At 37.3% G+C, this 130,928-nt stretch overlaps 2 protein-coding genes and 1 pseudogene across 2 annotated transcripts in view; 1 reads left to right on the plus strand and 2 right to left on the minus strand.

Moving 5' to 3' along the window:
* Positions 1-12,757: 12,757 nt before the first annotated feature.
* PTAR1 (protein prenyltransferase alpha subunit repeat containing 1) lies at positions 12,758-70,628 on the minus strand. Its single transcript, XM_028515098.2, has 7 exons — positions 70,445-70,628; positions 62,466-62,635; positions 42,920-42,986; positions 34,099-34,203; positions 32,049-32,262; positions 22,361-22,662; positions 12,758-20,196 (listed from the first exon to the last, which is right to left on the minus strand). Exons 1-7 carry the CDS (start codon positions 70,528-70,530, stop codon positions 19,854-19,856), a joined length of 1,287 nt encoding a protein of 428 aa, XP_028370899.1. The 5' UTR covers positions 70,531-70,628; the 3' UTR covers positions 12,758-19,853.
* A 27,323-nt stretch (positions 70,629-97,951) lies between these two features.
* LOC114490616 lies at positions 97,952-98,455 on the minus strand (annotated as a pseudogene).
* An 8,752-nt stretch (positions 98,456-107,207) lies between these two features.
* Positions 107,208-130,928, plus strand: part of C3H9orf135 (chromosome 3 C9orf135 homolog) — a 70,914-nt gene continuing 47,193 nt past the window's right edge. Inside the window, exon 1 of the mRNA XM_036021736.1 lies at positions 107,208-107,325. The gene's annotated coding sequence lies outside the window, so the exon portion shown is untranslated. The remainder of the gene's footprint in view (positions 107,326-130,928) is intronic.

Genomic DNA, 130,928 nt, shown 5'->3' on the forward strand with positions numbered 1-130,928 from the left:
TAAAGTCAGAATCCTAAAATCTACAATGAGCACACACTAGGAGATTTCTTTGCTACTCCAAATATAACGGTAATTGTTTATGAGTCATATTATATATTATACAAATATAAACTAATATATTCTTTTTTTTAAGATTTTATTTATTTATTTTTAGAGAGGGGAGGGAGATAGAGAGAGAGGGAAGGAAGGGAGGCACAAACAGCAATGTGCGGTTGCTGGGGGTCATGGCCTGCAACCCAGGCATGTGCCCTGTCTGGGAATTGAACCTGCGACACTTTGGTTCGCAGCCCGCTCTCAATCCACTGAGCTACACCAGCCAGGGAATATATTCTTCTTATAGAAAATTGGACAAATATTAACAAGTTGAAAGAACAAAATTACAGCTCCTCCACTCAGAGAAACTACAATTGGCATGTACTTTAAAAACTTCTTTTTCCCCTACTTTTCACTTTTACAAATGTGTGATCATATTCTATAAACAATTTTGCATTTAGTTTTCCTCACTTAGCAAATTTTATCACATTATTTTAAAAATTCACTTACAAACACAATTTTTAGTAGCTGTATATTATGTTATAATTTACCTAACAATCATCTGTATGGCTGAACATTTAAGTTGCTTCCAAATTTTCATTAATATAAATAATGCTACTGAACATCTTTATACATGGTCCTTTTTTTTTTTCAGGATTATCCCATTAGTGATTCCTTTTCTTAAAAATATATTTTATTGATTATGCTATTATAGGTGTCCCATTTTTTTCTCCCCTGTATTCCCCCCCTACCCTGTACACCCCTCTCACCATCATCCCCCCACCTTAGTTCACGTCCATGGGTTGTACATATAAGTTCTTTGGCTTCTCCACTTCCCATACTATTCTTAACCTCCCTCTGTCTATTTTGTACCTACAGTTTAGGCTTCTTATTCCCTGTATCTCTTCCCCCATTCTTCCCCTTCCATCTCCCAACTGATAACCCTCCATTTGATCTCCATTTCTGTGATCCTGTTCCTGTTCTAGTTGTTTGCTTAGTTTGTTTTTGTTTTTGTTTTTGTTTTTAGGTTCGGTTGTTGATAGGTGTGAGCTGGTTGTCATTTTACTGTTTGTATTTTTGATCGTCTTCTTTTTCTTAAATAAGTCCCTTTAACATTTCATATAATAAGGACTTGGTGATGATGAACTCCTTTAACTTTACCTTATCTGGGAATCTCTTTTTCTGCCCTTCCATTCTAAATGATAGCTTTGCTGGGTAGAGTAATCTTGGATGTAGGTCCTTGCCTTTCATGACTTTGCATACTTCCTTCCAGCCCCTTCTTGCCTGTAAGGTTTCTTTTGAGAAATCAGCTGAGAGCCTTATGGGAACTCCTTTGTAGGTAACTGTCTCCTTAGCTCTTGTTGCTTTTAAGATTTTCTCCTTATCTTTAATCTTAATGTAATTATGATGTAAGATTCTCTCCTTATCTTTAATTTTGGTGTAATTATGATGTGCTTTGGTGTGTGCTTCCTTGAGTCCAACTTCTTTGGGACTCTCTGAGCTTCCTGGACTTCCTGGAAGTCTATTTCCTTTGCCAGATTGGGGAAGATCTCCTTCATTGTGTTTTCAAATAATTTTTCAACTTCTTGCTCTTCCTCTTCCCTTCTGGTTATCCCTATGATTTGGATGCTGGAACATTTAAAGTTGTCCTGGAGTTTCCGAAGCCTCTCCTCACTTTTTGGAATTCTTGTTTCTTCATTCTGTTGTCATTGAATGTTTCTTTCTTCCTTCTACTCCAAACCATTGATTTGAGTCCCAGTTTCCTTCCCTTCACTGTTAGTTCCCTGAACATTTTCCTTTATTTCACTTTTCATACCCTTCACTTTTCCCCCATTTTTGCGACCATACTCAATTATTTCATAGGCATCCTGATAACCAGTGTTTTGAACTCTGCATCTGATGGGTTGGCTATCTCTTCACCACTTAGTTGTATTTTTTCCAGTGCTTTGACCTGTTCTTTCATTTGGGCCATATATATTTTTTTATTGTCTTGGTACACCTGATATGCAGTAAGGGGTGGAGACTTAGGTATTAGCCAGGGTGGCGCTGTATGTAGGGGAGGAGTCTGAGAGGGAACAATGACACTTGCTCAGCTGTCACAGGCTTTCAGTCACTTTCCCTGCTACCCCCAAGCAAACTGGGCCCTTCTGGGCCTGATTGCCAGGTGGGTGGGTTTGTGTATGTTCTAGGTCCCTGTGGGTCTCTCCAGTGAACTCTCCCGTGAGGCTGGGAATTTCTTCTGCTGCCTCACAGGTTTTTATAGTCAGAGTCTTTGAGGCTTTATTTCCTTGCACTGGAACCCAGGGTTTCATGGTCTGTCTTGCTCCCCAGTAGTTCCTCTAGGTTTATCCACATGCAAATGTGGGACCATCTGTTCTTCCAGCTGCTGCCTTGCCCGGTCCACCAGTCACTCTCGAGTACTCTCCACCCCAGCTGCCTGTCTCCATCCCTCCCACCGGTCTGGGTGAGTGTTTCTTCTTTAACTCCTTGGTTGTCGGACTTCCATACAGTTCGATTTTCTGACAGTTCTGGTTATTTTTTGTTTTTAAATTTGTTGCTTTCCTTCTTTGGTTGTGCAAAGAGACAAAGTGTATCTACCTGTGCCTCCACCTTGGCTGAAAGTAAGATGCCATTAGTGATTCCTAGAAGTGGGATTACCATAGCCAAAGGTGTCAAGACTCTTTATTAAAAAAACTAACTTGCTTATCCTTTTTTTAAAGACTGCATTTACTTATTTTTAGAGACAGGGGAAGCGAGAAAGGGAGAGAAACATCGTCATGCCAGGGAAACATCCATCTGTTGCCTTTTGCACAAAATCAACTAGGAACCTAGCCTGCAACCCAGGCATGTGCCCTGAGTGGGAATCTAACCAGCTACCTTTCAGTTCGCAGGCTGGCGCTCAGTCCAGAGCCACACCCACCAGGGCTAAATTGCTTATTCTTATTTACATTCCCACCAGAAATAAGAAAAGGTGCCTCTTTTGTTATGTTCTTGCAAATATATGCTATTATTAAAAACAAACAAAACAAAAAACATTTGCTATTTTGATAGGCATAACTGAGGTCTTATTTTCACTTGCATTTCTTCACTACTAAGACGGAATATTTTCCTGCTGTGTCTGTTAATCACCTTTCATCGTTGTGTGTGTGCGTGTGGTGCATACTCTGTTATGTCCTTTTCCCATTCATCGACTGGGTCTTAGTCTTTTTCTTACCAAGCTGCAGTCATTCTTCATATATCAAAGGTATTCATAAATAATTTTTAATTCTAAATAAACATAAACTTACAGAATATTTGCAAATATAGTGTAAAGAACAACATTAACTTAAAAAATCTGTGGCATTCCTACAAATGTTGCCTCCAGTTTGTAGTTTATCTTTTCATTAAGATTTAGTTTTTAATTTTAGATTTAAAATTTGAGTTTACTGGGAATTTTTTATCTGAATTATTTAATTCTGTCTAAGGTAGTTTTCCCTGCTCAAGAAATTCAATATATACTCTATTTTTGTCAAGATCTCTGTAAATGATTTAACTTATTTTACTTTTATCCTTTCAGTCCATCCAAAAGAATGAGATGAATATCTGAACTGATTTTCCTCAAAATACTTAGTGTTTTCCAAACAATTTATTGAATAATCTTTCCTTTTGTTATTGGGCTTGCAATACCCCATCAACACATATTAAATTCTATATACAGTAGGATCTGTTTTGTGCACGTGTCTGCCTACTCCCATGTCTCTATGATGTCTTAAGTTATTATAGCTTTAGAGTACTCTATTCCCTACTAATATAGTCATTTATTTTTCCAAACTGTATTTTGTGAAGAAAATGGTGACTTTAATTGGCATTGAGTAATATCTATAAAATATGATAGACTAACAAGTTTACAAAATTTGGTCTCTCCATCGAAGAACATCTCTCTCCTTGTATATCTTTCAGTAGTTTTGTCGTTTTCTTTATATAGTCTCTTACATTTCTTAGGATATTAGAATAGAATCTTTTTCCATTGTATTTTATTGTTTTGTAACTTATTACTGCTGCCGTATTAAGAATAAGCAAAGATGTCATGTAATAACAAGGAACCAATTGCATTTTTATCTCTAGTACCTTACTGAGCTTTAAATAATTCCAGAAATTTCATTTTATTATCATGGTTTTTCTCGTGTATATCATTATCATTCATAAGTAATGATTATTGCTTTCTCTTTTCCAAAATTTAGATCTCATTTCTGTGCCCTGTATTGTTTGCACTGGCCAGAATTGTAATTCAATGTTAACTAATAATGGTGAAAGTTATATCCTGGTTTTGTTTCTAATTTAAATGAATATATTTCCATGAAGTATTATGTGGCTATTGGTTTCAGATAGATTTTTAAAATAAGATGATAGTCTTTTAAGTTAAGAGCTTTTTAAAAATTTATAGTTCAGACTTTATGTCTTTTTAGTAAGAACTTAAATGATTTAGGGTTTTTTTCTTCCTTACTTGAGTTACTGATTTGATATATTAATATAATTAAAAATATTAAACCATCTATATATTCCTAAAATACATTAACATTCCCTTCTACATTATGATGTATTATCAATTAAATTATGCATTGATTTACTTATCTGTAGAAATAATTTTCCCCACTTTATCACAATGGATTGAAGTCTCCTTGTAAGGATAAATTAAATACAGGGTGGGGCAAAAGTAGGCTTACAGTTGTGATTACATGAAACACAGTTTATTCTTATATTATTATTTATTTATTATTGCATTATTTTCCATATGAACAACTATAAACCTACTTTTGCTACACCCTGCATAATAGAATAGCCAAATTCAAACAGGAAATGATTCATAGGCTATGCCAGAGGAAGGTTAAGAAGCTTGCCAAGTTCACACAGCTAGTTAAGTGATAAAGTCAATTTCAAACTTAGAGCATGTGCTCTCTACTGCTACAGTTGCTCTCAGAGTACTGGGCTTTCTGATACTTTTCTAGCTTGACCCTGGCATAGAGTTTTATTTGGAAAAAAATGGGTGGATCTTTGTATCCTCCTGAAATTCTCCACCAATACTGTGTTTCTCAACCAAGATGTTATTACAGTTGGGCAACTGCGAATTTGCATTCTGTAACGAGTACCCATTTTACGTGGCCAGGTAAACAGAAACACGTCTGCCTTAACAGACAAATCAAATGAGGATATACAATCTCTTACAGAAATGGAGGTGCTGCAAAAGGTCTGGTGCTTTAAACAAAATGCACTGATAGAAATGAGCAAGGGAGGGTTCCTGGACGTAGGGACAGATTTTTCCTTACAAAGAGCTTTGGATCCCTTTAACACAGATAAAAGGGTGACCTTTCGTCCCAGGTTTTGTTGTTTATCTCATGGCTACAATATCTTTAGTCCGAATATTTATTGCATCTGGTAGTAAAATTAGATGCCTGCTTTAGTCATGAAACAATTATACAAAAATATAGAATTGATCCTTTAAATCACAGGCGGCAAACACAAGGCCCAAAGGCCAAATCCAACCTTCCACCTTGTTTTATCCGGCCTGGAACCTTGTTTCTACCCGGTGGCAGTGCCCAACTCTCACTTAACTGTTAAGGAGTCATTACATTTATATAGTCCTAAAATTACATTCAGCCCTTTGAAGGCAACCACAAGGCTGATGTGGCCCCTGGTGAAAATGAGTTTGACACCCCTGCCTTAAATAACAGAGAACACCTAGTTTTAAGCTATGTTCCTTTTGGGTGCTCTATTCAAGGTAAAACATGTATAATGAACCTCTAGGTAACCAAATGTTAACTTTTCAGGATTATTTTATGTTAACTTTTGCAGGATTATTTTAAAGTTGGTACATGTTGGAAAAGACTTCCACAATTATTAACTTTGTTCCATAATAACCCATCTATAGTACTGCAGTTGTGGCAAAAATTAGGGACTAGGGTCAGTTGTCTTTACAGTCACTTTTGGTTTGAGCTAAAATCACAGACATGGTATCTGGAAAGCATGCTTGTCTTTCTTTTATCTATTACATTCAACACTTCCCCAAATGGGAGACACTAACGAGAAGTTAAAAAGCAACCACGTTTTATCCCGTGGAAAACTCTAGCCACCTGTGAAGGGGCCATTTCTTCTGAGCGCGACTCCTGTAGCACTCAACACAGGGTACATTCCTTCACGGGGCCATGCTGTGGGAGTGTGGCCAGCCCAGAGCCAGTTCCTGTCTGTGGAATCACCAGCCAGGGCATGGAAATTAACAGCACGGTCTAACATCATCTCTAGAGACTTCTCCTCATGATAGTAAAGAGTATGACAAAGATTTGGGGTGAAATAAAGCCATCTGCACCCTGGGAGGTCCATCGTACAGCACCTGGGAAAGTCAGATTTACAGGTTTGAAGGGTGGCCTGTGGAAGAAAAAGTAAAGTTTTGATTTCAAATATTTGCCAGTGTTAAAATCCGGGCGAAATGAAGTTTGTTAAGAAATAAATTCACTGGAAAAAATTTTAAGTTATTGACATTGATGAAAGAAATGTATTAACTCTTCGATCTTTTTGTCCTATGAGATGTAACTATCAAATGTATTTGCAAATTCAATGTTTTTTTTTTAAAGTTCTATTTCCCAGAGAGCCATTTCCTTTTTTTTTTTAAGATTTTATTTATTTATTTTTAGAGAGGGAAGGGAGGGAGATAGAGAGAGAGAGAGAGAAACATCAATGTGCGGTTGCTGGGGGTTATGGCCTGCAACCCATGCATGTACCCTGGCTGGGAATCGAACCTGGGACACTTTGGTTCCCAGCCCGCGCTCAATCCACTGAGCTACGCCAGCCAGGGCTCAAATTCAATGTTTAGAAATGTTAAAAACATTCTAATCAAATTTCCAAATTAAAATGTTTGTAGTCCTGATTTTGTAAGATTGTAAGGTTTTAAAAAATATTTTAAACTTCTCTAATGGGTTTCCAAGTTTTCCACATTCTACACATAAGATGCAACATTTTCCAATATTTATGCAAATTATATAATATGGATAAATTAGTGTGATGAAATATTGATGAAAAAAGCAGGATCCACATTTTGTTTTTATTCTCATTTTTACATTCAAAACGTATACTAATTGATTTTAGTATTGCAACTTTAGTATTTTCTGTTTTTCAAACTTTTGAATGTTATATTACTTCTATAATTAAATGTGACATTTACATATCTTACCACTGATTTAATTTAAAAGCTAGCATTCTAGATAAAATAATATCCTCATAATCTTCCACTGTATTGTATATTCCACATAGTTTAAATTAAGGCAATGGGATTGAATAAACAGAGCAAGAAGCCACATTCAAATACTTTTGGTTTTATTAATATTGCAATATTGCCAGTTATAACTTGTTCTGTTCAGCAAAGATGATAAATCCTTAAATTTAACATGATGTAACAATTTCAGTTCACTATATAATCACACCCATACCTGCCAAATGTCCACTAAAATAATAAGGCAAATTATGTGGCCTCTATTTTTAACCTTTGGAGGGTTGGCTCCCCCATGAAGACACCATACTCTTATTGAACAGGCGTTTCAAATAGGCAGGAATAGGCTGTGAATATGAGGCTAGGGAGACTGCTGGTTGTTTTGTAAGTTGTCCAGAGTGTTTTAAAAGGCAATGTGACTGAGTAAAACTATGAGGAGCTCAGCATGTGGTTTTACACCCAGGCAGCTTTATACATTTACTTTAACTGTACACTTTTGTAGTTATTTGAGATTATGACATTGCTCAAGGTTAGGGCAATACACAAGCCAGAAATGTGGTTTCAGGTTTTTTATTCTTTATCCTCACCCAACATTTTTTCCCCCATAGCTGTTTAGAGAAAATGGAAGGGAGAGAGAAACATCAATGTTAGAAACATCAAGTGGTTGCCTTGTGTGTGCTCCAACCAGGGATCAAACCTGCAACCTGAGTACGTGTCGTGACTGGGAATCAAACCTGCAACCTTTTGGTCTATGGGATGACACTTGAACCAATTGAGCCACCCCAGCTGGGGCTGGTTTCAGTATCTTTACATTTTTTTTCCCTTCTGGTCTTTTATTTCAGCTTTGATATATATTTATTTATACTCTATCTTCTCAACAGGGATAAGCAAGTCAACAAATCCCAAAGCATATTTATTCCTATTTAGTTGTGTTTTCAATTTGGAATGTTTCCCAGGCCTAGCCATCATTCTCCCTGACACCTAATTTGGATACATGATAGCTACTCAAATACCTTATTGAAAGAAATAACTCTATGTGCTTTTTCAGGTGGCACACCATACCAGTGTTTAATTGGCTAGCAGTAATAATCTGCTTGACTGTGAGTCTTCTCTCTCATCCAACCACAAAAATAGGAGTATTTAAAAAACTATTGAAGTACATATTCATCTAAAAACATAGCCTCATAAGGAAATTAAAATAAAATTAAGTGTCTCTTGGAATTCCATTTTTTTTATTATAGCCATCCATGAAAATATGAAGTTGTATCTCAGTGTGGCTTTGATTTCCATTTTCTAATGAATAATCATGTTAAACATTTTTCAATGTGCTTACTGAACATTTGTATTCTTCCATGAAGAAATGTTCAAACTTTTGCCCATTAACTTAGTTGGGTCATTTGATTTTTACTATTGAGTTGTAAGGGCTTTTTGAAAATATATTTTGGAGAGTAATCTCTTATCAGATCTATTACTTGCAAATAGTCTCTTCTGTTTTGTGGCTTTCCTTTCCACTCTCTTGATAGTGTCCTTTGAAGTACTAAAGTTCTTACTTTAGGAGTCCAATTTATTTTTCTTCTGTCACTTGTGCTTATGATGTTACAACTGAAAAATGCCTAATAAAAGGCCACAAAGATTTATGCCTGTCTTTTTTTATTTATAGTTTTAGCTCTTACATTTAAATCTTTAACCATTTTTGAGTTAATTTTTGTGTATGGTGTGAGGTAGGAATTCAAATTAATTCTTTAGCACGCATGTTGGTGCTCAGTTGTCCCAAGATTATTTTTTGGAAAAATTGTTTTCCCCCTACTGAATGCTCACAGCACCCTTGTCAAAACACAGTCGACCACACATGTACTGTTTTTCCTCTGGACTTGCAATTCTATTCCATTGATCCCTGTTATCAGTCCTTGTCAGTACCGCACTGTCTTGATTACTATAGCTTTGGAGTCTTTTCTGAAATTAGAAACTGAGTCCTTCTAGTTTGAAAGGGTTGTATTAGCTACTTTTGGTCCATTGCAATTCCACATAAATTTCACAACCGGCTCATTGATTTCTGAAAAGTCAGGTGGGATTCTAACAGGGATTGTGCAGAATCTATAGATCAGTTTGCAGAGGACTGCCATCTTAATGTTGTGTTTTGACCCATAAACATAGGATAGATTTCCACTTATTTAGATTTTATTTCAACACTTTTATAATTTTCAGAACATTTTGCACTTGTTAAATTTATTCCTATGAATTTTATTTTTGATGCCATTGTTAAATGTAATAATTTCCCTAATTTTTTATACTTTTCATTGCAAGTATAAAAGAACTGATTTGTATCCTGCAACCTTGCTAAATTCTTTTAAGTTTTTTTTTTAAAGTAGATCCTTAGGATTTTTTACACACAAAATCTTGCCATCTGTGAAGAGTGATAGTTTTAATTCTTCCTTTCCAATTTGGATGCCTTTTCCTTTCTGAATTGTTGAAATTCTAATAGAGTGTTAAATAAAAGTGGCAAGGGCAGACACCACATCTTGCTCCTGCTCTGGGGGATGCAGTCTTCCATTATCATGTTAGCTGTGTATTTTTCATAGAGTTCCTTCATCAGCTTAAGAAAGTTTCTTTCCAGTTTTAGTTTGCTTATTTTTTTTAATTAAAAAAAGGATTTGGGGTTTTGTCAAACAATTTTTCTGCATTTATTAATTGTGTACTTTTCCATCTGTTCTTCACCTTAAAAAGAACAGAGCATCAAAAGCAAAAACTTGAGCTTCCAACATGAGAAAAGTGGTACTGCCAACTGTAGACAAATAATAAAAGGTTTATCACATTTAAAAAATATAACTGGCCAGTGCATCATCCTGCCTCTGTTATTACTGTCAATCTTTCATTTCAAGATGTATCTTACTAAGGAAAGAAATTTTCCAGAGAAGCTTTGGCTAAGATTAATTGTTGTCAAACTTCTTACATAATCTGATTACTATCAAAACTGTTTTAGTAAGCTAGTTCCCTTTCCCAGCATATAAAGGCAAAACAATACAGTAGTTTTAAACATTGTTTGGGGTACTTAGACATGATGCAAAATAAATTCAATACCCTGCTTCCTACCAGAAATAGACATAGATAATAGTAGTGCATTATCTTCAGCATAATCCTAAATAGTTATGGGACAAAGTAATAAAAGGCCTTTCCCACAAAATGTCCTTTTAAAATATTTAACATCTGACTATAAAATGTGTCCACTTCAATAAATACTTTCCAGAGTCCACTTATGTATTATACCACTTAAGTGACTCTGAACACTGTATATCTACCTGGCTTATATCATACAGAAATGAGACTCAAAATTAAGAATACATGGGGTATAACGCTGAAATAAATGACTCATTCCCAGCTAGGTAACTCCATCTGAAATATGGAGAAAGCATATGCAGTCACAATGACTTTCATAAGTCAATTAGTCATTGTTAATGTATTCTAGAAACAATTGTGACAATGTCTCTAATTTGCTTTTGACATTTCTTTTATATCCTAGGCATGTGACAATTTTATTCTTTCTATAAATATAGATAATCAAATCATTGGTCACTTACAAACAACTCAGACCTCTACCCTACTACCACCATCAGAATGGTTAAACAGGATAGGTTGGCAGGCTGGAGTTGTGTTTAAAACATCATTGGAAAAATAAAATTAAATCACACTTAACACTCATTTCAGGAGATGAGAAGTTTACTTAGAAATTGCAAACATTTAGCAAAGATAAGACGTGAACATTATTTTCCATATTCTACAGAAATACAATTATTTATAGCTGGCTTGGTACATGGTCACATAATAAAAACAAATCTAATGGAAAAAAGAATGGTTCATTCTATTTTTCTGCCACTTATCACAACTTAATAAGCATACCAGTAAGTACTGGAAGACAGCCGCATGGGAAGATTAGACTTCTAGGGCTGTTTGTTAATACACATGATCATATTGTAAGAATACTATAAAAACAAAATTGGTACAGATATACAATTAACATGCAATTTAAGCTATTATTTTGAAGAAACAGGACAGAGTTTAGCGAACACAAAAAATGTGTTGTTGATAATGTACTGCTATAACTAGCACATCATGGTATTTTACATGGCATGGAATTTCTTCCTCCTTATATAATACTTGGCAAATTGAAACAGGTTAAACCTACTTCTAGACAAATTTAAAATGGAGACGAAGGGAAACGAGTGGATAGTTCTATTAGATACTTTTCTGAGTATACTAAATAATTTTTAAAGTACCATAATTTCATGCTTACCTCATTGACCATCTCCCAATTTAAAATAAAGTCATACTTTGTACTCTGTAAGTCTGCACTGTCCAATATAGCAGCTCTTAGCCACGTGTGGCCCTTTGAGCCTTGAAATGTAGCTAGTCAGAATTGAGATGCACTGTGAGTGCAAAATACACACTGAATTTTGAAGGAAATGAAGGTAAGATATGTCAATAATCTTGTATATTGATTACATACTGAAATAATATTTAATATACTGGACTAAATAAAATATATTATTATTATTAAAGTTAGTTTCACCTTTTTAAAAAATGTGGCTACCAGAAAATTAAAAATTATATATGTGGATCATGGTTATTTTTATTGGACAGAGCTGATATAGGTAATCTCTAATCATGGCATTAGCCTTAGAATCTAGCATCATGCTTCAAGCACAGCGCAGTACTAACTCCCAGGACACCATAGCACCCTCCGCACACACCTTACTGCAGAATCTATTTTTATTCTTCTGTAAGATATGCACTCCCTGCAGGGGTGTCCAACCCGCAGCATGTGGACCGCATGTGGCCCAGGATGGCTATGAATGCGGCCCAACACAAAATCATAAATTTACTTTACTTAAAACCTTTTTTTTTTTTTTTGCTCATCAGTTTTCGTTAGTGTTTGTGTATTTAATGTGTGGCCCAAGACAACTCTTCTTCCAGTGTGGCCCAGAGACACCAAGAGGCTGGACACCCCTGGATACAGTTTAAGTGTAAAAAGAATTCATAAAATATTTAACACTTAAAAATGTCAATTGGTATAGAGCTAAAGGAACTTCAAGGCAGACTGGTATGTGTGGGAAAATAGTTTTTCTTAAACAGCAGTGCAATCAGAGTGAATAGAATTAGTATCTTCAGTAAAATAAATTAGCCAAATGTACCTTGTGCCATAGATCTTATATATAACTTGTCCATTTAACCATGACCTGTAACAGGTCTTAAAACAATATTGAGTGCAACTTACTTAAATACGTTATTTAAGAAAATCTTTAAGCAATGTAAAATTAATGTGCATGGTGAATTCTAACAGCAGAATATTGCATTTGAGAACTTCCTTTAAAGTTTCTCAGTGTTAAAGTAACCAACTGCCTAGTGTTCAAGAGACTTGTATTTTAAAACATTCAGAAGCTACTGAAAAAAAATCATTGACCTTTTATTATTTTCTTCCCCTTTCTTTTTTTATAAATTAGTTTTTACAAGAGTGTATAAACATTTGGCTTACTTATAATACCTCAACTTTTATTCTGTCCAACTCAAAACCAAGTTGATCTAGTGCACATTCCATTATTCTGGGAACAACACACACCAAAATACAGCACTGACAGTGTCGCCTCAGTCAGAAGCCAGCATCACAGTCACACATTGGGAGCCTCTTTAGGAGCCAACACTGGATTACAATTGCACTCCACACTTTTCTCACAGCTCAGCTGGAATGTTTCATTGTTTAAAATCTGTTTCCAATTTCCACTGGAGCTTCAGAACATTCTAAAAATGCTCTGAAGGCCACAAATTCATAGATTCCGAATCTACCATATCATTCATTAAAAAAATTTCCCTTAAAGATGTTCTTTAAAAACGTTTAAGACATTGGAAACCAACCAAGATTCAGGGGGAAATAAATAGAACCTACCAGGTAAGAGTGGACATACCCACACAGAAACCGATCGCAGAAGACGACGGGAGTTCTCTCCCGAGTTCAGCAGCCTACTGAGACCCTTAGTTGCATCGACTAATGTGTCTTGCACAAAAAGACACTAAACTTTTCACATCTCCTATCTTCAGATCATGTTCTACATGAATAATATTTTTATTACATGTTACTAACTCCCACCTAAATAAGCCTGAAAATTCATGTCAAGTGATATCATTTTTCAACATACATTACTCTAAAAATAAACTCCTCGGGGAAGGATAACAGTCTCCTTTCTGAAAGCTCACTGTTATTCTGATGGTAGGTTAATAAATGACTATTACTGAGCACCTACTATGACTGTACTGAAGTCTACTCTCATTCTGTAACCAACATGAAAAAAATACCTGTTCCAAAGGCAAGATGACATCTGTGAGGGAGGATAGCATATGAGCACTTTTACTACAATGCTGTATGAGTCAACATCTGGACACGTAATATTGCTCATCCCTATGACATTAAAAATGACATTAAAAACCTCAGATTTATTATTGATAACTTTATAAAGATAAATAAACATCTGAAGAATGCTGCATAGTAGTTTGAGGAAAGTGACTGCCATACATAAAAACTTAAGGCTGCTTCCCTAAAGATATGGAAGAAAAGCCACTGATTTGTGCACAACAAAAGACTTAATATAGTTCACACAAATGTCTGATTAATTCAGGCATATGGGCACTTGTGTTAGGGTTCTAACTTTGCTTGAGGGGGTTGTTCTAATAAAAATTCCTTTAAGTAGGAGCACTTTAAGCAAACATGAAAATAAAATTCCTCAGATAAAATTATTTGTAAAACCACGCTATAAATTCAAGTTCCAAATCTCATTTAAGGTATAAACATATGGATGTATACACACACATATGCTTTAAAAGTATCTAAATTTCACTTACAATCTTTGCCTTTAATGTTTGTACCTGATTATGTACCTCATGCACTTTATTTCTCCTAAAACTAAGAATATGGGCAATGGTAAGAAGAAAGAGACAAGCTAGTTTTAATGTTCTAACCTTTAACAATTCTGAACTGTTGAATTCCTACAAGGTACGAAGCATCATGCAATACACTGAACACATACAGGGTCTGAACATAAAACACCCTCTTCAGGGAAACTGAAGTTTTAAGAAGCAAAATCATTGTCAGTTTGAAAACAGTAGTCATTTCCTCAACGGGATTTCCAAAAACTGAGAATGTCAACTGGAACACCCCCACCTCTGCCAAGTATGAAAAATAAGACGATACGGAAATTGAAGATGCGTGGAAGGGAACACTCACGACAAAGCCGTGGGGACTGAAGCAGCAGGATGAGCAACGAGGCAGTCACAAAGCATCTCCATGCTACTGCGCTGGTAGTGGTTTATAAAAAATACTATCTACACTAAAATTTTAAGAACTAGCAATATATTTAGTATATTTTTGCCTTTTTTTGCCACTGAATATAAAATTTTGTCCTAAATTGACTAAGTCTTCTACACCCTGAGGAATAATAACAAGACTAATTAAAGTAATGCCAGGGTTAGCTTTGTAGACCATATTATTGCCCCAAAGTACAAACTATTTATATACACATAAATAAATATTATATATACACATGTATATGTATATAATATTTATTCTTGGAAGCACAAGGTTTCTTGAGCAGACTAAGCTACTGCTCTCCCTTCTTCCCTCTCTTCTTGTTTTTAAAGCAAAGAGTTTGGTTTTACAGTGTTAACAGGACCTGCTGAGAATACAGAAGTCAAAGCTGGGAGCCCACGGCTCTCCCCCACCATAGATCCACAAGTGACACAACAGTTTGTGTCTCAACTATGAATATGACATATATTATTGGAATATATTATTCAACAGTCATCTGAGAAGCACTTTGGAATCCTTAGCTATTTTTATGAAATTACAATAAAAAATTACTTGCTATGTTGAAATATGGAACTCCCATCCTTCCCCCTTCCATACCCTAGTACATGAAATGCCAGATTTAAAATTTCATCTCAGTATTTGCTTCTTTCCCTCCAATATCTGAAAGGATAAAGGTCCCATTTGTTTTCCTTTTCAACTATTTTATGTAGCCTGGGCTTGGGAGGGAATTCTTAGAAGTCCTTCAAGTGAGGCAAAGGATTCATTCAGGACAACTGTATGACATTTTTTTTTAGGGCCGAGAGCCACGGTTTCCCTTTGAACACAGGCTGATGCTTAATTGTTCACATGCCATCCTTTAACTGTGATGCCTCCGACCCCCTAAAAGAACCAGTTCTCGGTAGAGTGCTTAAACATAACTAATGAAATGCAAACCAAACCATCCCACCTGCTCGTATTGTATCAGTATCTCATTAAAGGATAGAATACTCCACAGGAACCATGCCTGGTAATTGGAATAAATGAGTCACAATCGACTGTTTGATAACACTTCTGTCCTCTGTTTTCTACCTAAATATTAGACTTAAATATAATCTTGCTCCCCCCAAAAGTAAGAAAGGCACTCAAATTAACACAGTATGTATAGTTTTTTTTTTTTTTAAAGACACTGTGTGACATTAAGTACAATCCTCAGGGCTGATTTTTCTGGCTTACTGCCTTCATCACACTGAATTTGCCTAAGCTTTCCTGCACTGAGCACGTTACAGAGTACACTCAAGCACAGGGAGGCGGCAGCAAGCAAAGTGCCAGCTTTTGCAACAGTTCTATTTGAGAAATTTATTCAGAAGAACAAAAGGTTCAGTTGTTACAATGCTGTTCAAATTTTCTAGCATACTTTAAATGTTTAAAAGTTTTAAAACAGAATTTTCTAGTAACAAAAAACTATAAGCTTACAAAAGCTCTATGCAAAAAAGATCCTGTTACTTCCTTTGATAATTGAATCTTCAGCATCTTCTGTAATTCAAGGGAACTAAAGTTGAGAAAGATTATTGTACAAATGGGAGCTGCACTCCCAAACTGTATTTAGTCCTTGTGTCAGATACCACCTTGTACTATAATCACTAGACTGATAATTTGTTCTCAACAATATTAAAAGTTCTCGTTACACACACACACACGTGTGTCTCAACAAGCATGAATTGATATGACCTGAATATTTCTAAATGATACAAGAGTTACCAGCATATACACTTTCCTACCAAATGCCACGTAAAAATCCAAGAACTTTTGTTTCTACATCTTGTTACATAAGCCCTTATCTGAAGATTTAAGTGGCCTTTAGTGATAATGTGTATACATTTAATCTTATTAATAATGAAGCCTTTGATTTAAACTAGAACCGTATAATAGGAATAAGAAATATGACTGAAAGTCTACCAAAGTTTCCAAAAAGGTAGTAAAATGCTAAAACCTAGAAAAGAAAAAGGGGGACGCTAATAGGTATCAAATCCTTAAGTTTAAAACAAATGACTAACACAGGTTTAAGAGATATCTACAAGGTCCACAGTTCAAGTTTGGGAGGGGAAAAGGAGAAGTGCAAACTAACTATCCATCCACAGGTACAGATCAAATCTTTAAAATCAAAGAAGTTCTTCAGATGCCTCTAAGTGGCTCTGTCTATGTTGGTAAGATCTGTTCTTCAACATCGGAACAGAAAGTAGTGTTCTTAATGCCAGTGGGCTTCCTTAGTTCTATGAATTTTTTGTACATATTACAGTTAATTGATAATTACAGAGGTGTACTTATTAGGTGGAATTTAACAAGCTTAAACAAGGCAGTTACATACATGTAACAATTAGCTGATTCTATGTGCAGCAGGTCCACTGAAGTATCATGAGGCTACAACACATCATTCATTCACAATCCACTGCTCTAATCCATCAATTTCTCCATCATAGCTCACTCAATCCATCACTCATGATCAATCTTTCCCCTCTTCAGCCAATCATTTGTTAATTTAATATTGAACAAATCTTCACAAATGTGCAAAGTAGAATCTGGAAATACCATTATTACCAAAATAGTCACTAAAAAAAAGGTGGTGGGGCAGCGGCGGCGGGGAAGATACTGACAATCTTACTGCTTTTCTGCATGTCAGTGGTATTCACGATCCACAGGATGGTACTACGGCCTACCATCTTCCAGTGGAAGTGTGATGAAATGCGTGCAGCCTACAGCATCTTTTCTTTTAACAACAACATATCTATACAAAGTGAGAAGACTAACAAGTCCCTGAATGTAGACACATCCTTTCCACTCCATAAGCTCATTCAGTCAGTTATCGTGCTTTAGCTAGTAAGTTTAGGTGTAAAATATTTAGGAAAAAAGTATGGCCATATAGAGCAATACTAGGTTTTCTATGAATGAACACTTAAAAAATAAAAATGTTAGAAATAAAGTATTACAGAAAAGTCACATACAAACAGTACCCTTTGGATGTTTGTATTTTCTCTCCCTACTTAAAACTTCATTAGGAAGACAAGAGACCAAGATATTCAAGGACTGCATGGCTTCAGAAAGGGATGGGTTAGGAGCCTTAAAACAGACAAGACGGTTCACAAGATGAGTAAGATACTCTGTGGAAGGCATAAAAAGATGTGGAGCACTATCAAGTTGAGCCGATGATCCACAGGGTTTTGTCTATACTCATGTCCTGAACACTCGACCATCAAAAGCATAGGAAGCCCTAACACTTGGGATACTTAAAATGATGCTTGGAAAAAAGGTTAATACTGAGTGAGGCCAGAATTTGGCAACATGTGTTAGTGGGATGGGAAGAACATCCCATGTCTTCTCTGTGTAACTGCCCCCCAACCCCAGTAGGTGCTGAAGATCAAAAGCTAATGGTTATACCCATAGAGGTCTAGGTGGACCTTGAGGTATTTATCTGATTCGAAATATGCCTTGTACAAAAAGGGCCACGGAATTGTATCAATAATGGCAATTATTTTCTCACTAAAATACTGTAAAAGCCACAAAAGGGTACTTTTGCCCTTAAGAGATAAGAACAGCTTCTGTCTACAGAAGGCAAGCTGGACAATTTTTCTGGTGTTCTTAAGTCTCAACATTTTGCCACTCAACAAAATCATGATTCAGAAGTAAAGGACTTCCTCTTTTCCCTTATGGCAATGTGCCTCATTCAAGTCCAGGGTTTCCATAATGTTAAGACAGGAGAGGTCTGCCTGTCTCTTCACACTGTTAAGTGATCTAGCAAGTAAAAAGGAGAACAGGCAAAGCATGGTGGTCACACTTGTTTCTGCCACTATTACTCACTTTATAGACACAGGGCAAAAGACAGTTTCCATCATCGGGGGACTTTTAGAGGAGTTCACATTCACATTGTGTGTGCGTGTATGTATAATGAAGTGTGGAATTCATTAGAAATAGGGAGGAGAATGTCTTCAGAATATGTCCCTGAAATAAGACAGATAAAAAAAAAACAGACAAAAGTGAAAGTGACAAAAAATATGGAACCGATTGGAAAATTAAAAAGATGCAGAAATAAGAAATGCAGACCATTTATGAAGGGGGAAATATAATAGAAAATAGACATTACCGGACCTTTCCCCACCCCTGCCGCACCAACCTGAAAAAAACCAGCCCTTATGATTGAAAAGATACAGCTATAGGTGGATACTTTGGTATCTCATCCCTGATAAGTTTAGTAGCAAAGTTTTTAAATTGTTTTATTTTTTTAAATAAAGATCAAAGAACTAACCTTCAAAACTATTCTGTCTCCCTGGCTTTTGCCAGTAAACTCTTCATAAAAATTTTGTAGTTTATCCAGTGTATCCTCAATAACTTAAATTTTTTAAAAAGGAAAATTTTTATGGATACATTTCTATGCATATTTCTCCCATTTTTCATGGTAAAATGGAAGGAACATAAGTACTAATAACTAAAAATGGCATTCCAGGTTTCTTTAAAAAATTGATTTTTGTAAGCGCTGACTTGAATGTTTTTGGCATATACCAAATTTGAGGTAAAAACAATCTATCAAAACTAGTAATAAAAATAATTTCCCAGTACTGCAATTACATAAACTCTTAAAATCATTATTATTATTTTAAAATAACCATTTAAAAAATGGGTTACATTGGAAGCATTATTTTTATATAAATTTCAATACTTCTGCCTTTGGTTATCTTGGTCTGTAGCTTGAATAGAATATGCAAGAGAAAGAAATGGTTTATATTTTCACATACCCATCCATCTGGCCATTTGATTCTCAAAACAATCCGACTGAGTAATTTTGCATTTGTATTGTTTTTAAGCTCAACTACAACATAAATTCTAGTTTTAAAAAATTAATCTATCCAGCAATTGAACTGAGGTGGGTGGAGGTGTGTGTGAACCAACTAGGAGAACCAAATTGGGAGAAGCCTAGAAACAGCTCCCTTTGAAATTACAGAAGTGTAGAAGTGTAAAGGATGAGAAGTTACAAAGAAAAAAATTAAGACTCACTGTTTAGCAGGAAGAAACTACACAATTATTTTATCCCCAAAGGAATGCCAGTTCTTAACAAAATAAATACAATGAAAGTGTTTTTTTAGGGCTTTTAACCTAAAGATGAAGACTATATGGTTAGCTAACAACAGCAAACAATTCATGCACCTATGTAAATAAGAAAGGAAAGCAATATTGCACTAAAAGGGGAGCAGGAACAGTCCACCTCTTTCATTGACTCAATGTATCCAGCCATTTCCTATAGGCATTGGCAAACCTGGCCTGCTCTACGTTCCGGCAGGTGGACAACACTTGATCGATGAACCTATGTTCCATTTCCAGGCCTAGGGAATCTGGAGCTGGGGTCCGCTTCAGGCGCTTTGTTTCCTGGGAATAACCTTGTTTGCTAGAGTCACTCAATCCATCCACTTCCATTGCCTGAGCCGTGTGAGGGCCTGCTGGGTTGTGGTGCAAGTCACTAGAAGTGCCCCCAGGGCTGTCTGCAGGTGACAACTGGGCCACGTTGTGAGGAAACCTACCACTTAAGTGGTGCTGAAGGTAGAAAACATGCCGCCTGTGAAATAGGAGGGACAGTATAGAGAAAAGAAAGATCACATCACAAAGTCAAGCTTTTCAAGAAAAACAAAAAAAAGTTGGTTATTTTAAAACACACAGTACTCAGCTCACTGCTCCATGTGTAACCCAGTCATCTGGGAGAAGGAGGAAGAGTAGTTATGATAACATCTCTGGGTGTTTTGACAGCCTTACGAGCCCAGATTACTGGTTTGTTTATGAGAAAGGTTTTTAAATAGCATTGCCTGAGATGATGACAATCATTTGAAGTTCTTATTCTTTGTAAACTATAATATGAAACCAAAAATAGGTCTTGGCCACTCTCTGCTATAAATTAAAATACAAAACCAAAGCTCAACCTTGTTGATAATCCAAAAGACAAGTGATTCTGGGGGGAAAAAAAAGGGATTAACTAGTTTCTCTAGAAGCTTAGTCCATGACCTCTATCCAGTACTTTCTTTAATAAAAACAATCTCCTCCAGTTGGTCTTATTATCTGGAAACCATGAGAACTTCCCCCTAGATCAATCACTACATGCATTGGGAATGTGCCGGGCTCTTGGAGAAGTAGGAGCTACAGGATGCAGTTCCTATTCTTCTTCTACTGCCCTGAGAATCCTGTGGAGTTATTTGTTAAAAATGAAGATCCATGTGCCTAATCTACAAAAATTTGACTCAGCGGGGTGTACACCTACTATACACAATAAACTACACAGGTCCTAGGTTGTTATATCTCTTCATTCATATCAGTACCTCTAATCTCTTTAAAATGTAATATTATCCATTTTCCCACCATCTCCTGGTACACCCAGGGGTGTCCAACTCTCGGCCCAGGATGGCTAGTGATGTGGCCCAACACAAAATCATAAATTTACTTAAAACCTTGTTTTGGTTCATCAGTTTTCCTTAGTGTTTGTGCATTTAATTTGTGGCCCAAGACAACCCTTCTAGTGTGGCACAAATATGCCAAAAAGGGGGACACCCCTGGATAGAGAACATAACTTAAAGGACAGATAAACTCCCTAAGAGCCATGAGTCTGTAGTGGAAACTGGCATGTATAATACATAGGCCACTCCAACTATCTCTTCTCCCCACTCTCCCCCTAACTCCAATTATTTTTTAATGTTTCTGCTCCACTAATTTAGCTCTCTCTCAAACTCAAAAATATTTTTAATTCTTGGAGTCTACTAACAAGCTTAAATATGTAACAGCAACAAAAATTTGTAACACCAAAATGGCATATAAGTCAAGATATATCTTCTCTCTTGAAAATGGGAGTGTCTTGTTTTTAAGAGAAAAAAAATGCTGCATTTATGAAGGTGCCAAAGAGGGGAGATAGTCTTTTATCTTCTAACTATATGCAGACTGGAAAATGGGGGCAAATCTCAATTAACTTTAAAAATAATACAAATATTTTAAAAACCTACCTCCTACCTAGCATAGGCAAGTCTTTTGTCTACAAATAGAATCCCATGACCTGAATTAGAAACTGCATTTATAAAGATGAAGATGCTTCAAACTAGAATATGATCCAAAATAAACCAGAGGTTCCCATACCTGGACTTCATTTCAACATGAAAGTTACTTTACTCTCAAATGTGCTCCAAACTCAAGTTATGAGGTCATTACCCCTCTCTCAGAACTCCTTCCTAAAACCCCGTTACACTCCCAAAGTACACTTCACTTTAAAAAAATGTGTCAAGAGACTATATGTAATAAGTACTTGAAGAATAATAAAGCTTAACTATTCTCAGGTTCTAATGAATGGTCTGACTGTGCATCCAATATACCTGGTAGGACTTTTTCTTTGTTTTTAAAAAAGCAGGTGGCAGTGGTCCATTTCACATATGCTACATATCAGTATTTCCAAGGAAGGAGTCCAGAAACTTTTTTTTAGTTTGGAAGTAACATATTATTCTGTTGTGCACTCAAGGTTGAACATCACCACTCTAAGCTGTAAGCAAACATCTGTGTGAGAAACCTCTTACTGACAATGGTCATGAGAAGGATATGGTAGTTCGAACACCTCCATGTCACTGGGGCAAAGCTCCACAAGCAGATTACTGCATTTGCCCAAGCAGGCAGGAGTCAGATGCGAGCCCTTCTGTAGCGCTCACAAAGGCAGGCACAGTTTCATGCAGGAAATGAATTTTCCTTTCTCTTACCTATGACACCAAAGGGTTTCATGTCCTGGGTAGGAATCAATAAGATCAGTGCTGAATTCAACTTCTTCTTCTAGAAGATGGGGAATCTTTATCCTTGGTTCCTCTGCTGAAGCTGCTGCTTCTTCATCTTTTGGAAGGAGGGCTGGCTCACTTTTCAAAGGGTTTTGTTCCAATACAGAACTGTCTTTCACAGTTTGGTTAATCAAAGACTTTAGCAAAAACTGGCGGTAGTGAAATCCACTGTGGTCTGAAACATGCATGGATGCCCAGTGTTTAGTGGAAGACAGTTCATCAAGAAGAACCTTGTGGGAAGAAAAAACGGAGGTGAAAAGAAATTGCCAAAGGTTTTGCTTTCCCTATTAATGACTTGAATTTCTCCTTCATTTCCTTTTTTTTTTTTGACAACACCATTCCTAACATATTTTGTATACACTGCCTAACACAGTGGTGTCGCTTAGTAGAAGCTCAGTAAATGCTAGTTTCCCCATTCCTTTATAAGGTACAGATTTTTAAACACACACACACACACACACACACACATGCGTGCGTGCGCGCATGCCACACAATTTAAGTACTTCCCTGGATCTTGAGCAATCACATTCTGATGGGCACACACCAATAAAAAAGCCATTTTTTAAAAAATAATAATGAACATTAAAGTGTTCATTTACAAGTAATACTGATATTGAAAGGAAGATATAAATTAGGAGGTTGCTGTGATGTAAACTTTCTTTTACATTTAATGGACCTGTACTATACCTAACTTAATTATAACAATAGATTCAATGTAATGATTTGTTCTTCACTACAAGCACCAGGAGTGCAGAGACCATATCTGTTCTGTTCAATACTTAATTCTAACGGCTTAGTGCAGAAACATGATTCTTGAGTAATGGGAATTTTCTAGAGCACATGATTTTTACTATTCATTTCAACTCACTCAACATCAATGACAAACAGGTTTTTTGAAGGTAGATGAGACAAATTTCAGTAGTGAATTGTTTAAATCTTTGTAGTATCAATTCTGCAAACTAAACAATTTCAAATGGAATGATAAAAAGAAAAGCAGCATTTATGAAAAATTAAACTATTTAACAGTGTCTTGGACAGGTAGCAAACTCAAACTGTCATAGTGAAGGGTGTATTGAAGGCTTCCCACTTCTGTCAGGGGATTTTTAGACCAGCTAAGGAAAAAAAGACATACTTTTCAACAGTGAATACAGACCACACAATGCCAAAAGGTTCCTTTACCTGTCTTTCAAGACCCCAGAAAAATGACTTCTCCTGACCAAGATTCCCTCTCTACTCCTTTTTTCCTCCCTAGAAGGAATCTTTCCCTCTTTGAAACCTCCATACTTCTTGTGTGTTTCACCATATATAATATATTTTAGAATCTTCTGTGCATCTTTTCATCCCCACTGTACAAGTTCTTTAAGATATTGATTTGTTCCTAATTATGTGTCCATTACACTATACCCACTGCCATCAGAGTGGATGTGTAAGTGTTCTGTGACTGACTGAAATGTTTTATCTAGCCACGAAATGTTTTAAACATCTCCTTTAAATTCTTTATAAAGAGTTTACTCATAGCCACATAAATCTATTCTAGAGGCAACCTCTGGTGAGTCACAGAGAAATGAAAAACAGGACTGTTTATTTGATTTAAAAGGTGAGCAATAGCACCAGATAAACTTCTAGTTTAAAAAACCCTAAAACTAATTTTAAGGTTTTCTACATTTATGAAGAATTAAGTTGCGTGATATGTAAGCTATAATACAACAGATTTTAACTTTTGGTACAGTTTCTTTGAAAAGAATACATTTGTTTAAAAAGGAATTTATGCAACAAAAAACATTTAAATCATTTTACTGCATATTTCTACATATAAAAATTGTAATTTTGAAGCAATAAGAAGAGCAAATATATAAAAGGTTTCCAACAAAATCAATTTAATTCCTTTAAAAAACTTCTCTGACTTTTATAGGGCATTTTCTTACTAGAATAAAAAGGAATATAAATAGGGAATGACTAAAAAAAGACAATTACTTTTAAATGACCTTAAAGGCACAGTATGAAAGTAAGCTTACATGTAAGGTACTGACACAGTGAATGACCTCTGTATGATATACCTTAAACATCATTATTCTTTTCCAATGTTACAGATTTTTTAAAAAATTAGCGAATAAATAAATGACAAGAAAACTATAGAAGCATGGCTTCAAAACAGAAGGATAACAGGTTTAAAATGAAAGACTAATGAAAATGTTTGTTCTTATACACATATTACATCAGTCTTATAAACTTTTAAAAACATTTGGTTTTTAGAACATTGAGATACCACTTCACACTGGTCAGAATGGCCATCATAAACAAATCAACAAACAAGTGCTGGCAAGGTTGTGGAGAAAAGGGAACCCTAGTACATTGTTGGTGGGAATGCAGATTGATGCAGACACTGTGGAAAACAGTATGGAATTTCCTTAAAAAATAAAAATGGAACTGCCTTTGGACCCAGCAATTCCACAGCTGGGTTTATACCCTAAGAACCCTGAAACACCAATCCAAAAGAACCGATGCACCCCAATGTTCATAGCAGTGTTATTTATAACAGCCAAGTGCTGGAACCAACCTATGTGCCCAACAGCAAATGAGTGGATCAAAAAACTATGGTACATTTACACAATGGAATAATACTATGAAGCAGAAAGAAGGAAGGAACTCCTACCATTTGTGACAGTGTGGATGCTAAGTAAAGTGAGCCAGGTGGTAAAAGACAAATACCATATGATCTTGCCTATAAGTGGAACCTAATCAACAAAACAAACAAGTGAGCAAAATATAACCAGAGACATGGACACAAAGAACAAATGGACAGTGACCAGAGGGGAGGGAAGAGGGGAATAATGGGGGAAAGAAGGGGAACAGTTAAGGCAAGGAACAAGTATAAAGGACCTATGGACAAGGACAACCGGGGAGGGGAAAGAGGACTGAAAGTGGGAGTGGGTGTGGGAGCAGGAGAGAGTAACAAGAAAAATGGGCACAACTGTAGTTGAACAGTGATACAAAAAATTAAAACAAAATTTGGTTTTTTGAAAAAAAAAAAAAACAAAAAACAATAAAAATGAACTATTAAAAACAAAAATAAATAACATAGTTTCCAACAGTCAAAAAATCTGTTTTTTTCTTCTGACTATAAAAGTAATACAAAATAATTATTACAGAAAATTTAAAAAATATATAGAATTCCAGGCCCAGCCTGGGCAGGCACAGGGAGGGCAGACAGCATACTGAGCCTCCTCATCTTCCAGCCAAGATGCAGGCATAGGTAGACACACTGTGCCTCCTCACACAACCAAAAGAAGGACAACAAATTTAAAAACAAAAAACAACCAGAGCTGACAATAATCAAACTGTATGTAAGTACAACAACCAAGGAGTTAAAGAAACATTCATCCAGACTGGTAGGAGGAACAGAGACTGGCAGCCACCACTGACAGGAGGACTGGGCGGGTGAGGTGGCGGCTGGTGGAGCAGGCAGTCCCACATTTGGGTGCAGATAAACCGGGAGAAACAATTGGGGAGTGAAACAGACCCGCAACCCAGGGTTCCAGCTCGGAGAAATAAAGCTTCAAATCTCTGATTGAAAACACCTGTGAGGGCTGAAGCGGCAGCGGGAGAGACTCCCAGCCTCATGGGAGAGTTCGTTGGAGAGACCCACAGGGTCCTAGAACATACAAAAGCCCACCCACCTGGGAAATCAGCACCAGAAGGGCCCAATTTGCTGGTGGATAGTGGGAGAAGTGACTGAAAAACGGCAGAAAGTGGAGCAAGCAGCACTCTTGGACCCCACCCCCACAAACAGCATCACAATGCACATGGGTTGCCCCACCCTTCTGAACACCTAAGGTTCTACCCCTCACTATGTAACAGGTGCACCAAGACAAAAAAAAAATGGCCAAAGTGAAAGAACAGATCAAAGCTCCAGAAAAAATACAACTAAGTGACGAAGAGATAGCCAACCTATCAGATGCACAGTTTGAAACAGTGGTGATCAGGATGCTGACAGAATTGGTTGAATATGGTTGCAAATCAGATGAAAAAATGAAGGCTACGCTAAGTGAAATAAAGGAAAATGCACAGGGAACCAACAATGATGGGAAGTAAACTGGGATCCAAGTCAATGGTGTGGGCCAGAAGAAAGAAAAACAATCAATGAGAACAGAACGAAGAAACAGGAATTCCAAAAAGTGAGGAGAGGCTTAAGAACCTCAGGATGTCCAGGACATCCTTAAACATTCCAATATCCGAATCATAGGGGTGCCAGAAGGAGAAAAAGAAGAGCAAGAAATTGAAAACTTATTTGAACAAAGAATGAAAGAGAATTTCCCCAGTCTGGCAAAGGAAATAAGTCTATTCCAGGAAGTCCAGAAAGCTCAGAGAGTCCCCAATAAGTTGGACCCAAGGAGGAAAATACCAAGGTACATCATCATTACATTACCCAAGATTAAAATTAAGGAGAGAATCCTAGAAGCAGCAAGAGATAAGGAGACAGTAACCTACAAAGGAGTGCCCATCAGACTGTCAGCTGATTTCTCAAAAAGAGATCTTAACGGCAAGAAGGGCCTGGAAAGAAGTATTCCAAGTCATGAAAGACAAGGACCTACATCCAAGATTGCTCTATCCAGCAAAGCTTTCATTTAGAATGGAAGGGCTGATAAAGTGCTTCTCACATAAGGTCAGGTTAAAGGAGTTCATCATCGCCAAGCTCTTATTATATGAAATGTTAAAGGGACTTACCTAAGAAAAAGAAGATAAAAAATATGAACAGTAAAATGACAACTCACAGTTATTAACAACCAAACCTAAAACAAAGACAAAAACAAACTAAGCAAACAACCAGAACAGAAACAGAATCACAGAAATGGAGATCACATGGAGGGTTATCAGTGGGCAAGTGGGTAGGGAGAGGGGGGAAAAGGTACAGAAAGTGAGTAGCATAAATTGTAGGTAGAAGATAGACAGGGGGAGGTTAAGAATAGTATAGGAAATGTAGACGCCAAAGGACTTATATATATGACCCATGGACATGAACTAAAGGGGGGAATGTAGGTGGGAGGAGGGGTACACAGGGCAGGGGTAGTAAAGGGGAGAAAATGGGACAACTGTAACAGCATAATCAATAAAATATATTTAAAACATATACAGACATAAACAAGTAAAAAAATATTGCCCATGATAACCACTTTTAACATTCTAGCATATAAACAGTTTCTCAGCTGTTTTTTTAAGCATGCATGTGTACAGTTTACTTTTAACATAAATTGCCTGTTAGGCCTAATATTCTTTTATAAATTGCCTAATTTACTAGTTGTGATAGTGATTATTTTTCCTATGGGTTTTTAAGAGATCTTTATATATTAAGAGTATTATCTACCTTAAAAATACTTTTCTTACTGTATTACTGCATTTTTTTAAATTCCTTTTTTCTTTAGATGTTTTTATTCCATTTGGAGTTCATTTGGGTGTATCAGATTAAAATCTAATAATTATATTCTAAAGAGTCAATCAATCTTATCAGCATTACAAATTGAACGAAGAATGCTTTCTTCAATTATGTGAAATGTAGTATTTATCACTGATGAAATTTGCATATTTTATATATTAGGATTTGTTTTTTGGCTTTATATTCTCTTCCATTACTGTGTCCATTTTTTGAGCCAGTATCACAGTTTTAATTACTCTATAAACATTTGAATATATAGTGGTATTCAGATTTCCTTTCTTTCTTTTCAACAATTTCTTAGCTACTCTTGAATCTTTATTTTAAACACTTTTTTAAAAATCCTCTCATGTTCCAAAGAACATGTCCCACTGATTTTAGAGAGAGAGGAAGTGGGGTTGGGGAGGAGGAGGGAAGAGAGAGAGACAAACGTCCATCAGTTGCCTCCCGTACACACCCTGACGGGAGACTCAAACTTGCAAACCTTTTTGTGTACAGGACGACATTCCAACCAACTGAGCCACCCAGCCAGGGCTATTCTTTCTAATGAAACTTAAAATCAATTTTTGAAGTTGAACACAAACTGGTAGTTTTTACTGTCTTTGCAGAGTTGTGCAGCCATCACTACTATCTAATTTCAGAACATCTTCACCACTTCTATTCCTATTAGGAGTGCCCTAATTTCCCTTCCCCTGCCCCTTCCCCCCAGCATCTGGCATCCAATATTCTGCTTTGCCTCTTCTGAATATATCATATAAATGGAATTGTATGATACGTGGTCTTTTGAAAGTTTCATCCATGTTATAGGATGTATCGGGACTCCATCCCTTGTTGATGGCTAAATAATATTCCATTTATGGCTGCATCACATTTTGTTTATCCATTTCTCAGAGATTGGACATCTGGATTGTTACTTTTGGTTATTATGAATAATGAATGCTATGGACATTTCTTGTACATGTTTTGGTTATAAAAATGTTTCCAATTATTCTGGGTATATGCCTAGGAGTAGAATTGCAGGGCCATATACGATAATTCTATTTAATTTTTTGAGGAAACTCCAAATTGTTTTCCACATTGGCTACACCATTTCACATTCCTACCAGCAGATTATAAAGGTTTCATTTTCTCTATATCCTTGCTAACACTTGTTATTGTCTTTTTTTTTTCTTCCTGTTTTCTATATTCTATCCATCCTAGTTGTTTGTGAAGTAGTATCACACTGTGGTTTTGGTTTGTCTTTCTTTAATGGTTGATGATGTTGAACATCTTTTCATGTCTTTACTGTACATTTGTATATCAACTTTTAAATGGCTAGTAATAATCATCTCTGCTCATCTGTGAGTCTTCCCTTTCAACCCACCCTAAAAACCGAGACTATTTTAAAATTTACTTAATTATATGTTTACTTAAACACACAAACATCACAGGGAATATACAACAGAAAATCAAAACCTCTCATAACTCCACTTTATAGACTGACAAACATTTAGTCTCCAACCATTTTTTTTTTGAGCAGGAAACTAACACATGCCTATTACAGACAACAGAAGAAAATATATCCATAACGGCATTGTGTGTATCTACAGTGTCTGTTGAACACTTACAATATGCCAGGTACTGTTCTAAACACTTTAAAACCACATTCAATCCTAATAAATATATTAAGAAAATATATATTATTTTATATCCTTATCGTATAATGAACTTTTTTCTTTAAATAATCTTCCAAAGTATGATTTATCTTAAAAAACAAAATATTCCCATATACGTGTGTGTATGTATGTGTATATCTATATATTTTGTTGCTATTGTTTTTGAGCTGCTCTAGGCTACTGGTACTTTTATGACGACTACTTTCTCTAATAGACAAAACATAGCAGGACATGATCTCCTAGCCTGGCTCAATGGCTTACAAAAGCAGAAAGGTGATTTTGCAAATCCAGCACTCTTCATTGAGTGAGACACTACTACAGCAGTGAGAACAGGAAAAGCACAGAGTCTCCATAAAGGCAGGGCAAGCTGACAACACATGAGCCTAGGACTGACAGCTGAGGAGTGGACCCAGGCAGCTGAGTTAACACACCACTAACGAATTCTCATCTTCAATATCAGATGGTTTCAAGTAACTAATAAGTTCACCTTGGCCCCAAGTTCCTGATTTTGTGGGAATGCCACTGGAAAAGGTTCATATCAATGCAGGAAAGCTTCCAAAAACTAACTACTCAGCTCACGTGGACTTGGCCTTCCTCTTTATCCTCAATTGTCCTCAACCCCCACATACTACAAGCTGTGGAGCTGAGATGACTGGCTCTAAGCACTCAACAGCCCACCTCAACCCATTGGATAACTTGTATTCATTCCTCTAGACTCCCAACAGTAGCATTCCTCCCTGTGACAGCTGCTCCAATGAGCCCAGCCTGGATGAGGAGCAATTTCTGTGCTACCACTGTACCTTGGGCTTCCCTCAGTGTCTGTAAATGTCACACTGCTTTGTAACTGTTGGGGTATCTGCTTCCTCCACTAGATTTTCAATTTGTTTAGAGCAAGCTCTTTGTCTTTATGTCACACTCAACGTACAGGACAGTATCTGGAAATGTCAGGGTTTTGTACATTTTCATGAGCAAACTGCAGTGAGTGGACTTAGCAAACTGGTAGCCACTTTCACCTAAATTTCTATCTATGGGGGGAAACAAAGAAAGAAACTAAAATTTAGTGAGCCTCTGCTATTAGGTGTCCAGTACTTTATACACATTAAGTAATTCTCATAATAATCCACTGAGGCATAAAGTAGAGCCCCCATTTTAGAGATGAAAACATTAAAGCCTTATTTCCACAAATAGCTAGGAGGGTCAAAATCTGAACCCAGGTCAATGTACGGTACATAATTCTGTCTTAGCTCTTTATAGTTCAATAGGTGCCCTCCCTCCTGAAACACAGAGCCGTGTACACTGGAAGGGAAGCACTACTCTCCTAGAATTGCTGGCTTAAAATCTTCTTGAAGGGAAAACTCTCCTATTTCTCTTGGAGCGATCCCTGGCTAGGAAAAGAGAGAGGAGAGGGAACCTACGACAAGAGATGCATAAAAAAGGGGATAGAGAGCAAAAATTAAAGAGTAGTTTCTCCATTAATCAAAGCATTTTGACCCCTCTGAATAGTTTCAGGTCTAGGAAACTTTTAGGAAAGTACCCTAATGGCACTGATACCGTAAAAAGGGGAGAAAAAAATAGAAAAGCTATAGTATGTAAGAAAGAGCATGAAGATTCCTGGTTCTCATTCTATGAATACTAAGTGATGCCAACTGTGGCTAAGTCTAAGCCATTAAAATTCCCTAGTAACTTCAATTTCTTCATTTCTAAATTGAAAGGATTAGATTGTAACAGTTTCCAACCTGGTTTTACATCCAAATAATACTCTTAGCTTGTGAAAATTACTGATCTCCAAATCCTACCCTAATCCCAATTTAGTAAGCGTAGGGAGGGTCTTAGGAATCCTCAGGATTTTTATAGACTCAGCCAAGTTTGGGAATACCTGGGTGAAATCTTATTCCCTCCCCAAGAGAGACTGTGGAAAGGCAGCCAACTGATTCAGTACAGTTAAGTCACATAACCAAAGACTACCAAGAAAAAGCAGTTTCAGTCCTGCCTGGTGTGGCTCAGTGGACTGAATGCTGGCCAGCAAACCAAAGGGTCGCTGGTTCGATTCCCAGTCCCAGTCAGGGCACATGCCTGCTTGCGGGCCAGGTCCCCAGCAGGGGGCACACAAGAGGCAACCACACATTGATATTTCTCTCCCTCTCCTCCTTCCCTTCCCCTCTCTCCAAAAATAAATGAACAGAATCTTTTTTTTTTTTAAGAAAACAGTTTCAATTCTGTAATGCTTCATAACCTTTCCTGTTTCAGGACAAAATGGGTTACACTCAGTCTTCCTTATTACTTATACCTGCCTTTGTTCTACCAATGCATTAGTCTTAAGAGTGACAAGATATGCTGGTGAGGAACACACCTTTTTTAATTGCCAGGTACTCTCAGGAAGTATCAGCTGTCATGAGCCTGTCTAGGCTGCTGGGCTGCCATTAGTTCCTCTACTTTCCTCCTTTAAAGTTCCTCTGAGGAAGAACTACTACCATTAGATTTAACTACTCCATTAGACATGGAGGTTGCTAGGGAGATGGAGTAACAGCCCCACCTTGACATCCAGCTTGGCCAGGTGCTGTAAAACCCAGATGCGATGAGACCAGGCATTATAGTTGCTTGGGTATCTCCCTGCTGCTTCACCACAGACCTCCATCTCTTCTTGTATTAGTCGCTGTGTCCTTTCTGTAGGAACTGATCCCAAGTTTCCTTTGGTCACAAAGGAAGGCAAGCAGGTTTCCTGAATGAGCTGTTGTAGCACCCATCGTCTGTTAAGGTAGCATGTGGGAATGAGAATGAGGAAATAACATAAACCAGAGAGAAAAAGCAGAGTGTTTTTTTGTTCCTAATTTAACTTCCGTTCACAGATACAGCAAAATAATACTCGTCTATAAGCCCTTGTTTTTGAGGGGAGGGGATTGTTGATTTTGTTTTTGAAGATATATAACTTTAGCAGCATGGATTGGGGTGGGGGGAGGAAAAACCGAAAAGAAACCCTAAAAACACTACAATTTGTCAAAAAAAGAGAAGAATGCCATCAGTTCCCAAATGGCAACTCCAAAACTCCACTGGGCCAAGAAATGTAAAGGCAACTGGCGTGTGCGTGCATGTGCATGCGTGTGTGCATGCGTGTGTGCAGGTGCGCTTTAGTGGTGGTGATGGGGGTGCAGAGAGTATAATTAATGGCTAGTAAATACTAGTAGAAGGATCATGGTTCATGTCGTTAATTATATTCTAATGCCTCACCCTATGTGTATTTGTTTGCAAACTAGAAGCTGCATTATGACAGCTTTCATTAAGCAAAATTTCCATATTATTGTATAGTATCTGGAAGGAAACAAATACAATATCATTAGTAATACTATCAAGATTTTAAAATGTCTATCCATACATTTTCCCCTTGTCTAAGACTTTCATTAGCATACATTTAAATGAAGTTCAGTGAAGTGTCTCTAACCACTTAATGTCTTTAGTTTTAAACATTTTCTCATAAGAAAGTATTCTTTTTGATTAAAAATTTCCAATCTAAAAGTACAAGAAATTTAGTAGGAAAACCCATTTTGTCATTTGCAGATAACAGAAGTATTTCACTCAAAAAAAGCTTGCACTATAAAATATTAGATAAGCCAACAGACTGACAGATGCATGTTTAAAAATTCCCTTTCCCTGCCCCCACCTATTTCTAGACCTCTCCATACACAATCAACTACCTCTCTGAAGTTGGGTATCACAGTTTCTACCAAGAAAGAAAATACAACTGATTAGATTGTTTGGAGGTAGCTGATTTGCAATGCTAGCCAAAGGCAAGATTACAGCTAAGATACCTTGATACTTTAAGATCCTAAAAGTGCTCAGGATTTAAGTAAAGTTTTAAATGGCTTAACAATTGAGAACAGACTTCTTCAGAGGATTTCCCCACTGACCCCACACACCGTTATCATTTCAGTCAATACAGTGGTTATGCAGAGTCTAAAGAGAAAGACCGCAGATAGCCAGCATGTTGAGAAGAGTTCTTCTGTGCACTTTGGCTATCTGCCTCAGGCTTTTAACCTAAAAATATTCTTTGTGTTTATGGTCTTAGCAATTTTATCTCACTCTATACACAATTAATTTCAGCTGCACTTATTTTCCTTATTTGGTTATCTTTCCTTATAACCACAATCACCACCACCACCATTTTTTACCAAGAGCACAACTGAATGAATTATAAAACTCAAGTTGCTCATGATATTTGAATATCTAAATGCAATCTCCATGACTCCATCAGATAGTTAATAACAGTGGCTAAAATTTATTCCATATTTAACATGTGCCAGGCACTGTGGTAGTGTTTACATGTATCATCTTATATAAATTCAGGTATTAACTCTGAGATAGGTGTAATTACTATTTATTTCCATTTCACAAATAAGAAACCTGAGGCTTGAAGAGGTTAAATCATTTCCGAAGACCACAGAGGTAGCAAGTGATGGTATCAAGATTTAAATGCAACCTGACATTAAAATTCATACGCTGATGAAATATGTGACCTGGCTTCAAGTGAATTCTGTGTTTTCTCCAGCCATTCTAAGTCCTAAGAAGCCTATGGTGTAAATTAACCACACCTGTGAATCCATGTTTCTGGACTCTTTGGAAACTTAGTTAAGGCCAATTTTCCCAGATGTAAATCCTTAATTGGATTTAAAGTGCCAGAAAGGATCAGCTCTTTTCTGTAAAATAAAAATAAAAAGAACCATTACTTTATCTTTCCATCAAAATGTATTGCATGGGTATTAATATAACCTCATTGAGAAGTAAATTTACAAGAATTAAAAAACAAAGAAAAAACCAATCTATCGTAAATTTCACACATAGTAATCAAGAATGTATTCTCATAATCTTAAATAACAAATAAAAGCCTTAAATCAATGGTGGAACTTGAGTTACCTGTTTGGCAAAGGGGTTTTCAAAAACTTACAAAGCCTGACATCAGTATCTGCAGGGCAGCTCCAAAATGAGGCAAGAACTGCTATAGCTTTGTAAGTAAGGCTTTATGGTCGAGTTTATCAGCAAAAATGTATACATACAACACACACAGTATGATTGAAATGTAAGGAAAAAAATAATTCATTCAATCACTACCCTAACAAAATTACTATTTTTATTTTTGAATTTTCCTTTTTCCCTTTCCTCATATGCACCTACCTTTTTAACATAATTTTATATTCTGCTCTTTTATCTTTGCTCCTATATGAACATCTTAAGTGTTCAAATACTTCTCATTTAGTAGCTACGTTGTTAATAACGCAGTTCTTTCCTATGGTTAGACATTCAGGTTGCTTTCAAGTTTTTGCTATTGTAAAATAATTCTGAAACAGAGCTTTGTGCTTATGACTTTTTTCATTTGTACTATCACATAGAGTAAGTGTCCAAAAGGTGTATTGCCAGGTGAAATACCTACATGGCTCTTAATATACTAGACCACTTTGGAAATACAAAGAGAAATAAGAGCTATGTGAAATTTCTGTTGTTTTAAAACTGTTCAAAGCTTTAATGCAGTTATAAAGAAAGTCATGTGAAAGCACTCCAACTACTTCTCAGGTAACTTTTTGATAATTTCTGCTATTATTTTTCAAAGTATTATTATTTTATAATGTAATTAGATCATTTGCTAGTTTCATTAATTCCGTGGTAGGCCCGATTATTTGTTTATTCCAGAGAAGTGTAATCCCAACAAACTAGAGCCCAGCTTGTGTACCTCACCTGCTTTGGTGGATTAGTTCCTCAACACCACAGTAAAGTTTCTTTCCAACAGCAATGTAATTTTCACTTGGAAAGAAAAATAACTTCCTTTCTAATGAGAACACTAAGTGATAATAAATACTTGCATTTTATAATCATTTTTAGGTCAGTAATTTCACTTTATAAAATAATTTGAAGGGATACCAAGGTTTATGGCTGCTTTAGCAGAGGGATTTATTGATTATTTTTCTTTCGATGCACAAAAATGTATGTGTCATTAAAAGAATATTTAATGCAACAGTCAATTATGCAATCCTAGATCCTTTTTTTCTGGTTAGGGTTAGGGTTAGAGTTAGGTAAGGGTATTCACAATGTTTGGTTCATAGAATAAGTCAGAATCTAGAATAAAAGGAGGCAAAATATTGCCCTGTGTAATTTTAAGTACTTTGTAGAGCATTGTTTATTAAACTATTGTCCTTAACTACATCATCTTGTATACCTCACTTGGGATATCATCATTTCGGACTGGTGTGAAATGAGTCTCAGGCCTCATCCCAGACCCACTGAGTCAAAAACTCCAGTGGGGCAAAGTAATATGTTTTAGTGAGCCCTGTGGGTGATGCACACTAAAGTTGAAGAGCCACTGCTGTAGCCCTGGTGGGGCAGCTCATCTGGTTAGGGCATCGCCCCCATACACCAATGTTACTGGTTTGAACCCTGGTCAGGGCGCATGACAAGAATCAACCAGTGAATGCATAACTAAGTGAGCAACAAATCCTTCTACCTTTGTCTCTCTCTCAAAACTGATTAAAAACCACTGCTGTAGATAACTTATTGTATTAAGTGTAATTTCCATTTACTAAATTCAAAACCTCTCATATTTACAGCTGCCTAACTATATTATTCTCACATATGTCTATACACAAGGGGGAACATAATTTTCTTCAGAAAAGAGGAAGTCACCTTATAACTAAATCTTTACAAAACTTCTTAAATTAGGGGTACTCTCTTAATTTTAAACAACAAAGTAGCACTTGGGAAGACATCTTAGCCTAAAACCACCTCAATACATAGTGGTACATATGGATGCTTAAAGAGACTGCCTAATAGAATCATAAAAAAGGATGCAAACTTTTAATATCAATTTAATAAACATTCCTTGGAGCCAGGATTGAACACTTTGAGTGTTGGGTCTTGTCACAGATAGGTTTAAGTTTTTAAAGATCGCCTGAAAATGAAGTATGGTAAATGGTTCAGTCATGGCTATCACATAACCTGGAGATGCAATAAAAAAAAAAATCAACTGCTCTATTGTATTCAAGCAGGAATCTAGCTTGAGATAAAATTTCTAGTCACACGTGGATTCAGAAAATGCTGTACCTCAAATAACTTAGATACAAGTAAATATGATGTGCTCTGGAAAACTGGAAGATAACTAAAAAAATTAGCTCTTGTGATGACAAAGTCACCGATGTCAATAGCCACGTGAGGAGTATGAATAAAATTGTTTAATGAAATGTGAGTAGGAAAATGAAAAATTTGTAAGTTAAAATACTTCACATTTTATTTTATAGTTGTGTAACTAAACTGAAAAATTAAATATCAATATATATGATCCAGCATGAATAATACCCCTTTTTTATTACAAAATCTTTTATTAAAAAATCATAAGCATGTGATTCTGTAACATAACAATATCACACTCAAGCACACCATATGACATTTTAGGTGAAATGTTCATATTAAAACTATAAATATATACACATATTGTTACCCTGCCAACCACACTCAAGCAGGAGTTACTTCTGCTGGACCCTGTAATTTGCCTATTATTTCACATACAGATTGGTATTAGCCTGAAACAATTTTCTTGGACTTTTTAATTGAGGAAATGGAGTGCTGCCTTAAGGGGGCCCTACTTTTAGGGTGATGAATAAGCTGTGCTTCTATGTTCATCCCACAAGCATTAGTGGCCAACTGCTAAATGGGAAAGAAGGAATGAAGTGAGTGTCATAAATAATTGTTGAGGAAACTAAGTACAAAAGAAAAAACATCTGTATTGTTTTGGGAGAAGCAAGGATGGATGGTAGGAAACAGTGCTTTTAGTAGACTAAGGAATTTTAAGAAAATTAAACAAGTAGAATTATAAAAGGAATGAGGTTTTTCACACAGATTTTTCAAGCAATAAAAGTTACTTCTTTAAAATTTTTTGCTATGAAAAAGATTTTTTTTGCTATATATTTTACTTACTGATTAAATAGTACATGGAAAGTCTCATCATTTTCCCATGAAACCTCCAGTTCATTACTATGAAAACAAGCTAGTGCTAAAGCTAAAAATCAAAAAAATAAACAAAAGAAGTCCCACACCCATAGGAGCCTCCAGGGGTTACTAAGGTGAATAGTGTGTTTTATTCTTCTATATAAGTTACTGCATTTTTCCATTCCTGCTAATTTTCTTTTTACATTTTCCTCTCCATCTCAAACTACTAGCTACTGCTTCTCTCTGCTGCCATTCTATCCAAGATTTGTAGGAGACCAGGGACCATGCGTATGCTGTCTATGACTAAATCTCCACCAGTTAACTCAGTGTTTGGCACTGAGAACACTGAATGAACACATGCCACCTTTCCCCTCAGTCTTCAGTTATTCAGTCTGAAATAACAGTAATGATAATAAGAAAAATCACTCTCATAAAAACTATCATTTAATGAACACTTCTCCTGAGTCGGCCACTATGTTGTGATTTGCATATATTATCTAATTTAATTTTCACAGCAATCCTATAAGTATTATGTTGAATCACTTGAAATTGCCAACATTCAATTGTTTTTTAAAATAAACTTTTTATTTTAGAATTGTTATAAACTGACCAAAAAGTTATCGGATAGCACAGTGCATTCCTGTATGCCACGTACCCACCCAGTTCCCTTTATTACTAACATTATGGTGCATTTATCATAATTGATGAACCAACTGGAAGTCTGTAGTTTTTTCAGAATTCCTTAGCTTTTACCAAATGTCCCTTTTTTTATTCTAAGGTCCCATCCAGGATGTATTACATTTGGCTATTATGTCTCCTTAGGCTCCTCTTGGCCCTCAGGTATACCTGATTTTTGACAGCCTTGACATGGTACTGACCAGGTCTTTTGGATGATGTTTTTCTCAAGGTTAGATAGACCAGTGCTATATGTTTTGAAGAGGAAGAGGCCACAGAGGCAAAGTACCATTTTCATCACATCCTATCAGGGACACACATTAGCCTGACTTGTCATTGTTGATGTGGGCCTTGATTACCTGCCTGAGGTGGTATATGTCAGGTTTTCCCCACTGTGCTTTTTGGAAGGAAGTCTCACTTAAGGAGTAGGGAGTTATGCTCCACTCCTTGAGGGGGTTATCTAGATAAATTGTTTGGAATTCTTCTACATGGCATATTTGTCTATTGTATCCTATTTGTTTTTGTTTGTTTATTGATTCAATCATTTATTGATGTCAGTATGAACTTATGGATACCCATTTTATACTCTGGGGTATAATACAACACTATTTTATTACTCAAGTTGTTCTAGCCTTGGCTGCTGAAAGCCCTTTTACATAGCCCCATCACAGTGTTTTTGAGCACCTCCTTACTTTCTGGCCCTCTAAGATATTCCAGGCTCATCTTGTATGTTCCCTGCTTGGTCTTAGAATCAGGCATTTCCACAAAAGGTCCAGTACCTTTTATTAGAGAATGGTGTTAGAAACCAGGGTATAGATGCTTGGATTTCATCATCTTTGATCTACAAAGACAATCTAACATTAACTTGATTTTAGAGATGAGGAAACTAAATTTGGGAGTGATTCAGTAACATGCTCAAGGTCTTCAAGCTCAAAGTGTCAGAACCAAAAATCAGAGTCACATAGAGTTACCAGTTTAAAACAACAGGTCCTGAGTAAAGGACATGAATCACTGGAACTTGTCAGCTACTCTAGTTGCTCAAAGATGTTCTGTTTACTCTATGTTCATAGGCTGTTGGAAAAATAGAACATTATTATGAAATCACCTCTTCATCAAGTAAATCACCAATTTTCAAAGCAAATTTAAAAACTACCTATTATTTTTTTCTATAACCAGCTGAATTTTTTAACTATGTGCATCTCTCTCTAACCTAAGGAGATAGGCTCAAAAACTTATTCTTGCCTATATTTTTTCCCTAAGACAGCAACACCTATAAATTGAACTACTATTGTGTTATTCCAGCTTTTAGCAGTTTATAAAATGCTGTCAAAATCACTCAGTGCTTCCCAGAGTTACTGCAGAAGACATACAGCAACAATTAAACATAAAATGTTGAGTCTTTGGTTTGCAAAAGACGTGACAGAGTTATTATCAGTTTACTTACAATGATGGTTGTTTTTTCCTCACTATGTATTCAGGATTCTATGTCTTCATATGTCAATCAATTTTCCCAATACAAACTAAAAGTTACTAGATCACATATCCACAATGTTTTTTTTTAATCAAGATTTCCTTTCTATTCATCTAACAAAATACTTGCCCAGTCTTTCTATAATAAGTTCAAGATTAACTCCTATTATCATTGAAATTAGATTTACAGAGCAATTCCCCTTCTTAAGACCAAACCACACATAATAAAAAAAGTCCATTTCAAAAGACTCATAAGAGTTGTCACCTATTCAAATCTTTTATTTACAGATATGGAAACTAAAACTCTTGAGAAGTTAACAGTTTTGTCCAAAGTCACCTGCTAGTTAATTGATGAAATAGGACTAAGATCCATATATCTTAAGACTAGGTTCTTTCTCCTTCCTGAATTCCCCAATAAAATATACAATGAATTATACCTATATCTCCAATAAGAATTTTCCTTTGTTTAAGGATTTTCAATTGCTTTCTAATGAGGAGGAATATGAGAACATGAATGAATGGTACTCCTACTTCTCCATTATCCTCATTTCTTTTTCACTGCATTTCATGATTTTCAGTGCCCTACCTACAACTTGAGTATCTATTTTGTGCCAGGCACTGGAGTATTAGATGCTAGGGAAACAAAGGAAAAAAAAAACATGACAAGATATGGTCCCTACCCTTATGAAAGTGCTCAGTTTTAAGTTTATAGTACCTTCCTAAAAATCTCCTTTGCTGATTCTTCCTTGTCTTGTAAAACTCTAGAACAGCACTGTCCAATAGACATGTAATGTGAGTCACAAACATGAGCTATATATATATATGTAATTTCAAATTTTCTAACAGCTACATTAAAAGCAAGTATAAAGTAACATGTCATTTAACTCAATACATCCAAAACATTATAATTTCAACATGTAATCAATATAAAATTAGCAATAAGATATTTTACTTTGGGGGTACTAAGTCTTCAAAATCTGCTCTAGTTTGCACTTACAGCACATCTCAACTGAGAACTAGTCACATTTCCAAGACTCAGTAGCCACATGTGGCTAGTGGCTAAGCAGTGTCCTAGTGCTCAGTCTTTGGACTAGTTCTTTATCTACACCCACTTCCTTGGGTATCTCAAACAATCTCATGGCTTTAAATGCCACCTATTTTCTAGTGGTTCCCAGATTTACCATCTGGTCTGGAACTCTCACCTGAACTTTAGATTCATACACAGCTAACTAGACACAAACATAACATCCCAAAATGGACTCTTGACTTCCAACCAGCATCCCCCACTTAAATCTGCTCCTCTTTTAGATGTCACCATTTCAATAAATGGCAACTCTGTCCCTTGAGTTGCTCATGTCAAAAACCTGGGACAAGCTTCAACCTCTTGGTTCTTTCACATCCAAATTATCATCTGTGTCTTTAAAATGAGGTTATTAAATACAGTCAAAGCTTATACAGTTTATAAAATATGTTGAGAATCTTATGACTTCTCACCTCTTCTACTGCCAAGCTGTACTTCAAGTTACCAGTATCTATCACCTAAATTACTGCAACCACTTCTTAACTCCCTAATCACTCCTTGTACCTCTACAGTCTACTTTCCACACAGGAGCCATTGTTTCAAAACCTAAGTTAAGATATGGTCCCTCTTCAACTTGAAAACCTTCAATGAATTTGTCTCATCCCAGAGTAAGAGTCAATGTTCCTGAAGATCTACAAAACTCTATCAAATCGGCCCATTACTCTCTGGCACCATTTCCTACAACTCTTTCCCGTATTGATGCCATTCCAGCTACAATGGCCTCCCTGCCATCTCAGAACACCCAGGGATACTTTAGGCATGACTGGGGGCTTTTCCACTTGTGGGTCAGTCCACACTGAATCCTTTTACCTCAATATCCACAGAGATTGATCCCTGATTTCATGTCAGTCTTTGCTCAAATGTCCCGCATTTAAAATTGCAAAACCACCCTTCCCATCCTTTGGCCTTCCCTACCTTCTTTTCCTACCTTTCCCCCATAGGATTTGTCAACATTATTATATATTCTACTTGTGAATGTCCTTATTGCCTTTCTTTCTCTATTAGAATAAAAATTCCACAAGGACAGGGATTTTTGTTTGTTTTATTCTTGGCTCTATTCCCAATGGCTAGAATGTAGCACACACTAGTTAATAAGTATTTGAAGATGAACATATGTTGTCAAGAATTGTGTGGATTAAATAAGATAACATATAAAGTTGTAATATGGTTTTTGGAATATAGTAGCTACTCATAGACATTAGTTTGTCCCTGCTACTGTAGTGCTTGCTCTCCCTAAAAGAAAATAAGAATTCTGAAATTATGTGAATTTTTAAAGCCATATAACACACTATATATGTGATCATTAATTATTCAAGACAATTAAAAAAAGACAGAGAAGTTACCTAAATTTTTAAAAATCAATTAAACACAAATTCAGTAGATATTAAAAAATACTAACTCTGAATGTAACATTCCTTCAAATTCACAGAATATTCCTTAAAGTATTATTTAAGTCACCTTTAAAGATAAAGAGCTATAATCTATGACTTTTCCTTATAGGAAAATTTAAAATGTATTCATAATGTTCAAAGGGACTTCACTTTTATTTACCTGTAGTTTGTATCCTGCATTCCTCTAAGAGAATTTGTGTTAGTCTAAAGAACCACCAGATTTTAAAACCATACATACTGTTAAACTGAAACAATGAAAAAAATGAACCTAGTCTGAATTTTACTAGTTATATAAAGTATTTTGTGTTCAAAGCTATAATAACCAGAAATAAAGACATCAATAAAATTTGATATCTCTCCAAAATGCCCAGTGCCAGAGACTTCCAGTGACTTGCCCACAGAGGTCACAATGTTGGTCAATTAACTGAGAGTGAAAGTCCGTGGCCTTGAATGCTCACCCTACACACTGCAGTTTCTCAAATGTATTAACCAGGGCCTTATGAGCCAACCAGTTATAATTGTTCCTACCTCTTTAAAAAAAGGAAAATAAAAGCATGTATATCAAATGGTATACTATAATGCAGCATGACAAGTTATATTTCAGGAAAGAAGTTTACGGAGAACAGACATAAACATGCAAAAAGTGGCAAAGTGTATATTAGAGTTGTCATGGAGATATTATAAAGAATGTGTAGAAGAAATAAGTGTAAGATGCCTTGAATATATGGTTTACATTTCATTTCTCAAAAAGCTAACAACTCATGGGGCTTGTATGTCTTCAGAAATTTGGACAATTTCATTTTACCACTGATGAAAAGGACGTACCTCACGTTCCACGCAGTGGTGAAGTCTGGGTTTAAGAGCAGCAGGGTGCGTGTGACATCTAGCAACTCTAAGATAAAGAGAAGGCACGTTAAAAACAAACAGTCCTAACTTTAAAGGTTGGCTTCTCTTTAAGGTCCTTATTTTACTTTATATATATACAGCTCACATATATATCTCATGTCATAGTAATTTTAATGATAAATATACCTTGCTCTAAGCTGTCAGGGATAAGATTATCCTCAAGATTTTCTTCTACTTATAATAAGTATAACTGTTTCTTAAAAGTTAACACTGAAATAACTTTATAATACACTATACCTATAAAGAATAATCAAATCAACATTTTCATTCTTTTAGTAGTTTTGGGCACTACTTTAATACCTACTAAGGAAAAGAAACATAATTTCTATACCACTATTCATTTAATTCCACAAATATTTCAAGAATTGACTGTGCAAATTTTCACAAAAGGAAAAAAAATCACTCATATTTGGACTTAATATAATTCATTTCTGTTCCTCTGCAAAGATTATTCTTTCTTACCTTTTTAAATACAATTTTGTTATATATTTTTCATTCAACATAAATGCATCCCTATTGTAATTTTAAAATATTCTAGTAAAAATGTTATTTCATTCTCAACCACCTTAATAAATAAAAGAGATTAACATTTATTGTGAGCCTATGATTTCATTACTAATGAGTATATTACAACATCTGATAAATAAGCAACAAAAGGTAGGATGGGCACACATTTTCTACCATTATCTATCTTCATTACAAGCATTACATGCATAAAAACAATACATCTATAAAGAATCATTCAATGAACCTTTTCCTTCTTTTACTTTTAGTAGTTTTGGGCACTAATTTAATATTTACCAGGGAAAATAAACAGAATTTTCTACACCCTGATTCACTTAATTCCACAAATATTTGAAGAATTGACTATGTACAAAGATTCAACTGGACTCTCAGGTCTGAGAGAATAGTTATAATAAGATCTGATCTTGCCCTCTAGATGATTATTCTTTAGCTGGAGAGAACATGAAAACAATTATGTAAGGCAAAATGAAATAGCTGTGAAGTAGAAATATATGTTACATTTTGGGGACCACCAAAACAGCTGCAATTAATTCTTACTGGAGTTCCCAGGGATGACTATAAATGAGTAAGGTGATAAATGGCATTGCAGACTGTGGAAAACATTTGAGCAAAGTTTGTAAAGAAGCAGACAACTTCATATACAGTGCTCTCAAAAGATTATGGGTACCAGAGCATGGCCAGAACACTGGGTGCTAGAGAAATGTACCAGGAAACTAGAACCTCATCCCAAAATCTGCTTGTCAGCCTGGCCTTCCACTACCTGCCCCTCAAGTGCTGCACTCCACCTGGAGCGAACCCTACCATTCACCAAACATCTCCTGTCTGCCTACCTTTTCTTCTCTCACCATAGGTGAGAAAAATATGGCCTCTGCCTGGGTTCAAATCCCAGTTTCTCCACTTACTGTCTACATAACCTCCTTGAACTTTATTTCCTTATCTGTGAAACGGTGATAACACCAACCTCAGTGTTGAGAGCAGTGAGATTCATTCCATATCACCTACCACAGCTGTTTGACGGAGTATTCAATAACTGTTCAACTAAACACCATTGCCCCTAATCAAAAAATTAAAATTTTCAACATCAATTAATCAAAGAAATAATAATGAGGCAGTTGTTCCTAGAGTGAAACTGCTTAAATGTCTAAACTTGTAAAATAAACAACAACAAAAAATAGATTGTTAAGCAGCTATATATTGGGTTGGCCAAAAAGTTCGTTTAGTTTTTCCCATAAGATGGCTCTAATACTGCTTAACTGTCTTTAACTTCATTGGAAACAATTTTGTTAGATGGTATTGTGACAGCTGTCATATCAGTGTACATTTTTTTTTTTTTAGATTTTATTTATTTTTTTTTAGGGGGGGGAGGGAGGGAGGGGGGGGGGAGAGAGAGAGAGAGAGAGAGAGAGAGAGAGAGAGAGAGAAACATCAATGTGCGGTTGCTGGGGGTTATGGCCTGCAACCCAGGAATGTACCCTGGCTGGGAATCGAACCTGGGACACTTTGGTTCCCAGCCCGTGCTCAATCCACTTAGCTACGCCAGCCAGGGCTCAGTGTACATTTTTTAAAAACTTACTAAAATTGATGAATTTTTAGGCAGCCATTTTAAAAAGATGGAAGAAATATGCAACGTTTTTGGTGTATTATGTGCTTTATTATTTTAAGAAAGATAAAAATGCAACTGAAACACACAAAAAAAGATTTGTGCAGTGTATGGAGAAGGTGCTGTGACTGATTGAACATGTCAAAAAGTGGTTTGCTATGTTTCTTAGCACTACTGACATTTTGACTAAATAATTCTTCACTGTAGGGCTGTCTTATGCACTGGGAGATGTTTGGAAACATCTCTGGCCTTTACCCACTAGAAGCCAATAGTGGGTAAAGAAGCCAATAGCTGATATACATATATTATCCAAATCAATAAAGTTATTGGTGAAAATTAAAAATGTGTTTTTTATTTTACAGAAAAAACTAAACGGACTTTTTGGCCCATCCAATAAAAATGTATGAGCATTTTGGGAAGGCCTCTAGTGTTTCTTTTGAGGTCTACAATTTTTCAATACATTATACTACCTAGATAAACTGGTGTTTTGTTCCTTGGACTCTCCCTTTCTGCACTAAAAAAAAAAAAGTGTGTAACTATCAGTTGTTGCTATTTGTGTGTACTTTTAATGCAAATCTCCTACCCCACCCATAAATGAAGACACATTCATCTTCCATGAGAGAGATACTCTGCACAACAGCACAAGGCAAAACCACAGAAAATGCCTAAGTCACTATTTTTCATTTTGTGGTGTGTGAAGAGAGAGGAAGGCTAATCACAGTAATGCTTCCTTTAATACAGGGTCTTCCCCTAGCTGGGCAACGGCAGCTGTTGGGTTCAGAGCTCAGCTCTACCACTAATTGGGAAGTTCCTGGACATACCACTTTATCTTTCTCGCCTAGTGTCCTCCTCATATGTAAAACAGAACTAACAATAGTACTACATCATGGGGTAGTAAATGATTTAAACCCACAAAGTATCAGGACAACACCTGACAGAACCCAGTGATAACTCCTGTTACAAAGTTTGTATTTCCTAGTCCAGTTCCACTAATGACACAGGGACTGGGTGCCACCAGAGGGAGGAAAAGGATCTCTGGAGCATTCTGAGCAGTGACTGCTGCACAGAGGGCATACTTTTAAACTAATAAGAATCTCAATTTTTAAAACATATCAACAGCCAACAGCCTCCATCAACCACCAGTGTAACGCATACAGCCACAGGCACTTCTCCTCTCCTCTTTGATAAACTGCTAACTCTTTCTGATTCAGGATTCAAGTTCAGAAGGACTTCCTTCAGGAAGCATTCCAGTCTGATCCAAGAGGTGCCCATAAAGTAAACTATCGGAAAGGAGAAAAGGCCAACGTAGAAAAAGTTAACTGGATGAGAAATATTGGACATTATTTAAAGACTCATTCCTGAATTACATGTATTTTTTGCTCTTCCCCACTGGCTCTGGTTAAATGAGAGAAAGGTGTTTCTTGAGAACCTACTACATGCAGGCACTGTGCCGAGTGCTTTACACACACAATTCAGATGAATCCTCACAACAACCCCTCTGAGACCTATTAGTGTGAAAACAGAAAGGGGTTAAATAAAGTGACTTCAGTGTACTGATGAACTGAATCTAAATCCAGGTCTGTTTTCCTGGAACACAGGTGCTATTTCCACCCTAGCACACCGTCTCTACAATTACCCTGCTCTCTTTGAGTGAGAACTGAACCAAAGATCTAAAGATAAACATGTATCTTTAGTGGTCTGTAACATTTCACTCTTTACATTTTGTCAACTATATACTATTTTCCTTTGCAGTTTTAACCAGAAGATGTGAGCTACTGAAATCCCTACCATCTCTTGATATTAAACAGATCTCTCTTCAAACAGTAGAAATAACTCATCATCACAGCACAAGGAGAAAATGAATCAGGGTACATTATACACAAGAAGGTAGCTAAATTCCAGCTGAAACAAGGAGGGGACACAAGGATGCTGCAGAAAAGTCAGTGAAAAATGCAGTGCTTTCTTTGCTGCATTGCATTCTAGAAATGGGCCAAGGCCAGCAGTTATGTGGCATGGTCACTAGGTTTGACAACTGTCTCTGACAGAGCTGTTTTCATGCATTTAGAAATAAATCCAAGGTCAACCTGGACTGGTTAATCTCTTCCTCCAAATACATTTAGGTTACCATGACAGACTTGAGGTAAAGCTATATGGTAAACACCAAAAGGTCATTTATTACAGAACAGAGCCACTGAATCAATAGTCAGACTAAGTTAAAACCTTTTGCTTATGAAGGTCTTGTTACTTTTTGATAAACATCTATTGAACATACAAGGTGCTGAGTAAAGAAAGACAAACTATATCCCTTTTACTAATAAACTCATAATCAAACTGGGGAAAATGTTATATAAACAATCAACTATAGGCAATCCAAGATGGCAGAGGAGTAAGTGGAGCTACTCTAACCTCCTCCCAGGACCAAACTGGAATTACAACTAAATTGTAATCATCCTGAATAACCAACTGGACAGTAGCTGGAGAGAAGCCTTATAACCACAGACAGACAGAAGAAACCACTTCACCAGAACATGACTGGTATGGAGTGTGGAGGGGAAGTGAGAGGGCTGGCTGGGCTCTCATGGGCAGCAGCTGAAGTGTCAGAGGAATATTTCAGTGGCTAGAGGTTTCCCCTGAAGTGTGGGGTCTAAACCCTAGGCTGGGCTCCCCAGCTCACAGCACTGGAACCAGAAAGGAACCCAGAAAGCATCCAGCTGTGAAAAGCAGTAAGGTTTCTGTCTACCAGGGAGAAATGGTTGGAGACACAGAGAGCCTTTTAAATGGCCAATGCACAAAATTTCATTTGCAGCCACCCCCCCCCCCCCCGAGCTAGAGCAAAGAGGGGACAGAGTGGACTAGAGCCAAGTGAGGAGTTTGGGGATGGTGGCTTTGGGGAGAGAAATGAGGGAGCAGCTGCCAAAATCCTGGTGCTGAATCATCCCCCATACTGCAGACGCCATCTTGCTCAGGCAGACCATTCCCTTCCGGGTGGCATCAGTCTGAGGGGAAGCAATAGCCCCACCAGCAGGAATTATTCTGCCCCACCCTGTGGTGCTTAAGCCTGACTGCTGAGTGTGGAGTGACTAGACTAACAACTGAAGGAGTCAGCCACACATAGTAGATCCCTGGTATTCTTGAACAGGCTGCCTAAGGTCACACTGGAACATCACCTAACATCACCAGAAACATCAGAAAGAAAAAAACGTAATCGAGCAACACAAAATAAAAAAATAAAGCTAAAAAACAAAGAAGAAAAAGAAAAAGAAAAAAACAGTGCTACATACTAGATGCTACTGAGACGAAATCCACTGTGGTCTTCTGCATGATTTGCAGTATTTTCTCTCCTGCATAGTTTTTTAACATTCATTTCTAGTCCTTCGAATTTGTATGTATTGTCACTAGTTTTTATGTTGTAGTCTATTTCAAATGTTATATTTTGCTCCTCCTTTCTCTTAATCCATTTTACCTTCTTGTTTCCTCTTCTTATTTTTGTTTTAAATTCTATTTTCTCTCTTGCTACAATTTGTTTCCATTCTGCACTCTTACTATATCTCCCCATCCACCCTCTCAAAATGATTTTTCTTGCCACTAGCCATCTCACATTCTTTTTCCCATTCATAAAATACCCTTATTCTCTCTCAGCTTCTATCAATCTTTGATGTTGGTTGTGGATATAGTGGCTGTTTTTGCATTTCTTCAATTTTATATCTAGATTTTCAGTAATTTTGTATGTCAAATCTCAAATTTTACCATTCCCCTCTCCTACTCCATTTGGTCTTCCTCCTGTCCTTTCTTTTTTTTTTGTTTTTAAATTTTAATTTTTCCCTGTCTTATCCTGCTTTTCATTCCTCACTCTTAGTATTCCTTCTCCCTCTATCCTCTCAAAGTCACTACTCTTTACTTTAGACATCTCTTAACCTTTTCTTTCTTTCTTGTTTCCCTCTTATTCCCATCCCACCTATATTAATCTTTGCTTATTTGTTGTTAATACTGCTGTGGTGGATCATTTTCTCCAATTTGGATCCCATCTTTTTTCTCTATGTATTTTTTTTCAGTTTCTGTTTAAACCTAATACTCTATGCTTTCCTTCTCTTATTCCATTCCTCCTTCTTCCCTCCCTTTTTTGCTTGTGATGTAAATTCACTTTCTTTCTCTGCTTGTCTTGTCTCTATTCCCTGCTCTTATTATTGTTCCTCCCTCTACTCCTCAAAATCACTTTTCTTTCAGTTAGTCATCTCATATTCATTTCTCCTTTCTTATAATAGTCTTAATCATTTTACCACTTTATTAATATTTGCTCATTTGCTGTAGATAGTATAATTGTGAGAGGGGGTTATACTTCTGGGTGTGGGCTTGTTTCCTGAGTTGTTTGGTTTTGTTCTGGCAAAACCTGTATAACAGCTTATAAGACATGGTGGGCAGAGTGACTCTCAGTCAGCCAGATAGAGGGAAGGACCCACCAAAGAACGACCCAACAACACTCAAAACCCAGACTTCCAGCCAAGATGGAGGCATTAGTAGATACACTTTTCCTCCTCGCACAACCAAAAGAAGGACAACAATAAATTTAAAAACAAAAAACAACCAGAATTAAATTCCATGGAAGTCCAACAGTCAAAGAGTTAAAGAAGAAACATTCATCCAGACTGGTAGGAGGGGAGGAAACAGGCAGCCAGGGCAGTCCCACACTCATGAGTGGAATAAACCAGGAGAAACAACTAGGGAGTGAGACAGACTATGCAACTCAGGGTTCCAGTGTGGGGAAATAAAGCCTCAAAACCTCTGGCTGTAAAAACTTGTGGGAATGTGGCAGCTGGAGAAAATCTCAGCCTCCCAGTAAGGTTCATTGGAGGGACCCACAGGGTCCTTGCATGTACACAAACCCACCCACCTGGGAATCAGCATCAGAATGGCCCAATTTGCTTGTGGGTAGTGGGGGAAGTAACTGAAAGCCAGGAAAAGATAAGCAAACAGCATTGTCCCCTCTTGGACACCTCCCACACATACAGCACCACAGTGCAGTGACATGGGTTGCCCCACCCTGGCCAATATCTAAGGCTTTGCCCCTTAGAATTGAACAGGTGTGTGGAGACAAAAACATATCACCAAAATGAAAGAACAGATCAGAACTCCAAATTTAGAACTAAGCAATGAAGAAACAGCCAACCTATTAGATGTAGAGCTCAAAACACTGGTAATCAGGATGCTTACAGAAATGGTTGAGTATGGTTGCAAAATTGAGGGAACAGTGAAGGCTATGCAATGTGAAAATAAATGAAAATATACACGGAACCAACAGTGAAGGGAAGGAAACCAGGACCCAAATCAATGATTTGGAGCAGAAGGAAGAAATGAACAGTCAAGCAGAACAGAATGAAGAAACAATGAAAAAAATCAGGAACCTCTAGTACAACTTAAACGTTCTAATATCTGACTCATAGGGGTGCCAGAAGGAGAAGGAGAAGAGGAAGAGCAACAAATTAAAAACTTATTTGAAAACACAATGAAGGAGAACTTCCCCAGTCTGGCAAAAGAAATAGACTTCCAAGAAGTCCAGAAAGCTCAGAGAGTCCCAAAGAAGTTGGACCCAAGGAAGCACACACCAAGGCTCATCATAATTACATTAGCCAAGATTAAAATTAAGGAGAGAATCTTAAAAGCAGCAAGAGAAAAGGAGACAGTCACCTACAAGAGTTCCCAAAAGACTGTCAGCTGATTTCTCAAAAGAAACCTTACAGGCAAGAAGGGGCTGGAAAGAAGTATTCCAAGTCATGAAAGGCAAGGACCTACATCCAAGACTACTGTACCCAGCAAAGCTACATTTAGAATGGAAAGGCAGATAAAGTGCGCTTCCAAGATAAGGTTGAGATACAGGAATTCATCATCACCAAGTCCTTATTATATGAAATGTTAAAGGGACTTATCTAAGAAAAAGAAGATGATCAAAAATATGGCAACCAACTCACACCTATCAACAACCAAACCTGAAAAACAAAACAAAAACTAAGCAAATGACTAGAACAGGAACAGAATCACAGAAATGGAGAACACATGGAGGATTATCAGCAGGGAGGGGCATGGGGGAGAATGAGGGAAAAGGTACAGGGAATAAGAAGCATAAATGGTAGATGCCAAATAGACAAGGGGAGGTTAAGGATAGTACAGGAAACGGAGAAGCCAAAGAACTTATATATACGACCCATGGACATGAACTAAGGAGGGTGAAATGCTGGTGGCAGGGGGGTGCGGGATGGAGGGGAATAAAAGGGAGAAAAAAATGGGGTAACAGTAATAGCACAATCAATAAAGTATATTTTAAAAAATCAAACCCAATTACAACCAGAGCCCACATAAATGGCATAAAGGCCATCCCAAGAGCCTCAAGTTCAAGAGATCAGGAGACTACACCACTGAATCCCACAGGTCTCCCTACCACAGAAGGTAACACCATAAAGACAAGGAGTCTAAGTAGATCAATCTAACAAGCAGAAACAAACAAGAAGAGTAACCTAAAATGGGGAGACAAAGAAACAATCTCCAAATGAAAGGTAAGGAGAAATCCCTGGAAAGAGTGCTAAATGAAATAGAGGGAAGCAAATTATCAGTCACTGAGTTCAAAATATTGGTTATAAGGATGCTCAAGGAGCTCAATGAGAACCGCAAAGAACTCCAGGGAAGCTACAAAGAACGTAGTGCAAACTGCACCAGCATGAAAAAGGATAGAAACTATTTTTTGATAGAAACTATCAAAAAGAGACAAGAGGAAATAAAGAATACAATACTGAAATGAAGAACACAGTACACAGGATTAAAAGCAGGCTAGATGAGGCAGATGACTGAATCAGCAAGCTGGGGGACAAGGTAGGAAAAAATTCCCAGACAGAGAAACAAAAGGAAAGAAAACTCAAAAAGAATGAAGAGGGGTTAAGGGAACTGCAGGACAACATGAAACGTAATAACATCCATATAATAGGGATACCAGAAGGAGAAGAATAGGAGCAAGGGATAGAAAACCTGTTTGAAAAAGTAATGACAGAAAACTTCCCTAACTTGATAAGAGAAAAAGTCACGTAAGTTCAGGAAGGATGGGGGTTCTCAATCAAGATGAACCCAAAGAGGCTCACTCCAAGATTCATCATAATTAAAATGGCAAAATTTGGAAACAAAGAGAGACTCTTAAATGCAGCAAGGCAGAAACTGCTAGTAACGTACAAGGGAGCTCTGATAAGGCTATTAGCTGATTTCTCAACAGAAGCACTACAAAGCAGAAGGGAATGGCAAGAAATACTCCAAGTATTGAAAAACAAAGGCCTGCAACCAAGATTACTATACACAGCAAGGCTCTCATTTACAATGGAAGGTGAAATAAGACAAAAAAGATCCTAGACAAAAAAAAAATGCTAAAAGAATATACCTCCACAAAACCAGCACTGCAACAGATGTTAAAGAGACTGCTTTAAGAAGATGAACAGAAAAAGAACACAGGTACAAAGGGAAATAAATGGCAATGAACAAGTTCCTATCAATAATAACTTTAAATGTATATGGATTAAATGGTCCAATCAAAAGACAAAGAGTAATTGCATGGATAAGAAAACATCACCCACACATATGCTGCCTATAAGAGACCCTCCTCAGGACAGACCTACACTGTCTGAAAATGAAGGAATGGAAAAAAATATTCCAAGCAAATGGACATGGAAAAAAAAAAAAAAGCTGGGGTAATGCTTGTATTAGACAAAATAGATTTCAAAACAAAGACTATAAAAACAGACAAAGAAGGACATTACATAATACTTAAGGGAATAATCCATTAAGAAGTGTAAATATATATGCAACCAAAATAGAAGCACCCAAATATACAAGGAAAATCTCGAAGCACTTCAAGAAAGATGTCAACATGAACACATTCACTGTAGGAGATTTTAACACTCATTGTCAAAAATGAATAGATCTTCCAAGCAAAGAATCAACAAGGATATTGTGGCATTGAACGACACTCTACATCAAATGCACTTAATTGATATATATAGAACCTTCCACCCCCAAAACCCAAAATAATATTCTTTTCAAATGCACACAGAACATTTTCAAAGACAGACCACATAGTAGGACACAAAATAAGCCTTAACAAATTCAGAAAACTGAAATCATATCAAGCATCTTCTCAGATTACAATGGCTTGAAACTAGAAACCAATCTCAAGGAAAAAACTCAAAAATATTCAAATTCATGCAGACTGAATAACATGCTATTAAATAATGAATGAGTTAACAATGAAATCGAGGATGAAAAAATTTCTGGAAACAAACGAAAACATACACAAGACAGCCCAAAAACTATGGGACACAGTGAAGGCAGTCCTGAGAGGGAAGTTCATAGCTATATAGACATACAAAAAAAGAGAAAAACCTCAGATAAACAACTTAACCCTACATCTCCAAGAACTAGAGTAACAACAAGAAACAAAGCTCACAGTGAGCAGAAAGAAGGAAATAATCAAGATCAGAGCAGAATTAAATGAAAAAGAACAATTCAAAGGATCAATACAAGAAGGAGCAGGTTCTTTGAAATGATAAACAAAATCAACAAGCCTTTAACCAGACTCATGATGAAAAAAAGAAAGGACCTGAATAAATGAAGTCAGAAATGAAAGAGCAGAAATTACAAAGGATTTTAAGAAATACAAAGAATGGCAAAAAATTATTACAAGCTATGACAAGAAATTGGACAATACGGATAAAATGGACAAATTTCTAGAAACATAATCTTCCAAAACGGAATCAAAAAGAAACAGAAAGCCTGAACAGACGAATAACAACTAGTGAAATTGAAGCAGTAATCAAAAAACTCCCAGCACACAAAAGCCCTGGACGGGATGGCTTCACAGGAGAATTTTACCAAACATTTAGGGAAGAGCTAACCCCTATATTACTCAGACCATTCCAAAACATCCAAGAAGAGGGAAGACTCCCCATCTCTTTTCATGAGGCCAGTATCGTCCTAATCCCAAAACCAGATGACAACACAACAAAGAAAGAAAACTACAGGCCAATATCGCTGATGAACATAGATACTAAAATCCTCAACAAAATATTGGCAAACCATACCCATTAATACATTAAAAAGATCATACACCATGATCAAGTGGGATTCATCCCAGGGATGCAAGGATGGTACAATATTCTCAAATCAATAAGCATAATACATCACGCAAACAAAAGGAAAGACAAAAATCACATGATCATATCAATAGATGCGGAAAAAGCATTTGATAAAGTACAGCACCCATTTACGATAAAAACACTCAGCAAAGTGGGAATAGAGGCAGCATACCTCAACATAATAAAGTCATATACTAAAAACCTACAGCCAACATCATATTCAATAGGCAAAAGCTGAAAGCTTTCCCCCTAGGATCAGGAACAAGACAAGGGTGTCTACTTTCACCACTTTTATTCAACATAGTATTACAAGTCATAGCCACAATGATCAGACAAGGAAAAGAAATAAAAAGCATCCAAATTGGAAAGGAGGAAGTAAAACTGTCATTGTCTGCAGATGACATAATAGTGTACATAGAAAACCCTATTGGCTCCACCAAAAAAACTACGTGACCTGATAAGTGAATTTGGAAAATAGTGGATACAAAGTCAATATTCAGAAATTGAAAGCATTTTTATATACCAACAATGAAATATCAGAAACAGAAATCAGGAAAAAAATCTCATTTACTGTAGCAACAAGAAAAACTAAGTACCTAGGAATAAATTTAGCCAAGGACATAAAAGACCTGTACTCGGAAAACTACAGAATGCTGACGAAATTAAGATACAAAGAAATGGAAGCATATACCATGTTCATGGACAGGAAGAATTAACATCATTAAAAATGTCCATACTACCCAAATCAATCTATAGATTTAATTCAATCCTTATCAAAATAGCAATGACATATTTCACAGATTTAGAACAAATATTTCAAAAATCTATATGGAACCCAAAACAAACCCAACTAGCCTCAGCAATCTTGAGAAAAAAGAACAAAGTAGCAGGGATCACAAATACCTGATATCAAGTGTATAACAGGCCACTGTAATCAAAACAGTCTGGTACTGACATAAGAGCAGACACACAGACCAATGGAACAGAACAGAGAGCCAGAAATAAACTCATGTCTCTATGGCCAATTAATAGTTAACAAAGTGGGTAGGAGCATAAAATGGAGTAAAAATAGCCTCTTCAAGTGGTGCTGGGAAAACTGGAATAGTGATACAGGGTGCAGCCAAGAGGAAGGCCCCAAATAGGGATTTGGAATGGGGTCCAGAACTTGAGGTGTCCAGGAAATATTAGGATGTCCTCACCCCCTCCCCCTACAGGTGTGAGTTGGGGGAAGGAAGGGACACATGGAGCAGGGCCATTGACTTGTTTTGCATAGGAATAGCTTTGCTAACCTCTGGCATGGTCATTTAACATATCTATAACCTTTAACTGGTTTCATAGATATGTAAATAGCTGTGGCCATGCTTTGAGCCAGGGGGATGGAAGTGACTTCTACCCAAGACCTAACTGGAAGGCAACTCCCCATGGTTACAGCACCTGCGTGAGAGCTTGGAAATTGTTGGCTCCATGCCATGGGGCCATGCCTGCCCAGACTCACTATGGCACCCCAGTAAAGCTGGAAGGATATGAGAGTGCTGGCAGTGTAGCCAATTGTGGGAGGAGTCAGAAATGGGGCTGCAGAGGAGGACTGCATCGAGGATTTAAATGGAGATGTGGCAGCCATTGGAGGGAGAGAACCAAGCAGCTGTGGCAACAGAAAGGAGAACCACGAGGTTTTGCCAGGGTGGGGATCCCTGCAGCCATGTGAGGGAGAACCACGCAGTCTTGGCAGAGTGGAGACCCCCCTCACAGCTTTGTCAGGGAGAGCCATGTGGTCTTGGTAGAGTGGAAACCCCCACAGCTTTGCAGAGAACCACAAGGCTTGATCCTGGCCAACCGCACAGCTGATGGTATCGGGAGCGTGAATCTACTTCTTTTTCTGAGATAAAGTACCCCAAATTAGGGCAGAGGGGGAAGGAAGCACTGTGTACGGCTGTGGGTATCCTAAAGGACTTTGATATTTTAATGAAGACATTAGGTCACTACTTTAAGTCTGTAAAACTTTAAACATTTCCTTTCCTTTTCACAAATCTCTGGCATTGAGAGATGTCTTTCCTCTGGTGACAGACAATGAGAACCTACTGGGGGGTCCTTTTGGTAATAGTACATTATACCCCCCTTGGCCCTGTTCTGTAACAATAGTACATGCAAAAAAATGAAACTAGCCCACCAACTTACACCATATACCAGAATAAACACAAAATGGATAAAAGATTTAAACATAAGCCGTGACACCATAGAAGTCCTAGAGGAAAACATAGGCAGTAAAATTTCAGATGTCCCACGCAGCAATATTTTTGCCAATATATCCTCTAGGGCAAAGAAAATAAAGAATAAAAAAACTGAGTTTTAAATTAAAAAGCTTCTGCAAGGCCAAAGAAAACATCAAAATGAAAAGGGAATCAACCATATGGGAAAACATATTTGCCAATGATACCTTGGACAAGGGCTTGATTTCCAAAATATATAAAGAACTCATACAACTCAACACCAGGAAGACAAACAACCCAATTAAAAAAATGGGTAAAGAACCTGAACAGCCACTTTTCCAAGGAGGACACACAGAGGGCCTAGAGACATACGAAAGGATGCTCATATCACTAGCCATCAGAAAGATGCAAATTAAAATAATAAAAAGATACCACCTAACACCGGTCAGAATGGCCATCATTAACAAATCAACAAACAAGAGCTGGTGAGTATGTGGAGAAAAGGGAACCCTAGTGGACTGTTGGTGGGAATGCAGACTGGTGGAGCCACTGTGGAAAACAGTATGGAATTTCCTCAAAAAAACTAAAGATGGAACTGCCTTTTAACCTAGCTATTCCACTGCTGGGTTTATACCCTAAGAATCCTGAAACACCAACTCAAAAGAACCTAGCACCGTAATGTTCATAGTAGCATATTTACAACAGCCAAGTGCTGGAAACAGCCTAAGTGCTCACCAGTAAATGAATGGATAAAAAAACTGGGGTACATTTACACAATGGAATACTACACAGTAGAAAGAAAGAATTCCTAACTTTCACTATAGCAGGAATGGAACTTGAGAGTATTATGCTAAGTGAAATAAGCCAGGTGGTAAAAGACAAATAGCACATGATCTCACCTGTAAGAGGAACCTAATGAACAAAACAGACATAGGAGAACAATAGAACCAGAGTCATAGAAATAAGGGACAGATTGACAATGACTAGATGGGAGGGGGAAAGGGATAAGGGGGGCAAGAAGGGGAAGGGTCTAGTCAAAGAACATGTATAAGTGACCCATGGACATGGACAACAGGGTGGGGACTGACTGTGGGAGCAGGGGAGTGGGCAGGGTAGGGGAGAGCAATGGGGGAAAATTGGGGCAACTGTAATAGAATAATAATAAACAAACAATCAACTTCAATAAAGTGTGGTAACTTACTATGCAAGCAGTCTGAATAAAGGACTCTGCACACTCTCATAGGCATGCAGACATTTACTGTTTCCTGGAGCAAAGGGCTTTATGGGTGTGTTGGTGTGTTTGTGCTGGCATGGCAGCAATAGTGACAACTTAAGACATGAACTTGGCCTCAGCAAAGCCATGGAAATAAGGCAGTAAATACACAGCAAAGTCCAAGAATGTAACAGAGTATGTTGTAGCTGAATGGTATATCAAATGGCTGCAAAACTCAAATGATTTCAGGATGCAAATAAATGTCAAAATGTATCAAAGCAAACCTGGTAACCAGCAACTGACACTGCTTCAGTGTCGGACAGACATGAGGAGGCTGTAATAAACTGGAACGAGCTTGCCTCATCAAGAAAAGCAGAGGCTGTGAGCCGCAGCCAATTGGTGCTCTGCACCCAAAGCTTCTAATTTTTCAAGTGGAGACAGAATCCAGATTTCCATGCTAATTTTAAAAGTTAATCCTGCTTTTAAATGTTTACCCAACTAATTTAAAAAGCAGTATACAAGCCCAAACAAAATATATCTGTGTGTTAGCTTTAATCTGAGGACTGAGAATCTACAACCTCTGATACTGAATTTGAATAGAGGAAAAGACTGGTAATGCAGGCTGGGGACAGATTGTGAAGGCCTTTGAACACCATGACAACTCTACTGACAATGTGGGCATCATGAAATATAATGAGTAGATATCTATTTCAGAAAAAGCATCTCTCAAACTATGTTAAGGGAAGTGTCATTTGAGACTACTGGCTAGTGGCATGATGGACATGGAACACAGAAAAGACTGAAAATGAGGTAGACCAGCTATGAGGTAATGACATTTATCCAGATGCAAAGAATTGGAGAGCTGAAGATGGCTTTTAAAGAAACAGAGCAATTATGGAATAGAGGTTGTGAGAAAGAGGGAGGAGCAAAAGATGACAACAGAATGGCACACTTGGAGACAAAGTATGGGACAGAGCTGTGCTCAGTCAGGACTCGAATGCTGTGCACTTCTCTCGTGCTTTTTGTTTTTGTCATGGATTTCTCACAAATCAGAATTATAGTATTCCTCTCCCAAACCAAATATGGCTATTACCACATTGGACTTAAAAAAAAAAGTCTCTAAGCAATTAAACAGAGATGCTGTGATGGTTAATTTTAGTTTAACCATGGTTCAACTTGACTGGCTGCAGGTACCCAGTTCAATGTTACTGAACGTTACTTCTGAGCATGTCTGTGAGGGTGTTTCCAGATGACATTAGCATTGATAGACTCAGTAGACTGTCTCCCCCAACTTGGGTAAGCATCACCCAATCTGTCAAGGGCCTAAATAGGACACAAGGAGGAAGAAGGAGGAATTCAACCCCCCTTTTTTGCTCCCTGCTGCATGCTTGCGTTGGGACATCTCATCTTCTCCAGCCTCTGGAGTGGAACTTAAATCACTGGCTCCCTGGTTCTTAGGCCTTCAGACTCAAGCTACATTACATCATCAGTTTTCCTGAGTTCCCAGCTTGCAGAAAGCAGACTGTGGGACTCCTTAGTCTCCATAATCATGCAACCCAATTTGTCATAATAAATCTCCTTTTATACATGTAATTTTCTGCTGGTTATTTCTCTGGAGAACCCTAATACAGATGCTTTCCAAACATCTAAGGAATCCAGCACACTAATGAGAGCATGAACTCAGTTTGACTAAAAAGAAAAAAAAATAATCTGAAGAATAAAGGACACTTCCAGTTTCAGGATATGCTCTTAGGGGAAGCCTAGGGTTTGGACATGATCAATCACACACTGGTATTCCTGAAATTGTTTTTAAATTGTTAGGTTTCTTCACTTGTCTCTTCTTATACATATATTTTCTACAAAAACAGTTTTAAAGGTATAGCATTTTCATAAAAAACTGCTTTTTCCAAAAATTTTTGACTTTTTTTCTTAAGAAGATACACCTGTCTGTTCTAATTGCTTCCGTTCCCAGGTTTGGAAGAATACTCTCATGTTAGTCAGGATTTTCAGGTGTCTTTTTCTTTCAAATCAGAAATTCACTTCCATATTTCTATGGATAATACAATATACAGCATGAGTTGTATGTGACACCACACTGAACTGCGCTGTCCCCATGCACCAAAAAAGTGAAACTGAAAACTGCTTCCATGAGGATGTTGGTTAGAATGGAATCAAGTTGCTTCTGTACACACGTACAGTTGCATCAGAATTCTGAGTGTAGAGGCTAGGCATGCCTGTGAGCACATTTACACATGTTATCTTTTGCCCAGGGTCCTTCTGGGCCTATCCAAACTAAAACTATGCACACAACAAGTAGATTTAGCAAAGCCAACTGTGCAGTGTCCAGAAATACAAGAAACAGCGAAATAAAGAGGACTTGGAAGGCTCTAATAAGGTGGGTTGAACTAGCATACACAAAGAGGCAAAAAACAATGATCTGAAACAAAAATAGCCCTTGACGTTTTAAAATTTAGTTTCTTTTCTACAAAAAACATCATTCTATCACCTCCACCCCCCATTGAGTTAGTTATGTATTGACTCTATACATTTCTGTGTGCCAGAATACACTTTCAGCTTTGTTTTGGAAAAAAAACAAAAACAAAAAATCACTTACAGATTCATAGAGTGTTTCTTTGTATCTTAGTGCTACTTAAACCTACTATAGAGTGATGGGATGAAGGAAAGAGGGTCTAACGATACACAAATACGCTTACCTTTAAGTTGATGCCATAAACTTAGCATAGCCTTTTAATAAGATTACATAAATATGTATGTCAGAGGACTACACAAGGCAGACTCCCCAAACTCAGGAATTTATTTATTAAAAATTGTGTAGTTATTCTTACATGTTTAAACTTCATTCACCTTCAAAGTACTCTCCAATGCAATACACCAGGGGTGTCAAACTCATTTTCACCAGGGACCACATCAGCCTCATGATTGCCTTCAAAGAGCCAAATGTATTTTAGGACTGTATAAATGTACCTACTCCTTAACAGTTAAGCAAGAGCTCGGCACTGCCACTGGGTAAACAAGGTTCAGGGCCAGATAAAATAAGGTGGAGGGCCGGATTCAGTCCGTGGGCCTTGTGTTTGCCACCTGTGCAATATATACCTATTGAGATATTTTTTCCACTGCTCAAAACAGTTTTTTGGAACTTGTTGATTTTGATGCTTTGTAGTGCTTCTGTTGTTTTTGTTTCACCTCTTCCATATTGGCAAAATGTTTCCCTTTAAGAACTTTCTTCGCCCAAGGTAACAAAACAAAGTTGCTCGGGTTGAGATTGGATGAATAGGGAATGTGGGGTATGGGGGTCATGCCATTTTCCTCAAAAACTGCTGAACACTCAGCTCAGGGTGGGCATGTGTACTCATAGCTCACCCATCATGAAATGGGTAAACACTTTGAAAGAGTCTTCAAAAAAAATTCACTGAAGCTAAACACAGCCTCTCACAACAATGCCAGCTGGTACACTGATACAGATGGGTGCATAGAACACTCACCTAGTGAGGGAAGCCTATTCTACAAGGGGCCCACCCTCCAGAAGATAATTCCAGTTTTTGGGGGGGTCCCCTCTCATATGAGTGAAAACACACAAATAGAAACTATTTCACACAGTAAATCTTCAAATGAGATTCCTTTTCTACTGGTCTAAATGGAAGAGTGCTATTAATCTATTATGACAGTATCTTAAGGACAAGGCTGAAAGGAATATAAGGAAATTGCTGTCATGCCTTTGGTTAACACTCCACAAAGACATTGTTTTTCACTCACCTGTAAGCTTCTTGAGTAAAGAGAACATGTGTTATTCTTTTCATCCCCTATAGTACTTAGAACAGCTTCTGAGCAGGCCCTTGGTAATAGCTATCAAACTGCTAATTAAAATTCCCTAGGACACAAAGTTCTCATTCAAAATTAGCCACCAGGCATGGTGAGCACTTTTAAAGGTACTGCTATCTGTGGGAAGGGGCAGGAGCTTTACAAAAACATTTGAGAACATTGTCTTAGATGAGTACTCTCCAAAAAAGTGAGATCTCAAATGTCACTTTTACTGAAAAATAAACAGAATTTGTGTGTATGGAGGCTTAATATCACCTATAGCGTGGAAAGTAATTAAAGAGACCAGGTGGAATGAGTAGGGATTGTTTGCTGCAGTGAAGAGGAGGGGAAGAAGTGAATGCTGGGATGGTTTTCTTCTGCTCATATCTGCAAAGGAATAGGACAGAGGGCCAGAGCTCAACCAGGTTTCATAGTGTGACAGCACCTTCATAAATCACTGAGTCAGTTCACAATACAACTACCACCATCATGCCTCCATTACCTCATGAGGACGGCTACTAACATGAACTCTGCTGCTTATAAAGTATTAAAGGATTAGCAACCAGAGAATCTGAGATTGTAGCAACTACAGTCCTCTTCAATAATTTTCAAACTTTTTTGGCCATATCTTCTTCAAATAAAATTTTATAAATGACCCCTATATAAAAAAGATAAAATCAGAAATGCTCTGATTCATTGCTGAGTTTGCAGTTGGTAGCCTGGCACCCTGCTTGAGGCACCTTCCACAGAACCACTGTGGATGGAAAATCTAAAAACTACTGATGAGTCCAAACTCCTCACCTGGCGAGGTTAAGCACCTGCCCGGGCAATGAAAGAGCAGGAACTAGAATGCAGGAGTGCCCACACCCAGAGAGGGCTCTTCCCATTATATTCCATGCAGCTTCCAAAGACAAAGGAGGAAGACAGAGGTCACACTTACCATCTTTGTTCAGCCATTGCTTTCTTGTTCTGTACAAAATGAGCTTGTTGTGGACATACGGTAAAAGGAACTTGACACACCAGCTCTCCACACCAAGTTTGTTTTCAACCAGGACTATGGGACTCCGGTTATACCTAGCTTCAGGACATGGGATCAGGCCAATTTCATCTCTTAATATGTAAAACATGAAAAACAAAGATAAGAATACTACCTTTTCACAATTTTCAATCCTACAGAATATTTTTTAAAATCCACATAGTTCCCTTTCTTAAAATTATCTAGCTCACCTATTGGGTTGACAGAAATTTTAAAAACCCAGCAATTTTTTAATACTGACAACACTACTGTACTCCCTGTTGAAGGGACTGAAAATTGGTGTAATCTTTTGATGGAAATTTAAAAATGTCATTTAAAATTCTGAATACACAGCCTTTGACCCAGTGATTCCACCACTCAAAAATTATCCTATGCTAAAATATATAAATAGAATGTTTACTGCAATACTGCAATGAAACTGAAGTGAATCTAAATATGTATCAATATAAGAGTGGTGAAATATAATGGCTAATCCATGTGATATGAGGTATAAAAAAATAAGGCGATCTGTGCATGCTGGGATGGAAAGGGAGCTAGAATCTATGAAACAAACAAACAAACAAAAGCAAAATGACAAATACAGTGTACACTGCAAAGCCTTTGGTGCAATTTTTTTTAAAAGATATAAAGATGCATTAACATTTTTCTTCAAAGGACAACAAGAAGCTTTTGCAGTGCTAAAGGATTTTATTATTATAGTTTAAATTTTCTAATCATTTGTAGGTATTATTTCTATTTTTTAAAAATGTTAACAAATATATTTGTCTGCTAATAAATGTATGTGAAACAGAAACAAATTATCAATAAAAGTTATCTTGTCATTGAGATTGTGGACCATTTTTTCCTTTCTTCTTTATAACCCTTTAAACCTTTTTAAATTTTTAAATTTTTTATCTTCACGAGAGGACTATACCTGACTAATATACGAGGTATGTTGGAATCTCTGGTAGTTCCTGGTGTTGGGGTTTCACTACACAAAGTAGAAGATTTAAGAAAATAACTAGAATTACAGTTAAAAACAAAAATCCCCCAATGCAGTTATTTCAACAAAGTGATCTAAAAACCACTTACAACACTGCAAAGAACTGCAGAAGTCAACAATATGAATGTTGGAGTAACAAAAATAAAAGTATCCTAGCTTCTGGGTATAGCCTGTTTTTTTGTTGTTGGGGGGGCAGAATAGATATTTCAACTTAAATTCACAATGTAAAAACCTGGCTCACTCCACATTTATGCCCAAAATAAAATGTCCAGCTAAGTGTACCTAAATGACAGAGCAGTCATCTGCACACATGCACACACATACACCCCCCATCCTACTTTAGTTGGGTACTACTGTTCTTCTAATCAATAATTGAAAAACCAAAAATGCCTTGGATATGATACGGTAGGTACTCAATAACAACTATGGAAAGGCTGATTACCCTTACACTTTGGTGATAATATTCAAATAAATAATTTTCAAAGATCATTGCTTCTTGATTCTGCAAAAGACTACCTCTGTTTTCCTTCTGATGCAGTGGGTCCGAGCCCTAGCCCTGTTAATGTGGTATAATAGATCATGTCACCTGGCCTCTGCAGGTCTCATTTTCCTCATTTCTAAAATGTGGACTGCATCAGATCTCTAAATAGAGGCAATGGGCTGCTAGGTCTCATCCAACTTTCAAATTTTAAGACTGAGAACCCTGGCAGCTATTCTCATGAAAGAATGCAAGCAGCTTTATCAGGGAATGAAAAGCACTAGGAAATTTAAAAAAACAAAAATTAAAAGGCAATAAGATGTAGAGACAAAAGCACGTGATCTTCCGAGGTCCAGGGTTCCAGCTAGTCTCCATTCTACCACTGACAGTCAATGTGAATTGGGCAAGTCACTTGTCATCAGCGTCCTCATTTGAAACACAGGAGTAATAATGCCTTCCCTGTCTATTATGAAAAACAAATACTACATTGTAAAACAATGTGGTAAGCTATGAAGTGCCAGGCAAAGATGAAGTATATTACCATTAATTCAGTTAAGAGCCTGAGGTCAAACTGAAAAGTCCCTTGCTTAACAGATACTGCGAAAACGAGGCAAAGAATGCTAAGCTAAGCTTTTATCAAGTTATTTGACCCTAAAGATATAATGCTTCGCTGCTTCCTAAAAATATAACAAGTGCTTCAGACAGATAGGTAGGTCAGTAAGCTTCTGAATAACAGCATGCTTGACTTCAGACTTCTATGTCTGGTCCCTTAGGTCATAGTCCACTTTTTTCAGACAAGTTAGGATTCCAGAATCATTTTAAAATTGGAAGGGACCTCATTCCTTCAGTTTCTCATTTTATTATATGAGAAAACAAAGGTCCAATAAGGTCAATAGGATTACCCAAGGTCATTTTGCCAGTGGTTAAATTAAAAATTGGGATTTTCTAATACTTAGCCTCAAACCCATGAAGCCACAGTGAAGATAAAGATGTCAGCGAAGACAAGCAGGATTTAGATTAATTCCTTCTAGATTTCTGGTATTTAAATTCTAATTTCATACTCAAGAAAAGTTGGAAAACTCGGAAAAAAACAAACTAAAAGTCATCTGTCATCCCTCTACCGCTGTTCTATTTGGGTATGCATCCTTTTTTTCTAAGTACTTTATAAAAGTGGGATTATATTGGACATACTCCTCTATAATCCTTTTAAGAACATAATTCACAGTAACCATTTTCCAACTAATTAATTTATGTATTTTTCATAGTTGCAATGAATGTGCTATGAATATCGAATACATCTCCAATTATTTCCTTATGAAATAGTCCTAGAAATTTCTGGTTTTTGCCTTGGTCCGGGGGCTCAGTTGGTTGGAGTATTGTCCCAGTTGGTTGGAGCATCATCCTGTGCACCAAAAGGTGGTGGGTTCAATCCCCAGTTAGGGCACATACCTAGGTTGCAGATTCAATCCCCAGTCGGGGCGTATATGCGAGGTAACCAACTGATGTTTCTCTCTCACATCGATCTCTCCCTCTCTCTCATATCAATAAACATATCCTCAAGTGAGGATTAAAGAAAAAGGAAAAAGAAGAGAAATTTCAGAGTTTTTCACTACCATCAAATTTCACTTTATATTTTTAGGTTTCTGGAAATTGAGATCCCTGGTATTTACAAGGATATACAAGTAAATGTTTGCATTAATTACCGAGGTCATAGGATTTTTAAAGTCATGAAGACCTTGGACAATAATCAAGTTCTAATCTTTTCTGAGATACCACGATGCTCAGTTTTTAGGTTACCTTTGAAGGATGCTCCAAAGGAACAGCAACATGGAATGACCTGACACATTTATTTTAAAAGATCGTATACAGCAGAGTACATCTCGAGTGCTTCACTTCACAATGGGGTTTCACTGGCTTCCAGAAGAAGTTCAAGGTCTACCTAACACTGATACTGACTTAGTTCCTCTTGTTTAGACAGTTTCTCCTCTGTGCTTTTCAGAAACATCATCAGTCAACTAGAGTAGGCCCACTTATTATTCACAAAATACAGGTTCTGGCAGAAGTAATGCCTGCTTGAGTGTGGTTGACAGGGTACATGATATCTCACTCCAGACGAACAGCAATTTGAACATCTCACCTAAAAGGTCATATGGTGTGCTTGAGTGTGATATTGTTTTGTTACAGAATTACATGCTTACGACTTTGTATTAAGAAAGGAGTGTTATTTATGCCGGACCCTGTATTAACCAGCTTCCCTTTGGGAGGGAACGATAGTCCCTAAAAACTAAAACCAAATCCTGAAAGGTGGAGTGACTAAAGAGGAAACAGCCCAAGGATTCAGGACAAATCTTTTAAATCTGATACTTATTTTATTTTTGTTTCTCCTCAATCTGGCATTTTTTTCCAGAATGACCAGAAAGGAAAGTTAGCAAATCTTCTAAAGAAACTGACTTTGTATATCATTGAAATTATATCACTGACCTTATGTAGAAAACATCTATACAAATTACTACTGTTTATTGTTTGTTGTACACGATATTTTATGTTAGCTTTTAAAGACACTATTTCATTTATTCTGCACGATAATCTTAAAAAGTAGGAATTTTAACCCCATTTTAAAAATGAGGAAAGTTTCTTGTCTAAGTCTACCCAGGCAGTAAATGACAAGCCAAGATTCAAACCCAGGACTGTCAGACTCCAAACTCAAACTTTTACAACTAACTATACAATTGTTAGATAAGAATCAGGTGTAAGAAGACAAGACTCTGGTTTCTGATTTTCAGTTTGAGTTGCAGGCCATCTAAAACCACCTTTCATTACTACACCCTTACTCAAAAATTTTTATTGGGCCCTACCTACTACCTAAGAAGTGTGCATTTCCCTGAGGCAACTCTTATCCATCCCTCATGGCTGCATTTGTTATTTTCTCAGAAAGAATGATCTTGACCATCTAATCTAGGTTAGGCTTTTCTGTTATTATTCTTTCAAAGAATCCTTTTAAGACTCTTGGGCTCTTTTCAAAACCTGTGTGTTGATGCATTTAAAGTTCCACTAGAGCCGGGACTGTGTGTAGTGTTTTCACCAATCTACACCCTGCTCCTTGGCCTGTATATCTGGAGACTAGCATTGTAAATAGAAGTGCTATTTTGCTGAACGAATGCATGGAATGACAGAAATTAAACCAGGCAGTCAAGGGACTCCTGTAATCTTGCCCTACTGTACCTTTTCAATCACATTTTGCTATTTGGGGTTAATTTACTGTTCCCTGTGGAGGTCTTTGGCTCCCTCTGAGAATAAATCCTACCTAGCCTTCAAAATTCAGCTCAAAACCCACTTACTCTAAGAGCCTTGGCCAAGACACACCCAGCCTCCCTTCTACCTCTAAGACTCACAAAGCACTTCCTCACCAGACTGCTAGTCCAGCTGGCCTTTCTCATTAACCACTTTGCAGGTTTTAATACATTGTTCCTGCAGGTAGGTCTCAAGTCTCTATCTAGACCTGCACTGTCCAATACAGTGGTCATAGGCATATGTGACCACTACGTATAAATCAATTAAAGTTAAATAAAATTTATAAGTCAGTTCCTCATTTGCATTAACTACATTTTAAGCACTCAACTATATGTGGCTAGTAGCTACCATACTGGACAGAGTAGGTATAGAACATTTCCATAGTCATAGACATTTATGTGAATGCCTTGAGTATAAATGTATTTTATACTTCTTCCTATTCTATACTGTGAAGATAGTACCAACAGCATCCTGTAAACAGTACAAGTAAATATTTAAAAATAACAAAAAATAACTTGCTGGAGATGTTTGACACGACCCTAATTCCATTGCAAACAGTTGTCCTTCACTTTGGCACAGGGTCTATACTTTAATCTAATGCCAGCCCCTGGGTCAAGCTTTCAGTTATTTTTCCAATAGGAGTCTCTATGAGTCAACCACACAAACATTTCTACGGTATTTTTCAGTTCATGAAGTGTTTCATACCCATCATTCACATAGTTCCTGAGAAACACAGGAATTCAGGTTAAGCCTGATATTTACCTACGGGCAACTAAGTGCCAGATACCATGTAAGGAGATTTTCCTGTATTCTCAACAGCCTCACTAGATCAAGAGGAAACTGAGGCTGAGAGAAGGTATCCTATCCATACCTACCACTGACAAAATCCACACCTCAACCACTGCATCTTTGATTCCTCCTGGCTAGATCGCTCTACAAAGTCAGTATGTTTAATAGAATAGATGTTGGCAAATAAAATTGCTATCTAACTTGTGTTCGGAGAAAAAAGGGAAACAAAGAGTAAAGAATGAAAACCTTTTTTTAATACTGAAAACTGAAATTACTCACTAACTTTCAAGGTAAATAATATTTTTCCCTTTTTATCTAAAAGTATAGCCTCTTTATCTTTGAAAAAAGAGCTAGATTGGGGAAGAAGAATGGGCAATTTTGAAAATTCCAAACTATAAAAGGTGCATAGCAATATTATTGAAGATATCATTATTGTAGGGAATATGTAAATGTAGCTGAAGACTATTATGAAACAATGAGTTAAGCTATTTAATTTTTCAGACTTAAATATCATTATTTCAAATGCCCATCTTATTTCATACTTCTAAATCCTGAATGACCCAAATGATTATTAATTATAAATTTTACATTGATAGAGTATATTAATGAGATTTCACCATAAAAAATATGATTAAGGAAGGTATTAAAGTCCTTTGAGTTTCAATAAATGTGATCCAGAAGAACTGGGATGCATTCCAAACAGCAGCACTGTGTCAATCTGCCAAGACAATGAACACTCAATCTGTTTCTTAAAATATAAAATACTGATGCTTTTCTCATCTACCTTAAAGGAGAGAAACTAAGATGATTACTGTACTTACTAGACTTCTTTCTAACCTCTGCTATAATTTCTTCAAGAAAAATAACACGAATGATGAGGAATTAGTCCCTTCATTTGTATGACTTTTTTCCTGAGGATGTCTCTTATTCACACTAAAGCTCTTTCTGAAAAAGGGACAGAAAGAGTGATAAACAAGGCATCAAAGCATTCTTTAGAAGGCTCAGTACCCACTATGGTTACTGCCAGGAAATCATTCCAAACACTCTTTTTGAAAAAGGCAGCAGTCACAAGGGGAAAGGAAGTGGATGTTGTCAGAGGTGGCAGGTGTGTTTTGAGGCCAGCAGTGTTTTGTTTTTAATGAGGCACAGTTGCAGGTCTCCAATTGTGTGCCACAAGGGAGCATGGCATCTGAGGGCTTCTTAATTCTTCTATATGCACCACCTTGAAGGAAAAGAACATTTATACATAGGCTTGGCATCTCTTTTAGGCAGCAAAGCTTAAGGGGTTAGAACACTTACAAAGAGTAATTCATGTGTTCTAGTTTAAAAAGAATAAAAAATATTAAACTCCATTAACAAGAGATAAAGTGAAAATAATATAAAATTAGATTCCATGTTTCTTTGGTGGGGGGAGGGATGAGGGATGGGAAAACAGCTACACTCTTTCTTCTCTCTTTTGTAAAATGTAGCTATATCTCTCTTTAATAACTTCCTTTTCACTTGCTACATACAAGAAGTGCCAGAAAGAATAGTTTCTCCTGGTATCTTCCCAGAGTAATCCAAGTAAAAGGGAAAGGAAGGAGGGAAGATACAGTGTATCAGCACTGTGTGGCTCTACTTAAAGAGGGAAGCAGCGTTTGGATTACGGAAAAAAAAAGTTAATGTGCTCGCTCCCTGTTACTATGAATCAGCTAATGCTAAAAAGTGTTGAGGTTTCATCTATTTTACATCAGACCCATCCTATGCCTACAAAAGCTTCACTCTTGAGAATCCTCTCTTCACCTTCAAAATAACATGTGTCACAGGAGTCCCTCTACAATCTTGGGACAAGCGAGGCGAAAGTCAAAAGCAGCCTCAAACTACCTTCGTTAGTAAACTGGAGGGATTTATGGCCCAATGAAGATAAGATGATCAGTAACCCCCTTTTACTAGCGACTGGGATGAACCCGGAGTGAGCTGTGTTTACAAAGCTTACGGACCCACACCGTGTGTGTGCCGTGTACCTTAAACGGATGTAGGGTGTGGACACTCAGATCGTCTTTCGAGTTTCCTGAACTCCTGGGAAAGGAGGGTGCGTGGGGTAAGGGCGAAACAGACTCGCTCTTTTTTGATTTCTCGAGGTCACTTCTAGGGACTCGCCTGCGTGCGCGTTCCGATAGCGGAAAGCGGGCTCCGGGCCTCGCGGCGATCCACGGTAATCTGGCCGCGACCTCCTTCTGTCCCCTCCACCCAGGGGCGCGCAGACTAGGACCCGCCGTCCTCCAGCGGCTGGAGGTCGACTCCAAGCTTGGCCCCGCCCCGATCGACCCCCAGAGACGGCGGCAACGCCTGCGCGCAACTCACATGTGCGGGTTCCTCCTGAAGGCGTTGGTGATGTCCTTTACCACCCGCTGCACCAGGACCGCCACCTCTTCGCTGGTCTCAGCCATGTTGGCTGCGGCCGCCGCGGCTCGGGCGCGCCTCTGGGACAGCGCCGCGCGGCCGGCGGGAGTTCCGCGGGGAGCGCGCGCGTGTGCGCCGGTTTGGCGGAGAATCCCGCCTCCGCCCCCGCCGCCGAGAACTTCCGGGTCAATCCTCCGGTGGCCCGAGCGTGGGGCTCGCCAGAGCTTCGGTGGCCTGGTTGGTCCCCGACTTCCTCTAGCTTCTTGGCATCCCAGAAGATGCTGCAGATCTTTTATTGCGAAGTTATCTCAGGTCTCTGCCTTACACATTTCAATTTCTAGTCCATTGGGGGCTGAGGGCTAAGTGGTCCTGAAGTCACTCCTTCCTGAGCTAGAGATCGGCCTCACACCGGCACCCCACCCCACCCCAACTTCTTTCTTTGTCTTTCAGCGTCACCGGCCAGGTCCCGGGGAGTCGGGAGGAAGGTTTGATTGCGAGTGCAAGTTCTCTAGAGCAGTCACCTCTGAGAGCTTGTTGGCTTTTTTTTCCAGCGGTAGGGAGTAGGTGGTCTGAGACGCTCCTGGCAGAATGACTCCCCATTCCACCTTGTTGGTAACTTCCTTTTCGTGGGTAATAAATTTCAGCCTCTGAGAAGCTGTTTTCAAAATACCAATTTAAAAAATTTGACTAATGCATTACAGGAAGAAATAGGGGAAAAAAGGAAAAGTAATTTGTCACCAGTACATAGGAAGTAGAAGTACAGCACTAAAATATTTTTTTGGACTTTGTATGTAGGGTGTATGGTGGGCCCTTCTATTTGCCATAGATTCAATCAACCTTGGATAGAAAATATGTGGAATAAATAGTTACTGTTGTCGCTGAGAGTACTATGTAATTAGGCCTAGAATTGTTCTAGTATGTTGAACATATACGAGGGGAGGCCCCCCAAATCCAGAATTTATTTATAAAAAATTGCATATTCTTGCACGTTTAAACTTTAGTCACTTTCAAAGTATTCTCCATCTGATGCAATACACCTATAGAGACATTTTTTCCACTGGTAAAAACAGTTTTTGAACTTGTCAATTTTGATGCCTTTTAGTGCTTCTGCCAGTTTTTTGTTTGTTTCACTCCTTCCAATATCGGCAAAGTATTTCCTTTTGAGGACTTCTTTTTCATCCAGAAAAACAAACAAAGTTACACAGGGTGAGATTGGGTAAATAGGGAGGGTGGGGCACAGGGGTCATGCTGTTTTTGGTTAAAAACTGCTGAGCACTCAGCTAAGGGTGGACAGGTGCCCTGTAAATCACTCACCATGAAATGGGCAAACTGATTCTTCAAAAAACAATTCACTGAAGCCGAATGCAGCCTCTTACAACAATGCCAGCTGGTACCTGATACAGATGGGTTCCTAGAACACTCACCTCCCAGAAGAAGCCTATAGTACAAGGCGTCCACCCTCCAGAAGATAATTCTGGGTTTTTTGTATCCCTCCTTGTATAAATTGTCATACTCCCTAAACAATACAGTGTAACAACTATTTACATAGTACTTACACTGTATCAGGTAGTGTAAGTAATCAATAGATGATTTAAAGTATATGGGAAGATGTGTATAAGTTATATGCAAATACTATGCCATCTTTTAAAGAGGAGCATCTGCAGATTTTGGTATCCCTGGAGGTGGTGGAACAGATCCCCTGCCCACACCAAGAGACAACTATACTATACTTCATTTTGCACAAGGTTTGGTGTCCTTTCAACAGTGTGTCACTTTTGGAGTGAAAAAAATTAAGGCCCTGACAGAGTTTGCTTTTATAGGTATTTACCTTGCTATAAATCTTTTTTTTTTTTTTTTTTGGTAAGAAAAAGGATTTTTAGTTCATTCAGATTTTAAGATGCCGTGATTCAAATTTTTATATAACAGATTTTCCTTCACTCTTCTGTAATAGAAAAAATCTGGGTGTCTTCAGATTTTTTACTTAATCCTTGAAATCTGCATTTTTATAAAACTTTTTTAAAAGCAAGCTTATGGTCTGTTTAATGTAAAGATATGTTGAGCATTTAAGGTAGGGTAGATTATGAAAATCGAAAGCAACCATTGGATGTTAAATTTAAAATATTGAATAAGAAATATAAATTAACTGTGCAATTATTTATACTCCCTGTGGCCATATTTATAAAGGATAGACATGCTGTATGAACATTGGCCATATGAGGCAGCATAGTGAGCGAATGTGTGTTTAAATTTCAAGGCCAAGGACAACTTCAAATACCTTACTCTAAGAATGTGATACCAATTCTTAAATGGTTTAAGTTAACTGACGTCTTCTTTCTCTTCACTTAATGAAACCCTTGTATCCATTCCTAATAAAAGTGAAAAATAAATCCTGACTTCTCGGGGGGCAAAGCTCAAAGCAGCATGCTCAGAAATACAATTTTTTTCAAAGACTTTATTTTTATCTTAAAAATTGATAATGAAAAAACCCAAACTCTGTCCCTAAATTGTGAAGTAAAATTGATATTCCAGAAAGATAATTCCTCATTTGAAAAGCATGAATTGTATCTCATGTTTTCTTCTAGTTCACAAATTGTTTTACCCAGTTATTAAGGATCTACTACATTTATAGCTCAAATTTTTTAGAATTGAAACTTATTAGCTTAACAATAAACCACAGCCTTCAGACCAACTTAGAATAGGAGCTTATTAGAACTCTGATCCACCCCACAATTTTGAGGTAAGGAAACTGAGGTTCAAAGAAATAAAGAATTAAAATTCAGGAGACTATATATCAGAATAGGATATGATAAATTTACCATGATTTTGTTGAAGGACTAAAACATTTATGTTCAAAGATCTGCAAAATACATTTACTGATAATAATGAAACATTGTAAATAGCTTAAATGCCCCATAGTGGAGTTTGATTAAATTATACTAAATATATTTGATGAAATATTTACTTATTCAAAAGCACAATAGAACTAGAAGAATATATTACCAAGCTTTTAGGGGAGGTATAGGAGAATTTTACTAAGTAATGCAAAGAACAAAAGTACAACTTTTGTAAATTAAGTTTTAAAAAGTATAGGTTAATAAAGACATGGATATATTTATTTGTTAATTAGCTGACTAGAATACTCATTGCTTAATTTTCTTAGAGATTTATTGATTTTTAAGTTGACCATGCCTCTTAATTATTTTCCACATGGCTGCGAATGTATTTTGACAATCTTCCCACACCTCCCCAAATCACATTTTTCATATTTTAGAGGACTGTTTGATGATAGAGGAAAAAGTAGATATGTAATGACAAAAACAAGTACCAAAACAGCATACAAAAGAACTCTAAACTTACAAATACAAAAGGAATTGTACCTAATATAAATATCATATGCAAAATAAATTGGGAGGATATACACTAAAATATTAACAATGGTTCTTTCTGTAGGATGGAATTAATTACTGGAGATAATTAAAATCTATAAATATACATTATTTATACTCTCCTAGATGTTCCAAACTTTCTGCAATAAAAAATAATGTATGTGTTGAGGGCCCCAGTGAGAAGGAAGATACCAAGGTGGTTTTAATGACAGGATGCGTGATTGCTCTGTGAACAGCTGGGCATGACCTTGTAATCTGTTTCCATCTTTGTTCTGTAGTATTCTACTTATATGACTATATTGTGTTGTTTATTTACTCCATTTATTTGGATTGAAGTCCATTTTCTCACAGTAATACAGATGAGGCAAAAGTAGGTTTACAGTTTTGAACACAAAACAGAGTTTATTCATGTATTATTGTTTATTAATTATTATATTCTATAAGAACAACAGTGAACCTACTTTTGCCCTACCTGTATTACGTATGGTAAAGTGTAAATAGTATTAAACATGTGTTTATTGTGTACTGACTATTGCAAGGGAAAAAACACACAGCTTATTTTCCCATTAAAAAAATGATGTGCTCAATTTTAAATGTTTCATTATTATATTGGCATTGTGGTTAACTATATACTTTATAGTATGCCAAGTGTCAATCTGATCACTGTCCTAAAACTTAAAACCCAAGAACTTACTAATAAAGAAATATGAGAAGGGAAACATAGTACTCCAAAAGTTACAATATCAATGTCTTTTAACGAAATCTTAAGAAAAGTCAACAGGAGCAATGTCATATTTAAGGTTTTGATTAAAGACCATTTCAAGAAAATGAATAGAAATTAATACCTGGTTTTCAATGAGAACATTAAACTCATGAGAGTTTCAGTATAACCCTTGCCTCAGTGTGTAGGTTTATTTTCCCAAATGGAAAACTTCATATGTAATAGAGCACTATTTTTTAAATGTCACAAAACCACCCATGAATGCAAATGTTATCTATTAGTATTATACTTCATTGATATTTCTATCACTTCATTATTCTAATTGTTGAGGTAAAAATAGGAAAATGGGTGTGATTGCATCTTTAAACTGTGCAGCACTAATCAATCATTACTGATTTCTGTGACTAAAGAAAGCATGATGACTAAATCAGCACTATAACAATAGTAAACTAAGACTGAGTTAAATACTAACTTCCAATGTGAAACTCTTTAAAATATTTCTAAAGAAAACTATTATACTGCAATCACAATTAATCTCCTAGTTAAAACATGAACTTTTTTTTAAACTGACAAAATTGGCAAACATTATCAAGATGCTAATCACGAAGATGACTTTAAATGAGCAATTAGCGCTGATGTTAGAATCCATGTGGATACAGTAGGGAGAATACCAAGTTTTCTGTTGCGTGATAGGGGATTTGTTGCTGAGTAAATTATTTTTTAGTCTTCTTAACAGTTGACAGTTCTGAAATGTCACCCTTTTCCTTTGCCCTCTTCTTCCTTCCTACTACAGAGGCTCAGGAGACCCGTGATGTGATCTTCAAAAAGGAACAGGAGCAAATGTCTGGAGACATAAAGTGCCATTCCGGAACCTGCGTATGGAAATACCTGGGGAGATGGGTATGTCTCTGTAATGCAATGAATGTTCCTCGTGTACTGAAGATGTCACATTGGTGTAGGAAATTTCTTAGTAGTACACCTTTAAATGGATGACTAACTGAAAGAAGTATTCAAGTAGTAGCACATTCTTAATGTTTTACTTACTCTTCTGTGTAAATATGGTTTTTGTATGGTATAACAAAAACCATACACTCTTTTTTACAGGCTTCAAGTGTACATTTCTGTGATACATATTCTGTATATTGCATTGTGTACCCACCACCCAAAGTCAAATCGTCTTATGTCACCATATATTTGGCCCTTTACTATAGGCTTAGGTTAAAAAATCATAACTGAAAATTTACAAAGGTAGTTAAAGCTTAATTTCTACTTCTTCAATAACTTCCTAAATGTAAGGCAAGACTATATTTCCCCTTCATTTATCTCAGTTAATTCAGAAATTTTGTAATAAAACTATACATTTTTATTTCTCAATTTCTTCCTGTTTCCATGTTTTAAGACACCTCTACTACTCATCAAAATTAACATCAGGCCCAAATCACACATAGGAAATGATGAACATTCTTTGTTAATTGTTAAATTATGCTCAGGCTTTCCTTATAGCATTTATAGAGGCTGTTAGTCTAAATCAGGGGTGTCTGACCTGTGGCCCCGCAGGCTGCATGTGGCCCAGGATGGCTATGAATGTGGGCCGACACAAAATCATTAATTTACTTAAAACATTATAAGATATTTTTGTGATTATGTGTTACAATGTGTTTCATGTGTGGCCCACAACAACTCTTCTTCTCCCAGTGTGGCCTAGACACCAAAAATTTGGACACCCCTGGTAAATTTCAGGAAGGAATACCAAAGAGTAATGTCTTCCTACTTTAGACACTTTAATTTCTACGGTGAGTCTCTCAAATTATCATCAGTGTGAAAAAGGACAGTGTAAAAATAATGTATTGAGTTAATAGGAGGAGATACCTAAATACCACCCTTGAGAGGATGAGACTCCAAGTAATTGTACTTATTTATTCCACAAATTTTAGTGTTACTGTGTATAAGACATTGTGTTAGCTGCAGAGTATACAATTCTGAGGAAAACAGACATTTTATTGCCTTCTTATGGGACCTATAGACTGATGGAAGAAATATACATATTGAAATAAATAGATAATATATTAAGGGAAAATTGTAATATATGAGACAGTGCCAACTCAATACCACCAACATCAGGAAAGGATTGTCCCTATTACTGGTTCTAACAGAGCTGACAACTTTTCAACAAGAAAAGTGTAATTTCATAGATGTGCTTTTTCTTTCAAGAAAAAATGTGTGAAGCCATTTGAGAAATTAATTTTATACCCTTTAAACTGAAAAAATAATTAGTTATCTAGGGAGGGTCATTCTGATTAGTGATAAACCTAAATTGTAGAATTAATTTTTAATGCTATTATATATCTTTCAAATATTCTATATTCAATAGCTAGAACTATTAATTAGGTAAACATATTTAGCTTCATGCAATAAAAAGATGAGGTTCTTTTCTGGTTAGTAGCATCCATCTTTATACAAACTATTTGATGAAATATTTCAATTGAGCAAATATTTTTGAGTACCTGCTATGTATGTGATATGTCCAAAGAGGTGAAAAATATAACCATAACACAGACCTGCTTCCAAGAAACTTGTTTTCTAAAATAGATTAACCTTATTTACACACAGTCTTACTTAGAGACAAATCTAAGTTGCATATCAAGACATTCTATTGAAATAGAGCAAATGAAGACTTTTGCTATCCACTGTTTGAAAGATCAAAAATTCTTAATCAGTACAATCATAGTGAAGGAGATATAACTTGTTTAAACAAAATATATTTCAGGTTTTATTTCAGAAATTGTATTTGGAAAAAAATCTAAACTGCCCCTGCTACCTTTTAGGCTATGTAAATGTTACTTTTCCATTTTAAATTACAAACCAGAGCTAGAACTCAGTGCCATGCCATTGAATTTATTTGTTTTAATGGGGGAATTAATTGTGTATTATTAGCAGCCAAATATAGATTTTTAATTAAGATGGTTTTTAAAAAATCTAGGGCTGCACAAGCAAGCTCTCAGGCCGTTCCTGTATGTGACTTGAAGACAAGAACTTGCGTCAACAGGATATGTAATTTTCTCCCCTGGAATATTTTAATCTTTCAAGAACTGATAAGGAGAAAGTTTCCAAAAAAATTACATTATTCTAGATAACTATTTTCTGGTAGATGTGACATTGGAACCCCATGAATTATCCATATAAGGAAAACTGGTGGTTGTTTTTTTTTAATTCCTAGATTTTTTCTCTTTTCTACTGGCATTTGGATGGACTCTGCTGCAAGAAAAAGACGGGAACTACCAAGCTTTATGTAGTATTTTTTAAATCCTCATCCAATGATATGTTTATTGATTTTAGAGAGAGAGGAAGGCAAAGAAGCAGGGAGAGAGGGAGGGAGGGAGGGAAGGAAGGAGAGAGAGAGAGAAACATCAATGTGAGAGAGAAACATGGATAGGTTGCCTCCTGTATGTACCCCGACAGGGGATTAAGCCCACAGCCTTTTGGTATATGGGACAATGCTCCCATCAACTGAGCCGCCCAGCCAGGACTTGAGTAGTATTTTGAGTCATCATTTACATGGGAAAAATGTCTATTTTTCATGCCTCTGGCCTTCACTCTTCCATACTGAATATGGAGAGAGAATGAAAAAGGAGATTAGAGTTGAAAAGGGTTTTTTTCTACATTCTGTTTCTCTAATTTCTCTTTGTTCCTAAAGGTTCCGTACAAGACAGGCTATGCAAACATGAAACTGTGAAGAAAATGCAAAGCAAAGGCAGCGGAACATTCAATGGACTGTTTGGTTGATTTGATGGTGGTTGTTGGAACATCACATACATTAGATTCCTGACTATCTTTTGCATTTTCAAATTCATGTGTTAATTCAACAAATATTTTTTGAGCACCTGCTAGGTTCCAGTCACCATCGTAGGGATTTGGGAAATACTTAAGGGTCATAAAACAGAGCACTGGGGACAGAGTTCTTGGAAGTTTTCTTACTTAAGAAGTTTCTTCATTATTATATACTCTCTACCTCCTCCCTCATTATTTCAGTTCACTTGTACCCATTTTCCCATAGTAGGATCCAATATAATTTTGTAGATGACATATTGTTGGGTCTTGGTTTTTAATCTACTTTCATAGCTCTGCCTTTGGTGTTTTTAGACCATTGACCTTTAAATTGATTATTGATATAGTTAGATTAATATATACCCCATTTGTTATTATTTTATATTCATTGTTCTTGTTCTCTGCTTCTTTTTGGGGGGTCTGTTTTCTGCCTTCTCTGGTTTTAATGGAACATTTTATATAATTCCATTTTTTGTCCTCTTTTAGCATATTTTGCTAGGCCTGTCATAACAAACTGCCTTGGGATGCTTAAAGAACAGAAATTTATCTTCTCACAGTCTGGAGGCTGGAAGTCCAAAATCAAGGTGTTAGCAGGTTTGGTTTTGTCTGAGGCCTTTCTCCTTGGCTTACAAATGACCGTCTTCTTACAGTATCTTCACATGGCCTTTTCTCTGTGCATGCACATCCCTGGTGTCTCTGGTTTTTTATTTATTTTTTGTTTATTTTTGTTTTCCAAGATGGTGTCTTATATGTCCAGATTTTCTCTTCTTAAAAGGACAACAGTTAGATTAAATAAGGGCCTACCCTTGCAGCCTCGTTTTAACTTCATCATCTTTATGATGGTCCTATTTCCAAATGTAGTCACATTCTGAAGTACTAGTGGTTAGGGCTTAAACATATAAATTGGGGGGTGGGCAAGACATAATCCAGCCCATCACACATATCAATTTTACCTTTTAAAGCTTTTTAAAATGGTTGTATTAAAGTCTGCAATATTCATTTACAAGTAATCCATGCCCTAAGAATGGCTTCCTATGTGGCCAGAAAAGATAGGTTACCTTTCTAGTTTACCTTGCAAAAGGACAGCTGCACAAATTAAGGGTCTATCTTGCTCTATATAAGAAAATATCTCTGAAAAGTCAGTTGCATATAACTCAGGCTTTCCATATTAAAAAAATTTTAAATGTACTGTGGGAGAGCTAAAAAACCCTGTAATGAGTTCTTTTGCAGTCTATGGGATCACTAATAATTTCTCTCCCTGTGGGCTTTCATATTTAAAGTTATTGATACTATATGCAAAGCACAGTTTTCTATTGAAATAGAAGTTACTCCACACAACTAGAACTGTGTTTGTATGATTTAGGCTTGTATTCCTGTTGTAATATTTTTAAACAGTGCTAAATCATCTATATTTACTGTTCTAAACAATACACACTATGGAGGCAGAGTGCTCAGTTTTAAAATCTATGATCTACAACTTACTATCTCTGTGACCTCTTCTGTTAAGTGCCTCAGTTGTGTTTTCTATAAAACAAGTGCAATACTTGAAAGATTTATTGTGCATGTTCAGTAAGACAGTACATGAAATACTTAGCACAACACCTGGCTTAAAATATGTTAATTACTCTCATTTACCACATAGTTTGAAGTGAAATATACAGATTATAAAAAGTATTATTCTATTGGTATTTAACGATATGCATGAAATACACTTTTCTACTCTTAAATTTTTAGAAAAGCAACAACTGCCAATGGTACTACAAAATCAATTTATTAGTACAGAAAAGTTTAAATTAAAAGTAAACTCTTACCCTGGCTAGGCAGCTCAGTTGATTGGAACATCATCCTGTAGACCAAAAAAAGGTTGCAGGTTCGATTTCCTGTCAGGGCACATACCTAGGTTGTGGGTTCAATCCTCTGTTAGCGCATATATGGGAGGAAACCAACTGATGTTCCCACTGTCATCCATGTCTTTCTCTCCCCGCCCCCACACACAGACACACAAACATAGCTACTTCTCTCTCTAAAATCAATAAAAAACATATCCTCAGGTGAGGATTTTTTAAAAAAGTAAATCTCATGCTACAACATGGATAAATCTTGAACACATTTTGCTAAGTGAAAGAAGCCAACTACAAAGGACCACATATTGTATGATTTCATTTATATGAAATATGTCCAGTCTATGGCCATACCACCCTGAACACACCCAATCGCATCTGAAATACGTGCAGAGTACAGAAATCTGTATAGACGGAAAGTAGGTCAGTGGGTGCCCAGAACTGGGGAGGAGATAAGGGGAATTACAAGGTGATGGCTAACAGGTGCAGGATTTCTTTTTAGGGCAATGAAATGTTCTAAAATTGTGATGCTGCAGAAGTCTGTGGATATACCAAATGTCATTGATTTATAGACTTTAAAAGGATGGATTGTATGGCATGTGAATTGTATCTCAATAAAGGTACTTTTTTTTAAGTTGCATTTCTTTGCACTAAAAATGAGATAAGAAATAAACAATCCCACATATAATAGCATAAAATAGAATAAAATACTTCATAATTAATTTAACCAATGAGGTGAAAGATCTGTACACTGAAAACTATGACATTGATGAAAGATATTAAAGAAGATGCATATAAATGGAAAGCTATCCCATGCTCATGGACTAGAAGGATTAATATTGTCAAAATGCCCATTTTGACAATATTAATCCTTCTTTAAGAATGGGCTACTTATGAAAGTAGCCCATTCTACCCACATTAATCTACAGATTCAGTGTAATTCAAGGTTATAATAGTACTTTTTACAGAAGTATAAAAAAAGTCTTAAATTTTGTGTGGAACTACAAAGGACATCGGCTGGTCAAAGGAGTGCTGAGCAAGAACAAAACCAGAGACATCACGCTTCCCGATTTCAAGCTACGTTAGAAAGCTACTGTGATACTGCATACAAACAGACACATAAAACAATGGAGCAGAATTAAGCACTCAGAAATAAAACCATGTATATATGGTCAAATAATGTTTGACAAAGCAGTCAAGAATACTCAATGGAGAAAAGATAGTCTATTCAGTGAACAGTGCTGGGAAAACTGGATGTTTACATGCAAAAGAATGAAACAGGACCCCAGTCTTATACCGGTCACAAAAATTAACTGGAAATGGATGAAAGACAAATCTAAAATCTGAAATCATTAAACTCCTAGAAGAAAACATGGGAAAAAACTTTTTGATATTGGTTTTGGCAATGCTATTCTGGATATAAAAAATAAAGCAACAAAAAGCAAAATTAAACAAGTAAGACTGCATCAGCAAAAGAAAGGGTGAGCAAAATGAACAGGCTACCTATGAAAAGGGAAAAAAATTTGCAAACCACTTACCTGATAGGGAGCCCAAAATACAGGGACTGGCAGAAATAATGCCTGCTTGAGTGTGGTTGGTAGGGTAATAATATAGGTGCAATAATTTATAGTTTTAATTTTAACATTTTACCTAAAATGTCATATAGTGTGCTTGAATGTGATATTGTTACAAAATTACATGCTTATCATTTTGTAATTAAAGATTTTGAAATAAAAAGGGGCTTTATTTGTGCTAGGCCCTATATATAGGGAACTCATATAATTTAATAGCAAAAACAAAAACTCGAAGCAATTCAATTTAAAAATAAACAAAGGGCCTGAATAGACATTTTTACAAAAGAAGATATTTAACAGATACATGAAAAGGTGGACAAGATCACTAATTATCAGGAAAATGCAAATCAAAACCACAATGAGATGTCTCTCACCTGTTATAATGGTTGTTATTAAAAAGACAAGAGATAAATACTGATAAGAATATGGAGAAAAGGGAACCCTTGTGTACTATGGGTGGACATGTAAATTGGGCAGCTGCTATAGAAAACAATAGTGATGTTCCTCAAAAAATTAAAAATAGAATCACTATATGATCCCGCACTTCTACTTCTAGGTATACATCCAAAGGAAATGAAATTACTGTCTTGAAGAGATATATGCACCACTGTTTTTTGTTGCAGCATTATCTATGATAGCCAAAATAAGGAAAAAACTTAAGTATCCATCAATGGATAAATAGAGAAAATGTTTTATGTATACACAATGGAATATTATTCAGCCATAAAAAGAAAGAAATCCTGCCATTAGTGACAACATGAGGCATTATGCTAAGTGAGATGAGGCAGGCACAAAAAGACAAATAATGTATCATCACACCTCTGGATTCTACAAAAAAAAAAACAGACTCATAGAACAGGTTGGTGGTTGACAAGAGGAGAGAAATGTGTGAAGGTGATAAAAGGGTACAAACTTCAGTTATCAGATGAATAAGTTCTGGGAAGGGAATGAACAGCATAGTGAGTATAATTAACAATAGCATGTTTTATGTTTGAAAGTAGCTAAGAAAGTAGATTTTAAAGGTTCTCACTATATACAAAAAACTATTTTAACTGTGTGAGGTGATGGATGTGTTAATCTTATTGTGGTACTCATTTTTTAGTATATAAATATAAAAAATCATTATACTACACATCCTAAACCTATATAATATATGTCAGTTTTATCTTAATGTAACTGGAAAAACTAAAAACACATAAAACACAAACAAAAATCTGCCATTCCCTATTCCAAATTCTATTCCCAGCTTCCGGAAGTATTCATTTTTAGTACTTTTGGGCTTTTTGATATTTTAACTTTAGGTGTATCTGTTGACTTCATGAAAATCCTTCCTTTAAACTATTTCCACCCCTGGACTCTTCTTCACAATATTTTTTAGTGTTTCTCTTTCTTTTAATTGAATTTTGGGGGTTATGTTGGTCAATAAAATTGTATAGATTTCAAGTGAACAATTCTACAATACATCATCTGCTCATTGCATTGTGAACTCACCATCCAAAGTCTAGCCTGCTCTCATCACAATTTACCCCCTGCTTACCCTCTTCTACCAACACCTACCCCACTTTCCCTCTAGTAATTCCCGTACTGTGCCCATGAGGGTTGTTTTCTTTCTTAAATCCTTCACCTGTTTCACCCAACTACCCCCCACCCCCTTCCCCTCTGATAGCTCTTGATACCTGTCAGTTTCTTCTCTGGGTATATGAGTCTGTTTCCAATTCATTTGTTTGTTTTGTTCATTAGATTCCAATTTAAGTTAAACCATATCATATTTGTCTTTTTGACTGGCTTATTTCAGTTTGCATAATAACCTCTAGGTCCATCCATGCTGACATGAAAAGTAAAATTTCCTTCATGTTAATGGCTGAGCAGTATTCCATTGTGTAAATGTACCACAGCTTCTTTAACCACTCATCTACTGGTCGATACTTGGGCTACTTCCAAATCTTGGCTATTGTAAATAATGCTGCTATGAACAAAGCAGTGCAAATATTATTTCAAATCAGTATTTTAGGTTTCTTCAGATATATTCCCAGAAATGGAATTTCTGGCTCATAAGGCAGTTCCAGTTTTAATTTTTTTAGGAAACTCTGTACTGCTTCCACAGTGGCTACACCAATCTGCATTCCCACCAACAGTGCACAAGGTTTTCCCTTATTTCCACATCCTCACCAACAGTTCTTATTTGTTGATTTATTCATGATAACCATTCCAACAGGACCACACTGATAGGTGTGAGGTGATATTGTGGTTTTAATTTGCATTTCTCTGGTGATTAGTGACAGTGAGCATCTTTTCATATGTCTATTGGCCATCCCTATGTCCTCTTTGGAGAAGTGTCTATTCATGTCCTTTGCCCATTTTTAATTGGATTATTTGCTTTTTTAGCGTTGAGTTCTTTATAAATTTAAAATATTAACCTCTTTTTTTAGTGAGTTGTCTTTTCATTTTATTGATGGTTTCCTTTGCTGTGCAAAGCCTTTTTAGTTTGATGTAGTCCTGTTTGCTTATTTTTTTTCTTTCCCTTGCCTGAGGGAAAAAATATTGCTATGGGAAATGTTCATGATTTTACTGCCTGTGCTTTCTTCTAAGATTTTTTATGATTTCAAGTCTTATCACTTAAGTGTTTAATCCATTTTGAGTTTATTCTTGTGTAGAGTGTAAGGAGGTGGTCTAGCTTCATTTTTTTGCACATATCTGTCCAACTTTCCCATTGTCATTTTAAATAGACTGTTTACCCCATAGTAGGTTCTTGCCTCCTTTGTCAAATGCTAATTGACCATATAGGTGTGGGATTATTTCTGCATTCTCTATTCTGTTCCACTGATCTATATGAGGTGTATCTAGAAGGTATCCAGCCATGTAATGGAGAAAAATAGAGACATTTGTTGAAGATACAAGATACAAGAAATATTGTACATAGGACAATGATGCCTCAGTTTCCTTCAAAATAAGCACTTCACATAGTTCTCCCAATCACCATGTAATATGCCCCATCATATTTTCTTGAATCTCATCAATGGTACAAAATCTCTTTCCTTTCAAAGGTGATTTAGTTTTGGGAAAAGCCAGAAGTCACAGAGTGCCAAATCTGGGCTGCAGTGGGGCTGAGTCAGCTGAGTGATTTGATGTTTTGCCAAAAGAACTCTGCACAAGACATGATGCATGAGAGGGTATGTTGTTGTAGTAAAGCTGCCAATCACCAGTCACCCATAGCTGTGACCTTCTGAATCATCTGAGTAGTTTCCACAGAGAAATGTTCAAGCTTAATGCAAAATTTGATGCAGATTCATTGCTCTACTTGCTCTGTCATTTTGAATGCGATGGCCACACAGTAGACATGCTCACTCAACTGTGTCTACTGCCCCCACTGACTAGAACAGTGAAATCATCATTGTTTACATATGTGCACTCCAGTCCACTCTCCTTGGCTGCCTGGTTACATTGATGTCATGCAAACCATTCTTGTTATTATTAACATTCTTGTTATACTAATAATTGTTGTTTTTTTTCTAAACAGACCTAGTGTGTCTGTTTTTATGCTAGTACCATGCTGTTTTGATTTTATGGCCTTGTACAGTAGTATAGTTTGATATCAGGTGACATAACTTCAACTTTGTTCTTCTTTCTCGAGATTTCTGTGACTCTTCATGGTCTTTTGTGGCTCCATATGATACTTGTTCTGTGAAATACGTCATTGATATTTTGATAGGAATTGCATTGAATCTATAGATTGCTTTGGGGAGTGTGGACATTTTTGTGATGTCAATTCTTCCTATTCATGAAATTGGTATATGCTTCCATTTATTTGTATCTTCCTCAACTTCTTTCTCCAATATCTTGTACTTTTCTAAGTACAGGTCTGTTACCTCCTTGATTAAATTTATTTTTAGGTATTTTTTAGTGTAATTGTAGATGGGATCATTTTCTTAGTTTCCCTTTCTGAGAGTTAATTATTGGTGTATAAAAATGTCACCAATTTTTGAATACTAATTTTTATCCTGCTACTTTACTGAATTCATTTATTACTCTAGTAGTTTTTGTTCATGTCTTTAGGGTTTTTAATGTACAGTATCATATCATCTTATAGCACATATAAACTAATTTGTGACACACCAAAAATATATTTTTCTTGATCTGACAAAAAATAGATATAATGTTGATTTATTCACACCAGATGGATATTGTTGTGTTGGCTGTTGTCATTTTTCAACTTGATAATCTAAGAGAAAACAGGTCAGTGCCCCTGACTAAATATTCAGGTATTGCATGTTTTAAAAATTCTTGATGCACAACAGTGTGCCATGGCACACGGGCTAAAAATCGCTGTTATAGTGCTGCAATATTCAAGCATTTCTAATTGTGTAAAATCAGCTTATTACTTAACTTAATATAAAATGCTAGAAAATAAGTAAAAGGAACAATAAAATAAAAAGAATACCAAAAGTAGAATCTGAAAACCCAATTTCCAGTCCAGATTCTGCCCTTCTCTTGATCAAGTCTTTTCAGTTCTTAAAGGTATCTTTAAAAATTAAGATTAATTTTAATTATTAATTTTGTTAACTTTAAATTGTCAATAAGAGTTTCCTCTGTGCCTCCCTTCACAGAATACATAGAAAATTAAATTGATCGGTTTAGTCTGTAATTCAATAAAAACAAAGCAAAACAACCCCAAACATTGGTATCCCGAATTCTCTCACTTTGAAATCAATGTCAAAGAAAACCTTCAGAGTACTATGTAACAATATTTTAAGGACTTCACTGATTTGTCTTTGGTAAATTAAGCCCCACTGATCTATTTTTGACTTGCAAGTTGTGATTTGGAATAGAGCAACCATTTTCAACTGGTGTGACACAAGAATTTGTACAACATGCAAAACCTGACCATTTAGTCAGGGGTACTGACCTCTTTTTTTTTAGATTATCAGGTTGAAAACTGACAACAGCCAACACAACAGTAGCCATTGGTGTGAATATATAAAAATTATACCTATTTTTATCAGATCAGCAAAAAATATAGTGTATTTTTTGGTGTGCTGCAGAATTGTAGTAATTAGTTTATGTGTGCTATGAGTTGAAAAAGATTGAAAATCATCAGAATAGAGGGTAGTTTTTCTTTAAATAGTGGCAAGTGTACCAATCTATTTATGTTAAAAGTAGATATTTAGGACACACTCAGAGGGAAATGACTCTTGAATACCTTTACCCTCCCTTTCAGTTTATGAATTGTAATTATAAGAGTTAAGCAGATGAATATTTTCTAGTTGTTTTGAGAGCCCTGATTGGTGATTTCCCCAGCAATGCACATCTTGAGAAGCCATGAATATTTTCCTTCCTCAGTCTTTCCCACAGTCCCTTATTTTCTAGTTCTAAAGAGTATACATGTTTGTTGCACCAGCAGATTATAGCTGGAATCACCTTGACCTTGGCCAGAACAAACAGAGATTAATGATATAGAGCTGACCCCAGGCTTCTGAATGCCAGAGCCAGCAAACATGCACCTTTCCCCTTCAGTCCTTTTGCCCCTGAGTCTCAGTTCTTTCCTCCTGACTTTGACTTTCTCCTATTTTTTTATAGGCTAGGAGATTCCACTACATGTTGGCCTGGAAATCTAGATTTGGTGGTCACTGGTGTGGATGCAGTAGCTGTGAGCGATGATGATGTCATCAGGGGGAACGAGTAAGTGTAGAAGAGGCGAGTGCCATCAATAGAGCCATGCCCTGTATAAAAGACCTTATTTGTCATGTCAACTTTAGTGTGTTGCCCCAGTTAATTTCCTTGTTAGTATTTGAAATGTTTTCCTTAGCTAAATACATAACTATACACATAAATAAAGCCTGACATTTACCGTAAAATCCGAAGGTTTAAGACTCTTGAAAAGAATGAGTAGATACGCCTGATCTCAGAGTGGGAGGGGTGTTCCTAAACATGTCACCCAAGGCAGAAAATGTGAAGAAAACAGATACACACACATCAATTTTGAAAGACAAATAAAAAGTAAAAGAAAAGGAAAAGACTTGGTAATCCATATGACACAATCAATATTCTTAATATATAAATAGATGATATATCAATAAGCAAATGATAAACAATTCAATAACTATCCAAGGAACATGTTGATTTTTATTGTTCAAAACAATTTTTTTTTCCAAAAAGAGGAACATGTATTATTGTTTAGTATTTTAATTAAAATATATTTAATTGGATGAAATAAAATGTTGGATGAAAACACATAAATGTAAGGAGAGATTGCAGTGTTTATTGTTGGAGTTCAAATGAATGGAGCTGATAGTCCTACTACACTAAATTGTGTGGACTCCTTTATCTGTGGCATTGGTTATTCCACAAGTTAATGATATTGTACAATAATAAAAAATCCACAAGCAAACAAGGCAAAGAGTAATTAAAGCTGAAGCAATGTGTAATTCAACTAATATGTTATACCTTAAGAAAAGCATGGGGACAAGTTTGGGAGATGCCTGGGAAATAGAGTATAATATCAAATTATAAGAAATGGTCTTAGGTTGTCAATAAAATTTAAGAAACTTCTTGGGAGCTGCTGTCCTGTTAATTTATTCATCTAACATTGTTTTAAGTGTCAACAATGTGCTAGGCATTCTACTAGATGCTGTAGACCCAGTGAGTCAAAAGTAAGTCACTGGACTTACAGAGATTATATTGTGGAGAGGAAGAAAATAACCAAGTATTCAAAGAAATACATTAGGTAGCTTTGGTTTTCCAGCAAAGAAAAAAAAATAGGTTTGTGTGATGGAGAGTAAATGGGTTGGTTGTTGAGAGTAACCTTAGGGTAGTTAAGGTGGGACAATGTGGATGAGAAGAGCTACCCATGCAAAAGGTGAGAAGAGTTGGTGCAGACTGTTAGAAGAGGAGAGTGGTACCAAATGGAGGTGATCGGTAAACAGGATCCCATTCATGTGTAAATGCTTATAAGATACATAAGGAGTTGTGATTCTATTCCAAGAGCCATGAAAGCCATTGAATTATTTTAAGCTGGTATATGACCTAATGCCACTATTACTTCCTGGTGGCTGTGTGTGTAGAATGGATTGTAGTAGAAGCAGGAAGAACTATTATTAATCTATTGTCAGAGGAGATAGAGAAATAGTCACAGTAATTTAGAGAAAAGTAAACCCAATGAAGATATATTTTGGAGGTAGAATGAATAAGTTTTTCTAATGTTTGCTGGTGGTCGTATTTGTCTGGAGCTCAGGGATAAAGTCTAAGCTTGACATTGTATCCAGAAAATAGAGATTGATTTATTTTTCCCATTTAGTCACCTACCACTCTACTTAGAGTCTTTCTTAGATGCATATACAAGGATCAATTTTTGTTTTTCTTCTTGTCCTCCAACAAGGCCTTTTTCTATTACTCTGCTTTTCCCCCAAAGGTCTTGGATCTAAGTTCTGGAGAGACTAAGTTGCTTCCTTCAGGTTCTGTGTATCAGTGGTCCTTGGGATGCTTTATGATGAAATGTTTATAAGACAGCCTTTCCTTTTAGCAAAATTCTAGTGCATTACTCTGTTAATAGCAAGAGGTGGAAAAGAAAGGAGTGCCAAAGATGGGGGAAGCAACCTCCTTAAGTACAGTACTCATACAAATAAGATATGGGGAAATGAACATAGTCATGCACTGCTAGAGGAAATATAAATTTTCACAACTTTTCTGGAGGTCTTTTGGTACAGAGAACAAAAGTCATGAAAATGTACTTAGCTTTTGATCCATAAATTCAATTTCTAATTTTTTTATGTGGAAATCATCATGTAGGCATGAAAAGATTTAATTACATAGTGTTAATGGCAGAATTCCTTTTAACAATGAAAAATAAGAAGTAGTAGATATTTAACAGTAGGGTACATTTTGCAGATAACTTTCAATTATAGAATGTTAACATATTAATATTAACATATTATTGAGTAAAGGAAGTTACAAAGTGGCATGTAAATTGTATTATGTTAGAACAACAAAAAGATGGGGAAATTTTGAAGTATGTTTTATTGATTATGCTATTATAGTTGTCCCAATTTTTCCCCCTTACCCCTTCCACCCAGTACTCCCTTCCCTCCAGCAGTCCCCTCCTTAGTTCATGTCCATGGGTCATGCATGTAAGTTCTTCAGCCTCTCCATTTCCTGTACTGTTCTAAACATCCCCCTGTCTATTTTATACCTACCAATTATGCTTTTTAATTCCTGCACCGTTACCCCTTTCCCCCTATCCTCTTCCAGCTGATATCCCTCCAAATGATCTCCATACCTATGATTCTGTTCCTGTTCTGGCTGTTTACTTTGTTTTTTAATTTGTTTGTTTGTTTGTTTGTTTTAAGATTTGGGTGTTGATAGTTGCAAGTTTGTTGCCTTTTTAATGTTCTTAGTTGTGATCTTTTTCTTAAATAAGTCCTTTTAACATGTCATGCCATAATGGCTTGGTGATGATGAACTCCTTTAGCTTTACTTTGTCTTGGAAGTGCTCTAAGTGTCCTTCCATTTTAAATGATAGCTTTGCTGGCTGGAGTAATCTAGGCTGTAGGTCTTTGCTTTTTATGACTTTCCAGCCTTTCTTTTCAAGGCTTCTTTCCAGCCTCTTCTGGCCTACAAGGTTTCTTTTGAGAAATCAGCTAATAGTCTTCTGGGTACTTCTTTGTAGGTAACTCTCTGTTTTTCTTTTGCTTCTTTTAAAATTCTCTCTTTATCTTTAACATTTGGCATTTTAATTATAATGTGTCTTGGTGTGGTCCCCCTTGGGTCCAGCTTATTTGGGACTCAGGTTCCTGGACTTGTCTGCCTATTTCCTTTACCAAATTAGTGAAGTTTTCTTTCATTATTTTTCAAATAAGTTTTCAATTTCTTGCTCTTCCTCTCCTCCTTCTGGCATGCCTATGATTTGGATATTGGCACACTCGGAGCTGTCCCAGAGTCTTCTTATACTATTCTTGCTTTTTTGAATTCTTATTTCTTCTTTCCGTTCCAGCTGAATGTTTATTTCATCCTTATATTCCAAATTGTTGATTTGAATCCCAGCTTCCTTCCCTTCACTGTTGGTTCCCTGTAGATTTTTCTTTACTTCACTTAGAGTAAACTTCATTTCTTCCTTTATGTTGTTGCCTTACTCAGTGAGTTCTTTGATCATCCTGATCATCAGTGTTTTGAGCTCTGCATCTGATAGGTTGGCTATCTCTGCTTCATTTAGTTCTTTTTCAGGGCTTTTTTCCTGCCCTTTCATTTGGGCCATATTTCTTTGTCTCCTCAATTTGGCAGCCTCCCTATGTTTGTTTCTGTGTATTAGATAGAGCTGCTTTGACTTCCTATCTTAGTAGCATGGCCTATTATAGAAAAAGCACCTGTAAATTGTGTGGGGTGGATCCTCAGGTTATGTCCAGGGTGGGGCAACCTACCTCACCACTTTGTGGCTCTGTGTGGGAGAAGGCTTGGAGAGGGGACTGTGCCAGTGCCTGGCCTCTGGAGCTTCCCCTAGTACTTGCCCCTTTTCCAGGCACTTCACCCACTTCCTGTATGTGACTGGTACCCTTCTGGCTGTTGCCCTGGTGTTGAATCCCAGAGTGGGTGGGTTTGCATATGTTTTAAGAGTGTGTGGGCCCTTTGAGCAAAGTTTCCTGAAAATCCAGAAGTTCATTCCACTTCCCCAGCCCTCACTAGCTTTTATAGCCAGAAGTTATGGGGATTTATCTTCCTGGAGCTGGAACCCTGATCTGTGCAGTTGGGCCTGGGGCCAGGATTGTTTACTCCCAAAGTATCCCTCCTGCTTTTATCCACCACATGTGAATGTGGGACCACCCTTGCCCATCTTCTACCACTGCTGCTTCTCTGTGCCATACCATACCACATCTCCTCACTTCTCCATCCCATCTCTGTGTCTCTGTCCTTCCTACCCATCTGGATGAATGTGGCTTCTTTTAAATCCTTGGTTGTTGGACTTCCATACAGTTGGATTTTTTTTACCATTCTGGGTGTCATTTGTTTTGACATTTAGTTATAATTCTTTCTGTGGTTGTGTGAGGAGGTGAATCATGTCTACCTAGGCCTCCATCTTGACTGGAAGTCCAAGATTAGAAAGCTTTATAGTAAAATATTAACAGTTCTGTTGACATTGTGATCCTTCTTTTCCTCCCTTTATCCATTCCTCCCTCCCTTCCTTCACTATTTTTCTTTCTTTATTATTTTCTACACTGCATAAAAGATTTTTTAAAATCTTAAGAAAAAATTGCTGGTACCTGAATGATATAGTGCTAATTGACAGCACTGGGAGCTCTATTACAGTTGATGACATGAATATTAGCAATTGTGATTAATACCAGATAGGGAACTGGCAGTGCAAAGAGAGAAGTATAGCCCTGGCTGGGTTGTTCATTTGGTTGGAGCATCACCCCATGTAACAAAAGGTGGCTGGTTGGTGCATGTACAGGAGGCAACTGATCAATCTTACATCCATGTTTCTCAATCTCTCACTCTAAAATCAATGAAAGAAAAACTTGTATTCTTGGGTGAGGATTTAACAAAGAGAGAAGCAGACATTCTATTTAACAAATAATTATTTGGCCTAATGTTTCCTCTGAAAGTGTTTGTTGGCATATTAAGTTCTCAAGTGACTGAAAATGGACATCTGGACTGAGTCAAGGTCCGACTTAGAGTTCAGTGTGGTTGTGATCCTTGTGCAGAGGGAATGAAGGAGAACAGCAGTCAGATGGGGATGTCCTGGGAGCTCAGTGGAGCCTGTATAGATGTTTATCCTCTTTAATGCAAGAGAACCCAGAAATCAGTGGTCTTACGAGGCCTTCTAAGGGCAACAGTGCTTCAGAGTCTTTTCTGCCACTTGAAGTTGGATGTAAACCATATGGCATATTTTGGAGGCCTGAGATTCACAACATTTTTCTATGTGTTTCTCCCTCCTCGCCTTTCTTAATGCTGCTCTTTCTGTCTGTATTGCCCTTTTCCCCCTAAATGGTACTGAGACCCAGGTTAAAAAACACTAAATCCCATATACAGTCATCTGTTTATAAATTCTAGCCTTGGACAGAAGTCAAAAGTCTTTATATTCATCTACACAATATGTAATTCCTACCTGTTCAATCTGAGAAGTGGGAGGTGTATGACCATTTTAGTGTCGGTGCCAGTTGTAAGCTCAGGCTGATGGAAAGACCAGACACATGCTCCTGGGGTAGATCCAGTGGGGTTTAATTATCTGAGTGATAGAAAAGGAAACGAGCACACTTGTGACACTCATGACAGAGGTCAGTAACCTCAGGACAGATGGAGTTTCTGGCTCCAAAATCCTCACCACAGGGTGCACAGTTATAGATAATGACATCCAAGTGAGGGTCATGTTAGTTCTGCAGATTTAATGGTCTTTCTCTTTGTACCTAGGTTTAAATACATGAGACTGGACCAGTTCTCTAAGTGGACTAGCCTGGATGTGTGCTGGGTCCACTTCTTTAGAGACAGGAACACCTCCTTAAAGTCAGCTTTTATGCTGTGAAAATCAATGAGGACCCACCAAATGAGAACAAGCAAACAGTATTTTGTCAGATCTTGGTATAGCAAGCGAGTCAACTATCATCACCTGAGTTTTTGGCAGAGACTGAAGGCAGGCAGAAGCGTGAAAAAAAGATAAAATTTCAGGTATGCCATGATTGGGCACTGTTGGCATGGGGAAGTGGTAGGCAGGCTGGAGACAAAAATTAGTAATGCTGTCATTTATTAATCAAGTCTTGGTCATTTGAGGTTGATTGTTGCAGAGGTTATTGTTTGGCTGTCTTGACCATCACTAGAGATAGCAAATTGACTTCCTGCAAGTCTGACACAGGAGGCTAGCTTTTTGGGCTGGTTCATTTCCTGGGAAAGTAGTGGCAGGTTATGGGTCAGACTCCTATGGTCTCTAGTCAGTGTTATTTGTATATTCAGTTGCTTAGTATAATACACAATATGGTTATAGTAGGGAGCACAATACACTAGAGTAAACCTGAGCATGAATAGTCCCCACTCATCACTCTTGATCTAGGCAGACTGCTGCATCCTGATCCAAGTGTACTGTATTCTTACACAGCATAGCAGAAGCAGAATAGAGGTTACTTTTCCAGTAGCCTCTGGGAGTCATACTAAAACCTGGTAGATTAGTTCCAAAACATACCCTGCAGTTGGAAAAGTAATATGAGCAGGAAATGGAAGGCAAACAGAAGTGATGACTGGTTTTTCTCCCAAACCACTGTCATGGCCCTCATATTTTATCCATAAACCTTAATGTAACCCCTGAGTGAGTCATGGAAACTGTTTCCACCACTCTTTCTTGGATTTAGGCAATTTAGGGCTGTGCATCCAGACAGAGCTTTTCACATAGAATTGTAGTGATAAGATGGACAACTTGTTAAAGGACTTGATGATATATCCTGATAGCCAAATTGCCCTTGGACAGGATACTACATGCAGATGCTCACAGACTCATTCTGGGAATTGTGGAGGTACTGCTTCACCCCCAGCATGGGAATTTAGAAGGAAGCAAAAACAAACAAACAAACAAACAAAAAACACTGAAAAGTATATCAACTTATCTCTCTCTCTTGGGTTTTATTTCAACAGGAAGAGCACTTGACTGTCAACTACTGAACTGATTTTTACTTAAAATGTAGCACTTGGATGGTAGCAATGCTTTCTTGCCGTTCATTTAGAAATATTTCTGCTTGTACTACCAGAGGCCATAATGCTTACATCTCTGCCCCCCATTGTCTGAGATGTATGAATCCCATGTCTTAAATAATTTCAAATTAGATTGAAGAACAAACTAATTTAAACTGAGTCCAATCAAATAAGCATTTGTTGATGGCATGCCTTATATGTAAACACTGTTATCTTACATAATGTCAAAAGGTGATATTTCATTCTTGATCTTGAACAATAGAGGAAGTACAGGTTAAAGAATATGTTGGAAAAGCTCCATAAGAACTACTAGTACAATTAAAAATACAATGTATACTCTTTGAAATCAATGTAAAATATAATATAACAAATAAAATGTAGCCCATAGAGTACAGAGAAATGAAAGAAAGCAAGAAAACATTGAAAAGAAGGAAAACATAATATAACTAGATAAAAAAATAAGTTACAACAAGAAAATGGTTTAAATTCCCTTTTGAAAAGCAAAGTTTAACTGTATTCTGACCATAAATGAACTCCATCCTAAATGTTGCTACATGGCTAAGAATAAAAAGACAAGCAAAATGCACTTGGAAAAATACAAATAACCAGATTAGATGTTGCAATATTAATATCCAATAACTATAATTGAAAGTCAAAAGAATTAAAATGGAATGAAGAACATAGTTTTATATTGCTGAAAAGAGCCAAGATTGTAAGAACTAGTCTCACTGGAGTGTATGAACTGGCAGGCTCTTTTCAGCTCTCCTCTTCTATCAGTCATAAGGAGGCATCCTGATAACATCCATCTCACCTGCCTGTTACGGAGGGGTATTTCTATACCTCAAGATGTGCTTCATCATCTTCAAGAATTTCTTTAAAATAGTACTTTCTGTAATAACACTTATTTTACTTTTCTATTGCTATATAACAAGTTAGCACAGATTTAATGGCTTCAAACAACACTTGTTGATCATGCTTTTAAAGGTCAGAGGTCTGAGCAGGCTTCCCTGATTTCACTGATTAGGGTCTCACAATGCCAAGTGGCTGGACTGGGCTTTCTCTTATCTGGAGTTCCTGGGAAATAAATCACTTCCAAGATCATTCCAATCATTGGCAGAATTCATCTCCTTGCAGTGTAGGACTGAGGTCTCCATTTCCCTGCTAGCTGGCAGCTGTGATTCACTCTTACAGCTCCTAGAGACCACTCTCGCACCCCTCAAGGGAACTTCCATCCTCAAAGGTCACAATAACATCTTGAATCCTTCTGTTTCAGATCTCTCTGTCCTTCATATCTTCCACCAGCTATAGAAAACTCTGCTTTCAAAGGGCTCATATCCAATTAGGTCCTCTGGATAATTTTCCTCTTTTTTTTAAAGATTTTATTTATTTGTTTTTAGACAGGGAAGGGAGGGAGAAAGAGAGAAAGAGAAACATCAATGTGCAGTTGCTGGGGGTCATGGCCTGCAACCCAGGCATGTACCCTGACTGGGAATCAAACCTGCGACACTTTGGTTCACAGCCCGCCCTCAATCCACTGAGCTATGCCAGCCAGGGCTTGATAATCTCCCTCTTGATTGAGTCAAAGTCAACTGCTTAGTACTCTTAATTGCATCTGCAAAATCTCATTTGTCATGTAATATAATATAATAATAGGTGAGATATTGCATTCATAATATTTATACTTCCTGATTAGGGCCATAAACCTTGGTAGGGGGCATGGATTTTAGTGTTCTGCTTATCACATCATTCTTAGCTTCTTTCCACTTATGCCATACGAATCCTGAAGGCTCAGCAGCCTTTACAAATATTTTGGGGTGTCTCTTAATTTTACCAAAATTTGAATTTTTGTTTTCCACACTTCTTACGTATTTCAGAAGTCTTCTATGATCACAGAGGAAAATTGCTGATTAACGTATCCATGTGTACATTGAAAGTTTTTCTGACCATTTTTGGTAGTGACTTATCCCTTGTTCAGGTTGTTTTAGGATTTGAAGACTTTTTTCTTTAGAATTTCCATTTAAAATTCCCTTACACGCTACATATAATAATTTCAACATCTGAGTTGGGTGGTCAGGTGTGGGGGAGAACCTAAATCTGTTCTTTGTTGTTTTTGCTCCCCATAGCATATTTCCTTCTATGTTTGCCAGTAGTTTCTTTGTGAGATCACATTTGTCGAATTTAATCTGGGGGAATCCTGGGAGTCTAAACTGGGGATATTTTGCTTCAGAGAGGATTTGTATTTTCAAAGGCCTCTGGCTTAATGCAGGAGGCTTGATATAAGCTCTCCAACCTTGACAGAAGTCCAAAGCTTAGTCTCCAGGTGGTAGTTCTGATCCTAGTACTAGCATCAGGGCATATATTTTGAATTCGTTTATTTCTCCCTGATCTGATTTCAGTTCATCTCTATTCCACATCTCCCTCCTGTTCACTTCCTACCTTTCTTCCTTCCTTTCTCCTCTCCTTTCTTACTTCCTTCCCCCCGCTTAGGCTGTGCTAATAAATGTATGGGACATAGTAGCCCCACTGTACTGGGCGTCAGTCAGAGGGAAACTCTGAGTCTGCTCAGAGTCTGCTCTCTTCTGAGAAGCCTTTTTTAAAGGGGATCACGATCAAAACGATGCCCACCCAGAGGTGTCAGCCATAATTAGATAAAGAACAGATAGTTTTTTTACTTTGTTTACCTGAGAAAAGAGAAGGCATGTCAACTCTCTTCAAACATCTGAAAGGATCTTACGAGAAAGAGCAATAAAACATTTCATTTATCTTCCAGAAACAGAAACAACAGGAGCATCTAGCAAGAAAGTTCACATTAGCTCAACATAGAATGGAACTTATGACTATGCTTGTACAAAATGGAAAGGCCACCTTTGTGAAATGTTAGCTGCCTCCTTTGACCTCATGGGAGGTAGGAGAAGTATCCGCAGCAGTATCCTCAGTGTTTTAGAGGCTAAGAATATGTTTCTGTTTTGGCTAAAATGCTGTATGAACTAACATTCACTATTTCTTCCATTGAGCTCAGATTCTAGGCCTGTTTATTCCATGACTCTAACAAATTTAGATAGAAAATGAGAAAGCATAGCCATCTGGAAAAAACATATATCCCACTTCTGACTATAATGAAAAGAAATTTTGTGCTACAGTATTGAAGAAACCTTTCAAATTGGTGAATCATAGTCATCATTAATATTTTACTTTCAAAATAGTCCTCCTTGTAATGTGCCAAAAAAAAAGAGGCAATTAATTTTTATATAAAATATTCTCAAACATATCCATACTGGGAGAAAAGATGATGCATTTTTCAATACTAACAAGGTTCAGTCAGAAATAGAAATTTAGTTTATCTTAAACTAAATAGAATAGACTCTGGTAAATGAGAAGCAATGACACAGCATGAGCTAATAATTAAATTTAAAATATATTTCATAGCAGTTTTTTTAAATAATAGGACTAATTCTTTCTTTTTAGTATAGCATTTTTAGATTTAGAATTAGCCAGCTGGATGCAGTTTCGATGTTCCTAATTTTATCGGCAACGTCCGAAGCACCACGGTCTGGAGCCAGTTGAACACGTGCCTTCTTCTCCCCATCAGGCCTGATCAGGTGTCAACCTTGGCCACGTCAGTGTCATACAGCTTCTTCACAGCCTGTTTCGTCTGGTGCTGGTTGGCCTTGACGTCCACAGTGAACACACGTGCATTGTTGTCTTCCGTCTTCTTGTCTGACTCAGTAGTCGGGGGAACTTGACGATGGCGTAGTGGTAAAGCTTGTGTCTCCTGGGGGCGCTCTTCCGAAGATACTTAGGGTGTCTTCGGATCCACAGTGTCTTAGTCCTCCAGAGGGTGGGTGACGTGCGGATCTTCTTTCTTTGTGGCTCTAGATGCCTTTCAGCACTGCTTTCTTTGCCTTCAAAGCCTTGGCTTCAGCTTTGGGAGGGGGAGGGGCTGCCTTCTTCTCTTTGGGTGCCATGTTTGTGAAGAGCTAATAAGACTAATTCTTGATAGATAGGCTTTTTGAATATTTTTGTAGAGGATTTTGAGATCTTGGTTTTTTTTCTTAGAATTTTATATAAAAATAAAACCATATTTGTTCTGAAATCATAACTTTGGGGAAAACAAAACATTTAACCTTCCACTATGGAATAAAATTTATGTTGAAATGTTTTAGAAATCCAGATACTTTTTTTCATCTCTGGATTCTAGAGTGATGAGAATTCTGAAGAAAGATCCAAGTCCTCTAATCCTGTTAAGAACAATGGACACACCAAAGCGGGGTGAGGCTACTATAGAAAAAGAAAAATCAACCTAGACACAGAGGGGATGAGAGCAAGAGAAAGGCAAAGTGTGAGCCAGAAGTTCTTTAGGACAAAAATAAAAGTTGATCCCAAGTGACAAGGCATAGGGACAAAGCACTCACATAAATTGACCATATTTTATATAATCCCTGGGGTATTGAATTATATAATTTCAGAGAAAATTAACAAGGGAGGAATTTTGGAAACTTACTACTAATCTAACAAACAGCTGCCTAATGTCTTAGGTAGAAAAGTCATATGTATCTAGAGAAGGAAAAGTTAGAGAGGTAAAGGCTAAGCCGAAGAAATAGTCCTATATTCCTTGAGACCAGACTCCTCTCTTGCAAACAAAAGAATGAACAAAATATATATTTATGTATTTTCAGAATCTATACACATATATTCTGAAGTAGAATGGCAATGAGAATATTCCTTGGAATCTAAAGATAAGAATGTAAGACTTGCTCTTCAGGCTTTGTCTCTTACTAAATATATGATTCAATTTACTCATTTTAAATATAGAAATGACAATATACAGGATTTGGCACAAATAATGCCCCTTTTTATTACAAAATCGTAAGCATGTAATTCTGTAACATAACAACATCACACTCAGACACAGCAGATGACATTTTAGGTGAAATGTTCAAATTAAAACTATAAATTACTACAACCATATTATTACCCTACCAACCACACTCAAGCAGGCATTACTTCTGCCAGACCCTGTATATGATGTCTGTCCAGAAGGTATCCAGCCAATTAATAAGAAAAATAGAGACATTTACTGAAGAAGATACAAGAAACGTTGTACTTAGGACAATGACACCTCAGTCCCCTTCAAAGTAGGCACCTGGTGGCCTCACACAGTTCTCCCAATCACCATCAGCTGCTCTGTCATACTTTTCTGAATCTCATCAATGAAATTTCATTGGTATGAAAGCTCTTTCATTTCAAAGGTGGTTTTACTTTTGGGAAAAGCCAGAAGTCGCAGGGTGCCAAATCTGGGCTGTAGTGGGGCTGAGTCACCTGGGTGATTTGATGTCTTGCCCCAAAACTCTGCACAAGATGTAAAGCAATTATATGTGCTTAAAAAATATATTGCATTAATTAAGAAGGTCCAGAATGGATCTAGTAACTACCAGAATTTTAAAGTAGTATGAGAATAAATGCTATTTTGTGGTGTTTGCAGCAGCAATAACATAATAAAAAGATATCTGTGATTTCTCTCTATGGCAAAGTCACAAGCATTACTAATACCATGTGGTCTGTTGCCTACATTTGTAATTTAAGGAAAAATAAGTTTCAATTAAAGGTTAGTGAAAATAAAGCTATTCTAAATATTTTCATGTGAATGATACATGTTGAATAAATTATGCAAAGTGAAACTTGGAATAAAATTTTTCATCAAATGATTTTTAGTTAGAGAAAATTTTATATTTATTTTAAATCAATTTTTAAAAAATAATTTTAATTAATTAGAAAATAAGCCACCACTTTAACTATAATTAATTAGTGTTTTATTATACTGGTAGACAATATTGAGTAAAGATTGTGTTAGGAGTCCAGCTGTCTGCATTTAAATCTTGTCTTCATTATTTAGCAGTTGCGTAATTTTGGAAAGTCACCTAAATTAAGTAAGCCCTATTTTTTCACCTTAAAATAGATCTAAAATCGTTCCAACTTCATAAGGCTGCTGTGATGATGAAATTAGATAATATGTGTTGAAATGCCTAGTATTGTGCATAGCAACTAGAAAGTGCTACATGAGTGCCAGCTTCTCTTTTTCTTGATAAACATCCAGGTTCCATGTATTCTGCTACACAATGGGGATGTTAAAATGATGGTGTCCTCAAGTCACTCTAGCAGGGAAAATAGACATTTAAATAATTAACCTTTGTACTATGTGATGGGTGACATAAAACTTGTTCAAGATGTTGCAGGAACACAGAGAAGGTGGTGATCAGTTCTAACTGGAGACTGTGGGGTGGGTATTGGGGAGGAAGAGACACACTTTCAATGGAGAAGCTGATACTTGTGCTGACTGTTGAAGTGAGGTGCCAGACAAGCTTGCTTGGTTTTCCTAAGTATCCGCCATCACTCACCCTCAGTACATACACATGGGAAGGTCACACTGATGGAGGAGAGGGAGAACACTAATGAGAATTTCTTTGTAGAGAGCTGGCACAATGTCATAGTCTCCTCTTCTCTTCTTCCCTTCATTTAAGGCAAGTGGGGGGGTGTAAATTCTCTCAGAGAACTTGACTTGTACCCCAGGGATTGGGAGCACTTGGTGAGTGGTGCACATTTGTAGTCTAGGAATGTCTAAAGGTCAGATGCCTCCTGGAGCTGTGTGTGATGGCACAGTGTGGAGAGAAGCAGCCTCTGCTTCCAGGTTTTGGAGGGTACCAAAAATGCTGAGTGTTTCTCCATGAACAAGAATAGACATTGGACAGATTAGCTGAGCGTGAGCCAATTTCAAAGGACTCTGCCAAAGAAATATGCCTGCTAGGGTGAGGAGACCTCACCAATGAGGAAAATGCATAGTTTGCTCCTAACGATGATGCAGTCTTCTCAGGGGCCCTTGAGGAACCCACAGAAGCTCCCCAGGAGCAACATTTGGGCATAATCACCCAGAAAGCCTTGACATGATTCCAAGTTCAACAATTAAACAAGACCTTCCCCCCTCTTACTTCTCTTTTCTTCCCCAGTCCTAGCAGGGCTAAGTGCTATTATATATAGTGAGCCCAGGAGGAAGATAGGAGTAGTTAAGGTGGGGCAGTAATAAAGCAGCTGATCTTGCCTTCAATTACCTCAGAGGGTGGGCTTCACCATGGACTCACCTTTATAGCCGCCACAGCAAACACCCTCCCTTTCTGGAAAACACTATTTGTGGTAACTCCAGCTTCCTATGAAAAGAACCATTTCAACTCCTTTCTCCATCTTGAATCGTGTTCCAAATTGTAAGGAATATACTAATTACTCACAGAATGGGCAACAAGAAACTAAGTGAACCCTTGGTGTTGAGTATCCTTACTATGTCTTGGTCTTTATTTCCTTTATTTTAAAAGATTACATGAGAGGGAAACCCCCCAAAAAGAATTATCTTCTGGTAGGCAGGCGCCTTGTAGTACAGGCTTCCTCCACTAGGTGGATGTTCCAGGAACCCATCAGTGTCAGTGTACTAGCTGGTGTTGTTGTGAGAGGCTGCACTTGGCTTCAGTGAATTTTGTTTCAAGGCCCATTTCAGGACAGGTGATTTACAAGCACACCTGCCCACACTGCATTGGGTGTTCAACAGTTTTTGACCAAAAATGGCATGACCCCCATGCCCACACTCCTATTTACCCAATCTCACCTTGAAATTTTGTTTTCATTTCCCTGTTTGAAAAAAGTCCTCAAAGGGGAATGTTTTGCCAATGTGGAAGAGGTGAAACTAAAAAAAGGCAAAACTAAAAGGCATCAAAATCGACAAGTTCAAAAACTGTTTTGAGCAGTGGAGAAAAAAATGTCTTGCTAGGTGTATTGCATCAGATGGAGAGTACTTTGAAGGTAACTGAAGTTTAAATGTGTAAGAATAAATACACAACTTTTTATAAATAAATTCTGGGTTTATTTGGGTCCTCCCTCATCCTTGAGTTACTTTTAGTCACCTCCCGGCTATTCAGATCCCTCTGAAATAGTTCAAACCTTTCTAGTTTAAAGCAACCTAAATATGATGCTAAAGAAAGATACCTAACACAGGAAATGGCACCACAAATCTAATACATGCCAACTGAACATGGGAAATGCAAAATCATGCAAAGCTCAGACAGTCCTTCAAGGTTCACAAAGTTTTCCAGCTTTCCCCTCAGCTCCCCTCCTTTACTTCAGACTGGGACTTTGGGCACCCTCAGTTGTGTGCTTGGGCTACACAAAAACCAGAAACCCCCTGCATACACCTGACTCTCTGGGAGAAGCCTTTTAGTCAATTCCTTACCTGTCCGCTCACTGAGCAGCTGGGGGTGGGTCTGATGGGGAATGTGGGAAAATGTCCACCATCACCAGGAGAAGAAAGGAGCCCAGATGCAAATTATTTCTTTTGAGCTTCTTCCCTGGGAGAAAACGTTCCTTTATTCAGATTAAAAACCAGGAAAAATAAAGAAAGCCACAACAATAATGAGCTTAATTTCAAGCACAAACTCCTTTCATTAGAACTGTTAACTGGTAGCTGAATTGTCTCATTCTTGTTGATAATAAACAGTGAAGGTGCCAAAGCAGCACAGGGAAGAAAAGGAAGAAATCAAGGGGTTAGATCATTTGTGAAAATGGATATTCAGTCTTTGAATAATTAAGGATATCCAACATGTTGGGTATTAAAGAAATCCCTACTCCACATTTATGTTACAGCATGTCATTACCAATCCAGGACGTGAAAATTTTCCTGAGAAAATTATGGATAATTCTGCCAAAGAGTTTCACTTACTGGCTGGATTAGATATCAAAATAGGGATATGCTGAATTATAGAATAATATATTGAATATTTAATAAATTAATTCCCCATGCTGATAGTACAAGTTCCAGAACTGTCTGTTGCATGACAGCACTTAATCAATACTAGTTAATAAAAATGTCCTGAGAGCAAGTCAAAGCCTTATAGGTTTGCAATCCAAAGTAGAGGCAGAGAGGAGTCATACTCAAGGTTAAAACCATGCTAAAAGAGGCAGTTGGTAGTGATGAATAGTTAACAGAAAGGGAAGAAGATGGAAGCTTTTGTCAGAATTGACTCCTTTTTGGGTTGTTAAACTAGGTTGTTAAATATGAATTTATTCATAAAAATTTTGGCCCTGGTTTGTAGGTTTTATTATTTTTCTTTCATAGTTTTCATATAACTCTGAAATGTATTAGAATTGCATCAATAGATTCTAACTCAAATATCCATATCATGTCTCAAAGGAGGACGGAGGAAACAGAGAAGAAAGGAGACAAGAAGAAAAGAAGGAGTAGGGCATGGAAGGGAAAGGATAACCAGATACTTCTCATTTGTTGTGACATAGCAGATGGATGCTCACTTTTTCATATAAAATATTCAAAAGTGGACCCCCAGAGGCATACATAGTGGGTAACAGGAGGCTATGCAGTCCTTGATCAGGACATACATACTTACTCTTAACTTTAAATACAAGTTTCTAATATATTTAAACTAGATTCAAAAGAAGCCAATACAAATTAATTTTCTTATATAATTAAAAATTTTGTCTCTCCACTTAAATGAATGACATTTAGTAGAGAGAAGAAATGGGAGAACATGCTGTTGGTGACTTTGGAAGGTTCTGAGCAGAGGCTTTTATGGGAATTGAGCAAACTGTTACGACAGGAGAGGAAAAGAATTGAAGAGGTTTGCCTCTGTGGTCATTTACACTGGCTCATTTACATCTATTTTAGGGTTGCTGTCCTGCTCTGGTCTGCTGGGCAACCTCTTTAGGGTTCTGATAGTGCTAATCAAGAACTGTGTTAGGCTAGGCTCAGATGACGAGATTCCTATTTCTTGAATTGGTCTGCTTGCACTTATCCTGCAGAAAAGCCCTGTTTGAGCCACCTGAGCTATAATTTTCTTATCCCAAGGCTATTATGATGAAAAGAGATTAATACAAATAGAGGCATTGCTTTAAGTCCTGTACTTCATTGCTTTGATGAAGTTTGAGGAAAACAGGAATACGTCAAGTGTGTTGAGGATCAGTGATTTCACATTTATAGAGCATAAAGCTTATTAAAGATTTTGAAATGAAAAGATTCTATATGAATACAAAACCATTGTTATCACCAGCAACATATCCAGATATCTTACCAACATTTTTCTGATTCAGACTATTAAGTTTCATATTAGAATATTATAAAGATACTCATTAAAAAGACCTCGTAAACAAGCAAAGCTTGAAAAACAGTGACTATACTTAGGATATTTCACCCAAAAAACAATCATATTTGAGGGTGCTTTTCCCAAATGATAAAGACAAAGTTAGGAGGTAATAATAGCAGTAGTAATTGAAATTTAATTGAGGGCCAAATATTTATTATGCAATGTTCCACCCACTTTCAATATACAATAGTTGTCTTAGGTAATTTTTACAAAACTCTCCTGTGATAAATACTGTTTTCTTCCTATTTTATCAATAAGGAATAAACAAACCCAAAATTCTACAGAATGTCCTGGTGTATATAAAGAGAATGGAAAGCATTTGAATTTGAGGGTACCAAAGAGTTAGTCTCCTATATCTCAACATGAGGATGCTAAAAAGTATTTGGTAGACACAGAAGACAATAAAGTTTGTGAAGCTGTTATAAGGGGAAAGAGAGTAGTATAACAATAGAGCATAGTTGTAGACTCAAATAGATTGTCAGCTTAGCTTAAGGAACACTAAAATAACAAGCTATCTTTTGTTGTTTTCTTAACTTACTGCTAGTTGGTGGGTTGAAAGCTTTTAAATCTCTGCAGTGCCCATGCAACACAGAAGGTTTTGGCTCTGGGCAGCTCTGTCTCTACATGAAATTGGCTGTACATACCTGACTTTTTTTATGTTGCCACCACTTTTAACATGAGTAAAATAAACACACAAACAAACATGATAGCAATGGTGCTCATATTTGAAGCAATAGCAATATGCATCCAGTGCTTTGTTCAGACTGAGCTTAATGTGGATCTTATTTACCCTTTTAAAGTTAACTTTTTTTTTTCATTCCTTCAAGAAGGGCTAGAGTAGTGGTCAGCACTCTACTAGCACTTAGCTGGTCTGGTTTTCAATAACATGGCTCAGCTGTAGCTGCCTGTAAAATAGGAGTCTTAGGTACCACAGGCACCCACACTGGGCACCACAGGCCACAGAAAAGCACTTAATAGTTGTGTGTAATCAAATTTATGAAAACCGATTCAGAAAAGCACCTTGTTATTTGTAGGAGTGCTATAATAAATCTTTTGCAAACTAGAGAATCTATTTGTAAATGAAATCTCTAAATTTGTTTTTAAATTTGAATTTTTGAGTACATGTGATCTATGTGGTCTTCTTTTTCTTCTTTTTTACATGTGGTCTTCTTAAAGTAAGACACTTCTGGGATTTATGGAAGCCCAAGTGAATGTAAAATAATCAAACAATATTCATTCATTCATTCAACAATCTGAAATGACACCTTGTACTAAAGCACTGTGCCAGGTAAAAGGGATTGCCATGATTAAGTCCATTAATGCCCTTAAGGTGTTCAACGAAGGTTGTGGGAGAATTCTGATGTGTTAATTATTCTTTACTTGGAAAGTCAAAAATGAAATAAGCATTTTCTTTCTATAAGACATCTATCCAAGCCCTGGCTGGCGTAGCTCAGTGGATTGAGCGCGGGCTGCAAACCAAAGCATCTCAGGTTCGATTCCCAGTCAGGGCACATGCCTGGGTTGCCGGCCACAGCCCCCAGCAACCGCACATTGATGTTTCTCTCTCTCTCTCTCTTTCTCCCTCCCTTCCCTCTCTAAAAATAAATAAATAAAATCTTTAAAATATATATATTTAAAAGACATCTATCCAATGATTTCCTGAAGACAATGCCATAGATGATCATTTTGAGATTTCCTTGCATATAACTCACAACACAATAACGTGATGAATTTGGGTTGTCACTAAAAATCGAATGTTTTCAATAAAGAACTTGGCAAGTCTTAGGGAGCCGAATGCCTAGGAGCCCTAAACTGTATCTATAATCTGAAGAGACTTCAGATCCTTGTGCCCACCCCATCCCCTCCACTGTCTCACTCCATCCTTCACTTTTTCAAAGAAACCCGTGTTCAGAAAGGTTGATAAAGCAGCTTAAACTGGAACCAGCCAGGCCTTTTCATCCTCGCACTTTAGCTGAATGATCCGCTCCTCCTCTTTCAGTTAGAAAAGCTGTATAGAAATGACGTATTTAAGAGTTATCTTGCTCCCTTTTAATTAAACTTGTAAGCAATAGGTACGGTGGCAACAGATGGTGAATGGTAAAAGGAATTTCTACAAGGATATCCGGAACAGACCCCTCTCTGGGGTCAGGCCCCATTAGCCTTTGACTGACCTGCGGCCATCCCTTAAACTCCGCCCAGCCACTCAGGAGATTGGGCGGGCGAAACTACAAGTCCCAAGATAGAGATGATTCTTCTTCCCTCTCTGTAGTCCGGACCCTTCTCTTGTGGTTTTCTGGGAAATGTAGTTTTCCTGGACTCGGAAGCTACACTGTCTAGGAAACCAAAGGCTATGACGTTTGAGCGATCCAACCTACCATTGACCCCGCCCCAAGTTGCTTAGGAGATGGGAGACGCCGAATCTCACCCTTTGTGGGTTGGGGGCAGAACAAATGCAGAGGGAAATCTTTTAAAGTCTGTATCTGGGGGGCGACCATGGCAAGATTTGACGGCTCTTACCAGGACTTGTGCAGCAGTAGGCAATACGGGTTTGAGCTCGGACCCACCGACTTGCTGGAGCGCAAGGGCTCCCTCACCCTCCGTTCCCATCGCAAGAAATACTCGAAGCCGGTGTTGGTGTATTCCTGGTGAGCGAGCTCTCCCAAGTTCCCCGGACTCGGGGGTGCTGGGAGAGGGAAAATAACGTAAGGAATGGGGAGGAGAGGAAAGAACAGTAATAGAAGAGAAGGGTGGAGGGGAGAGAATGAACAGAAGAGAATGAAAATAGAGGAAGGAAGAGAACAGCAAAGGAAGAGGGGAAAAAGAATGAAGAGGGGGAAAGAAAAGGTCGAGACAAAAGAACTGGGAGAGGAGAGAAGAAAAAAGAAAAGAGAGGGAAACGTCTTCAAAAGAGATGTGGAGAGGGTAGGAATGCAAGTTGGGAAACGAGGAGGAGATAAGAGGGCCCTCCAGGTGTAGCCCCAAGCACACGCTGAGACCTGCTGCAGCCAGCTCCCTGGCCACCAGAGGTCACCTAGATCGCCCAGTCGCAGGACAGATTGGAGGGTGTTTGCAGAGGCCTGGAAGTCAGTTTCTGAAACAGGTACTTAAATCAAAAGATGCGGGGCCCATTAGGAGGAGGCCAGGGGCACAGCAGGGAGATATTTGCTCAGAGCATGGCCTCCAGGACTATCATTTTGAGGGGGGAGGAATGATTTAATTTGAAAGACATCCCTAAATATCCCATAAGCTACTGGGACTTATCTGGCCAGAAAATGCAAACTGGTATCTCCCACTGCATAAGGCCAACAAGTTTGTTTGGCATGCACTGTGTTTTCATTTTATCTTTTAAAGAATTGCCCGGAGATTACACATAAAAATGCAGGATTATGTTGTTTCTTGAAAAGATGAAATGCCTGGCAACAGAAGTTTGTTCCTCCTGGCAACTATAAATGTACTGGAGCTGAGCTCTGGCTGCTGAAGATGAGAGTTCTCTGGTAATTTCACTCATACAGGTGTTGCCTGGCCCCAGAGGCATTTGCTTTACTTCCTTTGGCTTAGACCTTGGTTTTGGAATTCACTTAGAGATTCTTTTCTTTTATTAACTATTGTAGTAACCAATAGCAAAACCATAAGATAAAACTGGGAGAAAAATGAGGACTTTTAGGGCAATTAGGATTCTGTCTTTCAGGTCAGTTTCCCCTGTCTGGAGTGCTGAGAATAATTAATTTTTGTATTTGGAATTCTCATGAGGAAACAGCAGGAAGAGAAAAGTGGAAAGAAGTATCAAAGTTTGTCTACTTTATACTTTTGCCATTGAAAGAAGATGAATGAGTGTGACTTTAACCCTAAAGCTAGGCCCCTTCAATTCCATTCATTCATGCAATGTTATGTGAGCCCTGCAGTTCCTGTCTTGCAAACTTTCTAGAGCCTATTCCTTATTTTTTCAAAACCTTACTTTTACTTTCTCAGCTCTAAAACTGACTGCCTATTTTGAATTCAGTGTGAGAAGTTCTACGGATTTGAAATCCGAAGCTACACTAGGGAACAAAATCCTCATTTAGCTTCATACATTATTTACCTCACGCCCCTCAAGCTAAACACTTAAGCTCTTCCATGATTCTGTTACCCCATAAGGATTTAGATCATGATATAAATGACTACTAGAAATTATTTTCACAGGGAAAAATCTTGTTCAAGTGGATAGTGTTTTGCCCTTTTCTCCATTGCTTGATGAAGTTTGTTCTGTGAACATTGTAGACATCATAGCAAAACCACAGAAGAACGCAAATGAGAGGGAAGGAAGGAACCCAGTGGGGAGAAGGGTGCTGTGACACTGAAAGTCATTTTGGCCACTGCTGGAAATACACGGAGTTCTCATGCTATGGTTTTAGAAAGGATTGGGAGCAGGAAGAAATACATTAAATGAAAGTAACATTTGTGTGTCATGCACTTTGCTCTGTGTTGGAGACACAGAGATGCATAAAGGAGATTCAATGAGATAATTTGTGTAAAGCATTTAGCACCATGCCTGGCACATAATAAGCAGTCAGTACTTTGTGGTAGCTAATACTATTTATTTAGGATAACATTAAAAGCTTGGGCTTTGGTTTGGAAACCAACTTTGTAGCTTGTTATATGGCAAGTGACACGCCTGCTCTGGTCCTCTGTTTCTGCAACTGTAACATGGGGAGAGTATACAAAGTACCTTTTAACATATAGCCTGGCACATAGTAAGCATGGTAACTGGTATATACATATATAGGACATGGTCATTGACCTCAATGAATTTCACAGGCCAGTGGATGAGTTCAGTAATCTTATTTGTGCAAAATAGAGATAAGTGTAAGAAGCAAAGGAAACAGCAAGGAGAAGTTAGTGTGTGTGTGTGTGGGGGGGCAGGGGGCATTATTTCCTGAGCAGGGTTTAAAAAGAAGAATAAGAGCTTTATAGGTACACAAAAGAAACCAGGCAAATGCAGTGGAATAGTAAAAAGCAACATCATGGAGAAATAAAAGTATTTCTCTATAGTTGGCAAATAGTTGATCCTCGTCATTTGTGGATTTTGTATTTGCAAATTTATCTACTTGCAAAAATTCATTTGTAACCCCAACTCAATATTCATGGTGCTTTCATGGTCGTTTATGAACATGTGCAGAGAGGCAAAGGTTTTAAGTCACCGCCCACACACATTCTCAGCTGAGGTCAGACAAAGCAACATTCTGCCTTCTTGTTTCAGCACTCATACTGAGAACAAGTATTCTTTTCATAGTCTATTTAGTGCCGCTTTTTTTGCATTTTTATGCTTTTTTGCTGGTGATTTCATTGGAAAAATGATCCTGAAGCATAGTGCTGAAGTGCTGTCTAGTGTTCCTACATGCAAGAAGTGTGTGATGTGGAGAAAATTTGTGTTATATAAGTGTCATTCAGGCATGCGTTACAGTGCTGTTGGCTGTGAGTTCAGTGTTAGCGAATCAACAATATACATTAAATAAGGTGTCTTTAACTAGAAACACACATAAACAAGGTTATATATTGATTGGCTGATGAAAATGGCTCCCAGGAACCAAAGCCTATATTTCTGAGCTGGCTGTGTTGTTGACACTCTTTTTTCCCTCCTTCCATATCCAACCAGTCACCAAGATCTGTCCTGAAACAAACAAACAAAACTGCATAAAGTTCAAATTGGATAAACTTCCAAGTAAACAATGCCATTGATCATTTTGTTTTTATACATGCTGGTCATAGTTGTTTGCTTTCTATTGACTTATTTTATTACATATTAAAATTTTTATTGAGTTTTAATCTTTTTTAAGATTTTATTTATTTATTTTTAGAGAGGGAAGGGTGGGGAGGAGAGAGAGAGAGAGAGAGAAACATCAATGTGCGGTTACTGGGGGCCATGACCTGCAACCCAGGCATGTGCCCTGGCTGGGAATTGAACCTGCAACACTTTGGTTTGCAGTCCACGCTCAATCCACTGAGCTACGCTAGCCAGGGAGTTTTAATCTTTTATTAAAGATTAACACTTACTATTTATAAGACACCATTTGGGTGGCCTCTTGACTGAGTATTTGATCAACTAAGTGAGTATACCCATAGGTTTGCAAAATATATTGATGACTAGGAGATATTCCGACTTACCTAGTTTAAACATTTGGATGATTCCCCTGTTTCTGTTTACGTGGCATGTAATACAAGTCTGTTGACTTCACTACACACATTTAAAACAGTCGTGTGTAATAGGCACAATAAAGTGATATACCCAGAATGGTTGTTAGCAATATCTCTGGCCCATAACTGGGACGAGACATTGCATAGGAGCCATCTCTTCCTTGCAGCTGGAGTGGTGGATAGAGAGCCATGAACCATACCATCTGCATCACCCCTTGATGCTTCTGAGTGAGAGAGGCCTTCTTTAGAGATTATCTTTCTCTATTTATGCAGCATTTATGGAGCTATGTCATTAGATAATTCCATCAGAAATTCCAAATTGGGGAAAATTTTTCTTGGGGTATTTTCCCACTCGCTAGAATAATGTAATTCTAAGAACCAGAACAACTGTAATTGTCCTTAGTAATTCTCTAGTGTGAGGCTAGTTCATTCTTTCTTTCCTTTCTTTTCTTTTTTCTTATTTATTTTTACTCACCCTTCCTTGACCAAATCAACATTCAGTAATAAGTGATGATGATGTAAAGCAAAAAAAAAAATCATTTGGATTTCCATGTAGATAGTTCATGTTCTGGTCTCCTTGGTGACAGAGTTTTAAGGGTAGGTTAATTTCATGTATTTGTGATTTCAAGCAGTTTTCTCTCCTGCCTAAATTAAGAGCCTGGGCATTTTGTACTCCCTCTATCCCACCCTGTAATAGGCAGAAAACAGAAAGGGAAAGGAAAAAAAGGAAGAAAAATAAAATATGGTGATAAATGTGTGGTAGGGATAGCCTGATTCCATAATAAAACCAGAACTCATTTTCACAGCCATAATTCTGATGCGATAGGATGACATCAGGTCACCTCTGAAAGAGGTATAAAGCATTAGACTTCTGATTAGAATGGTAACAAACTTAAAATGGGAGCTAAACTGCTTTCTCGAGTTATAGTGCATGACTTACCAGGAACTAACAGGTAGTAAGGAGATTTTGAGAATATAGAGACAAATGGTATTTACCCTGTAAAGAGATATTTTTATTTCCTTTTAAAAGACATTTTTATTTCTTAACTCATACTTAAAAAAAATCTAAATTATAATATCATGTGACCATCTGAGATGATGTAATAGTAGACCAATGACATAGAAATATATTCACTGCCTAGTAGGTAGCAGAAATAGAGATGTGCACACAACTGAGATGCATATGAAATTTATTTTCTAAAACTGATCCTAACAGCTTTTCAACTGTTGGTAACTAGAGAAAATTCAAACTTGCCAATTAAAGTGTATCTCTGTCTCTTTGTGCTAGATTAAAACATTCTCTTTCAGAACAGTGCCCACTCTTTCCAAATCCTTCCTCCTCCACCCTCTACTTCCCCCGGTGGCATCTGTGTGTGTACAAGGACCGAGGTTATGTGATATTTTGGTGGTGGGGGAGTAAGGCCCCTGGCTCTGTGTGTGGTCCTTGTTCTTCCTCAACTCATCCTTTACTCAACTTCTGTGCCTACTGCTGGTGAATTTGTGACTAATCCACTTGATTTGTTGAGGACCTGATGTCTCTGCTTACAGACTCAGTTCCACTTTGGCTTTTGCTGGTGTTACAGATTCCTATGTCAGGCTTGTCCTTTCCCAGCCCCTGTCTTAGGCAGGTCACCCCACAACCACTGTGACAGGTGCACCTCCATCCCTCTTCATGGCAGCCCTGCTGCTGGCCCACTGACACTCAATTCAGCTTCCACCAAACGCCCTGTAGAGAGGGGGTGTGTATGCTGTGCTTTGCCCAGGATAGGTTGGCTCCCCTTGGCTAGAGATTTACTACAAATCCTTCTTTTACTTTGTAAAGTGATCTGCTGTAAAATGTAAATTTTAAGATCACTCTATCTGTCCCATGTTTGGGAGCTCCTGGTCTTGTTACTAGAAGCTTAACAAATTTAAACTTTATTTCTCAACAATGCCTGACTTTCAAGAAAAATGCCTCCCTCAGCACTCAAAAATTCCATTTTGTTAGTTAGAAGTTAATCAGCAACACTTTACTTTTGTTCATATTCCTGGCACAACAGTCCTAAGTGTTCCCAAGGCAAATGTGGATGCCTCTGATTTATTAGAGGAAATGTTATTTTAAAGAATTAAGGAAAGTACAAAGATTAATATATAAAAATGTAACCTCACTGTGAGTGAGCAAAACAGTGCAATATGCATTGGATTCTTCTGTTAAAAAATGTGTATATTCATTGAAAAGAGACTGAAATGATAGTCATCATGTAACACAAAATATTTACTGCTGAATGGTGGATTTATGGATTATTTGTCCTTTTCTATGCTTCTTTGCCAGTTCTACATTTTCCATAATAAACAGGTATTATTTTCATAAAAATAAAGTAAAATTACTTAAAAACTATTTATATCATTTTCCATATCTTTTCCCCTGAAGCAAACATTCCCTAAGTGGTCAGAATTTAGACACAATTCTTCATCTCTTTCAGAGTCTGAGTCACTCTTCATAGTTTATTATGAGTCTTTTAAAAATATCTTTTAAATTACTAGTTCATGTTGGATAAAAAGGATGATGCTATTCAATTCATTGGTTTCCACACCCTTTCATTCTGTCTGTGTTCTATAATGGTAGATCCTACGCATGGTTATTTTTAATCTAGTCCTACGTTCTTATTCCTCAACATATGCACATACCCACAAATGCTGTCAAATGTAGTAGTTTTAGGGGGGAGGGAAGCACTTTATTTTCTATTTTTCAAATAAATTCCAGGAGACTGCATCCTTTTGTTCTGACTCCATTTTTCTTTCAGTGCTGTTCTCTCTTATTAAGTTCTAATCAAATTCTTTTTCTAAAAACTTGTCATTGTAGAGTCATTGTGCTTTTACCTTTGTGTGAAGTTTTGCTCAACTTAATTGGCAATGGCCAAAATAAAACAGTTTTGCTCTCAAGATGAACCCTTGTAAGGCAGAGTGTTACAGATAGGTATTTTTCCATGTGGGTGCCCTCGGATTAGTAAATATTATTGCTGTATACAAGTACCTCTGCCTGAGCCAACCCCCTACCCTTTGGACCATTTCCCACTGGGCCCCAGGAGCCCCTCTCTGCATTGTAATTCTGCTGTATTCTTTCCTTCATAGGCAGTCACAAGTACTTTTTCACCAAGCTTTCTTTCTTTTACCTCACTGATGATCCCTTCTAGTTAAGAGTGTGGGGAGTGAGGGAGAAGGAAGGAAGAATGTGGGGCTCAGCGCTAAGGACAGGTTCAGTCTATGAACACTGAGACCAGACTCAGGGTTTTTAATAGCACTGGAACTGGTGTTGTTACATAAACTTCTCTGAGTTGGCTTAGAAAGCCACCTTATTGTTTTATTTTATGGGTGTACGGGTCAGTCTTTTGGTTGCAAGTGACAGATACTCGGCTTGCAGTAGCCTAAAAAAGCAAGAGACTGAATTAGCTCTCGATATTCAAAGAATGGTTGATTACCAGATAAGAAGAGCAGGGATGCAGCTGACCTTAGGAATACATGGAATAAGGGATGCAAATGCAACCAGGTCTTGCTTTTCCTTTCTCCTCTTCTTTGTGTGTTTGCTTCCACTTACCATTGAAAACTATGGGAAGCGTGGCTGCTCTAGTTCTGGAATTCATATCTTACATCTTCATCCCACAAAGAAACATTGATTTTAAGGTATTTTCAGTTCAAATTCCAAAAATTTCAGGTCAGATACCCATTCCTGGGCTATGTATCTGTTTGGACTCATCTGATGGGACAAGGTTAGATGGAAATGTGATAGCTCTGTAATAGCCATGGGTCAAGGTAGACCAACCCAGGAGAAAGAATGCTATAAGAATGAGCTGACAATGCTATATCGATGTTTACTATATCCCATCCTATCCTACAGATATCTACTATATCCCATTCTATAAATGTCTACTCTATCTCATCCTCTTCTGTAAATATCTACTATACCCCATCCTGCCCTATAGATGCCTACTGTATCCCATCTATCCTATCTTACAGATAACTGTTGTGTCTTATCCTATCCTATAGGTATCTATTGTATAACTAGAGAGCTCCCATAGTGGAAAATGAGTTCCAAATTCCAAAGACCCAATTTTATAGCAAATGTTTAGAATACAACCCATTAATATGTTGGGGATTTCCTACATTTGCTGTTATTTTGACTTTAAACTGTGTTCCTCCCACCCCCACCCAAACCAGTACCAATCCAGTACAGTTCTAAAAAATTGGCCTTAGATTAAATGAGCAGAAAACAGAAATCTTGTGTAGTGTTTAGATAAACAGATCTTTATAGTGTTTTGAAAAAGTTAGTTCTGAATACATTTGAATATTATGTTACTATTTTTGATAGATACTAATCTTTTATTACTGTTTATTTTATTTTAAATACAAATTCATTTTAATTGTTATTAGTCACAGTGTATTTTTATATTGATTTCACAGAGGTTTGAAGCATTTACAAAAATAATTGGCAGAAAAATTATGTTTCTTGTTAAGATGTTAGATCCCAACTCAGATTGTTCCAGTTTCAACCAAATGAAAGAATTAATATAATGCCATTTATTTATTGTAAAGAGTTTGGTCTCCTCTTACAGAAAGTGGTAGAAAGAATATTTTGAATTTAATATATATAATGACTTGTCACAAGTTTTTAAACATTCAAAAAAAACAAAAAAGAAAACCAAAAAGATGCTGAGATGCTCAGCTGGGGGCCAGAAACATTAAGTGAGTGTTTGCACACACTAAAAAAAAAAATCACTTAAAATATTATTTAAAGAACTCTCTTATTTAAAAAATGTTTTGAATTAAATTCTTTGAGGTGACATTAGTTAATAAAATTTTGTAAGTTTCAAGTATATAATTCTACGATGCATCATCTATATATTGCACTGTGTGTCTACCACCCAAAGTCAAACCTTCCATCACCATATATTCGGCCCCTTTTACCCTTTACTACCCCCAAGTTGTTTGTTTTCCTTTTCTGTTCATTTGTTTGAAGAGCTCTTTTGAATTTTATGTATATACCCCTTGCTATATTGAAGGCACTCTGTTGGGTCTGGGGTTTGACAGTGAACAGGACATCCTCCCTGCCCTTAAGAGGTCAAAACTATGGTGAGACAGGAATAAGGAAGGCTAACCATTAATTACTATGAACTGTGATACCTGCTAAAATTGGAGTAAGCAGAGTGCTCTGGGAACACCCAAGAGGAGCATTTAGCCTTGTTGGGTCAGGGAATGTTTTCTAGAGGAGGTTGTCTGACTTTCTAGGATTTACAGGGAGAACTAAAGATGGCACATTAATTAGTTTTCAACTGAGGGTATTACTTCCTTCCCTCAGAATGTTTGGATATATGTGTGGGCATTTTTTGATTGCATAATGACTAGTATTTAGTGATGTCAAGTGTGTGATTGCAAGAATTATTTGAATTAAGAATCAAGTGGTAGCCAAACCAGCTAAACAGTATTTATTCATCTACCTGTGATGCCTAATTTACATATCTGTCAGCCTACAGTCAGCTGTATAGGGAGAACAGAGCTAACATGTATTTAGGGTCAACACATTAAGGCTAGTTAGTCTGCATATGGCCATTAATAGAAAGGGGGAAAGCAGCAAAACCCCTAATAGATCTAGTCACAGAAAATAAGTTCTCCACTCATTACTGTATAAGAATCCTGAACATTCAGAGCTCAGTGGCACCTGTTCTCATTATAAGAGTTCATGCCAACAAAGCCAAAATTACATTGCCGACAATTTCTTAAAAGTTAAGCTATTGTGGAGTTATACCCAGAATTCAAAAGAAAAGTATCTGTATTAGTAAATTATTAGAGAAATTTTGTCTAGATAGATTGCATGTTTTTATTGGACTTTTTTATATGTTAAACAATCCTATGATAAATATGAGTAATTTGGAAAAGATACCTCTAGTTGATTTACAGATATATTAAAGTGAGTATAGTAAGTGAAATGAGATCCATTATAGGTTTTCTTGCCCCCATCCAGGCCCCTGTACCTCTGATGAGTGAGCAGGTCAAAGCATGTTAAATGGTGTCTCAGGCACAAACAAGGAGTTTTCTCCCACAGTAAAAACATCTGGTCCTAGTGCTGTTTGAAGGGTGACTCTTTTTTCTTTGACAACTTTCTCTGTTACTTCTTTTTGGAAATTATTTGTTTAGACTTTTCTCTCTATTGAGGACAATTTTGGTGAATTGTTTTCTCAGAAAGTTTTACGTTATCTAGCTTTCTAAACATATTTGCGTAGGGTTATGGAAAATAGTCTGATTTAAATGTTTACAAATAACTACTTTAAAGTGTGTAATTCAATGTCCCTTTCCTGTGTTTCTATAGTTTATATCTATCAACGCAATCAATTTTAGGACATTTTTATTAACCCCAAAAGAAATGCTGTTGCTCCCAAATTTTCCCAGCACTCAAGCCCTAGACCACCACGACTCTGCGTTCTGTCTCTGTAGATTTGCCTGTAATGAACGCTTCATGTGAATGGAATAATATAATGGTCCTATGTGATTGGCTTCTTTTTTGGTATTATGTTCACAAGGTTCATCCATGTTATAACATGTATGAGTATTTCATTTATTTTAATTGCCTAATAATAGTCCATTATATTGATATTATATCCCTCTATTTTTGTATCCCTCCATACTTGTCCTTAATTTTTTTAATATTAGTTTGTCTATTTTGTTTATGTACTCATTTATTCTGTTTTTTTCTAACTCGTTTCATTCTGTTTGTATTTGGAATTATTTTATCATTCTGATTGCTTTTGGCTTGCTTGTTCTTTCTCTGTTTTGAGGTTAAATGTTTCATTCATTTAATTTTATTGTTTCAATTTTATTGATGTAAATATTTAAAACTCTGAATTTTTCTGTAGGTAGTGCTTTAGCTATAGCCTATGGATTGTTATAAGTGGTATTTCTTTTGGAATTTTTGACAAATGCAGCAATTTCAGTTTATATTGATTCATGAATTGTTTGGTAAAGTGTTTAAATATTTCCAGGTTGAAGACAGAGCTCTTAAAAATGCATTATGGATTTCTAGTTTTACTGCATTTATTATTTATATCTTTTAAATAGATCAAAATATTTTTTCTTAATTTTGATCAGTTTCATGTTCATTTGAAGTTGTATTTTTTAGGCAGGTCACCAGTTATTAGTCTCACTCTTTCCACATGCACACTATATTTGCACATTTACCCAAGAAAAATGACCCAGATTTAATCTAGTTGCAGGTCAAAGTCTAAGATCTCTCCTTATTATGCTATAGTGTCTGCAAAGTCTAGCTGTGGCTCTACTTGGTTCAAAGACTTGCAAAGTAACAAGACAAAGTATCTGTCCTTGTCCATCTATGCAGGATACAATGGTAGCACAGGGACAAGGCCACTGTAGTAAGTACTCCTCCTGAAAAAGAGGAAACATGGAAGGGACAGGACTGTCATTTATCCACACTCTTGAATTCTGTCAGGCAGACATTGTGAGGGAGCCCTACATTGTTGTCAGGAATGTTCTTTGATTAGACCCTGATTCTGCTTTCTGGCAGCAGCTTCCTTTTCTCATTTCTTGTTGTAGCCCTTGGCTCTGCCTGTGTGTGACCTTTTCTATTATTCTCCTTGTTCACACCTGCAATAGATGTCCTGGAATATACCCTCCTGTGAGTTTTCAGCTCTCTCAGTTAATTTCCTATTTGGGAATAGGAAAAAGGTATTTTAAATATTGAACAGATGAAGGATTTTTAAATGCATTTTTCTGGCTTGTTTGGAAGTACAGTTCTTAAAATTTCATAAGTTAGTTACGTATTTGAATACAGTTAGTTCCAACTGCTAGTAACCTCTTTCTCTTTTAACTCTTTCTAGACTAAGGTCTTAGACTTGTGTTCCTTCACTTTTCCTCCTCATAACATTTTGAGTCTCACCTTGGGACTGTTCTAGTTACAGAAATCAGAAACCTTGGGAACTTCTGTTTGTCCAGCTCCTTAAGCTCCAATGAAACTTAATTCACTGAGAGGATCTAGCAATTGGATGAAATTTGCTGTAAGCCTAAGTTTAATGGAACTTTGTCCCAGAAAATTCTTTCTCAGTTTTCTTTCTTACTATTTGAGATCTAAACATCATTGGCTCTTCTGCCATTTCAAGAATCCAAATTCCTGGAATCTCTTATTTCCCTTTTTCTTCTTGTAAATCAGCCAATTTCCTGAATTTATCTCTCTCTCTCCCTTTTAAAAATTCATTGACAAAACATTTGTCAATTAGCAATTCATACACAGAACTAACAAACTGTTTTCCACTTTCTTTACTAATCTTGCTAGGTACATGATTTGACTCTTCACCTAATGTGGCTATCAAATGTTTGGCATTTCCAGCCTCCAGTATCAGTTTCCTATTGTCTTCTGCCTGGCCTGTAACCAATGCTATATACGTTAGATTTTACTACAATAGCACCCATCCTACTTATACTAATTTCTATGTCAAAATAGCTAGGCTTATTCTGTAATAACAAACAGATACAAAAAAATCTCAGTGGCTCAACACATAGAGGTTTATTTCCTACTCACTCAAGGTCCACTGTAGGTTTTTGGTGGGGGGTAGAATTGCCTCCACATAGACACTCTGAGATGGGGCTGACTGAGGCTCCGTTATCTAGAAAGTCATTGGTTGCTCTGGTAGGAAAAGAGTTGAGGATTGTCTAAGAGCTTTAAACTGTCTTGGCTCAGAAATGGCACATGTCATTTTTGCTTATATTTATTTTACTGGCTAGAAGAAGTCAGAAGGCCCCACTAACTGGATGGGAGCTCCTTAACTGCATGGCAGCTGGGAATTTTAACCTTTTATATTCCTAGGAAAGAAGGAGACATGGCATTGGGGAGCACAATGTCTATCACATATGGAAGATTTTCTTGGGAAACTCCCCTCCCAGCTGGGCTCTAGGATGAGACTTTTGTCTCTCTAGCTCTGAAGCCATTGCCCTTGTACAGTGTTTGCAAACACCCGATGACATCAGCAGATTTGGTGTGTTTATGTTCTCCTTACCTCATTGGTTACAGGCTTTCACCCAAGTGTTGCCTGAAAATTTCCACTGAATTTTCAGCTCCTAAATGCTTTTAATGTGTTGGAATTTACATATATATTATATATTATGTATATTACACATCATATATGATATATGTAGTTGTAATACAATAATTACAAAATAATTATATAAGAATAAACGGTGTCACACACTCACAACTGTAAACTTACTGTTACCCACCCCTGTGTGTGTGTGTGCGTGTCTGTGTGTGTGTGTGAGTGAATGATATAGCATTTTCCATTTCATTTGCATAACTACAGAAATGTAATTTGGTTGGCATTGTGAGAGTTCCCAGCAGGAAATCTCATTACTGAGATTTCTTTTTCTTTCTTTTTTAAGTATATTTTACTGATTTTACTATTATAGTTGTCCTATTTTTTCTCCCCTTTTTCCGTCTCTGCCCTGTACCCTCCTTCCCTCTAGCATTTGCCCCACCTTAGTTCATGTCAGTGGGTCATATATATAAGTCCTTTGGCTTCTCCATTTCCTATACTATTCTTAACCTCCCCCTATTTATTTTGTACCTACAAATTATGCTTCTTATTCCCTGTACCTTTTCCCTCATTCTCCCATCCACTGATAACCCTCCATGTGATCTCCATTTCTGTGACTCTATTCCTGTTCTAGCTGTTTGCTTTTGTTTTTGTTTTTAAGGTTCAGTTGTTGATAGTTGTAAGTTTGTTGTCATTTTACTGTTTGTAATTTTGATCTTCTTCTATTTCCTAGATAAGTCCCTTTAACATTTCATATAATAAGGCCTTGGTGATGATGAGCTCCTTGAATTTGACCTCACCTGGGAAGCACTTTATCTTCCCTTCCATTCTAAATGATAGCTTTGCTGGGTAGAGTAATCTTGGATGTAGGTCCTTGCCTTTCATGACTTAGAATACTTCTTCCTAGCCCTTCTTGCCTGTAAGGTTTCTTTTTAGAAATGAGGTGATAGTCTTATGGGAACTCCTTTGTAGGTAACTGTCTCCTTTTCTTTTGCTGCTTTTGAGACTCTTTCCTTATCCATAATCTTGGGTAAGTTAAATATGATATGTCTTGGTGTGTTCCTCCATGGGTCCAACTTCTTTGGGACTCTCTGAGCTTCCTAGACTTGCATGTCTATTTTCTTCATCAGATTCAGGAAGTCTTCCTTCATTATTTTTTTTAGTAAGTTTTCAATTTCTTGCTCTTCCTCCTCTCCTTCTGGCACCCCATGATTCAGATGTTGGAACATTTAAAGTTGTCCCAGAGGTTCCTAAGCCTCTCGTCATTTTTTTTTTTGAATTCCTGTTTCTTCATTCTGTTCTGGTTGGATATTTATTTCTTCCTTTTGTTCAAAATCTTTGATTTGAGTCCCTGCATTTTCCTTCCCTTCACTGTTAGCTCTCTGTGTGTTTTTCTTTATTTAACTTTGTGTAGCCTTCAATTCTTTCTTTATTTTGCATCTGTACTCAATCATTTCTGTGAGCATCCTGATTACCAGTGTTTTGAACTCTGCATCTGATAGGTTGGCTATCTCCTTGTCACTTAGTTCTTTTTCTGGAATTTTGATCTGTTTTTTCATTTGGCCATATTTCTTTGTCATGTTGCACATTGTAAGGGCAGAGCCTTAGGTATTCGCCAGGGCAAGGCAACCCACTTAGCTGCACTGTGGTGCTATATGTGGGGGAGGGGTCTGAGAGGGAACAATGCTACCTGCTTGGCTCACTCTCTGCTTTCAGTCACTTCCCCTTCTGCCCACAAGTGAATTGGGCCCTTCTGGTGCTGATTCCCAGGTGGGTAGGTTTGTGTACATTCTAGGACCCTATGGGTCCCTCCAGCAGACTCTCCTGTGAGACTGGGAGTTTCTCCCGCTGCCACAACCCCCACAGACTTTTATAGCCAGAGGTTTTGAGGCTTTATTTTCCTTAGCTGGAACCCTGGTTTACAGTGTCTCCCTCCCCAGTTGTTCCTCCCAGATAATCTACAGGCAAATGTGAGAATATCCCATCTGCCAGCTGCTGCCTCACCCATCTGGTCTTTCAGCTGCTACCTTGCCACGTGTCCTTGCCACCCAGGCTTCCAGTCTCCACTGTTCCTACTGGTCTGGATGAATGTTTCTTCTTTAACTCCTTGGTTATTGGACTTCCATACAGTTCGATCTTCTGGCAGTTCTGTTTGGTTTTTGTTTTTAAATTTTTTGTTGTCCTTCTTTTGGTTTTATGAGGAAGCAAAGTATCTACCTTATATCTACCTATGCCTCCATCTTGGCTGGAAGTTCTCATTATTGAGATTTCTTCTACTGCCTCCATTTCCAGTTATCTTTGCTGGGATCTTGGCTGCTTATGGTAGCCCTTACACATGATGTAACATGGGGCTTATAACTTTTGATTTTGCCAACAATTTAGTTTGCTTATAATTTTGCCATTTCCTTGGCTACTTTTGAGTGATTTCTAGGAAGAAAATGAAAAGTACTTATTTCTGTAGCTATGTCCATAATAGAGGTCTGTTTTGACTCTAGTTTCTACTCATGAAGAAAGGCTTGTTCATTTGTTTCTAATTGGAATGAAATGAATTGCTTTGAAACCAATGAAGCTTGTATTATCTACTTAATATGCAATTACTCATGCATTCACAGAAATGTGCATTAAAATGGGCCTTAAGCTCATATAATCTTTTGATGTTATTCTAGAATAATTAATTCAAATTATTTAAGCTAGTAATATTAACACTATAGGAATAGGAGTTTATGTAGATGTCTGCTTTTGTTTTGGAGCAGAGCAAACTGCTCTTCATGCCACTTAAGGCAGAAATACTGTCAGGGCATTCTTTGGACTACAGTAATTACTAATATTTAGTACAATTTAAAAATCCTGACTTTCTTTAGCCCTACTCTTCCACCATCCAGAGTATCTTTGGCCAGTTAATATTATCTGTTTCTAGAGGGGAGGGTCAAAGAAACCCTAAGAAGTATCCTAGGATCTGAAGATAACTGAGATGCAGTCATCGGAAGACTGGGAAAGAATGTTCTGATCTGGGTTTGAGTTGGACAGTCCTGGTTTTCACCACTACCAGTATACTTAGTATTTCATTTCCCTCTAAAAGTGTCCCCAGCAGGATAATCAATTATAGTGTCACCCTGCTTAATACATGTCCCCTCAGCTGTGTTCATGGTCATGTGTTTGGCAGTTAATCAGACTGACCAAATTTATTTAACATTTAAACTCTTTTTTTTAGATTTTATGTATTTATTTTTAGAGAGGGAAGGGAGGAAGAAAAAGAGAGAGAGAAACATCAATGTGCGGTTGCTGGGGGCTGTGGCCTGCAACCCAGGCATGTGCCCTGACTGGGAATTGATCCTGCGATGCTTTGGTTCTCAGCCCATGCTCAATCCACTGAGCTATGCCAGCCAGGACTCATTTAAACTCTTTAAATAGGCAAAGGCTCCAAATATTGTATTCCTTTTGTTCTCTCCAATATTCTTCATGGGGCCTCCTGTTCTTGAAACCTTTGTGAAAGAAAATTCATAATAATAATGGGTCATATTTACATGATACTAAGCATATGCTGAGTGAAGAAAATTACTTCACTCATCTGCTTCCATCAAGTGGTTTTTATTTTGAGTGCACCCATTCAAATTCTGTGGTTTCATGGTTATAGATATACAAATCACATACAGCATAAGACACATTGAAAAACAAAGTCTATCTTCATAACATGGAAATGTCACAATATCTACCAAGACATGAGATTTTCCTTATGATTCTGCAGCTACATCTAAAAGTCTTCATTATTCAGTTGGTACATTTGTATCACCAAATAATACTGCCTTAGCATGTTAGTCATTTGCCATGCAATCTTTAAAGTGGGTTGTCAAATGTTTCTTTGCAGTCTTTGATTTTACTAGTTTTGTGCTTCAAATGTGTCAGAAAATATAGCTGACTTTTGAGGGTAGTTTTCTTTTAAAGTTGTAGGTAGCAGATGATTATAGAACCTAATAGAAAAGATGTCTTTCTCTTCTCATTTGGGTTAGATTTACATCAGAAAATACAATGGCTGAAGGACTACTTATGAACTAAATTAATAATTCTAAAATTTAAAATGAATATATTCCACCATCCGGAGTATTAACTAAACATTTTAACATCTTTGAAATCTGCAAAGAAAATGTGTCTCTGCCAAGTAACCAGAAGCTAGTATTCAGCTCAGATTTTCATTGTTCTTGTATCAGATATTGCTCAGCTTCAAACCCCCTTTGCAATCAGTGTTATGCATATATATGTTGACAATTTTTCCATTCAGCAAGCAGATTTATAATTCCTCCCAAGACAAGTTTTGATGCAAAGAACTAGCATCTCTACATATATTATCACTCCCTCTTTATGTGTGCTTTGGCAGAGTGAACTGGGATACTCTCTATTTTTATGGACACATTTGAAAGCCATTGCTTTCAGCATTTATATTAAGATTATAGTAACAAAATATAATAACATTCAATCAATCAATCATTTAAGATTTAATAAGCACTTACAATGTGTTAGACTATGCCAGGCACTGAAGTCGCAAAGATGAATAAAAATAAACCTTCTGTCTAATTTCTTAATCTAATGAGAAGGCAGCTTCATTAATGAATAATTATAAAACAATGTGGAAGGCATAGCAGTGATAAAGATACTGGTTTCATTGCAACCCCTATCTCACCTACCCCACAGAGACATGGGAGCATGGAAACCCTGGAGTGTAACTTGGTCCCCTCTCCTTTGAGGAGTACCTGTGACCTAATTCCACCTTGTCTGCCACTGGCTGTTGGGGCAGCCTTGGGGACATTGCAGGTGCCTCCCTGAGTATGTTCTGGACTTGAGTTTGTTCAGCCCTGCAACTCACTTGAGGATTTCTATGTGTTTACTCAAAAGGGGCTTATAGATCTGTTTTGATGTGGAATCATCCAACTTTTATGGTACGCAACTCAACCTCTTAAAGGACTCCAGAAACAGACCCAGAAAGTCCTCTCGACAAGGCATGACTTGGGACTATGTTAGGCTCAAGGAGGCAGGAAGGGTGGGATCTACAGGGTTCAGGTGATTGCAGGGTTGGTGGCACAAAGGTGTATACCAACTGAATATGTTGGGCATTTGTTCAGAATGGAATATGCTCAAGATGTCTTTGCCTTACTAGATTTTATTGACCTTGACCCTCTTCACATCAGTCTAAGTGGCATTTTTTATACCAGGGTTGTGGTTCTAAGACCTTTTTTATACAGCTGGCAGCTCTGATCCTATTTTGTCAGCCCTTTCCCCTGTCCTAATTCAATCCATATTCATACTATTTCTCCCACAGTAGACTAGAGGAAGCAAGTTTTATCTCCTGTAATGAAGGACGTCTTTTATAAAGATTTATCATAAAAAAGCAGCCTGAGTATTCGGCTCTGGGGCTTGATAGAACAAGGTCCCCAGGAGAAGGACCTTGTCAAGGAAGCTAGCTGCCTATCAAGGAAGTTTGTGGCCCTGCTAGCAGGAAGCCCTGTGGGTCCTCCTCCCAGCAAGAATGTCAGCCTGTACCTGAATGCCTGGCATCAGAGACACAGCTCTTCATTCAATCAGCAGCATGGAATACCTGTATTCAGGCTGCTTTTGCCTTGAACTGACTGCTGCCCAGCTGCTGTCAAACACATGTCTGGGCAAATTAATATTTGCAGAAGCCAGTCTGTAGTCTAGAACAGTGCTGGTCAATAAGGACTTTTTACTAATCCAAGGTGATATACAGGTAGCAAGTTTTTTGGATAGCTACATTTACTTCACTTAAAGCAGGGGTGTCAAATTCATTTTCACTGGGGGCCACATCAGCCTGGCGATTGCCTTCAAAGGGTCAAATGTAATTTTAGGACCGTATAAATGTAACTACTCTTTAACAGTTAAGCAAGAGCTAGGCGCTGCCGCTGGGTAGAAACAAGGTGCTGGGCCAGATAAAACAAGGTGGAGGGCCGGATTCGGCCCATGGGCCTTATGTTTGCCACTTGTGACTTAAAGGATTCAGATTGCTTTTTACATATCTTTGGTGTTAGAGGTCTTCTTATTAAAGGTGATAGGTTGTTATTTTATTTTTAATGTCCCTGTCAAGACAAAAAGTTGGCAATTCTATGTTGGTGCTACAAGTTTTGAGGGGAAGTTTTGCTGCTCATGAAACATGTAGCTTCAGAAACCACTGATCTGAGTCTGGCGCGCAACTATTCTCTGGAGCTTTCTCAGCATCAGCACTTTTGACATTTTGGGTATTTCTTTGTGGTAGGGTTTGTCCTGTGCATTGTAGGATGTTTAGCAGCACCACTAGATGCCAGTAACAACCCACCCCACCCAGATGCAACAACTAGAAATGTCCCCAATCATTGTCAAATGTCTCAGGGTAGGTTGGAGTGGGGTGGGTAAGGGCTGTGGTCAAAACTTTAAAGTTACTGTTCCAGAGACATTGTAAATTTTATTATGCTCATTTTATCCTCATGAAAAATTTGTATTGCAGTAAATGACAAGTCATAGCAAGTTGCATGGTGACCATAAATGAATGCAGGTAGCAAGGAGGAGAAGTCTATATAAGGTATATATCTATTATACCTTGATAATTTTTATCTCACAAAGATGCTGTAAGACTTAATTAGTATTGACAAAGTATTTAAAAACACCCAACTGAAACATTTGTAAATAGACACAATATTATTATATGTAATAATATTTTACACTTATATATCACTTTGCACTTGAGATTCTCAATGCATTGATTAATTTGTTTCCTTAGTATGATTTTCAGTTTATCTCAGGAAATTGAGACACAAGCTAATGTTTACCTAATTAATATAAAGTCACAGAATTAATTTAATCTCATATTTCCTTTATAGTCCCCTAGTTATTTATTTTAATCCCCTATATATTCTTATATATAGTAAATATCTATTTAGTATATAGTAAGTATACTGTATTTAAAACATGAAAATTAAAAAATATATTTGATATGTAGTAAAATGTTTAACTTTTTCTATTATGTTTTATAGATTTTATATTTTTTAAATGTATATTTCTCTTTGGTGGGCTGGCAGGCACTTAGAAATAAGGGAGGTCTGAGACTGCCAGCTGTGCATCCCCGGTGCCTGCGGGCGGCATGCACACTGTCCAAGGTAGCCCACGGGCATTAGGGAACGCCAGCTGCATTAGCTCAATCCTCCAAAGCAACACTTTCATTTTGGATTTATCTTTTCAATGCTGGGCTTTTGGCTTCTGTCTGAGATTGCCGTAATGAAAGAAACATATTTATATCTTTTGTAATAATCTAGTTATAATACAACTTAAAATACATAGTGGGATAATCAGGGCTGTCTTCTGACTCTCAAGAACACTAATCATTTTTGCTTCCGGGGGTTCCTTCCTTCATTAAACAAATGTTAAAAATGATAGTTTATGACTGCATTGATCTAAAGATATGTATGATTCCAGCTGGGTTACATAAAGAGGAATAATACATTGTAGTGTTAGTTGGTGCTTTCCCCTTTAATTCCTAAGATTTTACAGAGGTATTCTGGTTTTATTGCCTTGGGGAAGAATAACACAGTAGGCAACAGAGCCAAATTCTTGGCTTTGGGGTTCAAAAGCTTGTACCTTAGGATGACAACGTGGGTTTGGAAAACTAGATGAAGAACTGGGCTACCCTATCCACCACAGGTGAAGAGGTCATGGACTGAAGGTAGAGGAAACCAAAGATGTTGAGTGTGTGTGAATTCGCTCAGGATTGCAAACCTGAATTCAGGTTTTGGAAGTCCTAGAGCTGATGGGACTTATCACTGCCTCACCCTCTATTTCTAGGATAATGTCTTTGGAGCTGTTGAAGGGCAGGGCTCCTGCGTGTCCCCCATGACCCGTATGGTGGGGACATGAAACACCTGTTTGCTTGGTGGGCCAGGCAAACAGCGCAGGGACAGCATCTGGGTTTCCAGGAGCCCTGGGTGGAAATGGACACAAAGTTTTTGGTAGGGTTGGGAGTGGCACCCTTGTATCTGGGTGCCAGTCTATACAAACACCTGTATGGCTGACCGGGAAGGCATAGCAGAGAGCTGCATGGATCCATAGCTGGAAACCACAGGGGAGTGAGAGCGCTCTGCAAATGTTGTCAGGGAGAGACAGTGACAACGAAGATGGGTTCTTGACTCTTTAGAGCTGGGAGAAATCCAGAACTAACCAAGATGAACGTTTTCTACCTGGAATGAGGACTTTGTTAAATTATGAAAATTGAGTTAAATTACAAAAACATTAGGCTGCAATTCAACAAACCAGGATTTTTTGAAGCCCAATTAGCATTTACTATACATAGATGTTTATAGAGCTTTATAATGTTTGAAGGACCTTCTGCCTTTATTTTCTTTCGTTTCATTTATTTATTTATTTTTTATTGTTGTTAAAGAACAGTTGTCTCCATTTTCACCCCACCTCTAACCCCTGCCCCACCCACCCCCACCTCCCACCCTCGAACCTACCCCCTTTGGCTTTCTCCATGTGTCCTTTATACAGGTTCCTTGATGGACCTTCCCCTATTTTTCCCCATTTACTTTCTCTTCCTTCCCCTCTGGTTACTGTCAGTTTGTTCTTTATTTCAATGTTTCCGGTTATATTTTGCTTGCTTGTTTGTTTTGTTCATTAGGTTCCACTTATAGGTGAGATCATGTGGTATTTGTGTTTCACTGTCTGGCTTATTTTACTTAGCATAATGCTCTCCAGATCCATCCATGTTGTCCAGAAGTACAGTATTCCATCATGTAAATGTACCATAATTTCTTGATCCACTCATTTACTGGTGGGCACTTAAGTTGCTTCCAGCACTTGGCTACTATAAATTGTGTTGCTATGAACATTGGGGTGCATAGGTTCTTTTGAATTTGTGTTTCAGGATTCTCAGGGTATAATCCCAGCAGTGGTGTTGGGATTACCAAAAAGGCAGTTCCATTTTTAGTTTTTGGATGAAATTCCATACTATTTTTCCACAGTGGCTGCACCAGTCTGCATTCCCACCAACAGTGCACTAGGGTTCGCTTTTCTCCTCAACCTCGCCAGCCCTTGTTGATGTTGAGTTGTTTATGATGCCGTTATGATGGGTGCAAAGTAATATCTCATTGTGGTTCTAATTGCACCTCTCTGATGGCTAGTGATGCTGAGCATCCTTTCATATGTGTCTGGACCTTCCGTATGTCCTTCTTGGAGAAGTGTCTGTTCAAGTCCTTTCCCATTTTTAAATTGGGTTGTTTGTCTTCCTGGAGTGGAGTCATGTGAGTTCTTTATATATTTTGGAGATCAAACCCTTGTCCAAAGTATCACTGAAAAATATATTTTCCCATATGATTGGTTCTCTTTTCATTTTAATGCTGTTTTCTTCAGCTGTGCAGAAGCTTTTTATTTTGATGAGGTCCCATTTGTTTATTCTTTCCTTTAAGGCACAGGTGGCAAACACAAGGCCTGCGGGCCGAATCTGGTTCTCCACCTTGTGGACCTGGCACCTTGTTTCTACCCAGCAGGAGCACCGAGCTCCTTGCTCCTAGTTAAGGAGTAGTTACATTTATACAGTCCTAAAATTACATTTGGCCCTTTGAAGGCAACTGCAACACTGATGTGGCCCCTGGTAAAAATGAGTTTGACACACTTGCTTTAGGGGACATATCGGTGAAAATATTGCTGTGTGGAATATCTGAAATTTTCCTGCCTATGTTCTCCTCTAGGACTTTTATGGTGTCGTGATTTATTTTTAAGTGTTTTATCCACCTTGAATTTATTTTTGTGTATGGTGAATAGCTGCAGCAATCTTGACAAAGAAGAACAAAGTAGGAGGGGTTACAATACCTGACACCAAACTATATTACAAGGCCACGGTAATCAAGACAGTCTGGTACTGGCATAAGAAGAGATGCAAAGATCAATAGAACACAATAAGGAGCCCAAGAATAAATTCAAATATGTATGGCCAATTAATATTCAACAAAGGGGGCAAAAGCATAAATTGGAGTAAAAATAGCCTCTTAAACAAATGGTATTGGGTGGTCTGGACAGAGCTACATGCCAAAAAAAATGAAACTCTATCACCAACTTACACCATACACAAAAATAAATTCAAGGTGGATATTCTTTTCATTCTAAATCTTATAAAAATCTAAAAAAGTATTGGTATTATTTTGTGCTCATTTTACATATGTGAAAATGGAAGCACAGAAAGGTTAAATAACTTGCTGAAGGTCACACAGCTAGATCCTGGCTTAGCAAGACTCAACCCCATGGCCTCATTCCCTCTACCACTCCTGGTTCGAGAGGAAGGGAGGGAGACAAAGAGGGAGAGAAACATCAGTGTGTGTTTGCCTTTCATGTGGCCCCCACTGGGGACCTGGCCCACGACCCAGGTATGTGCCCCGACTGGGAATCAAACTGGTGACCCTTTGGTTCACAGCCCATGCTCAGTCCACTGAGCTATACCAGCCAGGGCCACTCCTGGTTCTTGATGTTGGTCAATATACTCACTAAGGACTTACAAGAGAGTTTTTCATCGGAGTATCAAAAAATGCTGGTATCACATCAAAATACTTTCAGTGTTTTTAAAATTAATGCCCTGGTATGAGGAAGGGAAGACACTCCAACCTGGTCTTCCTCACTGCTGGGCTCCATGCACAGCTCTGCTCCCAATGCTCAGAGGTGGGGAGGTAAGCATGTAAACAGAATGCAGTGCAAGGGCCAAGATGAGGGTGAGGTCCTAAAGGGCCTCCTAATGTGCACACTGGGTGCCTCATCTGGGTGAATGCATGCTGTTCAGCTTCCACAGCCCTGTGACCACACTCAGCACCTTGTAGGGTTTTCTTTTTGATTATTTTTTAATTGTTGTTCAATTACAGTTGTCCCCATTGTAGATATTTCTTGTTTAATTCTCTGTCGTTCTTGCCACACTATGAGCTACTGAAGGCAAGGCATTCATTTGGCTTGCATACCCTGTATCTAGCAAAATGCCTGGCATGTAGTGGGCACTT

Source organism: Phyllostomus discolor, chromosome 3 (assembly GCF_004126475.2).
Source record: "Phyllostomus discolor isolate MPI-MPIP mPhyDis1 chromosome 3, mPhyDis1.pri.v3, whole genome shotgun sequence".
Lineage (NCBI taxonomy): Eukaryota > Metazoa > Chordata > Mammalia > Chiroptera > Phyllostomidae > Phyllostomus > Phyllostomus discolor.

Coding starts and splice junctions, on each gene's coding strand:
- PTAR1 (XM_028515098.2), bottom strand. CDS start 70,530: ATGGCTGAGACCAGCGAAGAGGTGGCGGTCCTGGTGCAGCGGGTGGTA. Junction 62,636..70,444: donor TTCAGGAGGAACCCGCACAT/GTGAGTTGCGCG, acceptor TTACATATTAAG/AGATGAAATTGGCCTGATCC. Junction 20,197..22,360: donor GAAACCCTTTGGTGTCATAG/GTAAGAGAAAGG, acceptor CCTATTTCACAG/GCGGCATGTTTTCTACCTTC.